The 144,179-nt window shown below is 44.2% G+C and overlaps 1 protein-coding gene across 4 annotated transcripts; it reads left to right on the top strand.

Annotated features, from left to right (window-relative positions):
* Positions 1 to 56,551: 56,551 nt before the first annotated feature.
* Positions 56,552 to 130,709, top strand: RUNX1 (RUNX family transcription factor 1). 4 transcript variants are annotated; one of them, XM_074929110.1, is made up of 6 exons: positions 56,552 to 57,092; positions 62,077 to 62,233; positions 79,603 to 79,707; positions 98,432 to 98,623; positions 125,727 to 125,888; positions 129,421 to 130,709. In XM_074929110.1, the coding sequence occupies exons 1-6, from the start codon at positions 56,823 to 56,825 to the stop codon at positions 129,912 to 129,914; spliced, it is 1,380 nt and encodes a 459-aa protein (XP_074785211.1). In that variant the 5' UTR covers positions 56,552 to 56,822; the 3' UTR covers positions 129,915 to 130,709. The 4 variants fall into 4 exon arrangements, with proteins under 4 accessions (XP_074785211.1, XP_074785218.1, XP_074785235.1 ...); XM_074929117.1 differs by having other exon boundaries at positions 125,709 to 125,888; XM_074929134.1 differs by lacking the exon at positions 98,432 to 98,623.
* The last annotated feature ends 13,470 nt before the right edge of the window (positions 130,710 to 144,179 follow it).

The following is a 144,179-nucleotide window of genomic DNA, read 5'->3' as shown; positions in this document are numbered from 1 at the left end:
AGGAGGTTCATGTCCAGGCTGCCCCAAGCAGGAGCACAGGAACAGGATCTGTCTGCATATGGGTCGTGTAGATGTTCTCTTTAGTTATGCCAAAAAGCAAGTGATTTTGCAAACAACTTGTTAAGAGAATTTCTTGAGCAGCAGCGTCCTTTTTGTTTTCACTAAATAGAGTTATTTGCTGGCAATTATTTCAGACCGGAATAGCTGGAGACTGTAGAGTTGTATTTGCATTTTTGTTCGAGTGCCTGCACATGTACTGCACACTGTGTTCCTTGTGAGGCAGTCATTTATTGTCCAAAAAGCTTTGCTTTCCACATGCAGGCACTACAGCAGGAACCTCACAGGCTGACCTAGGTTGGAGAACAAAAACTGAATGGCCTGATGATGCAGAGCCACACTTTGTTATTATTAAATTATTATATTATGCAAATGAACCCTAAGCCTTCTGTAAAGGGGTTGTTTCTTTCCTCTTCTCTATTGCTTTCCATAAGATTGCATGCCAGTCAGACTGAAATCTGTCTTAGTTCAGCACCAAAAACCTGCCCCAGTGGTCCTTGAAGGATGTTCCCCCATCACATGTCTGAAGGTGGATCTCCTACCCAGCATCTCGCTGTGCTGCTCTCAGGAGTTGCTGAGCTGCAGGTCTTGGAGTCTGTTCAGGAATCAGATGTAATTCATATTTCAGTTATTCCCTGTCATTGTCTTTAATAAGTGGTCCTTTGCAAGCTTGAGTTCATGGTTTCAGCGGGTGCTGGGCATGGATCCCACTGAAACTCCACACAAAATACTGGTTTCTGAAATGAAATGCTTAACTAAAGTGCTTCCTACTCATTCTCTAGGAAACCCAGAGTAGAAAAGTCTCCTAAAAACTGTGGTTATGTTTTTTTGTTTTTAGCATGGAAAATGCAGTGTAATCTATGTCAAGTAGAATTTACTGGTGGCAGACAGTGCCAGTTTCAAAGGCAGTAAGAAATGACTCAGAAAGAAGGTCTTCAACTAGGGCTCTTGCAAGAGACTCTTCTACGGGCTCTGATAGAAATTTGAGACTTGCAAGACTCTAACACACTGGAAAGCAAAAATCCAAAGTGTAGTGGGAAGATTAAATCAAGAGCAAAATTCTAGCAAAAAGTTATAGTTTTATAAGCAAACAGGGGCAGTGGTTGCAGCATGTGTTAGAGTGCAAGCACTCCTTGCTCTGGTTTGGCTTTGATTTGTTTCAAGGGGAGTGTTCAGCAGAAAGTTTCAGCTTGCTGTTAAAGCAACACATTCTCAGCTGAACTGGGTCCCCAAATCTTTTTTAGATTCGCCTCTTTCGAAGAAAGGGAGTGGGGATTCCCTTCTCTGGTGTGGGAGTTTCCAGAGGCAATCCCCCACCCCTTGGTCATCAGCTGGTGATGCACCCGCCAGGCTGGAAGTCAGAACTCAGTGGTTTTTTGGAAAGAGTCAGTTCCTAACCTGGGCTCCCACATCTAGAAATAAACATTTATATTGATCTGTATCCAAAGCACATTCCTACAACATCAAATCAGCGCCTTCCAGCTTGTCAGCCTGACAAAGCATGGCATTTACAACTCCCCATTTAAACACGGAAAGGGACTGCGGCACTGGGGCCGTCGTCCGAGAAGCATCACGTTGTGCAGCCCAGCAGGGTGGCAGTGGGACCAGTGAGAGCAGAGGTGCTTGGTGTCTCCTGCTAACGCTCATTTTCCAAGAGGATAACCTCAACAACCCATCAACTAAATCACAGCAACCTCAACCTCCAGCTTCTTCCCCTGTCCCCTCTCTCTGCAGCTCCCATATTCCTAAGATTTAACAGAAGTTTTAGATGAGGGTTGGTTTCAGTGTCACTGTTTCAGGGTGGCTTTTTACCCTGTCCTTTGCTCTTTCTTTTGGGAGCCCACAGCAGGACAACCTTAGGAGCAGCTAAGCCAGCTGGCAAGTCACAGGAGCTGCCGTCAGGCACGCCAGCCCTCCCTGCCCCGCGTGAAGGCTGCCGTCTGAAACAGTAGGGACATGGGCTGCAGCTGCAGAGCAGACTAAATGGGATTTAATTCAATCTTTAGGCAGCAGTTCACTGAACAAAGACCTGACTGTGCCTGGCCTGGCCCTCCTCAGCGGGGAGCCTGTGGGACAGTCAGCCTGGACTAAACAAAATTTGCCAGTCTGGCACTGACTGAAGTTCAAAGCCCCACAAAGCCCAGGAGCAGCGGGCAAGGTCACTCTGCTGTAGTGGGGCAGTAGGACAATGCTGTGGGACCTCTGCTATTGAGCCTGGTTTACCTGCTGTAGGCACTGCACATCAGAAAATGTTAATTCTCTAGTAATAATTGCATCCTTCTAAACACACTTGATCAGCCAAAATTGTGGCAAGTAGCTTGCAGCTTACTGCAGGTTATTCACAGCACAATCAGCCAATCATCTATCATCACCTCAACTCACTTGCTTTCGCTGCCTTTAGTCTGCCTTACCTCTGACTATCTTAAAAGTAAACCAGGGGTATACAGGTTTTTAGATTTGTTTTTATTTTATTTGTTTAAATGCCTGCGATTTCCAACAGTTTGTGGGGTTGGCTGAGCAGCTACAGCCCCTTCTTATGGGGTGACCGGTTGCAGTGAATCTCCCCAAGCCCAGTGTGTCTTCCAGCACTGTCCCTTGAGAGGGGACAGAGCAGCACTGGCTGCACCTGGAGGACACCTCTACATTTCTCTCACTGCTCCCACCAGGAGAATGACATTTTTCCCACTGGGGAGTCCTGATCCCTTCTCCTGTGCCCGTGGGCACAAACAGAGCAAAAGGCAATAGGGCACAAGGCAGCTGGTCTGGTGACTTCACACACACCATGAGCAAAAACCAGTTGCACGCTCCTTCTTTGTGTGCTGGGGACAGTGCTGAGAGCAGGAGGAGAAAGGAGCCCGTGCGCCTGTGATATGGCCACTGAGGTATTCGGACCAGTCCTGTTTTTTCTCCCTCATGCGAGCTGTGATAAGCCTACACTGGCTTTCTGATCTCTCCCTCTGGATGTGGTGCCCTGAAGGAGTCTTTCCATGGGCTGGAGCAGACTTCTGCACAGGGCTTGCTTGTACTTACAAGGTAGCAGAGCAAATAAACTCTGTTGGTACAAAGCTATGCCTGTAATTTTTTCCTCTCTTTAGGCTTTTTCTTCTCTTCCTTAATTTTTTCCTTCTCCTCTCTATGAATGCATTGTGGCCGACTTGCAGCATGCTGGCCAAAAGGGTCCTCCACAGCCAGGCCTTTTCTACCCGAAATCTGAGGCTCAGAGCTCACTGCCAGCTGGTAGCCGACACCGTTTTGACACACACATTCTCAGTAGAAAAGACTAATCAGTGGCATAGAAGTATGCATTTCCTTCCCTGCTCATCAGAGTATTTTTATTCAGTGCATGTATATCAGCATTGTGCTATGGAATATATTAAATTCAAGATGCTAGCTACCCCCTGTTTAAATGTGATGCTGCTACACATTGGTATGCGCAAACAAACTGAATCCTGAATCTTCCCCACCCGGGCTGCATCACATGTGAGCCTCGTTAGAGCACTTAAGCAGTCAGTCAGTCAGTCACGAGAGAAAATAAAACTAAATGAATGGCAACAACCACACTGGGAAGAATTATGCACGCTAATAATGGTGTCAGCACTTGCTGCTGGAGCGCTATTAATGTGCAGAAGTGTTGTCTGTGCTCGATTAGAGCATAATCCTGTCCCAGCCAGGGGTCCTGGCTGGTGCCATTGGCAGTGCGTTTGCTGGGGCCCAGATGTGCTGGCTGAACTGCAGGACCCGCTCCCTCTCGCAGACCTCCTCTGGGCTGGGGGAAGGACAGACAGCAAGTGGCAGGAGGAAGACATTTTATTTTGGGTGTTGGGGTCAATGCTTAGTAGATCCTATACAGTTCCAGTTTGGTATCCTCTGTGTCTTGTGCCATGCTCAGGAGGGGATTGCATCAGGCTGGCTGGGTCTTTGCAGAGTATGTGGTCACAGTGATGGAGGGGACCTCAGCTCCTCCAAAGATGTCCCCTTTGGAGGCTGGTGCCAAGCTGGTCATCACTGATTCGGTCCTCCCTGCTGCAGCTGAGTGGCAGAGCTGGCTACAAGGGCTGGATCCTGGAGTCTCTGGGCTGTGCAGCCACTCATCTGCGGGCATTAATTTTGCCAGCGTTGCTCTTTGTCCTCACCTAGCTCTCCAAATCATGTCCAGAGGGTAGATGATATCTGGTCTATATAAATACACTGGACAGGCTGAGTTTCCTGCCTCCTTCTCCCACTCCTAGCACATCTGTGCTGGAAGAAACCTAATTTAAGCCCTGTGTCTCTGGCACAAACAAATGGGAGCTCCAAGCCCTTGGAAAGAGCAGACTATTCTTGCTTTCTTAATACCTTCTTAATTCTTGCTCTTCCTTGTGGTTTCAAGTCTCACTACATTTGACAAGGCAGGCAGCAATGGCACTTTGAAATTATTTTTCTTTGGTATGCTAGAGTAGTCTCTGAGTTGAACTCTGCTGTGTGTAGCTTAACGTCCTGCATTTTGGATTTGTTTATTCATTCAGCGGTTGGGAGAATCTCTCCAGCCCATGCATCCATCAGTGAGCTTGCCATGGTTTGTAGTGGGTTTATCTCAATCTGCAGAACATGTAGCACTGCACTGGTGACTCATAAAGGGCTCAGTCCTGCAAAAGCACATGTTTAAGCACATGTTTAACTTTCAGCACGTTATTATATCTCACAGAAATCAACAGAACAACTCACTTTCTTAAAGTCAGGCTTGTTCTTAAGCATTGTTGAGGGCTGGAGTCAGAGAGCTCAACACCTCACAGGAGTGAGCCCATAATGATCTTCTTTTCTTGACTGCATAAGTCACGTTCCTGAAAACAGACTCTAAAGGATCAAGTTCTGCTACTGTTGAATAGCACATATTCACAGATAGTCTGGTTTTAATCAATTTGTGGATGACTTTGAGCAAATAAGATCCCCCTTCCTGTAACTCAATTTCCCATGTGTAAAGTAGAGATAATGATATTTGCCTTGTTTGCAGAACACTTAAAGATTTACTGAGAATTCACTCCATAAGAAAAAGGTTCTGTACATGGGTCTGAATAAATCAGTATTAACACATTCTCACACTGGTGAATGAAGAATTGGGGCTAGGAAGGTATTTTTTGGTTTTATGCAGTTGCCAGCTCTCACCTGTAGTCATCTTTTCATGAGAACACCAGAGAGAGACAGACCAAAGTTTTGCAGTCTATCTTTTAGTACAAGAGTCACAGCCTTAGGGAAATAGGTTCTCATTCTCCCTATGTGCATACATGTTAAGGCTATTACAAGGTGCCTAACCAGCAAAATTTAGGCTTGGTGTAAAAAATAAACTTTTATTCTTGTGACACACCTTTTCCTAGAAGAATAAATTATGTAAGGGATATCATTCCTGCCATTCCTGGAGGCAGATGTCTGCACTTAAAATCTGGATTTCCAGATGACTTTGAGGCAGCTGTAGGTATTTCCTACCTTCACCTGAATGAAGCACGATGACATTGTGCCAGGTGTCAGCTGCTAGGATGGAAACATGTTGACTTGTCCTAGCTAAGGATCTAACTCTTTACATTCAATTGTAAATATTTTAAGTAAGAAAAAGTAGCTTTTTAAGAAAAGCTACCTATGAAGTGTATTTTGAAAATGGTGTTGGAAGGATGATATTGCATCTGTGCGGTCTCAAGAGAAGTCTGTTGACATTTCCAAGCAAAATTCACCTTTGCATCTTTCTAATGACACACCCACCATCATATTGTTTAACCTTTTGACTACATTTAATCCAAAAGTTTCTGACGTATTCACATTTCACTCTCTATTTTTGAGTCTTCAGTTATTAGCACATGGATAATTCTGGGTTTCCAACTCTGCAGATATAATGTTGGTTGACTCTTAAACCTGTAAGTCCAGTTTCTGCATTTTCCACATCTTTGTGTTTTCTTTTCAGTGGAGGTTTTGTCTGCCATGTAAAACAAAGTGATTATTCCATCCAAATCTTTGGAAAATTCTGTTCTTTGGCACCGTGTTACACTGTCTGATACTTTTTTTCTTTTAAGTTTTAAATTTCTGGAAGGGAAACCCTTCCTATGAGGAGACTTAAGTTTCCATCAGTCATGAGAAAAACTGTTCCCTCTGGAATATTAGAGGTAAGCTTGGAAGACAACATTAAACAGAAATAAAATTCCAGATTGCTTCATTTTGAATTTCAGCCCTGTTTCTTTGGAGGGGTTATTGTTTCCAGAAAACACCTTGTTTTTTAAATTTTCTTGGCCTTTTCAAGTTTAGTGCATTGAGTGTAGTAGCCAAGACTTTTGGATATGCAGCAAAGAGAAACATACAGCATCTGTCAATAGATAAATGTACATGTGTGTTATACAGGACGTAAAACTTTGTGTTGTGCTGCTATAAACACAAAGCAATCTTGAAATGTTGCAACACTGGCTTTCCCTCTCAGTTGTTTTGTTTTGACCAAGAGAGGATTGGGTATTCTTGCAGAAAGTTGCTTTGCAGATAATTTGTGAGATGTATTTAGAAAACTTTCATGTAAGTTCTCTGCCTTTTTCATTTGGATGAGCCTATCTTCTCCCTACAGTTTCTGAACTCTGCTCCTATGTCCATAATATGTAATTTGTGCATATTCATTCAGATTTCTTTTCAAAGATTCTGCTAATTATGTTCTGATTTTTCTTAAGACTAACTTCAATTCCTTTGATCCCTGAGCTGCAGGCAAAAGTTTCTGTTCTGATAGACAGGCAGTGATATGTAGCTATCAGAGACTACATGCTGTCTAACTGAATAAATGCTGAAGCCTGCATTCTTTTTACAACAACTGACAAGGTTATGAATTACTCTTGGGGATAGGTGTCCCTAAATAAGTATTTCCTAATGACAGCAGGGCCTTTATTCTGTTGCCCACACATAGACATTTGGTGCCATTTGAGATGCCCTGGGGTTTTTCAGATGGCCTCCAGTTGCTGCGTAGCATGGCACCTCCCAAGGTATGTGTCCTCCGTGAGTCACCTAGGATATCTGCTGCCACCGGATGGACATCCTGGACTCCTTAAGTCATCTCAAAGAGCATTAGATACCTAGTGGGGGTGTCTGAATCCACTCCTAGGAGTCCAACACAGTTATTCACTCTTAACCAAAGACTTCCTAGAGATACAAGATTCAAAGAAAGAGTTCTCTGCAAGCAGAGGAACATTTCTGTGGTAAATCACCCAAAGAACAGGGTCTGTGGCATAGAAAAATGCCAGCCATCCTTACTTCTCCAGGTATCATGGTACATTTCATGCTGTTCCAGAACAGCTTTTCTCTCTGCAGCTCTGAAGTCACTGCGAAATATCAAACAACATAGAGAGGGCACTGTACGGCTTCCTTTATGCAACTGATTCCTAAATATTTGCTTTGGAAGAAAACAGCCTTGTTGTTTAGTATAAATGGAAATGTAATTTGCTTCTGCTTTGATCAAACTGAAGCCAGTCACATGATAGGAGCACTGCTAACACATGCTGTGTATCTGCTTTTGTCTATTCCCACTAGGCAAGCAGAGATTGCTTTCAGTAGCGAGGCATCCTAGTGCTTGGGTGTGGTACAGAGGAGGGTTCAAGTAATGAGCAAGCTCTCATTTCTCTCAGAAGACCTGGCAGAAGGCCCCGTCTGTTCTTTAATTACATTTCAACAGCTGTTTTTTATATATTTGTGTTTCCTTATTCAAACGTGGCTTATGGAAAAAAAAAAAAAAAAAAAAAAGAAGGCAAAAAAAAGCAAACGATGAGCATGCTTTTAACCAAGAAACACAAAACTCTGCAATACAAGAAGCTGTCATGGAGTAGCCAAAATCTTTCCAAGAAAAATTATTTCCTTCCCAGATCCACATCAGTGTTGATGCCACTATGGATGAGGTGGAAAGAAAACAGAGCAGGTTGGGACTGGATTAAGAGCAAGGGTTATAATCCATATTGACTTGCAAAGAATCAGACATTAATTATCAGCAAAGTAACAGCTCCATGTGACAGTATCCATAGGGTGAATGGAGAGGAATAGCTTTCCAGGTCTTTCCAGGAAGCCTTCATATTTAGAAAGCAGCTCCCAGATCTCCGCTGTAGAGCTGTGCTTGGTTTCAGGGCAGTGATTTGCAGTACTGTCACCCACACATGCATGCACCTTCCCCTAGACATTTGCATCAGCCCAGGAAATCTGTGCTGGGAAGGGGAGCTATGGCTGTGAATGTCACCTCTGCCTACAGGGGCTATCCCAGCCACCAGAGTCCATGTGTTGCCATTTTCCTTCAAGGCTGATGGCAGCCCATCTGCCAAGAAGTGAGAAGACCCCTCCAGAAGACTTCTTCAAGATCAGTCACTGGAAGACAAACTTCTACCTGTTAGTTTAGTTGATGTGAGCTAATGGGAAGGTTTCCCTACTGTGGTAAGATGGCCGACTTTTCTCCAGCAAGGGTGAAACTGAAAGAGTTCATGCAAACCCCAATGTACAGAGACAGACTTTTTTATTACTGGTAAGAAAAAGAAAGGTTTGCACTCCTTGGGCAAGCTCAGACTCTAAGCTAAAGAGCAAGATAGCTATTCATAGCTTCACTGATGCATGAGAGGTTGTCTTTTTCTGTACATCATGTCTATCTTGTCCCATCTTCACTGCCCAAATTTGTAAAAATGGGGATGACACCAAAGGGTCATCTTATCTCCAGCAATGGTCAGTAGCGTATGGTTAAGGAAGGTATGTAGGACTTGGCACTCATGGCTCTTCACAGCTTCTAGTGGTCAGTAGTGCAGGGATTTATTGGGCTGGAAATTGCATATAGATTTTTGTGTTTAGTAGACAGTAACAGACCTGTACTTCCATGGGTTTATCATAATTGTTCTTTGTGAACATGTTTAAACCCCTATGAATTAATTTTTAATTCAGCCTCTGCAGCATCCTGTGGCATAAGTTCCATGATTTAATTAAAAGCCATGTGAAAAAGTCCTTCCTTAGCTCATTACAAAAATGCTACCTGCTAATTTTTTGTTCTTGTGCAGTGGGAAATAGCGGATAATTGTTGCCTTCACATTCTTTATGATTTTATAGACCTCTCATACTTTTTCTACTGACACAAACACATGCTGAATCTTTTCTGATCACCAAGAGGAGGAGAAAATGGAATGCAAAACCATCTGGAATATGAGTGGCTACATGCCATCTAGTTAAAGCAAGATGGTTGTCCACAACTATTTGTGTATGCATCTGTGTAAAGGGAAATTATAAAAATAAGAAGGCTCTGTTATCTTTGTTAGTTAACGAAGACAGAGCAAAGGAACAATATATTTAAACTCCAGCAAGACTAGGTAGGCAAAACAGAAGGGCAAAAAGTCCTAGCCTCTGTTTACAAAAAGACTAGCTGTGGAACAAGTTTAGGGCCAAGATGGCCAAGTTCAGACTAGATGTTTCCTACTGAAGAATGTGGTGGATAATAGTAAAGTCCATTAGAATGGCTTCCAGCCCAAAGGGGATAATAAATGCATGAGTACGGCTGACCCCTGAAAACAAAGCTGGTACTGTGCTCAGAAACACAGGTGTTAATGAAATGCATCAAAACTAAAAATATCTTAGAAACAAATGTGACAAAGTGTCAGAATCAGCTGGTGAAAAGTAAGTACAGGCATTAAAATCAAGTGCATTTCTTGTGGGAGGTAAGCAAGTAACCTCATCTTCAGAAGAGCCTTATATAAAATCTCTCAGAAACATTTGCCTCTGGTTTCGTTTAAAGGGATGTGCTTAAGCACAGTTAACTTACAGTTCCTTGCTTTTGTTTGCACAAGTGAAAGCAACATATGTTATTTTATGAACTGCTAGACATCATGGCAGAGAAACAAGCTCTACCCCCACAGTGCAGTGGAAGAGGTTCCAGTGTTTACCAGTGTTACCAAAAGTACTGCTGAAAAATGTTGAAGGGAAGGGCAAGCACCCTTCAAGGGCATCTCCTATGTCATTCAGTGCACAAATCACACTCCAAACTTAAAGTGCTCAGAACCTGAAATGCTGCAACCTAGAGAAAGGGTCTCAAGGAGGTGACGATGAAGGCTTCAGCATTTATAAGGTATCACAGTGCTATAGCTGCTATAGTTCATCTTGGGTGTTTTCAGATTAATTTCTATAACAGATTGTTCATCCCTGCAAAAATATCCAAATATCCAGAGCAGATTTGGATCTGAACATTGTAAACTGTTCATTCAAAATAACTCTAATGGATTGCTTTTGCTAACTTAGCATGACACCAACCTTTGGACTTTCTTTCAGTTCTCATTCCTTTTTAGCTTATTTGTGGAAACTTATAATTAGATTTTCCTTTTCCTCCTTCTCCCCCCACCCCAGCTGATAAAGTGCCATAAATCCTGGACATCATCCATGAGTGCAGTCATTTATGAATTTTGCTATTTTTTGCACATTGCACCATATGTAAGACAAACTAACTTAGAGGCACAGTTTCTTATTCCTGGCATGCAGGAGAGTCACTGAGAGATATCATATGGTCTCCTGGCAAAAGTACAAAGTGGCTCTTGTTGTTTGATCTACTGTCTTAAACTTAAATGCAAAATCTGATAATTGGGTCAGGCAGGAGAAGAACCTTACTAATAAAGCTCTTTTCATTTCCTTTTCCTATATTTCCTCTTTTCATCTTTTCTTTCTCCCTTTCTTGGTTGGTCCGAGGAGCTGGAATCAGCTGTTAGCAAAAGGGTTAGCAGTGGAGCTCAGCTTATGGAATTTCATCTTCTCCCCAAAATTCCCTTTCTGTCTGTCATTCTTTGGCATATGCTGTTCTCTCGGCTGCCCTGCCACTAGATTTGCTTGCACTCCTGGGCTTGCTATGAATGTTTTCTCAGAAAAGTCTCAATCTTTACTAAACCTGAATTATTGAATGTATGGTAAACATTCTCCAAAATCATCACCTCTTTAAAAACAAAAATCATCTAGGAATCTCTTTTTCATCTAGGAATCTCTTTCATGCTATTTTTAACAGAGGTTTATGCTCCCAAGGATACACAAGTTAAATGGACACTGAACTTTCTTTGCAAGCTGGACATCTCCATAATGTAAGAAGCTGAGACCTGAACGCTCACTCAGCTGAGTGATTTTTTTAAGCAGCAATAGAGCACTTTTGTTCTGTGCTAGGAATAGCACAGCAGGAACATTCCATGGTCGATTTAATGAATGGAATTAGATACTTGATGGTTGCCCATGTAATTAGATTGGCTGTACTTTCCCTCCATGATTTGGCCTACAATTCATCAAAAAATAGGAAACCTGAATTTTGAAAAATCAGCCTAAATGCTTTTAAAAAGCGCTCGAGGTTTTGGAAGCAACCAAAGTCCTGTGTTCCCACCTCTGCAAGCAATCAGGTGTCCAGCATGTAGGGGATGTGCCTGCAGCTTCATCTGCTGGGTGGCCACTGCTGTGGATCCACTAGCCCAGCATTATTGCTGCAGAAGGGCTTTTAGATCACATGCGAGAGGGTTGCAGGAGCGGGCAGTTGTTGGACAGGAGTGACTGAGTAAGAGCATTTCAATTGATTGCTAAGCTCCAGCTATAGCATGCTCAGCACACAGGAAGCCCAGCAGGGCTTCCAGACCTATGAAAATGATCAGTTTTAGTACAGTACAAGCTCTTATTCAACTTACTACACTCTTGGAACTGTGACTTTCCTCCACATCTCCTCTCTGGGAGGCTTGGGAGTTCTCAAGGCTGAAAACCGATTGATGTTTGGTGAAGGACCAAAGTCAGTATTTTTCTCCTCAAGTATTGACTGCAAACACAGAAGCTCCCCAGCTGTAATCAGCAAAAATACTCCAAAAGCTGTTTCTCCCTATCCAGTTAGATACAAAGCAGGAGAGGTTTTATGGGTATACCTGTGCCTGCTCTCAAAAAATTCAGCCTGGCTGGTGTATATATGGGAGCAATTGTCCAGCTTTACAAATCTTACTTTTGGTCCTTACAAACCAAATTGGCTTGCTGGTTAAGGATTCCTAAATAACTCCTTGCTCGGGACAGAAACTTAGCTGATTTTTTTTTTTAAAAAAAAAAAGAAAAAGAAAGAAAAAAACCACAACCCACAAAACAAAGCAGAACTCTGTAGAAAACACATACTAAATAATGTGTATTGAAAGAGGATATTTTTGCAAAGATCAGCCACACTGCATTTTCACTGTGCATTCCAAGTTCAGCCTTATATACTGCATCTTGATCTGTAGAAGGGACACTCGAGCAGCTGGGCGATTTCAATGAAGAAAACATCAGAGACAGCACGTACAGAATATGTGAGAAAAATAAAAAGCTGTAAGGCACCCTCAAAATATGGCCTGAAATGTTTAAATAAGAGGACAGAATAATAATTCAGGGGGCTCAGAGTAGTTTTTACTTGTTCCCAAAACATTTTTTTCCCACATTTCTTGTTTGGAGAAAATAAAACAAACTCATACAGCAAGGCGATAAGAACACAAGCAAGGACTGTCAGCGGGGCTTCTGGGTTATTTTTACTTTTGGCAGACATAAGAGGGCTCAGCTTCTAGTCTGTCTTGTGTGATGACTTAGACCTTTTGCAGGTTTGAATATTTGAGCTGGGGGCCAGCTTACAGTGTCAATTTTCCTCATGTATCAGCATGACAGGCAGCTGTGTTGATCCACTGTCAAACCTCAGCCTTGCACACTACTGAACATGGATGGGGCCATCAGGTGTCATGTACATTATGTGTCTTTACCAGCCCCCATTTTACACCCTAAGTTGTTTCCATTCCTACTTTTATTGTCATTAGTTACTTCACATCCCATCTAAAGTAACATACAATCCAGGTGATGAGCCGTGTGTATATCAGTAACAAGTGGCTACCTTGCAGCATGCCTTTTTAGTCATTTTACAGACTGAACATTTCCAAATAGGCATCTATGAGAAATGAATGAATCTGTGAGGGTAGCAAAAGATGCTGGTGCTGCTTTGCAAATTCCTACATCCTTATCTTTGAAAATTATCTCGTCTTTTGTCATTTGGGGTTATTGCTCTATTATTAACCTCTCCTCTGTTTGGAGAGAACTGCTTCAGGTTAAAATAGCTGTAACATTATTGGCAAGAAGAGCAGTATGTTGCCAAAGCAAACAGATCTGTACTAACAGCAGTGAGCACTTACAGGCAAGGAACATCACTGGGTGAGCTGGGCCAGACCCAGCAGGTGTCCCTGGTGATCCTCGAGTGGCAAGACCAGTGCTGTTGACCAGAGCAAGCCTTTTGGGGGCTGCTTTCCTCAGGACATACTCCCCTCTCTTTGAAGCACAGCTCCCCAGGAGTTGTGTGGGATGCCCAGAGCCACCTGTGCCTGAGCATCATCTGCTTGCCTTTTTTCTCTGCGGCTGCAACATGGGACTTTGTGGCTCAAGGGGGCCTTTGAGGACACCATGGGCTGGAGCAGGACAATGCCTTCTCCCTCTGTCACATGGACATCGATCGCCCAAGCCCACAGTCTCTCCTAGCATTCATGGAAATGAAAAGTCCCTGGGGAGCAAACCAGAAGGGCAACGCCGACATGACTCCTTCCACCCAGTAGTAGTCAGCTGGGCTATAACCACTGCACCAGAGGTCGCAGGGAGAGAAAGAGAGACAATAAAAAGTATTAGCTGTATGAAGTCTGCCAGGAATTGCATTGCTTCAATTATAACAAGTTTGTGTTGTTGGCTTTGGTTTTGTATCCTTTTTTTTTAACCATTGTTATTCCAGATTCACTGGTTCAGTATTTAATTCTACCCAGAATTCCTTTGTTTGGTTCCTCCTTGAACATTGGCTGAAGATTGCCCAAACTTTTCACTTGTGTGTGTTTACTAGTTGACTTTAAAAAAATAAAAAAGTTTTACTTGAAAGAGCAGAAGCGGTAACAGTGTTGTTTTAGTTAAAAAATAAATGTGAACAAAACTACTCCTGACAGTTAACAAATATGAAATACACTTGACTTCTAGGCTATTAAACAAGAGCAGCAAAATGTTCCCAGCAGTTGCTTAATGCAATTACTTGATTAGAGAAAGGCATTTCATTTCCTAACCGCTACAAGAATAAGCAATATAGCTGTCAATAATTTTGCAGTGAGGGCTGAGGGCCGGTGGTCAGCCTTAGACCACATCTTTGCATGGTCATTAGCGCATATCCATCAATGCACCCAGCAAAACTTTAAGATTCTTAAGGGATTTCAGCAGTATGCGAATGACCTTTTCCTTCATCAGTTTCCAGGATGTTTTTCATTACTGAATATGCAGCACATCATAATGTTTTACATCAATCCTCCATTTAAGTCATATCATGTTATTTTGAGACAGCCTACGATCTTGGCTGCCTTTTACATTAAAGAGTTGATGTGTAAATGAGGTGGTTGCCTCTCAGAAAGCACCACCAGCAGGCTGCAAGACCTTTTAGGTGGTAGTGCTTGTACAAAATCTATATTCTATCAGGAGAAAGGGTTTGTCTTTTCTGTGACTAGTGTTGCATCAAGGGACTAAGGGAGAAGTGGTGGTCATTCAGATGGCATTGTGCTCAGCTCCTGGGGCAACATCAATCCATTTCTGAATCACTTATACAGTTCTGAGGGCAAAACTGACTCCATCCCCAAAAGACAGCTTTTCATCCACTGTAATGGCTACTAGTGGGCCAGGGTGGGCCTTTGTTTGCATTTTAATGTGATCAGGATTGTACCTCTGAAGAGCATCTCCCAGCCATCACCCGCCACGCTCTGGTATCATGGAGGGGTCTCATCAAGCATGAGCTGGCTCATTTTCTGCTGAAATAAAATTGAAAGGCAGGGTCCAGGGGGTTCAGGTACATGCCCTGTCCACTGAAGGGCCCAGGCTAGCCTCAAGGAAACATCTCTCAAACACAGTGTGGCTGTCAGGTCTATAGCACCAACAGTTTCTGCAGACCTACCCCTGTTGCTCAGCACTACTTACACTGCAAACACAGCCAGAGTGTATGCCTCCCAAGATAAAGAGCTGCCGGAGCAGTGTATGGCAGTGGGCCACAGCAAAAATGTTCCTCATTTTTCTTTAGGTCACAGAATGTGCAGCCCTATCCAACACAACAGCTAGGTGCTGGTAGCCCCACAGTGAGGGTCATCTCTGCTGTGAATAGCCAAAGTCTATGTGCCTACAAAACCATGCACACATGAAAAAAGTTACATCCCTTTGCTTAAAACTAGGCCTAATAGGCATCTCTGGGGTGGCAGGGCTGAGTAGTGCATAGCCAGAAGGGGCTGTTCACATTTCTGTGTTCCCTATGGCCTGAAAGGCAGGAGCATTTTTGTTTCCATAAAAGGTGGAATAGTTTCCCTCATTCATCAGTCTTACTTGAGTCATATTTATAAATATATTCTGTCTGTGTTACTAAAGGAGATGTCTTGACCATGTGTTCAAAATTATAAGTGTGAACTCATAGTGTTCTGTTGTACATAAATATTGTCTGCCACGCTGTCACTCCTCAGCTTTATATTGACGCCTTTAAACTCATTTATGGTATAAATAATAATGCTTCCTTTTAGGGGGCTAGTTCCTGAGTTGAGTGATACATAATGCATGGATTTATTGAGATGGGACAGAATTAAAGGCAGGTTTTTCCTCATCTCCTCTCAAGCTCCAAGTCACACAATGCAGGAGGAAATAGCCAGATCTGCTGTAAACTCTCCACCTTGCTGAACTCTATCATGACTGAAGTCATTCATCCAAAGCAGCTGGATGACTTATGAATGTTGGGGTTAATTTCCATATGTAAGGAAAGAAAAAAAAGTAAACTCAAACCCTAGCCAAAAAAACCCCAAACCAACACCAGAATAAACCAAGAGAAAAAATATTGTGGAAAAATTAAAAACCTAAAAATATCAATTTCAGTTGATGCAAAATATTTTTGTTCAACCTGAATGTAAATGTTTCACTTTGTGTTTGGTTTAGCATTTGTTTATAATTTTTTATTTATGTTTTTGTAATGTAGACCAGTCTTCAAGCAAACAAGAATTACCAAAATGAAGAGTCAAAATATTAACTTTAAAAATACCTTAGTGCAATTTTTAAAAAAAAAATCTCATTTAGAAAATGCCAGAATGAAATTAACGGCTTCAAAACAATTTCCCCATTTTTTTGGACTGAATCTATATGCAAACTTTATTCAAATTCATGAACTGTAGTTCATCCCCTTGAAATATCATCTTTCACTGGAAAAAAATGTCTTCAGCTCTCCTCAGAACTTTTCCATGATGATTTCAGAATTGGGGGTATTTCCTGCATTTCTGCATCCTGCTGCACATTGACACTAAGAAGACCAATTTTTTTTCCCTTTGCCGTGTCTCTCGGGTATTAACATTTTGCGTCAGCTCCCCTTTAGATACTTTTCAAGTAGAGCTTTTCTTAGCTAAGCCAATGTACACAATACAGTTTGGCTTTTGCTAGCAACTAGGAGGTTTTCAATGTTAGGACTATTTCATGCATTTTAGAGAGATGTGAAATCGAGAAGGCATCTGTTCACAGGTTATTGGTAATGCACTTACTAACATAGTTTGCAAGATTGTTAGCATGCAGCTGCATGCAGGAAGCCAGCATCCATCAGCAGAGAGTTAGTGGTACTACAGCTGACTTCTCTGCCTGTGCTTTTCATTCTCCTGCATTTCTTATCAGTGACTGAATTATTACAAATTGGGTTCAGATCCAATATGACACAAGGAAATCAGGAGCAGCTCTGTTGGGTTCAGCATGCTGACAGACTGGGTGCTAATGAGTTGGGAGGGAGGAGGGTGTGTGCAACCATTAGACATGGAAAGGCAAAATCCTCTCTGATGGAACAGAAGGAAAACCCCCACTGCTGTAACTGCTGAGCCCCAAGTCAGCCTCTGGTGTGGCCCAGCACACGCACCAGTTACCTTACCACACACAGGAGCTGCTTTCTAATTTTACATCAAAAGGAATTTGAGCATATGTATTACCATTGTTGGAGAAAAACAGAATCCAGAAGTGCTTTCCTTGATGTGTTATTAATTCTCCTACTTGGTGTATCAAGGGCAAAATTCTCTCTCCTTTGTGATCCTGAGCATAGATCAAAAGAAAAGAAAGATCCTGTATTCACTGTTTGCATTTTCAGGATCCAACCTTTACACGCATGTATACAACAGTAACGCTTGCAACTTGTAGCTGAGAAAAGTTCTGCATATTTGTAGTAATTTTCAAACAAATTAACAGAGATCTCATTTTCTCTAGAAAAGTGATGTTTGTAATTACAATTCTGACTACAAAAGGCTACTGCATTGATCTGAGTGGCCTGCTGAGACTGGAAAGTAGTCTTCACATTTAATACTCCGGAGTCAGATACAACACTGGCAGCAAAGTGTCTGGGTTTTTTTATCTGCCCAGTTCCTGGACCTGCAAGTAATTTACTTGCATGAGTAACTTCTCGGAGTTTGCTCTCATACATAGGTTTTTGTGATATCAAACTCCCATCTTGCATTCGTCACTGAGTGCCACACTACATATGAAACCAGCAGGGGGTTTAGGCTTGCACAATATTTTTTCCTCTTAATCATTTTAGAAGTTCTACAGTATTATTACTGGCTTCAGTGGCTCTTTTTCTGTCTTTCTGGGTGTGTGCATATCCAGATATATACATATCTGTGTGTATAAATATGTATGTAATGTGTGCTTGTGTAAATTTGTGTACAGAAAACCAACTGCACAATGCAATCCATTTTTCATCTGAAATGATAAAACACAACTGCCACAGAGTCTTATATTGTGTAAGAGGAAACTATACCCTCCGAGTCTGTATTCCACTTTTCTGTATCTTACATACTTTCTCAGCCATTTCAACTGCAAATATGAAATATGTCATGATAGCGAATGCGAGGAGAGATGCTTACTTTCCAAATCCCATGCCTAGTTATTGCACATTTTAACAGCACAATGATGGTGCATTAGAAGCGCTGAAATATAAAGCTGGTTGTAAGGTAAAAAAATATTCATTTTGTGAACAAAAAAATGCATTTTGATTTATTTTTTTAAATAGTATTTTTTGGAAGGAACAGCCCCTCAGTTTCTGAAGCTGAAGGTCTTTTGGGCAGCATGGTTTGGCTCCGTTACATCTGCCCGGTCCCCTCCCTGGGCAGTGGCTATGCAGGGAGACCCCTCTCCTCACCAAGATGCCCTCAGCATGATGCTTTTGAAGTGCTGTGCCTGATGCACCACCTGCTCATCCCTTTCAAATCCAGCCTATTCCAATTGAGGCAGCTTTAATCTCTGCCTTTCAGTGGATGGGTGCAAGGGGGTATCTCCAAACACTGACTACAGGGTGTGCACCTCCTCCAGCTGCCCACGCTGCCCGCCCTGATACCCCCAAGGACCCAGGCAAGGGAGGCCAGCACACCACTGGCCTCAAGTGTTGTCATCCCTCTGCCCCTTCCTTTGCTGCCCTTTCCCCTCACATTCCCTGTAGCCCCCCTCCACCTCCTCGTGTGGCCACAGCCACCAGACTAGGGGACACTGCATGCTCACCCTGGCTCAGTCTGCTCTATTTTACATGTATACATATATATACACATCTAGGAGGGGGATTGCCATTTTAAGAGGAGGAAGGGGAAAAAAAGCTATCCCTTAGGGTAGCATTATTGAGTGAAACAAGTGAAGAGGGAAAGAGTAAGGGTGGGAGAAGGGAGAGAAAACAAACTGGAAAGCTCACATGAGGCAGTGCAATAGGATGTCAGAGCAAGGGCTTTGATGTTGGTGGAGGAGATTAAATGTCCACATAAAGGATTGGACTCGGGTGGTCTGTGCTGTTTCCTTTCACGTGCGGGGCGGTGTGACAATTGCTTTTCAAACATTAGAAGCTTACCACCTTCTGAATCAGAAACAAACAAACAAAAAAAAAAAAAAAACAAAAAAAAACAAATAAACCCCACACATCAAAGAGGGAGGGCTTCTGGGCAGGGTCCAAGCACGGCATGGGTTCATGTGTCACACAGTCCTGTGGCTTCCCAGCGATGGAGTGGTACAGCTCTTTTGGAGATGGGTAGAAACATAGGTGCAGTGTCAGGCAGAAAAAATGCTACTGTCAAGGCCCCTGCACAGTGACATGTCCTGAAAGGAAAGGTCACCAGTAGTGAGTTATTCTTTCTAAATCCCCTGTGCTGGGCTCCCAGGCTTTCACCAGTGCACACTCCTTGAATGATAGAGGAGCTGATAGAAACCAGAGTGACCCAGGGGTAGTATAACACGTACATTTTCACCTGGTCTCCCCTTCACAGGACAGTACCTTCCAGCACAGCACTTAAAATGCTTTCCAGATTTTAAGCACATTCTTAAGCCATATTGCCTCTGCAAAACCTCAGAACATTATTAATTTTCACATTTAAGTGTTTTGCTAAGTTTCAGCTAGAGCCCCCACCAGTTTCTCTGCAAGTCTTGAAATGTGAACTATATCCTTATGAAACGCTCTCCGTCAGAGTATTCTTGGGTGCAGGAAGGAAAGTTAACTTTGTAAACGAAGGCAATCAAAGGTCCTTACTGCTTAAGGTTTAACAAAATGTACAGAAATATAGGAAGCGTATAGTGCTAATGTTTTGTCCCTTTGGTGTCATTCCTGTAAGTGATAGCTTAAAACATGGTCCCATGCTTCAGTATGCTAAATATAGCCTAAAGAAACCCATGGATGTAAACAGGAAAATTTTAATTGAAGTTAATAGGCATTGGGTCAAGCCTAAAAATAAGAATGAAACAAGTGACAGACTGCAAACTCTTCTAACTAGGGTACTGGAGGCTGAGGCTTTTGCCAATGAAGTTGAAGTTTGAACTTGCAGTAATTTGGCTAATGTGGTTTCATGCATTTTCTGCTGCAGTCAGCATTTTTATTCTGCTCTGATTATAGGTGCATTTGCAATTTTTAAAGACTTGGGTAGGGTTTTTTTGCAATGAATAATTACAGAATAGTATTTACTGTTATTCCCTCAAACGATTTTTACTTCAGTTATTTCATCTGTTCTTTTTTCTTCTGCACAATTTTTCTGCAGTCTGTAGTTTTGTGTAAAGATCAGTAATCTTAACACATATATTTTGATAGAGACAAAAAGAGGATGTATTTCCGTTCAGAAAGGTACTATAATAAAAATCTGGTTGATTTTTGATGCCAGAAAAAAAACATCCTACAGATTAAACTGAACTGTGGAATCCAGCCAGACAGTCCAGACTTTTATCAGGAAAACGTATATACACTAAGCACTCCACATGCACAGCATTTGAAATGAATACGCTAAAATTGTGCCTGAAAAAAATTGCATCAATACGTATACACCTCATCCATTTCAGGTTAATTAACTCATTTGAAAATATAACTCATGTAATTTTATCCTACTCTATTTTCTGTGTAATAACAGCCCTGGTTACTAAGCTTTCACTCCCTATGTAACCCTAAGCCCCTACTTTCAGTCTCTACTTACTCTACTTAGACCATAAGTCTTCAATACTGAGGAGTTTCTCTTCACTAAAACAGAAAGCAAGCAAATCAGATGGTGAAGACGAAATTGTTTCATTTATGGTAAAAGCACTATGGACAAGTGAAGTGTAGTTACTGTAGCGATAAGTTCACATTTTTGTCACCCTTAGAAAAAAGGTTTGCAAATCTCCCTAACAATAATGCAAGGAGTGAAGGCTTGGTCATACTTGCAAGGAAAATATTTGAGTCTATTTGATGTATGAACTCGAAAGCCTTTCTCTCTCTTTTTCTGGTATCTCTAGAATGGATAAGATAATTGCATTGTGTGGTTCAAAACACTGAACATAAATCAAAGGATTTAGCATAGTTTTGTAGGACACAGAGACAGTCTTAGCTTACTAAGCTTAAGTTACAGCATATGTTTTTCATTAAAGAATCCAATCCCGGATCTTCATAAAAAAACACCAAAAATCATTGTCTATAACAAAACATCAAACAATAAAATTATCATTAGCTATCTAGACCATTACAAAATGAGAATCCCTACATTAATCTTCCTGTTATTTGCTTTTAGTAAAGTGACCTTCAAAAAGAGTTAGGGTGAATAAAGCAGTGAGGCATTTGCAGCAGAGCAGAGAGCCTGACATTTAAGAGAATTCTCCAGTTTTACTGTAATCAACGTAACATCACACATGCAGAAGCAATGATTTTGAAAGTAAGTCTGGGAGATAAAAAGGTCTGTTGCTCAGGGGACAGACCTTGCAAACATTTAAGAAAATGTCCAGACTGTAACGGAAAACATACAGGATCATCTTAAAACAGGAAAGTCACATAATAAAAGCATATTGGCAAAAATGATTTGTGAAGAGCGTACAGGTAGAGGCATGTCAGCTTTGCGGCAGCTCTGTGAATAAAAAGAATTCCTTTACCAGTCACCTGCAAGAAAGTCTCTGAGGACTTTTCCAAATTAAATGTATAAAATAAAAAAAAGAAGCTACTTTTGGCTGGAGATGGTGCAGCGTGGTGTAGGAGGAATTGTTTATCCAGAGGAACAGGGGCAAAGGAGCATCTGGCAGTAAGACTGATCCTGTGCATCAGCTCTCCTCACCCTCACCAACAAGACAGCAGCAACCCCGAAGAGGCTCAGGTGCCAAACTTGGGTGGCAACTTGTGCTGCCAGGAAAATGGAAAGTTTTAAAAAGTCACATGGCTGCTGTGGCAGTGGGTCTTCCCTCTTGTAATCACCTTGGTTTGGCCCCCAGAAGGACCAAGAGGCCCGTGTAGGTGGTGGGGAGGATGCCAGGGAGGAGGCAGGCATGTTACCGCTGTGCCCAAAGGCGAGAACAGAGCCCACAGACCCTGAGTAGGGGAGCGGCCGGACTCTGGACCCCTGAAAGGCCCCAGACAGGGGGCATCGGCGCCTCTGAACTTAGTGCAAACAACTTCCACTGGGCTGCCCTTGGTTTTATTTCTAACTTTATTACTTGGTGCTTCTGATTATTTTTAGTTACTAATGGATATATACAATAAAATACAGTTATTTGTGGTGTTTAGATATCTCTAATTCAGAACAGATTTAACAAGGACATTCAAGGACAGGGGAATACTTAGCACATGGCAGACCACATGTTATTTTTTCCTTTCATCTGAAGGATTTGAAGCCTAAGCTAGAGTGGATCCTACTATTATTAATTATATCTCGCATCATTAAAATCCATTCAGCACTGCGGATTCACTGGCTTTCTCAGACATGCTTTGCAGACACCCATGCTACCCTGGGTGCATCCAGCTATTTGGTGTCAGGGGGATAGCAGTGAAGAGGAGTCTGCTGGGGGAGCTCCCTGGACAGGAATGCTCTGCTGCCCATTGCCTCGAGCTTGGGGGGACACTGCAGAAACAGTGATGTACGTGAACGTGACTGAGAAGGTTTAGCATATGCACGCCATGGTGGATAGATGGTGTTACCCGCAGCTGAGATTTCATCCCTTTGCATAAGCCAGGCAAAGGCTGTACTCACGGAAAAGTCTTCCAGGTTAGATGTGTGGCATGAGGTTTTGCTAGTGCTTCAATACAGATCTTGAAGAAACCATAAATTTGCAACAGGACATCGCAGTGTGCTCATATGTCCCCTGCCCCTGACTTGTCTCTGCAGCCTGCTGGATAATATATTCCTCTTTGGGTTAAAAAGCTCCCACATTCCACCTCAGATGTGGTTGCACCTATTTGGTTCTTCCAAATCCTCTGTGATCAAGAACATTCAACAGAATTCTTTAGGATGAAAAGAGCTACATAAAGGAAAAATAGTATTGCATCTACTGCTAAAATAGGGGGTGAAGGATCTTTACATTTGCAAAGGCAAATAACAAGGTATTGAAAATCCTGCTTCTGTTGGCCTAAGTTTTTTCTTCTGATTCCATGTTTGCAGGACATAAAGCAATAACAAACTTGCATACCAATGTAAAATTTGCATATGGGAAAAAAAAAAAGTTGAACAAAATATGCAAGAATTTACAGCAGTGTTTTGGAGCCAATATTATTATAAGATGCAGTTCCAGAGAAGTACAGTTCAGCGCTGTCAGCTTTTTTTAATTTATTCATTAATTTGGGAAAGATGGACATGCACAGCTTCATTCCAAGCTGAGGAAACGAGAGCTCAGACTATGAAGGAATCACTTTTTTTTCTCCTTCATTCAACAAAAATCTGCTGGATCCAAAGTGGAATATGAGTGCAAAATAGATCATTGGCTCCTGGCTTTTTTTTTTTTTCCTTCACTCATACAGCTAAATAAGAATAATTTTCCAAACAGAAATTTAATCCTAAAAGATTTAATAATAAATCTAATTGCTTAGATATTAGACAGAACATGAACCATATTCAGCCTTGGTATGTACAAACTTGCCTTGATTAATTCTACCTACTTGCTGAAAGGGTTGGGTTTGGCTGCACTTTTTTTCCCCCATCATAATATTAAAAGCTGGTGTCAAGTGAATCTGAAAAGCCGTACTAAGCTAGTGGGAAGCAAATTCCCAATTTTTGCCTCATTCTCCTCCAGGCTTAACAAGGGCTGAAAATAGTTCTACACATAAGCTTTTCAAAAAACATCTCCTGGCCCAAAAACAGTACTAAGAGAGTTTCAGCTTTGCAACATGAACAAATCCTACTTCCCTTCATACACTCAAGAAGTGTTTACTTTCAAAAGTGCCTCAGCTTTTTGTTTAGTTCCTATGCTCTAATCCTATAAAGCATGATAAAATGCTGAACATCTCCTGGAAAGCCCTCCACGGAGGTCTTGGGGATTTCTGGGGTAACTGGCATTGTGCTTGTGGCTCTCTTTGCTGTTCCAGGTGTCCAGGTAAACAAAGAAAAAGATATCAGTGTGTGTGATAGCACTCGTGAAAGCTCCCTCGTCATGTGAATAAGTAAACCAGTGCCGTAAATTAATCCTTCACTTAAATTCTATTCAAAAAAGTGTCTTTGACTTTCGGGGGTAGGGAGGGTGCTGGGGTTTTTTGCAACTGTTTAGACAAAGAGCATTAAAAGAGAATCCCAAACAAAGGAATAGGAAGGAGGAGAGGAAACCTCACTTCAGTTTAGATTTTGCGAGTATGACACACTGCGCAAGCCTGGCAAAGAGAAGTGAAGTGACAGCTGCTGCAGGCAGGAGCCACCCAGGAGAGTGGCTCCTCATCCCCCTCGCCTGGGTCCAGCATCAGGCCACGGTGCAGTGCAGGGCTCGGTGTACACCACGGCTCCCATCCGTGGGCAATGCCTCTCACCTCAGCAGTGGGAGCTGGCTCTTGGTCTGCTCTTTGAAATTTCAGCCCTGCTTTTGGGCTTCCCTCCTTCCCTTGGTGTTCACAGCAGACGTAATATTTAAATTCAATTTATTATATCTTCTCAAGTTTGAAATACGAAGGAGAGGGGAGGCAGGAGGAGAGAGGAAACCATATGTCAAGAAGACTGAATCAAAGTGAAAGTGGTGTGTGCACACACATCAGAGGAGACTAAGTATAGCCTGATGTTTTCTATTTTGACTATTGGAAAATTTTGGTGAGATGTGGGCTTGGTGTGACATCTGTTTAACTTTGGGGAGCATGTACATGTCCGTGTGTGTGGCTGGGACTCATGTCTTTCTTTGTATGAAGCTGTACAGTATCATATGGTGATATAAAACATGAACACCCACTTAGAAAATTCATGCAGAGTCTGCTAGGGTGTATCATCTCTATTCTGGTGGGTTAAATTCATGGGGCACATGCACAAAAAGTCTTTTTCATGGTCAATGAGATGTCCAAGAAAGCTCTACACCCATGATATCTTGTGAATCAACGGTCCAAAACTGTGGGGTTTTTTTAAATCTTCTTTATGATGAATGCATCCTAACACATTCATCCAGGCTCTGAAAAAATATTACAACAAGCGTTAAAAGGTGGTGCTCCAGCTAATGTAGCTTCCTATCCCAGTCTGCTACTTACCCTAAAAGCCATGATATGCGTGATTGGCAGAGGTACTGACGTCTTACAGCTCCCCGTTTGAGTCACCTGTGGAAATCAGGCCACCGATTTTCCCTTCTGCTGATGAGAAATGAGACAACCACCCAAGGGGTTTGTTGTTGTTGTTTTGTCTACTTTCCCCATATTAACAGTCCCAATATTTGTTTATAAAATAAGGGGCAGGGGGCTAACAAACCTATTTAAGCAGAATTTATAGAAAGTTGTGTACAGCTCTGCTGACAACAGAGCCCAGTACTTCAAGGGTAATCAAGTGCCTGCAAACCAGCTTTTCCACCACTGCTGGCAATAATTAGCCATTCAGACTGCACTAAAAGCTGCCTGAAGGCGGAGAGACATCTCTAGTTTGGGGAATTGCTTTAAAAAATATCCATCAATATTTCTTCACCACTGTTTTGCTTTAATTTCATTCCATTTTCTGTGGCGTTTCTGTACAACCTGGAAATTTGTGGTGCCCAAAGAGCAACACTCAATGTTTGTCAGTTTTTCAGGCAGTAAAGCATTTGACATTAGTGTAGTTTCTATTTTTGTGTAAAATCCCAAACATCTGTTCCACAGGAGATGGGTTTGCTACCAAGCACTACTGTTAGATTTCTCGCCAACAAGTTTCATTGCTTCATGTGGTTTGTGTTTTGTTCTTTAAACAGTTAATTATGTTTTATTCTTTCTTCCATAAAAGCTAAATTTAGCCAAGATCTTCTCTAATCTGAAACATTTTATGGAAATGACAGTGTTGTTAAAAAAAGCATTCTGGGTAGAGATTACAAATGTATAAAATAAGTGAGCACAGTGTCCTTTACATCATATCTCTGTTCACTAGTCCATCTTTGATGATTACGGGCACAGGCTGTTGTAAATGGAGATCAAGTAGCCTACTACTCATACACGTGTGTACTAGTATGCTCATACACGCACACAAAAGGACACACACACACATACACGCAGTGGTTTATATGCTGCTGTCAGCAACTGGTCCCTGATTCACTGAGCTCAAAGAGGGGGATCACAACCCGGCTGGTGGGATTTATAAGAACATTTTATAATAACTTAGAAGAGTAGAGCTGGAAAAGATCTCAAGAAGTCACTCCATTCATTCCTTGTCCTTAGAAAGATCAGCCTCATCTATATTATTGCTGAGGAGTGCTTTTATAACTAGTCCATGGAGACATCCTGCACAGGAGATTGCACAGCTGATCTCTGCTGCATCAAGGGTTTGATGCTGCCTTGCAGCCACCTGCATGTTTCATGTGCACCCCATAGTGCATCCTGCTAGCTGCTGGGCACAGAGCAGTGCTAGCAGGATGGGAGCCACTAATCTGAGTGAGCAGTGCGATTCTGAACATATACAGCACATCTCTGATAACAGATGATCACCTAAGCAAGGGAGGAGTTTTGCCATTCATTTGAGTGGTGTCAGAATTTCAGTCAAAACCTACCTGTTTACCACAGGGACATGAAACGTGGGGACAAACTCATTAAAATATTGCCAAGAGCACTGGAAGTCTTACTTATCTGGTCCTCAACTTTTATCAAACCAAAAGATAAAGCCTGTTTACAAGAAACTGCTGAGAAATCAGTCTGTAGTCAGTGTGCTTAAAACAGGTCACCAGCTTTCCCAAACATTCGGCATCTGTATCTTAAGCTGACTCCTACTTTTTGTATGTTTTCATCTCTTTATGTATGGATACAACTTAATGCCCCCATCATCTCTAGGATGGCAAAAAGGACAGCAACCACTTCTGGCAAATGAAATGTGGGTCTCCAGTTCCATCAAGGTGCCAGTTCTTCCTTCTTATGTTCCCTTTGCTGCCTTGTTGGTCAGACCACACAGCGCTGTGTTCAACAAGCAGAAACTCAAGTGCTCTCATTACAAATCTTCAAGTACTTTTCATACTGACCTCCAGCAAAACATAAATGGGGAATATTTGTGTGGAAAACTGTGGGAAGCTCACGGCTATGTGTAACCTGAAAACCCTGTGTGGAGGAGGAGCTGTGGATCCTCCTGCTGCCATCCTGTGTGTAACGGTGGGGAGGTTTTATCCGGCTATCCAGTTTGGTAGCCAGAGATTTCTGGACTGCTCTACCTCGCACCAAGCATAGGGTGCTTCCCCATAAGGGAAACCAAACAACCCCCTGCTAGATTTGCATAGCAGTGGAGCAGCCGTTACATGCTGCTGCTGCTGCTCCACAGGACACCCCACCACCTCCTAGCAAGGAAGGAGCTCAGATAATTTGTGTGGCATTTGCATGGACCAGCAGAGAAAGGCGTGCCTCTCAGGCGCTGAGCCTGCCAAACACGGCCTGCCCTTGTTTGCTGGAGAAAGCAAAATCCCTACAGTGGTCAGAGCAACAGCAAAATGCAGCACGCAAAAAGCGGGCAGGGTTGTGCTGGATCTTGGCACAGTGTTTTCCCACCCGTGCTGGATTTTGCAGGAAATGTTCACAGCAAGCGGAGGTTAAATTTGCTCTGAGCAGAAGACCTATCATTTTGCTCATCACAATGGCAGCTTTGTCTCCCTCCTGTGACTCGAGGCAGGATCTCGCTGTGCTGGAGGCCTCCCTGACAGGTGGCTCAGGGGCGACCCCAACCCAGGTTCGGGATTCCCACTGATGCCCATGCATCCAACCCCCAGCACGCAGCCCCTGCCGACAGGGGAGCCAAGCCCAGTGCCCAAACACAGGGTCTTTTAGTCATTCAGAGGAGTTTTGTGAGGCTGCAGCCCAGGAGGTGCATTTCTGGGGCCTGTGAAACTCTGTAAAGACCAGTGCTGCCACTGCTTTACTCTCTTTGTGGTCTTTTTTTTTTTACTACCATTACTACTGTTTTGACGAGAAAGGATCATGTTCTCTGTGCACTGGTAGCCTGCACACTTTTTTTTTACTTTTATTTTTCACTGATTCTTCAGAGATTCAGCAGCTTTAGCCATCTGTCTTCAGCTCTATGGCCTTCAGCCATCACTTAGACTTTGCTGACAGACTCCAAGATTTTGGGAGCAAGGGCTTTTAGTTCAGGGGAGACATCTTCAGTCTTCTTTAGCAGGCACTCTAAACATCTAGCAATACTAACTGTTGTTCTGTGAGGCATCATCTGGGTTGCACAGGGGCTGCGCTGCCAACATCTAGTGCAGCAGGAAAAGGAGAGGGGCTAGAGTCAGGTAAATATTTTTTTCTGATCTATATATAGCTTTTGTAACATTTTGATGCTCTGAGTGGTTATACCTGTGTAGAAGGCATCAAACAGTGACAATGTCTGGAGGCAGAATTCAGGCCCATGGCATGCTTGACACCAGAGCACAACCTCCTGCATGCTGTCATGCAGCTGTCCCCACATCAGGCAGCAGTACAGCCTCTATACTGCCTGGTTCCCTCACTTGAAAAGAGATTTCAGTGCAATTCTGAGTGACTGTGGATATCACGGTGTGTTTCATGGTTATGGAGGTAGTTAAACAATTTGCAATATGTACCTTTCGTATCCAGGGATTAGATTTTCCCTGCATCCTTTCTGCATGTGTGCAATACATATTTATGTCTGGGTTCCATCTTGTATTGGCAAAATGAAAATGGGCAGAAATGCTATAGAAATAAACATCAGCACCCTGTGTTTTCTCCAGAGCTACAATGTTCTTCTGGGCTCCTCCCTTCATTATTTTGCATGTGTTTGCAAACTTCCAGCCTCTGTCTTCCTGGAATGGTGTGACACATCCTTCTGAATTTTGTGTTCAGTGTTATCAAGCTTTAGCCTCAGAAATACCTGTCACTTCCTGGATCTAATTTCATTTTGGCTATAAAATAGACCACCCAATTGGAAAAGGAAATATTGTTATCTCCATTCTAATCGTTAAATGATTTTTTCAGTACTCGGGCTCCACTGGAAAGAAGCCAGATGTGTGGTGGGATACAAACCACTAAGAACAGAACAAAGACCACCAAATACACTCTTCTACAGACAACTCATCAGCAACATACTAAAACACAAAGCAGACTGCCTTTCCCACAATGTGAAACTGTTGCTGGAATTCAGCAACACAATTTGAACAATTCTGCACTGGGTTCCTCATCTTTCACTCAGTGTTAAGGTGCCTGCCATTGCCTTGCTCTTATACAGCAGATTGCCTTGTAAAATTGGCATTAATCAATCCTTCCAACGTGCTCTAAACTTTTCTTGACCATCTCTTCATGTCAGCTTTTATTGCCAGGCTCTGCCTTGCTTTTATCTACCATCAGAACCGTGCTAAAGTCATTGGTTCTCTGCATTGCAGATAAGCTCGCATTGTTTTAAACCCCCATCCCAGCGCCTGGCTCTGCAAATCCCTTTTTACTCAAAGAGGTCAGCACCATCCCACTTGAGGCTTTGCAGAAGGGAGCCCTGGCATTTGGCCGGGCTGAGAAGTGGCTACCCAGGGTGGCCTTCCCAGCACAGGCAGCGGTCTTGGCTGCAGGAGCTGTTGCCTCACCTTCACATCGCTGGCCACAGTGGGCTGCCACCTCCCAGCCCAGTTTTCTTCTCACCATAGCTGGTGAACAAACTCACCAAATTTGTGAATCCTTCTTCACCAAGCCTGTAGTGCTGAAATGCTACTAGTAATATAGCATATATATATAGCATATATATGTCTTGTATAATTTCTGCTTCACTCTCTTTGGGTGGTAGGAAAGCAGTAATAAGTCCTTGAAGGAAATGTCAGCATAAGTAAAGGGATGCTATTCCTTGCTGCTCTCACCTAATCTAATTCAGGGCAAACTATGACAGTGGTTTGCACCACCTAATGCCAGGAACCATTTTAACATGATTCTGAAGACAGTCAAGATGTTTAGAGAATAGCTGGGTGAAAAGATCGTCCTCCCCATACACATGCATAGTCACACAGTTTCCACTGAAACAAAATTCCCAGCGAAATATTTATAAAACAAAAATAAATATAAAATGCCACTCTTACTTATGTACTGTGTTTAATCCTAAACCACAGAAAACACCACCACAAACTTAATTTCAAAATGTTTCAAACCAGAAAGTATTCTTTTCCCTTAAGAAATACGGAAATACAATGTAAACTATTAAAACAAAATTTCAGACTGTTTTCAAAATATTTTCCAGGAAAATTGTCTGAAGCAGGTCCTTTTTGTCATGAAACTTGATCAATCAGCATGTGAAAAAAAATTATGCATCGAAAAATTGACATCTGACTCCAGTACAGATAATCATTCCCACTGCATATCCACTAAAAGTAACTGCAGACAGTTACTGAATCATAAAATGGAAGATGACCAAGCAGATGTCAAATAACTTTTTTTAAAAGAAGCCACGTATGAAACCAGAGACAGTCACATACAAACGTGTCAAGTCTAGAATGCTGTCTGTTACCTTAAATCTGACATCGTTCAGCAAATTTCCAATGTTTCTGTAACCTCCTCACCTTCTGCTGTGCAGTTCAGTATGTTCAAAAAGCTGTGAAGGATAGACTTCTACTTTTCGTTCTTGCTGCTCCAGGCTCCAAGGGCTGATGCCAGGTCCTATCAACCGACTCTCCAGCAAAAAATATATTTAATTTCCCTGCTTTGGGCAAGCGATTTGTGAGTAGGGAGGGGACAGTAGTCACATAAAGGCTAAAGGTGGCTTGCCCTTCTCACAAGCCTACAGACACTTTTAGAAAGAAATATGCCTTTTTTTCTCCAGTAAAAAGTGAGATAATAGAAAAGCACCCAGGCCTTTGCTACCTATGCTGGTCTGGAGTAATAACATTTCTGTGTCCTTCTGTGAGTTTGGGGTTTGAAATACTAAACTGAGGTAAAAGCTTGAAAGATGCTTGGGGTTTCATTCTGACTTTTCATCAGGCTGGTGAAGAAGCCCATCAGTTTATGTTGTTTCTTCCACATCTACATTTATAATTCAAGTGGAAAGAAGAAAGTGGCACTTGGAAAGGATGAGACCAGTTATCCAAAATCCCTGTTCTGACTGACAGGAATGGTCAGAGAGACATACAAAATCAGGTATTTAAGAAAGGTGAATTGTTTCTAGATAGAATGACTGTAGCTGTTCTGTCAGTGCTAGCTATGAAAAAAAAAAAAAAAAAAAGTAGAAAACCTCAGAAAATACTCTGGCTTGAGTTGACTCAAAGCAAATCATTAAGAATTTTGGCAAATTACTTTAAAAATTAATCTAGAAACAAGAAAAACCCCTAAGAGTAATGTTTTCAACTGCCAAGGCTTTTAAAACAATTTCAAAATAAAATGAAATGCAAAGTATTATTTCCAGTAAAAATGTTTGATAAAAAATTTCATTCCAAAAACAGTGGTAAAGTATTTCATCTTTATATTTTTCACTCCTTCTTGAGAAAAATAAATTAAAAGAAAGCATAAATTAATTGTCAGTTTAGCCAAAATCTGCATTACTTTAGTGGTCAAAGAAATATTTTGGCTGTAGCATTTATCCAGCTCTATAAAGCAGAATTTCTTCAGTCTGTTTTCTTTTACTCATCCATCCACCCTACAATTTGTTGCCTACTTTTCCCACTCTTTCTTCCCTGTAAGTATTACTGCAGGCTATATAATACGGCGCATGAACAGTACTGGAAAGTGAGAGGAGGAATCCCATTTACTGATGGATCGTACATCTGACACTACCGTCCAAGTGGCTGATTTCACGTCTTTTCAATTGTTGTGTCAGAAAATCAATCCATGACTTCAGCAAAATCCTGACACTTTCTCCCATCTACAGAGGGGACCGTTAATAATTCATGAACTCTCTTCTTCTTCAAAACTCAATTATTCTGAAGCTAAACATTCCACAAAATGCTCATTGTTGAATCTGCCACCGTTCTTCTATCGCTCTTTTTCTGAAGTTAAAATAAGTCATAACAGAGTTGCACGGTTTTTTAATGGCCAAATCTCAGGAGAGGATTAGTGTTAAATAATTCTGAGGATGGAGATTGTTTTGCAGCGTGGGACTCTGTTCTGTGCCATGTATGCCGAGTCAAGTCGGCTAATATTATAATTGCATAAACAGGATTGTCTTGGTGAAGTTAATTTCCTGTGGCAGCTTCTAGATTTTGTGACAAGGCTGAGTGTGTATAAGAAATGTTCTCATATTCTTGACACATGAAAGATAAAAATGTCAGGCTTTCTTGAGTTAAATATGGGTCTAAAGAGCTGAAAAAGGGTTTGTGCACCTGATATAGTAGAAGTACTTACTTCTCCCCACAAACACACAAACATAAAATATCCATAAAATACCTATTAAAAGAACACTTTTAGAGGAGAATTGATCTGTTCCTCAACTTATGTTTCTGTGGTGTTTCGTAGGAAGGGAAGGAAAAAGAAAAAAGACTCTTTGAGAACAGAAGTAAGACAGTGCTCAACATGTGAAGTATTCTGGAACACATAAAATTTAGGGATTTGACCTTCCAAGTTATCCATTATGGGATTACCTATATCAAAGCAGATATCACAAACAAGTAAGCTCATATCCTCTGTAATGAATTAAAATATTTCCAGTAGTGTCCCCCACACACTATCCAGGTCAGAGTTTTCAAGCCTAAGTAATTAAACAGTAGATTTCTGAATTTGTGATTCTGGAGCATAATAAATGCTCATAAGTTCCTCAGATAATTTCATTAAAGCCAGAAAAAGCTGGCTTTCTTTTCTTTTTTTTTTCTTTTTTTTTTTTAGTTATCTAACAGAATATGACTGGTTTGAACATTCTGACCACAGTCATTTATTTAACCTGCTGTTGCCACCCAGCCCTGAAGTTTATTAGAACTGTTGACTTACTGTAAAGATAAAAAGCTGTATAAACCAACGTTAATCTCCAGAAATGGGTTCTGTCTTTTTGTCTTCCTGCTTCAGACTCATCCATATATATATGTCTGTAGTGCTCCTGGGTTTCAAACAGGGTAGGCAACTTAGTATGGAGAAAGGAGATGCTCCAGCGACCTCTCTCAGTTTGGCTATATATACACACATAAAGCCCTTCTGCAGACTCCCTTCTTTCTGCAGTTCAACATGTGCTATTGTCTCCAGCTGACAGAAACTGTGTTTTCATACCTACCGGATGTTCTAAATTTAAATACTATCAGTCTACTGTAAATAACAATGAAATACTTTACTCTGACAGCATTGGAGGCAGCATATGGATTCAAGTTTTAGACAACACTACATGTAAAATGCCTTTCCTTTTATAGCAGAACATATTTAGAGTCTTTTAAGCTCAGCTCCTGAACTGAGTATGATGCATCTTGTCATCCACCCAATCAACAGCAGAATCACAACTTCATGTCAGTGCAATACATTGTTAACTGATATGTCAGAAAATCAATTAATTACTTTTAAGTAGCAGTTAAGAGTATCCACACAATACTGCCATGTGAATTATTAAAGAAAGCAAGGTTGAGTTTTGTCCGCAATTGAAACCCTGTCTTAGAAGAAAGTGCAAAATGCTGCTTCTGCCCTGAAGCCTAATCAACATTATTGGGCAGGCAACAGGAACCAAAAGAGTGGTGGAGGGTACAAAACGGGAAGGATGCTGCCTCCCAAAGCAAAGGCACCAGCGATCTGTAATGGCTGCAGCTGTTAAGAAGCCAGAACAATAAAATACACCTTCCTTTCTTTGGAGGTACAACCTCCAAATGGGAATAAAGGCAGATATGGCTCAAGCAGAGCAGCATGAGAAGGGCAGAAAGGACCTTCTGTATGCTTTTATAGCTTCACCAAGGGATCTGCTCAGACTTTGTGCAACCCTGTCACTGTCTGTTATAGATTTTCTCCTGGGACCCTCCCCTGGCATGCTGAAGGGAAACATAGCCTTAGTGGGACATCATCATCATGAAGCTTTATGTTTTCTTCATGCCTTGGTCTGCTAGAGATGCTACATGGGTGAATAAATCAGTGAAGGTGGAGAGGTGACTGCGAGGTGGGATTTGGCTTGGGCTTCTAATTTTCTCTCTTCTTATGATGGGAAAGTTTCAAGGAGTAAGGTCTGGAGGGCTCAAGTAGGTCTTGTTAGAGCAAGTGCATCTGGAAGGTTATCACCACCAGTGAGGCTCAGCAGACTGTGTCATGGTCCCTGCTCTGCAGGGTGGGAGCATGCCCTGGGGTAATGGAAAGATCACAGTATTTGTTGTGGCATTCCTTTCACATCTGGAAAAAGCATGATGCTTTTGGTTCAGCTTGGCCACAAGCACAAGTGTCATATCCGAGTCTGAAAGATGGCCCTCACTCTTGTCCCACTCATCTTTCTCTTCTCCCTCTTCTCCTCTGCCAGGAGCTGTGGGAAGGATTGGAGTGGGGGCAAAGAGCAACCCCATGCTCAGCCCAGGTTTTCTGGGGTTTGTCCTCTCTATTATCATAGCCAGGGAGGTTCTGTTGGGTGGCATGCTGAAGGGGAGGATACAGCAATGTCTCTGTGGCTGTGGGGTGCTACCAGTACCCAAATACTTCGGCACACGGTGGGTTCAGGCTCCACGTCATTGCAGCAGCGGCTACAGCACAGATACAGTGGTTTGCTTCCTGGGGGTTTCAGTCCTACCTTTAAACTACTCATCAAATCTCCAACAGCGCTTGAGGCCTGACAGATTGCTGAATGGTAATCTGGGAAAGATTTTACTCCAAAAGCTAATGAGTCATGGTATATCTGTAGTGCCTGTTTTTCCTGTCTGTGTGGCCGGTAGGAATTCTGTCTTTGCAGGGTTCAGATACAGAGGTCCTGGGTTTGGTGCTTTCCAGGCAGCTGCCTGGCACGGCAGAAGTCTAATAAATGACTCAAATTCATGAGTCATACTTGGCAGGGCCCTCTCTGATGGTGCTTCTTTGGTTCCCTAGATCACATCTGTCGTTCTGGTTAGGATGAGAAACAGTAGGTAATTTTACACACACACACACTTTTTTTTTTTGTCAGAAAATGTCAGTTCATCAAAACTAAAGCTTTTCACAAAAACATATGTACTTGTTTTGACTGGAAAACATCCTTCAGCTTCTGGGGTGGGATGTTGGGTCAAACTAGAGACTGCCTCTGCAGCCCTGCCTGGATGTGGGAGGCCCCAGTCCTGTCTCTGCTCCAGTTGTACTCAGTTATTCCTGCAGACAGGACCCGCTCCAGCAGGAGAAGCTAAGAGAGCCAGCTGCTCGGTGGCTAGCGCTGTGCAACCTTCACCTCCTAGGTATGGCTCATCCTGGCCACCTGGGCAAGCCCCCTACCTGCTGGGAAGCTTTGTAAGTTTGAAACCCCATGCAGGAGGAAGACTCAGACAGGATATGAGCTCCCAACTAGCCTTGTGTCAGGTCTCTTGGCAAATGTCAAGCAACCAAGCGGTGCAAGGTCTCCAAGATGGTGACAGAGATGTTGGTGGCATGTTGAAATCTGCATGGCAACAGCTCTGTCAGGCTTCTAGGTGTGGTTTCATTTGGCATTTCAGCATTTTATCTGTACTGTGGCATATGTGTCCAATGTTGTTTCCAGTCCTATATTTCAAATCAGGTTGGTCTACATCAGATGACACAAGGGGGAGCATCTGAATCTGAATCCATGGGCTAGCTCCAGTGCTGGTACAAAGCCAGGGAGAGGAGGAAAGCGCAGATGACAGAAAATGTGTCGGTTCTGCAGTGATTCTGGCTGAGCCTGGCTGAGAAATTCTCATGTAATGAACTTAAGGTTTGTCAAAAGCGCGTGGGTAGGTGGCTGGCTTGAGGTGGGGGAGATCGTGGGCACTCTCACCTCTTCCCTGTGGCCACGTAATTACAGCCTGGGGTAGCTCTCAGCAGAGAGAAACATGAAAACTGCTCATCAGTGCAGAAACAGCTGCTGCAGATATATCAGGGCAGAGAATCTTGCACTCGGGGTGTACAGAGAGTTGGCCTTTGGCTATGGCACGGGCTAGCTGGGTTGGCATCTTTGCTTGGCCAGGTCATTGCAAAGCTCCCTCTCCTGGCCAGCACCGACCTGAGACCTTGTGCTTCCCTGAGCCTGCAAATAATGCAGCCGAGCTCAGCACGGGGATGGCCACGCAACACAGAAAAACCCCAAACTCTGCATGAAGTGTGCACTGCTACTGCCTCCGAGACTGCTGCTGGGTGATGCAGTGGTCAGTGCTGGCAGGGGGAAACAGCTGCCCGATGGCGGGGCCCCCAGAGCAGCAAGTCAGCAAAGCTATTCCCAGGTTGCAAGGCTCTGGCTTTTTCTAAAAGTAACCATTTCACAACTCTTTAAAGGAGGCAGTGATGGAAGGACAGCTCATGTCAAAAAAACAAAAAAAAAACCAAACAAAAAAAACCCCATGCTTTTGATCGCTTTTAAATGTCTAGTAGGCAGCTCCAAAACAAATGAAATATTAGCTGTTGCTCCAAATGTCTCACAGAGTTTGGTTTCACTGGAGAACACATCCAGCTTCATCATGGTGAAAGTGCACAAAAATATTATCCCTATCCAAAAAACGCCCTGGCATTTGAATTTTCCCAGTAGCCCTCTGTATTTTTCAGCGAAATCCACCCTCGTCCACAAGTTTGGCAATCCCCTCAGAAATGTGGGCAAATGCCTATGACATCCCACTTCCAGAAAAACAACCTGCTTCAGAAGGGGGTTGCTAAATGCTCTGCAAAGAGGATGTAATGCTTCAAAGCTAGTTAAAATGGTGTTGCACATCGAAAACAGGACGTCTGCTTCATCCTGTTTCATTCTTACTTGCCGCTTTCATTTCTTTTTGTCTGCGTTATGCTTTTTTAAAATATGTCAGTCATTTAGCTCAATTCAGAGAATCCTAAAAATACTTCTGTTCCTAAAGGGAAACTCTCTGTGCTTTATTGGGTAATATCTCTGTACAGCCTTAAAGCAGAGACAGAGGCTGGATGTTAAGACGGGAAAGGAACATCAGATTACGTTCCTCTCCTTATGCGTTTTTAGTATAGCACAGGCCTCAGAAGACCATCATTTCTCTAGGGAGTCCAGATCCTTGCATTTGAGAAATATAAGTTTACCAAAGCATCGCAAGGTACATAAAGGAATGTGTGTGGGAACCCAGTCATTTCACAGTGTTTCTGTCTTGCATATTCAGTGAAGTAATGGCTTTATTGTTAACATGAAGCTGGTCTGGACAGGTGTCCTGCAGTATGTGTGGGGATGTTAAGAGCAATATATAAGAAGACAAAATGCTGCATAACTTCAGGAAACATGCATTTGTTTATGGGGCTATTTTTACAGTTTTCGAAAGCTATATGGCTAACAACCCCTCAGTCTAAAAACAAAAGCTATTAATCCGCTTTCACTTTTCATATTACCTGGTAATGGGATGTCATCAAATGGCACAGTGTTCCCAGTTACTTCCATTTTATTTCAGACTGATGTTTACTTTTGCTTTACAAAACAGATTATAAGGATTTCCATGGACTAATCTTAAAATTTGTGCAATGCTCCAGATTACTGAGATTAAAAAATTATCACAGCCCTGACTTCCAGATGATCTGAATACCAATAGCTTCACTGAAAGTCCATGAGAGTCGCAGGTCTTTAGCACCCCCAGAAAAACAGATTTCCATTTTTTAAGCTAATGCCTTGCCAAAATGTATGCCTGCCTTAAATAAGTATTGGGTCAGAATTTACTGCTGGACCAACACTTGCAGTATATATGTACAAATTAAAAATACCTCCTTTCTTGGCTCTCAGAACCTCCTCTCTGCCCCCTACCACCTCAAAGCTAACAATGTAGCATACAGCTGAAAAGTGGTCAGTAGGACAGAGAGTGCAGTTGACGCAATAAAAATTAGCTGGGGTTTCACTTGCATAATCATTTGACCATCTCTGAACTGTTGAACGCACAGTCACACTGTGAGTAAAAAGGATTCATCTGAAAGGACTGATAGTTTTTTCCTAGAATCACAAAGTCATCAAACTAAAGTAAGTAAAGTAAGTAAATAAAGAAAGGCTTGTAAAATTTCTTAAATTTTCTGTCAACTGAGGTGTTATATGAGGGAAGAAAAGTATGACATCAAAATCCATCCAGGTCCTGTAGTTTAGTTTTCTCTGGAGATCCATCTTCTCTGAAGTCAACATACATGTATCTTGCATAGCCCCATCATTCCTTATCTTTATGTAAATGTCCACAAGGTGCTCACACTCTGATAGATTGCAACAAACAATAGGAAAAGGAGGGTGAAAACTGATAATAACAAAAAAAAAAAAAAAAAAAAGCAAACTTAAGAGAGCCAAGCACTAAATGTCTGCACATTTCAAAAGCTCAAACATAACACTATATGGAAGGATGGAAAGAAGGAACGTTTTCTGTGGAGTTAGCATCTGAAGATAGCAGCTAGCAGGGGGTGCTTTATCTGCACTGTAACAGAGGGGCTATTGCATCTCTGCCGAACCACTGTCGGCAAACCCAGGAAACATCTTGCTGTGCAGTTGATGAAACATTTGCCTGAGGTCTCTCGCAGTCCTCCTGTGGCAGTTGAATAATGTCATAACACAGGATTGTGTAAGAGCTGCTAGAGTGGTAGAGATTGTACTGTTTCATTTCTTTTCATTGGGCTTTCTGTGGGGTTTTTCTTTCTCCTCCTGTTTCCATTCTTTTCCTTGGGAAAAGGAATAAGTTTCTTGTGCAGGGCTCTCCTTTAGTCAGGCAACAGTAAGAGAAAGTTCAAAAGAAAGGAAAACAATGTACTGCTTTTTGTTTTCCTGTTCAGTACAAGAACAATGGCCAAACAGACCCAAAAAGTTTCTGGATTAGCCTTTCCTAGAATTACATTTTATTTCATAGTCCCTTTTATACTGTCTGTGGTGCAAGAGTTCCTGTGATTCCACAGGAACTGGAACCTGCTCTCACAGACTGACAGCTTTGGCTCTTCCAGGACCAGCTCAAGCACACACGCAACTTTCCTCATGGACAATGTTGCATGTGTTGAAGTGTTTGTAGGGCCTATAGGTTTGTGGCCATATGCTGGCAAGTGAGATTTTAGCATTTTTATAGAATATAATATTTAAAATGCTAACAGTGATCTCAACTTGAAATGTGAAATTTGGCCAGCAGCAAATCCCAGTAAATCCCACAGCCTTTTGTTTCCACATGCATTCCCTGATTTCATTAGAAACATCCCATCCTGGAATCTGAAAAACACAAACCAAAAAAACCAAACAAGAAACCTCGCATCAGCTATGCATTTGGCAACATTTCCTTTTGTCTACCAAGATACAACTGCTCCTACTTGATTTTGTGTTTTCTTATCACTGTCTATGACCATCTCTCCATTTTCTAGGAGGAGAAATGGATTACAAAAGATGAGATTTAAAAGTACAGGAAATACATTTGGTATCCTAGTCAACACTCTCCCCCTTAAAATTAAAAAAAAAAAAAAAAGAGAGGGAGGGGGTTACCATGTGGATCACTAAGTGTGCAGGGGTTTTATGCTGCGTTGGCTGCGTTGGTACAAGAGATGCTCTGTAAATCTTCATTGAGAGCTAGGTTCTGATGTCCTCCAAATGCCTTTTGCACTTACAGTGATGGAGCATTGTGGCATGCTTTGCAAAGCAGCTGGACTGAACTTTGGAGTCTGGTTTAACACTTTTAAAAATCTCTCTACCTGCCTATCTTCCATTCATCCATGTATCTATTCATCTATGAATTTTACGAAATTGCTGAATTTCACAGTTGGTGACAAATGTGACAGGCTCTTATATGTATATAGCACTTGTATGCTTCTGGGAAGGATTATTTCCTCTTAAAGACCAGGGAACTGAGACGTGTATCACTTCACACACAGAAGAAATTTCAAGTTTTGCAGATACTGAGTCATATTTATGGATTTATCAGAATACAGTGGCCAACCTCTGTTACCATTTCAGACATATCCCGGGAATGTCACTGGAATTATTCCTGTGTACAGGGCAAAGGGGTTGGCCTTAAACCGTCCTGAGCATCTATTGGAAAAAAAAAAATCTCTTCTTCATGGCCAGAGACATTCTCATGATACCACTGTCTGGTGTTAGTGACTATAAAATACTCTGAGCAGGGGAAGTCTGCAGAAAGAATCGTTATCCGTATCATTACTCTATTTACTGGTAGTAGACCCTTGCACCTTTGAAACAGCACATCAACTGAAACAACAGGAACAATCCCAAGCTGATTTCTAACAGCAAAACTCTGAACTTAAATCTTCATCCACTTCCACTCTAATTGGGCAGAGAAATCATCTGAGAAGCTAAATGAAAATTACTAGCCTATAAATGCCTGAGGCAAAAAAAAAAAAAAAAAAAAAAGAGAGAGAGAGAGAGAGGGAGGGAGAGCAGAGAGAGAAAGATGGGAAGTCTCATGTGAGTTTGGTTAGTGGAAGGAAAAAAAACCACGTACTAAGTATGGCTGCATGTCATTTTTCAATTTGCTCATGTTAAATAATGATCTCTAGGGCAGAGAAAGAGTGGAGTGAAAAGGAAGAGCTCTCCCCTCATCTTGTTTAGTTTCTGCTGGTCTTCTGCAGTGTCTGGCCACTGCCTGGCTATCATATAAACTTAAATATGAACCACGGGCAGTTTGGTATCTCTTCTCCTCTATCCTGGACCATGTACCTGATGAGGAAAAACAGAGCAGCTACTGGCTTTTTTGGTAAAGACTTCTTTATCTTCCTTTTAAAAAGTTTTTCTTTGCATTATCATGAAATAGAAATCTTGATTGTAAAGTAATAGAAAGTACTGGGTGAAAAAACTCTTTGAAGTAGTATAATTTCTGTTGGAGCAAAATAAGGAAATCTCTCACTGTGTGCATGTGTCCACGAGACAGTTAAATATGTATGGGAGCTTTCACTAGTCTGTTAAACGTGTTGCAAGCCTTTTTAACTGAATCAGTTTCTTCAGAGGAAATACTTCAAAACAGTTTTTATTTCAAATGCTTGGGATACAGGTGCCATGGAAGACGGAGGGAATTGTGCTGCAGAGTGTGGTGGTGGAACGTGATGTCCGTATGATGACAATGTTTGATCATTTGCACCTTTGCAATAGTAAAGGGATCACAGAGTAGTAGTGCAAATGGTCGTTGTCAATTGATTTGAGTCCCAAGGTTATGATCACCAGTGATGCTCTTTCATACCAACAAATGGCTTATCTCGGAGTTTTTAATCCCTCAAAAATGAAAACGAGGTAAAAATTTTCCCATCAGAGCACCAAAGACAACTTTTTATCACAAGGATATTTTAGACAAAATAATAGGAATTTTAACAAAACATTGACAAATTGTATAGACCTTGCCATGGTCCATTTTGCTCTGTATCTGTAAATAAAGCAACTGCCTTTTCCAGCATTACTAGTACTTCCTGCACAATGTGCCAGAGAGAAAGACATCATGTGTCTTTTCTAATATTTGGCATACTGCGAAATTTGTTCATAGCTTTTTTCTTAGCGACTCTTTTTCTGCTAAGTATTTACTGAACTGAATAAATTGATATCTGCATGTGAAAAGGTTTTATAACAAGTTTTTAAATATTTTTATGGTTTTGATTTTAAAAGATCCAATGAAGATGAAAGAATGAAAGTTGGAAATGAGGGAAGGAAGAGGTATTAATTCTCATTCCTGCACAAAGATTCCTTCACTGCTCTTCTCCCACCCCATGTTCTAGCAAGTCTGTATGGCACCTTCCTCAGGGCGTTGCTGTTAACATTAACTAGAGCAAAGTTTCCATTTGCAGTTAGATGAGGGGGCAAATTTTCTTCTGATTTATAGCCCATGAACCTCTTGAACTCTGAATTCCACTCATCCTAAATCAGTGCCAAATTGAGAGGATCACCATTTATTTCTGTTACAGAGCACTTGGGAAGATGGCATTGAATCATTTTGCAGTATACCTAAGTGCTAGATAAAGCCCGAGACGGAGGAGTCACCACCCCAGTGCTAAGAGATGATGTGCAGGCTGTGACTGCCAGAGGAGCAGCCGGGTGCCATGCCCCTGGGACAAGTCTGGCCTTTCCCTGGTTTGCTTCTACAGAGCTTCACACACAGTACAAGCGCTGAAAAAGCCTACCACATGGCTGGGTGATTTATTAGGCTTTGCAAAACCAGGCAAAAGAGTGAGACATTATTTTTCTGACCTGTCTGGGGTATTATGACCCATGCCTGGAATAAATCTTGGTGTTTGTGGGATGCTTTCTGCTTTGTAAGGTATAGGGATTCTTAGTGGTTATCTTTTTCACAGCATCTGAGAAATTAGCCTCTTAATTTCATTCTTACTTAAGAGCATAGAATAAGAACCAATTTACGGAAGGCTCACAGGATCCTGGAAGGGTTAAGGTTGGAAGGGACCCCTAGAAGGCATCTGGTCCAGCCCCTCTGCTCCAGAAGGGCCACCTAGAGCTGGTTGCCCAGGACAAATGTGAGTGTCGAGTTAGAAACATTTGTTGTATTTTAGATTGTGGTTTTAGCAGATGCATTATCGTTCTTGCTCTGCAAGACACCAAAGATACTGTAAATAAACAGAATGTTAACTGGCTGTCACAAGAGATGGTTTGTGTAGTGCATAAACTAAACAAGCAACTACCTTTGTTTAATATTGTCCTGTGTAGGTTTTATTTAACGGTGATAACTCACACCTAAAAACCATGCAAGAATGCTTTGTGTCAGCTAGGAAAGGCTAAAACATATTGCTACATATGTCTGTTGCCTAACAAAGCTAAAACTAAGGCATTTGCAGTCCCTAATTTCAGAATTGTGCAAATGAGCTAGAAGAAAAACAGATTAAAATATTCTGTTGTCTTTTAAAATGAACTTGACAATTTATAGATGGCACATCGTGCCACTGGGTATCATGTGCAACATCTGTAACTGAAGAGCAGTAGACAAATATGATCTTGAGCTAATCTTGCTAAGCTTTGTTCACTGTACAGCAAATTTCCTTTTAAGAGTTGTGTATTGTAGTTGGTATTCAGGGAGCCATTTATTATGACTTGATGCCAAGAATATTTCATGCTCTTGAATATTCTATAAGGTTAGGGTATATTCCAGAGCAGATTTGTAGCAAGATTGAAGTTAAAGGTCTGGAATTACAGCTTTTCTTCTCACCTACCCTGACACAAATCAGGGCCTCACAGCTAGAGCTGAGTAAGCAGAGAACTAGGCTCATGGAGGAGTTTGTAGCTTGGGGGAGATGGGAGGCATTAGGTTTTTTTAAGCCCTACTAGATCGTCATTCTACTGCATGGAAACTGCTAGGCCATGGGAGAACAGCCCTAAGGTGGTCCAAGCCCAGCATCCCTGTCTGGGGACAAGGAGGCATCAGAGAGGAAGAGGTGAGGGGCAGCAGGCTGCCTCAGAATCCGCACTCGGGATGCACTGGGGGACCTGACTCACCTCAGCTGCACTCTCCCTCTCCCTGGACCAGGCTTTGTTCCCTCACTGGCTGCACAGATCTCATCTTGGACAAATGAGGGCTGAGGCTTTGATACGAAGTTGCACCTCATTACGACCTGGGAGAGATCTATGGTTGAGATCAAAGGTAGTAGATGAGATACCTGGTAAATTAAAAACGCTTAAGAGAAAAACCACCCAACAGGAGTAGCAATGATTTCCATTCAAATAAAGTAACACTTTTGTAGCAATTATTTACACATAGTTTAAATCCAATTATTGGTGGTGAGGGTGACAAACTGACAGCCCTGGAAATGCAACCTTCAGCCCCTGCGGGAGCAGCTACCCCCGGCGCAAAGCCACCCTGCATGCTGCTCCAGGACCGCCCGCGAGTCCCCAGGGCAGACCCAGGGGGTCTGGCTTTGCCCAGCCTCTTGCTTGTGGCAGACCTGCTCCCTGGGTCATACAGGCGGTTGGGACTATCGAAACACCCTACAGACATCCCTCAGTGTGCTCACAGACTGGTTTTCTTCCAAGGGAAGGCAAAGCATGGGGAGGGAGGTGGTTCACGCCCTGTCACACCCCTGCCACACCCCTGTCACACCTGCAGTGCTTGCAGGTCACACAGTTCAGGGGTGGCCTCTGACGTCCCCTCTGTTTTAGTGGCTGACAGAGGAAAGATCTCCACGATTAATGAACAGAGGCCATTCCTCTATGCCCAGCAGAGCCCGGGTACCCTACACCAGCCATGCATGTGTTCAGTCCAGCCATATCCTAGGACGTGCAGGGAGGGAGCCCCAGGTCTTCTCCGGGAAGCCTCTCCCCACCAATCCTGCCCTCACCAGTGGGGAGGTGATCTTTTTTTCCCCTACAAGTTAAGCAGTCGTTTTGCCCCATCCCTCCAATTGCTGTGAACCTCCTTGGGTACCACAAAAGGTGCCGATGCAGAGTGAAGTCTTGGCATAGTATTGATTGACACTGGAAATGGACTTGTGTTTGCCCAGTGTGAATTGATGTGGGCCCACCAGTCTGAGCAGAGGTGTACTGTTATACCTTGCCTGGAGACTATTTTTTAAAGTGGAAATTTGCACTGGAGTTAAATGAGGATTTAGGCTGTGGAGAGCTGAAGGAATCATCACAGCTTAAACAGAGGCAGTGAGAATGACATTGAGATCAAGAATGACACTGAGAGTGACACTGAGACTAAAGAATTTGCTGGCTTCCCTAAAAATTAAAAATGAGCCCATCGCTAGTACTGCTGTTCTAGGGTATCTGGACCTGTTTTGAGTTATCCTTGGGGCACTGAGGGTAGGTCTGTTTCCACCAGAAGATCCTCAAATTGGCCTGTGAAAGGGCAAAATTTAAGAGCTCAGAATAGCCTGTCATGGACATGAATGTCTTGGAAAGTCCTCATTTAACCAACTGACACAGGTGGTTCCTGCAAACATTTGCATCAGTTTAGGAGTCCCCTAAAATAATCAGATTGTGGAAGTCCCCTAAACTAATCAAACTGTAAAACAGTTTTACGGGTTAAACTGTAATTGTAGTACCAAAAGAAAGTAACACGGAAAAAAGATGTTAAAAGGAATTAAACAATTTGGAAAATATACTTGTCCTTAAACTAACAAAATAAGCAACATGCCATGGGGAGTATCACAAAGAATAAACCTTCTGAGTAATTCTGGTGCCTTCTGGCTCTGTGGAGGGCACATTTTGAAAGGAGTGCAGAGTCCGGCCTGCAGAACTCCCACTTCCCCTGCTTGTGCCACTGTGGGATTAGTCATGTAAGATTTTAGTGAGAAGAAATATATCTAGCTATACCTGTAATTTACAAACCCCAGAGCACCCCAGGGAAGAAATACACAAAAAGATCCCAAGACAGAGTTTCATCTGTTATACACGGGCGTCGCCATCAATTGGTTGGCAGAGGCATTGCTTTGCCAATGAGACCAGCTGAGCATCAGGTCCTTTTGCTACTAAAATCAAGTAACATTCAGCATCTACATACAGTCCTGAGCAGCTGATACTGAAGCCTCATTAACATGGAAAGGTCTTACAACACTGGGTGTGTGTATCCTATGTAAAGCATGTTACACACAGACACTTGTACTAGATTTTTCTAGTAAATTCTCATTATCAAACCAAAAGAAGAGTTACAACCTTACACACAGATAAGACCAGTCCTAGCATGTCCTACTCTTTCCTAGGCATTGTCCTGTAAGCACATGCTCAGCCTGAAACTGCAGATACATCTTACCAGGTGAAGTTCAGCAGAAACTTACCTGTGTATATGTGGCCAACGCTGGTGCCGCCTTATCGATCACATTCAGAATTACCCAAATATATTGTCTTCTTATTACTGTCATTAAGGTCTATAACTAAAGAGTCTGACATGTATTCCTGAAACTTTTCTAAGTGCTCAATGATGAGGTGGGCTATACAGGGCAGCTGCTCCCCACTGGGTACAGGGCAGCTGGTGTGGGGTGACGCTGGCATACCCAGGCTCAGACCTGCTAAGCATAGGCAGAGTCAGGCACAGGTGGGATGTTAAGTGGAGAAGAAACAATTTAGGAGCTTAACTTGTGGCTTTGTCTGTGGCTGTGAGAATGCATTAGTGGTGCTGAGTGTGGTTAATAGCGCCTTTGCATCTCAGTCAGGCTTTTCTTCCCCCATCCCCAGTTCGATCAAGAGATGTTGCAGTGAAAGCTCCAAGCATGATGCCCCTAACAGCTCAGAAGCAAAGCCCTTTTCTGCGTGAAATCATTGCTGTGTGTGTGAAGTCACCGTTGTGCTGATGAGAGTTAAATATAAAGTGCGCTGGTCAGTGGAGAGCAGACAGGTGTGGAACAGGCTCGGCTGCCAGCTGAAGGCACGCGTAGGGCCTGGTTCAGCTGAGACCAGCCCTATCATCTGAGACAGACACTGGGAGAAGCTTAGTTCAGGGTGAGGAACAGATTCTAGCCAAATCTGTGCCTGTGCCTCCTATAGAAAAGAGGTATCTGGGATTTACTACTTCTAATCGCACTGAGATTCACGCTGAGAGGAGGTTTCATGTTGGCTGTGGGTAAGGGGCTCTCTGGGTTGGGACAGCAGCATCTGTCCCCCAAAGAATCCCTCTCTAACTACAGCAACTCCTGCTGAGGCTTACATGGCAAGGGTACTGCCTACCTTTCCTGGAGGGCTGAAAAAATATGAAAGTAAACTAGCTCTATTTGAAGTAGCAAACTGGATTCAAGACTGAAAGGCAGTTTCTGTCTCATCCAGTCAAATTAAACCTGAAGCTCCCCTCAGCAGCCTCCTTGGGAAAGAGACCCAAGTCATTCCTTCGCTGCCAGTTTGTTGGGCAGCTACTGGAAATGCTCTTCAAACTCAGTGCATGAAGCACTCCCACATGGGCAATGAAGCTACCAGCATTTACCCCATCATCCTTGAATGGGTGATGGAACAAGGTGAAATGGAGAGTAAGAAATAAAACCCTTAAAAACAGGAGGTAAAGGGCAGGAAGGGACAGGAGAAGCTATCCCTTCACTGAGTGCTTTCCAATTATAATAATAATAATATCCTAATAATTTCCTAATAATATCACCTGCTGATACGAGCATCACAATGTTATACTGGGAATAACATAATCATTTTCTTCTGAACACTTCCTGTTTCATCATTCTAATCTGTCACAGTTTCTAAACGGGGAAAGTAACGTGGGAAGAAGAAAAAGGATGCAGTTAGCATCCTTATTTCCCCTAGCTGTTAACTCCAGCCCAAAGCACTGCAAGACCACAATTTTCCTTCTGGCAAGCCTGGGAGGGAAGGAGGGAGCGTCCTCTGGAAGCCATCTTTCTTCCTTTCTGTTATGCTGTTAGGAGCTCCTTTTCCTTAGAATCAAAGCATCTCCGCATCTTGTTGACGTGAACAACACACCCCTTATATAGAGGGACAATGGGAGGACATTCAGGGATTTTAAAATCTTTCTGTCTTAATTTCACTGTCTCAAATTTGGACCAAAGTTAGTAGTGATTTAGGCTTCTGTACAAAGTTTTGATATGTCTTATTTATTTGCTGATAAACAATGTTTATGTCATAAAACTCCCCTGTAACTGAGGATGTTTTTCTGGCAGAGTGAGACCCTCCCAGTCAAGAGGCCACAGATGATGTCCCAGAACTTCCCAGGTCAGCAGTAAAGTGCAATGGGGGTGCCTAGGGAAGGAGCTTTGTCCCAGGAATACACCAAGGCTTTCAATCTCCTGCTTATGACCCTATAGGAACTTGCTATCATTTATAATTCATACTTAATTTTGATTGAAAACCAAGCAAATCGACCCTGAGAAAGGCAAACCCATACCAAGTAATTTGGTTCAGATGAAGTGTGAATGCTACTGTTACATTTTGCCTATTAGCACCATGGCTACAGTCAACTATTTTCCCTAGACTGAGTACACTCAGTGACCTGAATCTCTGGTCAGTCACCGCTCACCGCAGGAGCAAAGTCTGGGGCACGGGAGGGAAAGTTACCTGCACAGCTTCTAGCATAAATCAGAATATCATTAGGGCTTCTCCAATATGAATTGAGCTGTTTGGAGCACTCAGGGCCAGCTGACAGCTGAACTGCAGTTCCTGCTCCGCCAGCATGCCCTTGCCCTCAGAGGGGCTGGAAGGGGGAATAAAGTAATTATATTAATTCTGTGCCATCTGCAGAATCCTCCTTATGCTCCCTGCTGTCCAGGTGGGTCGGATTCACTGCTCCTTTTAAATGTCCTGGAACCAAAGGAGCCGGACTTTTTATCCTTTTTTTCCCCATTTGCTGGTACAAGGCACATGTAGTGGTCCTACTGGAGCAGATCAGAAGCCCAAATGTTACAATTAGTGTTGGAGGTTGTTATGATGTGAACCTGAGTACAAAAAATGCCACAGAAAGTACAAGGTGTGGGTGATGTTATCTGCATTAATCTAGGCATGTAATGAGCGTAGTATAATGGCACACAATGTGTATTTTTTAAGTCTCCAAACCAGCAAGTACTTATGCCGGATGGCAACTTTTCAACAATTTCCATTCCCTTCTCCACCCCATACTCCCAAGTATTTCAAGTAATTGACTTCTCCTCTAGGGATTAGCCACAGTAGAATCATATTAAATGACTAATTTTCCTCGCTTAGCCTTTCCCCCCACCCCCCACCCTTTTAATTTTGAACCATGTGGAGAAAGAAAACATCCAAAAGCCCCGAGTGTTTGTGAGTGTTTGCTTTCCACAGCCCTCTAGAATGGCCTCGAAATCATCTTGGCTTCTAGGTCATGCTGGTGCTTTCTGGCTTTGCTTCTACTATTTCTTAAACTTTCCCCTCCAAGGTGCTTGTCAAGCTCTGACTTGAAAAGTTCAAGTGATGTTGAATCTGCAGCTTCCCTGGGAGCATATTCTTCTGTCTATTTGATCTTAAGATCAACGTTGCCCCTGCTCTTAAAACTGAACTCATTTTACTTCAGTTGGCATCTGTTATTTCTTGTCTTATCATTTTTGACTAATGAAAACAGTCCCTTCCCTTCCTCTTCATAGTTGTCTTTCATGTACTTGTAAACCACAGTCACGCTGTCCCCTTGGCTTTCCTTTTGCCCCAAATTATATGTATGTATTTAATTCCTTTAATCTTTCCTTATAGGTAGCTCCTTCCAGACCTTTAATCACTGTAGTTGCCCTTCTCTGTAATCTCTCTCATTCACTGGTATATAGCCAGTAACACAGTGGCCAGGACTAAACCCATTGCTCTCCCTGGGATATGAGCGCTGGGAAAATAAGACTGGATGCTCCCTCGGCTCTAGACGTGACCCCTCTGCTTCTGCTAGCCTCTCCCTGCTTATTGTGCACCAGACACCCAAACTTTGAGGAAGGCAAAATGCATTGCATCCTGACTGCAAACTGATGCATTTCACATGTCTGGTCCACAGCTATGGGGAGTGTACACAAAACAACCCCCTGAACGGTGTTTTTGCAGTGGAAACTTTAACCAGTCTCCACTCCTATTCACACATTTATCAACAGCCATGTAAGACCAGTGAGAAAAAGTGCCTCACTGGTGATATTCTAGCAAGTATTTTTAAAGCCAGATTGGGATGCTTCTCATGAAATTGAGAAGGAGAGGCACCCCCTGCCTTCTGCCTGGCTCTGCAGCCCCTGGCTCTGGGCACATGCCACACACCTGCACGCTGACACACACCCGCAGCAGGTGAGCACAAGAATGAGCCGAGCCTTGGCTCTGGCCCTTAGCAAACCTCCCAGCAAAGCTGAGCCAGCCTGTCTAAGCAGTTTGGGGGGGGGGGCATCCCCACAGGCTGCTGCTGCAGTAACTTCATGGTTATTAAATCTCCCCTTTGAGGAAATGGGGAGGAAGGGTGCCACGGATGGTGGCCACTGGTGAGGTGCTGCATCAGTCACACTGTTGGGCTCACTGCATTGCTGGGCATTGAGACTGCATCCATGCCTGTAGGAAAATTCAGCTGAGCCACATTTCACCACCCATCCTTTGGGGCTCTGAGCTTTTTCTTTGGCTGTTGGTTTGACTCATTCCTTCATCCAGCAAAACCCTAGGAGGACCTGCAAAGCTGGGGTTAACACTGGATGCAAATTCAGTTTAGCCTCTCCTGAAAATTGTCCTTTTCAGGACATACCGCTCCCTGCCCATTGCTGCCACCAGTTGATAGTTTAAGTCAAGAGAGATGAAGTTCTCTGGTTTGCAGTTTCTGAATGATGAGGGAGATCAAATGGTAAAAGGTAGCTCCCTTCATACGTAGGTCCGTGCCTTTGCCCTTTATGTCTCTGATAACATGTTGACTCTTCAGGCAAATCAGTCCCCACATCCTCAAAACAGGAGTCACGTCTACCTTCTAAAATATTTTGAGTGATGAGAGCATGGATCAGTCTGCCCTATTTGAAAAGAAAAAGGCTCTCAGCTTCTGCCCAGGAAGAATGCGACAGGCTTTTGGCCCCCATTATCACCTGGAGGTCCTAAAGAGGATGGAGAGTCCTTGGGAGCTTTTTCACTAGTAAACTCGGGTCACAAGTAACTAGATGCCCAGGTTGAGATACTGAATGGATATGTGTTATTTCATCTTTCCTCACAAAGCCTCTGCTTTGCATAAACTGAGCTGCAACCAGTTTCCCCACTACCATAGTGAATAACCTTGTATCAGTTAACAGAGATCAAAGACAAGATCCCTGGAGGGGTTTAAGGCACTTCCCCCTCCCTAAACGGAGGGCAGTTAAACACCATACACCTGTGTAGTCCTGGCCACATTTCCCCTGCATCATGCTGGCCATCTCACATCTCATTCTTGGTGGCATCATATGTGCACTTTACACACCATCATGAAATACACATATTTCATTGTGTGCAAGAGATCACTGCAGGAAATAAGAAGAATCTTGTCTTTTTCTTCATTGGCTGCTGCTTTTCTCTGTGCAATGTTTCATTATTCCAGTAGCGCCTCCCCCCCCCCCAATTTAATATATCACAATAGCAGTTTTTTTCAGGTCAGTCAGTGGAATAACCCATGATGGTAACTGCTATGCAGTAAATATTTCCAGGGGCAATTCAGAAGCTTGACCCCACTAATTTAATTCACAGGCATTAACCCATTGATTCATCACTAGTAGAAGCAAGGCACACTTACACCACTATAAACATCTTTAAGAGGGTCTTAGTACATATATTAAATAAATTCAGGTGCAAGTGGTAGGAGCTGACCCACTGAATAATACCACGTTAAGCCCAGATGCTCCAAACAATTAAGTGGATGTGTAATTGCATTCCCCAAAGAGATTTCTATTGCATTCAGTAGAAACGCTGCTAAGAATGAGGTTGGGCATGTTTCTAGGTGTTGGCAGGATCAGGGTCTGTAGCCAGTTCTCTCAGTTTGTGCTCATACGAAATGTATGCCAGCTCTGTTAAGGTCTGCATTTTTTTCTCCTTTAACAAAGTGTTTTGTTGCCTGCCTGCCTTGTGCAAGTTTTGTCCTGTCCCACACAAATCCAGACCCTTGAGAACAAGTGTCCATTGCTGCCTGCTTGGCCAGGGAATATTTACCTGTACAGTGGAAACTTGTATTGTGTTCATGCTCTAATTCACCCTTTGCAATTTAGGCTCTTTAAAATTCATCCCTAAATTGTTGCTCCCTCTCTCATATTTCCGAAGCTTTTGCTTAACCGTATTATGTAAAAAGCTCGGTGCTTTGTGGTCAAGTAATCGTGTACGACAGAGGCAAGGCACGGTAGATAGAGATTCACTTGTGGTTTGTTTACGGCTGTAATAAATTGATGTCAAAATACAAATGCAAGCAGTGCTGAATGTGAATTCATAAAAGTTATAACACCAGTTGCGATTCCCGCTTCAAACGGATTCCTGTACAAAAGACTGACTGTCCCAGCGCAAGTCTTAGCATTAGGGATGCTAAAAAGTCTCACCGCGTGAGAAGAAACATCAGCTTTAAATACCCTGCATCGTTCCCTTACTTTGCCTTGTCACCTATATTCCCGCAAGCTGATTAACTCATTCGTTCCTATTCTTCCAGAGGGCATGCACAAGATATACTAAGGGGACTGTAAATTCCTGTGAGAGTTCCTCTCTTTGTCATGTAAAAATAAAATTATACGGAAGACGATAAATTCAATTAGCTACACAAACTAAAAAAAAAAAAAAAAAAAAAAAAAAGTGAAATCCAAAAAACAACCACCCACGTGTAGTAAGTGTTAATGGGCATGTAAAATATAGAGCTCGATCTGTATCAAAATATCCTCACACGGTATTTTCCCTGTCTGCCCTCTCTTACTTAACTCCTTCACTTATCTTGCAAAAGCTTGGCTTGCGGTTATAAAAGAGTAGTCACCTTTAGTCTGCATTAACTTCCTTCATCTCAGCATTGATAATGCGGCTAAGCTATAGAAAAATGGAAGCATGTAGTATTTTCTGCGTCTTCTGTTAAATCGTGGCATTTTCTATCTTTCTGACTATCCACGTGTGTAATGGATCGGGTTTATTCTGTATTTATAATGAGTTCAGATTAATACGGGATGCAAAGCAGCGAGTGAAATTCAGCTCAACATATTCATTAATTCAAATATAAAATACTCTCTGCCTTCTGACTAAAAAAACACCCCCAACACCCCATGCGTGTTTTCACGTTTCAGGCGATATATGTAGATGTATGTACATCAGTTAAATAACTCTTCTTATCTCTACAATGCCCGTAAAAAGTTATCAGCCACTGATATACCCCAGATGGCTTTTAAGCTGTAGTTTGTAACAGCCACTTGCCTGTATACTTATTTTTTTTTCCTTAAAACAGAAGGAAACCTCCCCGTAATATTTTAAAGTCGGGATAATTTCATACAAGAAAGGACTACTCGTCTCAGAGACGGAATTAAAATTTAAAAAAAAAAGAAAGAAAAGCACACACAACCCATAGAAACCTGGTGTGAAATAGAGATCTTTCTGCACCAAACTCGCTGGTTTAACACAAGGACCTGTTGCAGATGCGGGAGGACGGGCTGGGCTGAGCCCCCGCGGAGTTCTCCGCCCGCTCTGAGCTCCCGCCGCAGCGCTCTAGGAGGCGGGAGGGGGGGCGCAGAACATCGGCCCCGCGTCCTCTGGCAGAGGGGAAGGAGGCGAGGGGGGCAGGTCATGCGGAGATGAATCTGTAACCCGACCCGGCGCCGCCTCACCGGTCCCCCCGCAAAGGGGCGGCGGGGCAGAGGGGGGCAAGCGGAGCCTTGCACACCCCCATACACCCCCCCCCCCGCCTTCCCCCGCGGAGGGGATGGCGCTCCTGGCCCGCACTGGAGGGGTGCGAGGAGACCTACACCTGGCGCTTGTCCCGTGAATTTGGTGTCAGGCGGCTGCACCGCTGCCTGAGCTCAGTTGCGCTGCGCGGGTTTCCGCGCAAAGAGAGCGGCCGGCGGGGCGCCCCGAGCGCCCCTCTCCGCGGCAGCAGGCTCCGGGGAGGCAGCAGCCGGTTCCTTCCACGCGGGGCACGCAGCCCGCTTTCAGCTGAACGGCGTGTAAACCGGGTACCCTCACGGCAGGAGCTCGTCCCCTGCTCCCGCCGCCGCGGGGGGCCAGGACGCCACCGGCAGTTACTCCCCAACTCCGTCGCGTTTCCAAAGCGGGTTTCGGCAAAACCGAGGGTCCCCTCTGGCCTCTCCTCTCCTCACCCTGCGCGCCCCGGGCTGGGGGGAGGCCCCGGAGTGGGTGCCGGGGGGCTCCCGGCCAGCAAGGTGGCTCCTCCCGCGGAGCCACGTCCCCCCACCCCGGGTCCGCAGCCCCCCGTGGGCTCTGGCGGCACCGGGCGGAGCTGGCCGCAGCGGGCGCAGCAGGCAGCGGCCGCCCTCCCCGGGGGTCGCCCCGCGGCCCGCCCCCCACCCCCGGCTCCCCTCCGACGGCGGGCGGCGGGCCCCCTCTGCCGGTCCCGCCGCGGAGCTGCACCGGGGGCCGCCCCGGGGCCGCCGCCGTCTTGCGCAAGGCCCGGCGGCGGGCAGCGGCCCCGGCGGTGTCCCCTCCACGGCCGCGCCCACCCCACGCACGCACCCCCACCCACCCCGCCGCACCTGCTGTCGCTCCCCTTCGAAGCCCGCCCGGCCCCGGGGGAGCGCGGCCACCGCCGCAGCTTCTGAGCTGGCTGGGCCGGCGGCGGAGGCGTCCCGGGGGGGCTGTGGGGAGGGGCCGCCGCGCCGGCGGGGGACGCGGCGAGGAGAGCAGATGCGGGCGACGGAGGGGTGTGAAATTGCACGGGGGGAACCCCAAGCCTGTGCCAAGAGCGCGGTGGAGACGGGCGGGGGCTCCGCCCCGACGGCGGCAGCGGGTCGGGATCGCCCCGTTCCCAGCCGGGGTTACACCAGCGGCGAGCCCGCGGCGGTCGCGACCAGCACCGAAAAAAAAAAAAAAAAAAAAAAAAGAGAAAAGAAAACCACCAAAACCAAAAAAATCCAACCCCAACCCAGCCCCAAAGGCCAGCCACGCCTCCACCCGGCACCCTCGCTGCCGGCTCCGCGGGCCCAGGCCGGCGGGCGGGGCGGCCGCCGACAGCCGGTGCTGCCCGTAGGCCCGCCCGGTGGCTGGACCGTACCGGGGAGGGGGGGGTATTCCCCCGGCTGGGGGCCCGGCGGCCGCCCCGACGTGTCGGGCGGCTATGGGCAGAGCCCCTGGGGGCCGCGTCCTTGTCCCGCAGCGGCGGGAAGCAGCAGGCGGGCGGGTGACGGCAGCCCGGCGGCGGTAGCCCCGGGAGCCGCCGGTGCGGGCGTCCCGCTGCACGGCCGCCACCTCCCTCCGCGGGGAGAAACCTTGCCGGGGCAAACTCCGCCGGGGGCTCGCCGGGGGAGGGGGGGGGGGTTCGCGGGGGCATCAGCCGCTCCTCGGCGGTGGTGGGAGGGGAGGTCGGTGGGCGAAGGGCGAGAGGGACCCGCACCGGAGGCCGCCGGGGGGGGGGGGGCGGGGGGGGGAGGGGGGAGCGGCAGCGCGCGGCTGCGGTGCGCGCGGCGTCCCGCCGGCCCGGCGCTCGCGCCCCACGGTAGCGGCGGGCGCGCCAATTCCAGGAGCCCCTGGCCCGCGGCCGCGCCCTGGCTGCTCCCGGAAAGGGCTGTGATTGGCCGGCGCCCTCCCCGTATGCAAAGCAGCCGGGGGAATGACATTCCTCCGCACGCCGCGCGCCGCGGCCGACTCGCTCCCGGCCACCTCCATTCATCCCGGCGGCGGCGGCGGCGGGCGGGGACCCCGGCCCGGTGCGGACCCCGGCTCGGCTCGGCACGGCACGGCACGGCACGGCGAGCCCCGGCGCCGCGGGCGGGCGGCAGGAAGGCTGCGTTCCCTGCGGCGCCCGTGAAGACCCGAGAGCTCTCGGCAGTGGAAATGCGCTTTCTCGGAGCGGTGGCCCGGACTGGAGGCTGTCCCTCCTAACCCCGGCCGGCAGCTTGGGGGGTTGATCTTCCCCGGGCCTTTCCGTCTACTCTCCGTGGGGGTCAGCGGCTCCTCCGTCCCCGCCCGCCGCCTCCTCCTCCTCTCTTGCGGAAGGAAAGCTTTCACTCGTTCAAAAGTAGTGGTTTGGGGGGTTATTTTTTTCTTTCTTTCTTTTTTTTTTTTTTTTATTGTTGCTGGTTGGTTGCTTTTGGTTTTCAGTGTGTGCGTGTGCGTGGGGGCTCTCCGCGCAGGCTGGCGGTATCCATCCCGCTGGCTAGAGGCGGCCGAGAGAAGAGCCATGTTTCCGAAAGCGGGCTTCCACCTGCTGCGGTTAAAATATTGTTAAGCAGCCGGTTCCTGTGGCCGAATTAGAGGAAGACTGCCTCAGATACTAGGTGGGGGGGGTGGGGGGGGAAAGAAAGAAAAAAAAAGACTTGGCAATGACTGCTGAAGTTGTTGCAGACTGTTGGTTTGACTGCTGAGGAGGACGTGAGTGAGAGAGAGAGAGCGCTGTTGCACACACAAAACCACAGAGAGAACCCACAATTTAACCAACATCCCCAAACCCAACTTTTCAGCTGTGGACCTTTTAGCCTCAGAGCTTGCGATCGGCTGCGACCTTTCTTTAAATTGATAAAAGACGTTATACCAAAGACAAGTAAAAAGATAGAGATTTAAAGCTTGAACGCCATGCACTGTGAGCTTTTTATTTTTGCTTTCCTTTTTTCTTTTTGCGCAAGAATGATTGAAAGGTCGTGACATGAGTACTCTTAGAGCAACGCGAACCAAACTACTGAAGCTGATTTTGAAGGCTGCTTTAAAAAAATCTCGCGGAGAACATTAATGGATTCCTGTTGTGTTTAAATTCTCTACAGATTATACTGTAAATATTTTATGAAGTACCGTATATGCGTGTGTGCGTGCGTGTGTGTACGTGAATATATATGTACAGTGGTAGCCAGCTGACCTTTGATCAGGCAGTCTAGCTCGCGTACTGTCGTCTCTGAAGACTGACCCCGAATCTCCCCCTCTTAAAGAGCGATTTTTGCCTCCGGAAGACGCTGATGTGTTTTGTTTTCTCTTGGGACTGTAGAGAAATCACCTGGAAGAAACCGAGAGGCAACTGACTCTCTGGGAAGCCCAGGCTTTGCATGTCTTTCTGACCGCGGCTCGTATTTGCCTTGCCTAATTTTTTCCACGGTGCTCGGGAGTTTGGAAGGAGCTCTCCCCCCCGAGAATTTTTTGCGTCACGGCCGCAGACTAGATGCACAGGCGTCGCGGGAAAGCCCCGCACGGACGACCCTTTCGCTTATCGGATTAACGTGATCTGTTCCGCCGCGCCAGGAAGCCAAGAGTTAAGTCTCGGCGCGCTCGCTATCTCAGCCGCCTTCAGCGAAAAATTAACTTTGGGGACTGGCGTAGAAACAAGTTTCCCCCGGGTCCTCAGCCTGTATCCGTTTATGTTGGTCCCCAGAGAGCAGATCGCTGAAGAGTTACGCTCGTTTGGCTGTTTTGTAAAAACTCTGTGGAGGTCTTTCACTCAAAAGGCTTGTTGTGATGCGTATCCCCGTAGATACCAGCACCAGCCGCCGCTTCACGCCGCCCTCCACCACGCTGAGCCCGGGGAAGATGACCGAGCCGCTGCCGCTGCCCGGCGCCGAGCACAGCGGCGCCTTGCCGGGGAAGCTGCGCAGCGCCGACCGCAGCATGGTGGAGGTCCTGGCCGATCACCCCGGGGAGCTGGTGCGCACCGACAGCCCCAACTTCCTCTGCTCCGTCCTGCCCACCCACTGGCGCTGCAACAAGACGCTGCCCATCGCCTTCAAGGTACGTCTGCCGGCTCCCGAAAACCGCGCTTCTTGGGCGGCGGGGTGGGCCGGAGGGAAGCGGGGGGGAGCGGGGAGGGCGGGCTGCGAGCCCCGCGCCTGGGGGGGCACGGGCTGCTGGCCCCCGGGCTCGGACCCTCAGCTGGCCCGGGACCCGGCCGGCCGGGCGGGACGGCTCGCCACGGCGGGGAAGCCACGGCGAAGCCGGCGGTGGGTCGCAGTCGACTCCGCGCATCCATCCATCCATCCATCCATCCATCCATCCATCCATCCATCCTCCCTTCCATCCTTCCACTTTTCCTTCCGCGGCCACCACCACTCGCGGCGGCGTGGGCAGGCGAGGGGCGAGCGGGCGCGGCGCGGCTCTCGCCTGGACTCCGGGCAGGAGCTAGCAGCAGTAGCTGGGCATGCGATGGGCTGGGCAGGCTCCCTCCCTCCTCGGACCATTCATAACTCTGGTCCTCAGGGGCAGCTCTGCTCAAGGGAAGAAGAAAAAAATTAAAAAGAAAAGAAAAAGTTGGAAAAAAAAGGAAGAAAAAGGCCAGACTCGAGGAGTTTGCCTGCCCTGGGGACCAGATGCCGTCGTGGCGTCCCGAAACTGAAGGAGCCCCGGTTTTCCCCAGAATCTATCCAAGGCGGCAGCGGGCCCCGCCGCGGGCAGCCCCCGCCGCGGAGCGCCCTACGGGGCTGCCACCGACGGGGGGGACCGCACAGACACCCTCCCGCCGCCGCGGAGCCGCCGCAGCGAACGCCCGGCCGTACCGGCCGGCCCCGCTCGGGATGTGCCACGCTTCCCCCCGCCAGGCTGCCAAGGGCTCTTCGGGAAAAAAAAAACCCACACTTTTTTTTTTTGGCTTTTTGTTGGTTGTTGGTTTTGGGGTTTTTTGTAATAGTAAATGTGGGGGCCTACCCTGGGCAGAGCCTGCGGCCGCTCGGACATCTCCTGTTCCCAGAGCCCCGCAGAAAGCGGCACTCCCTCCCCTCGCCGGCCTGCTTCCCGGGGTCTGGCAAAATTCACCCCCGCCTTGCTCACGCTCTTTTTTGACTTGGGTCTGTCATTGACTTCTTGAACGCACTGGATTTCTAGCTACTGATGTAGCTACTTTTCCGAGCCAGGGAAGGAACAGGTAATTATTCTCGTTATCCTTTTCTCCGAGGCGGGAGCGCAGAGACGTGCAGCTCTCTAGGAGCCCCGGGGTTAGATTTAGCATCGGGATTTGTAAAGTTCGTGCTTTCTTTTGCGGTCGCTGCTAAACACCGACAGCCTCAGCAAAACTTTTTTGAAGGCGACCAGCCCCGACTCTTTCCGCTGTTTTTTGGGGGGAGGAGAAACGAGGGAGAAGGGAATCAGTTCAGCTCCCAGAGCTTTGGGAAATCCTGCTCATGAGGGAAAAGTTTTATGATGTCTGGAGAGTTTCACGCATCTATGAGTCTGGGGAAAGGGAGGAACTAATCGGCAGGGTCAGTTCCTAAATCCGCACATTTAGATTAATTATTACACTGTCACCCACGCACTAGGCAACTGCTGCTAATTACTCGGGAAGCTCCTCTCCTGGAAGGCAGAGTCACGGTGCGGAACAGCCGTGAAAACCCTCTCCGCCCCGCCGGGAAGGGAGATAAGCGAAGTCCCCAGACACAGCCGGTGTTTCTCCTGGGGGTCCCTCGCGGGCTGAGGCCACCGCGGCGGCTCCCCCCTGTGCTACGCGTGGTGGTGGCCGGGGCGCGCTCCCAGCCCCGGTCATCTCCCGGCGGGGAACGGAGGGGGGAGGCGGGGAGGGGGACGGACACACTGACACGGGACATGAAGCGGCTCTTAGGTGAGAACTGCCCGCGGGAAACAACCCCCGGGGGCTGGTTGCGAGAGGTCTCCGCCGCCGCGCTGTGTCCTCGCCCCCCGCCCGCGGGCAGCGCAGCGCAGTTTTGGCTGGCAAACCCGCTCCCGGCTTCTGCAAACAGGGGAAAGGGTCAGGCTCTCCAAACAGGCGAAGGCAACCGTTTGTAACCCCGAGATAGTTTAACCTACGAATACGCAAGAAGGAAAAAACAAAACAAACAAAAAAACCCAAAACCACAACCGAAAAAATTAAACCCACGACAGCAGAGCGTTTCCTTATGAGCCCCTGAAATGGTGGGGCTGGGAGGCACCTGCTTGCCGGTGCTCGGTGCTCCTCGTCCTCCCCCGTTGCCACCCCCCCACCCCCCACTCCCCCCCAGTAAAAGCGCTCCTGCCATGGACCGCTGAGAAATGAGTCCTGAAAATGTTTTATATGTGGCAAACTATCTCATTGGTTTTATACGAAATATTGAATATTCGCAAAGGCGTTTTTAAAAGTCGTAATTTTTAAGATCATTCGGAACACGAACTAGAAAATTCAGTTCAGATCATCCCTGTACTGCCCATATCTGATCTGCATCTGACAAAAAAGCGCTGAGTTTTATCAAGTATTTACTAACAGCCAATAGCCTCAATAAAAAGAGACAGACAGTTTTCACGTTTCCTTAGAAAAAAATTCACTTGTGATGCTTGATCTTTGGGATCGAGGTATTATTTCAAACCAAAATGATAATTTCCATACTTTTTTTTTTTTTTTTCTAAAATAAAGAATGATTCTGGGAAACTTAGAAAGGAATACATAATAACTCTAATAAGGTGTCATATAGATTCGTTGTGCAAACGCTGTTAAGAAAGAATCTAAATCTTAATTTTAAAGGCCATTTTTGTTTGATTGATGCAGCAGAAGTAGATAATTTAGATATCCAGCAGTGCTGCAACTCTCATACTCTTCTCTCTTCTCTGGAAATACATATTTTTAAGAGCTAAAGCATACACTGAAGTACTAGATAACTCCAGTCAGCAAGTCTCAACTTATCTGTTTAGTCTTTTTTCTAATGTAAATTGTTGTATTTGCTTCTGTTGTCCATGACTTTTAACTCCAGTTTCTTTTCTGGGCTGTGTAATTTTTATACTTGTTCCTAATGTTTTATTCACCTGTCTTATTGCTGAGGATGCCTTCAGTGTAACTTGAAAATGTAATTTGAAAAATATTTGTCCTGTAAGAGACAGCTGACCCTGGATTCACGAAGGTTTTTCATCCCTTAAAATGCTAGCATACATTTCCTTAAATGAACATGCAAACATTTGCATTGCAGGGAGGTGAGGGTAATGCCCTGATTTTCCCCTTTCCCTTTCTTGTGCCTTTAATACAGGTACATGCATTAACGTTTTACGGTAACTTTTTAAGAACTGGGTGAGCTCGCTGGGTCCGCAGTTGTTGATCTTGTGAGCCAGTGTGCCTCACACAGCATTGTGCAAGGAGAAGGCTTCTTAGCTTAAACATTTCAAGCAGGGACTAATTTATCCCAAGACCAGGGAAATTTGAAAAGCGCAAGGCTGAGTGTAGCACAGGCCACGGAAATGCATTACTGTGCACAGAGGAGAACAAAAAACCAAAAGTCAGGGCCACAGAGGAATGGCAAAGAGGAAGTTGAAATATATACGTGAAGAGGGAATTTTGACACAGGGATTTTAACTTTGCATGTGGAAGTGAAAATAAGGGTTATCGGTGACAAATGGGAGAGCACTGAAGGGAGAAACACAGGCTCCTGTAGAAGGCAAGGCTGTGAAATACCTGAGACTGGAGACCGCTTTCGTATTATGGGAGGTAGCTATGGCTGGGGAATAAGCATTACAGATTGAGTAAAGGAGCTGCTGATCCTGTTTGGAAAGAACAAGTGTGATTAGAAACTAATAGAAATAAGACTGCATGGACATAAGCTAGAAAATGCTAAGAGGAAGGAAAAATATCGAGCTGCAACTCAGAGGACATGATGCAGGACTACTTCCTCTTAAAATGTGTAAAAGAGGAAATAAAAACCAGCTAGATTTTTTTCCCTCCTCTTTTTTTTTTTTTTTTTTTTTTTTTTGTGTAATAGTCCTGAGGTTGCTACTGAAATCTTAATTGGGAGAGAAGCAATGGAATCTAAAAAATGCATGATAGGGGACCTAATTCAAGCTTTTACTTTTGCCAGAGTAAATCGACACACCAGACATCCACTCTATTGTAGCAGGACAAAATTGTTTTGAGAATTCAGTCCTGCTCAAGTAGATAAGATAAAATTAAATTTTTCATCATTTACCCCGTGTGAACATTGTAGACACAAGTTAGAAAATTTAAGGTTAGAAATCTACATATCTCTCAGCACATTGCATCAAAAATGCAGTGAATCCTGTGTTCCTAAATATTTGTTTGATGGATGCTGGTACCAAGGAGCTACAGCACAAACATTTCAGACCAGGTGAAAGACTTTGAGCGACTGCAGATTTCATTAGTTCAGATCACGATTTCCATCCATCAGGTTGTGGATGAGGTCTTAAATCAGTGATTTGCTTTCATGCTTCTAAAGGAAAAAAATAAATTGTTCAGTAAGTTGTGATTAAACATTAGATTGAGGCCTGCTTTTCCATGGACTTACTCTGAATTTATGCTGGGGCAGCTCTGTTCAGAGCGGTGGGAGGAAAGGACAGGGAAATAGTGCAGCTGTAGGGACTCTGTGCCTCTGAGTCCATGAGAATATTGGCTTCGTTTTGTTTTCTCTTGAATTTTACATTTCCACGATTGTGCTGACTCCGCTGTAGCTTAAAATTAATGCTACTGATGTAAATTGGACCAGAATCAGTTCCTGTTACTTGAATTTAATTATTGACAATTACAGAAATATATTTTTTAAAGCTTATTTCATGTACTTTTCATGTCAGAGTACACGTTACGCTGTGTATTTCAGAGGTGCATTGGTGTAAAAACTTTTCTGTATCTTTGCAAACTAGGAATGGAAACGATTCCTATTTTCCCCAGACAACTTCTTAGTCCACACAGGTTTTTGCTGTTGCTGCTTTTTCCTATTTTATCATGTTGCTTGTTGATCTTCTGCACCCCAAATGAAATGCTGTATAGGGAAGCTGAGGCTTCTGCTCCTTGATTTTGTAGGTGGTGGCCTTGGGAGATGTGCCCGATGGGACGCTGGTAACAGTGATGGCTGGAAACGATGAAAACTACTCTGCAGAACTCAGAAATGCCACAGCCGCCATGAAAAACCAAGTAGCAAGGTTCAATGACCTCCGATTCGTGGGTAGAAGTGGAAGAGGTATGTGTTTGTTCTTAACTACACTTTAGTCATGTTCACCAGTTATGTCAGTTCTGGTTACGTGGAGGGAATTTGAAATCGGCGTCTATCGAGTTTTCTGCAGTAGGGAAAGCTGCAAGATCTGATGTAGGCCAATTCCAAAAGCACAGAATTAGCTATGTGTTTTCCCTTGTTTTATCCTAGCCTGTCGTCTGTGTTACTTCTGCTTTTAAACAGTAAAATCTCATTTGAAAAGAAAAAAATCACATAGACAGCAAGTCACATTTTGACTGGAATCCACCCTGTCAAATTTAGAACAGCACAGTATTCCCCATGTTTAAGTTTAAATAGCATATTTTCAGATTGTGTAAAGGCTCACGATCGTCTTGGTGCTCTCAGGCACTCTCCGCAAAGGCAGGTCTCTGTAACAGAGAGAGTCAACTTAAGATTACAAGTAATTCCTGCATAGATCTAAAAACTTTGCGGGTTCATCACAACCTGATGAAGGCACAGGACACTTTTCACTTTTTCTGACATTTCCTTCTCTGAAATAGATGTAGAACAATATGCAGTCGTCCTGTTATTTAATGTGCTCCTGCGAAGTAGGTAGGATAGACCAGAAAAGAACAGATGAGCTTGCTGTATCTCTATGATAACCAGTAATTACTGGTGTGTAAATAAAAAGGCCTTATGAATGTAAATAACAAATGAGTTGAAGTTGACTTAGGCTAGCATATATAAAAATGTTATTAGGAAGCTGCAAATAGTACTTGATACGTGCAGCTCATGTCACCTGTGAGTGGGCAGGTGTACAAAGCTTGATCCAAAAGCCCATAAAATCAACAGAAGGACCCTTCCCAACTTCCCTCTCTGGCTCCGGTCCATAATCTGAAGCTCCATAAATTCCAAGCAGTCATGTTTACCTTCCTATTACAAGATTATTTTAAGTGCTCCTCTTGCATTACTGCCCTTGTTGCTGTAAGTGGAGTCCCTTTGCATGGGTTGGAGGGGTTCCGTCAAACCCACAGAAGAGAAGCTGGTGAGCTGTTGCTCACAAAAAGCTCACAAAAAAGATCAGCCTCTCTCTTTTAAGGTCAAGAAGGAAAAACTGTTCCATCTTCCATGTGACTTCATATGATATTTACTTATGTATTTATCTTCTGTTTCATTCATATCTTCAAGTAAAATCAGAATGTAACATTATGGTGTTTCAAACACAACGGTGTTAGGTGAATTGTTAGGGACAATTCAGCGCTGTAACACACACAAATCAAAAAGGCAGTGTCTACTGCACTTAAGGCTTCTATATACCGCCTCTTCAAACAATTTGTGCAATAGTGTCTCTCTGAACCAGATTGAGTACTCAGGGCTTGCTGAGCTCTCCTCAACATTTTCCCCTCCCTCTCTCCCCATGTGAGCATCCGAGCAGTCTCCTGATGTGTGGATGGCTCTTACGAACACGGAGGTATGAGCATGCTTCAGAAGAGTTACAAAGGTGACCCACTTCTGCTCACTCACTCTCAGACTGTTTGATTCCAAATGGGACATGGCTTCAGATCGAGGAAGTTATTATGATTATACACAACATCCTTTATTTTGCTTTGAATTTAAATGTATCTGTAGATATTCTTCCAATATAAATAAAGTCAGCAATTGTGGAAGAGCACGACCCTGTTGAAACATAGGTACAAGCAGTAAATACAGTTTAAGAATAAAATACCAATCCAGTCCCTCTGTATCTTGCATCATTTTGAGCTGAGGATACAGAGGGAGATGTCTTTTAAATCATGCTGTATGGGCTGTCTTCAAAATGCACTTGGTGGAAAACACCCGCAGCTGAGAACGTAGCTTTGTAATGCGAGCAAAGAATAATAATAGGGTAATGCAGAGAAAATTATATCCATTTACTGAAAACATGAGAGATGCTGTAATGTCTAAAAGTATCAGTCATTAAACATGTTCATTTGTTATATTAAAGGTACCACCTTTTCAGTAAATGGAATTTGCATTATGATTCAGAGATGACTGTTTAGAAGATTCAAATGAATAGTTGGCAAAGTGGTGGAGAAGCTAATAAAAACAAACCTGTAGTTCAGTTCCTGGCCATGGTAATGAAAGCTAAAAATCATAACAGTGAACTGTGTGAGTTTCAAGGTCAAAATCCAGCGGCTGAGAGAGAACAGTCTCTATTCATACAGAAAAGCTTGGCAGGGCACGTCGCTGAGCCCCTTACCCTGCTATAAGGGGTTGCTAGTAGTCAGTCACTTGCGCACAGACATAAACCTTGTATGTTGTATGATATTCAGGTGCTCGGGATCCTTTAAGCCATGGGGTGATTTGGGAACGCTGCATGCTATTAGTCAGTCTTCGAGGTTAAATCTCATCACCTCCATTGGCTGCCCATCTTTGGAGCGAGTGACTAATGTATGCTTTTGTTTACTCCTTGAACTGGGAATTGTTTTCCAAAGGTGGGGATTGTTTGCGTTTGGTATGGGATTTCTGAGGTGCTGTTCTGTTGAATTTGCTTAAAGCCTAAAGCATAAGGTAGCTGCTTCAAAGGGCATTGCTTCCTTTGATACTTCACTAGAGGAAAATTAACCGAAACTTTGTTTGCTGTGTAATATTTGAGTTTGAATAAGTTCAGTTGCCACCAGTGATAATGCGATGCCAGTAGTTTTATGTGAACAGTGATTGAAAGTTCACGTCGGTTACGGTCAGAGTGGACGCTCTTTGTGTACCTCGGCTGATTTAAAATCACTGCTGGAGAATAAGGGACGCCTTTGACCGGTGACAGTTCCCTGTGCATTGGTTATCACCCAGGTGGAACCATCCCCATTAAAACCTTTGCTGAACCGATAGCAAGCCACTGCTCTCTCCCTTCTGAAAGAGCCTGAAATTGTCATTCTTGAAATTTTAAATAAACAGTTTACATTTTCTTCCATGGGCTTTAAATGAAAACTAGCAAGACAGCCTGACAGCTGTTTCAAACGCAAGACTATTGTCCACATTTCCATCTTCGTGAATAAGCATCTCTGCACTGACTGTGAGAGAGTTACAGCAATTCCCCATGTTCAGGGGTCTGATCCTGCCTGTCAGTAAGAGCAAACGTACCAACCAAATGTAGGCTGAAGCTTAAAGAACCGAACAGTGTTTCAGCGTTCGTTTCATATCTAACAGCAAGCAGTTGCCCTGTGTTACTCTGCTTGTGCCTGTTGTTCGGAATATTTAGAAAAAAAAAAAAAAAGCACTTGATTTTCTTGACACCCGGAATGGGAGCTGAGAATATTGCAGGTCACCCAAACCATCGAGATGTTGTATAAAAGCAATTTGGCTCGCTTTCCGAAACAAAACAGATTTACATTGGAATTGGCTGGGCTCCAGAGTTACTATTCCTCACCCTAGTTTGAGAATGCTACTGGGAAAACCTGCCTGTCTGGCTTGTAAGCCCAAGTAAGTAATTTCTGAAAGAAAAATGCAGTTTAAAACTTCAGCCAATCTCAGTGCCCCCCCCCCCCCCCCCCCCCCGCTTGATTACCTGGTTAAAAAAAAAATTAATCTTTATTTTTCTCCTTCTGCTCATAAACACTTCAAACTTCAAAATGCTACTGCTGCAAAGTACCCTGTTTTCTTAATGTATAATGAACCGGTTTAGGTTCCTATGATGAAATAAATCTGATGCAAAAAGCCTGACACCATAGAAGTTCATTGGATAAAATTAAAAATAAATAGTTATTTTGGAGAGGGAAAGCTTTGTGGCTCAGTAAGCATTACATATTTTCCTCATGGAATCATTAATCCCAGTAACTATCTTCTTTGTACAACGTAACATTAAAAAAACCCAACAAATAAACATGTTTTCCAGATGAAAATAATTATTAATAGGTTATCATAATAGTAGCTAATGGGGAAGTGTCTTGGCTTGCTGCAGAAGATGTCAATCTAAAACCTGAGAGCTGGAGCTTCGTGATGGCTTTCCAGCAAGGCCTTTTTAAAAAAACGTGTCTTGGAAAGGACTGAAGATTAAGCCTACGTATATGTATTTCCTACTAGCTGTCGGGATTAGAGTCATGAATAAGTTTTGCGATAGCTTTCAATTTCCACAGAACCAAAGAAGTACTCCTTTCTCACAGGTGTAGCTGGTAGGAGAATGCTAGATAAATGTATTACCAAGCATAATCAGAAGTTTCTGCCATCAGGACTCTTCCTTCTGGATATAATTTTGGGGAAGAAAAATCCATTTAAGCTGGAATCTCAAGAATACTTAAAACCAAGAAATTACTGGCCTGAATTCTGAGTCCAATTATTTTTATTGGTCTTCTGAAGTCAGAATTTTGCTCCTTCTGTGCAACTTCAGCTTGTGGTTGCATTATTTGAGCACTTTGTTAAAATTTGTTTTATTTTTTACTCAAACGCATTCAAAATTATAAAAGTATGTACAAAACAGAGGAGGATGCTATTCAACAGGGTCATAAAATCAGTATTGAGCAGCCCACCAGATCCTGGTCCAAGCCATTGGAATGCTTCAGGGGACGTGGTATCAGATACGGGAGTAACAATGAGCCGCACTTGCCAGACAGGACAAAAATAGAAGAAATCCAACAGCAATCAAAACTGAGAAAAAGAGTCAGTTGGTAGAGTTTAAAAACAACCGCTTATTTATACTTTGGATTGATAAGTATGCAGCGCTAGAAGGATGCTATGGCCAGTGGGAGGGTGGTTTGCCTGTAGAGAAATGAGCAGCTCCTCTGAGCCGTCCCGCAGCCCTACCGTCGTGCCGGGCGTGGGCACGGCTGGTATGGCCCAGGGGGTAGGAAAGATGGGATCTGCAACGCCGCTCGCCTGGGGCCGCCTCTGTCCCCCCTGCCGCCCGCGGGCAGAGGCCAAATGAAGGGGTCTCACTGCTGGTCCTCGCCCCGGGTGTGGGTTAGAGTGTCAGGGTTTATCACAGGGTTCTTCTCGCTCCAGCCTGGTCTGAACAGTGAATTCTCCTCTAAAAGACCAAGGACAGAAGAGGTAATTTTATTTTTAAGTGACTTAGGGTTGCTTAGTTGTGTCCTTAATTTTAATTGAGATTTCTGTGTAAACCGAGTAGCTGTGAAAGGATTCAGCGTGCAGAGTCCCTGCACTGGTGCATAGGAGCCAATGCCTATTTCAAGCCTGGGTCGGCATTAGATTGATCAGCAATCTCAGCCCTTTCAAGACGATGGCTGCCTCGGCCGGCGCTGGCCTTTGGCAGGGACGTAGTGGCAGGAGGAGGGGAGGGGAGAAGACTTTCTCATTATGCCAGTGCTGCCTGAGTCGTCTTCGGCACACACTCACTCCGTGCAGCCGGGTTTGCATGAATTGCTGATTGTGTAAGAAAATATACGTATGATGCAGCTCCGCGCGGGGTTTTAACTCGAAAAACATCATGTGGTCTGTGAGACTGAGGATGACTGGGACTGGCTTTGCCAGCTCCCAAACATTCTCTGCTGGGTTACTTAAAATTTCGTCTGGGCAAAAAAACTCTCGATCAGAAAGCGTCAACAGGAGAAAAATAATGGCAGAGCGATTTGGAGAACTTCCTGTCTCCGGGAGCATTACTGCTGTAAACAGTGGCCATGCCAAGTGCTGAACCACTGCCCTCAGTCCAATAACAATAAATCTATTTTTTGGTTCTGCAGAGCTCTGCTTGTACATTTTTGAAACTCGGGCTAACAATGAGGATGAGGCAGACGCTATCCTCTGAACATTTTCTCTTTTTTTTTTTTGTCATGATAAAAGCAGTTGGGTTTACCAGCATACTGCTTAGGGAAAACAGAGTACCCCTCTAGATGAAAAGGTTACATAGTTTCAAGAGATCTGTTTGCCCTTCAGCTTTTTTTTTTTTATTTGTTTTTATTTTGCTTTTTATTTTAGTGTGCCCTCCTTCAGAGGCTGCTTGAGTTCCGGTAAAAAAATAATTCTTTCCTTGTGTACCTACGTACCTATATATGTATGTACCTGTATTAAAGCTCAAATAACAGCTGCTATTTTGTCATCAAAATAAAATCACTCTGAGAGATGAATTAGTGCCCTGGCTTCAGGGCTGGCTAGTGAACTTCACCTACTATCCTATGGCATGCAGTTCTTGTCAGTTTACTCAGGATTAGCAGAAGTGAGGATGCTGCAAATCAGTGGCTTACAATTGCTGTCAGGAGAGTCTTTTCCAGCAGTCATGTGCATAAACCCTCATCAGTCTGAATCAGTTCCCTTCTAAAAACCCTTTAGCAGCAGTAAAAAAAAAAAAAACTTTTTTTTTTTTTCTATTACCTTAATGCTGTGTGACTCTCCACATCTTTTGCTCCCATCCCATTTCTCCCCTGTTTTACCCATCATATTATTTCAACACAGTTTTCTCAGGCTCTCCAACCTTATTGCCTTCATCTCTGTCCTGCATCAATCTCTGTCTCTTATCCTCCTTCCTCTACTGATGCTATTCCTTCCCCTCCCCTTTGAGATCTGCTGCCCCTAAGACTAGCTGGGATTCCTGTGTGAGCATTTATCACAGGAGCAGGTTTTGGCCTCAAAGTTTGCTGCTACAAACTGTCCTAAATCCCTTCTGCCCTTTCCTACCCTTCCCTCGGAGGACAGGGAGCTACCTGCTGTGTGGTGTGGAGAGGGAGCGGCCAGTGTGGGGGGGAGAGGGAGGAGGTTGTGAAGACTGAGGCGAGGAGGAGGGAAGCAGCTGCTTTGAAGGCTTAATGCCATAAGAGCTCTTCAACAGGGCGGTGCTTGGAGCAGTGTGTATGCACATCAGTTCCCTGAAGTTTAGGGAGGAACTGAAGGAAATGCTTTGGCAAGGCCACAAAGTTTCCACAGGCTAGACTTTATGCACCACAACTCTAACAAAGCCACGTCCATATCTGAGGCCACGGAGGTTGCTCTACATTTGAAAGTTGTCTCTGGTGGAACTTGGCAGGTTCCAAGTTCGTAATGGCAGTGTTATCTCCCCCATCACTGACTGCATGGATATCCATCGAGTAACCCCAGACCTCTTCCAAGCTCTGAAATCAATGTGCATTGCATTAGTGTAATGACAGTATGGAGGAGTCCTTCCTCTAAGAAAATGAACTCAAAGTAAACAGTCTCAGTGCACACTCCCATGCTCAGCTAGCTACTGGAGAAGTGACTTGTCAGGTTGTCTTTTTGTGTTCACCTGCTCTAGGCCACGGCAGGAGGAAGTCCCTTGCTTGCTAAAATGGTCCTGATAATCATAAAAGTGCTCCTTGCCTTTCATATTCAGAGCAGAATGTTGCTCTTCCAGTGAACCCACACTTACCTTGTTCCCTGTACCTGGTGCCATTGCCTGCAGCCATGCCAAGAGGTCATCATCTTCGTCGCTCTGTAGGACAAGGAACATGTTTGTTCCCAGCTCGTGCACCGTGCCAGAGCACCAAGGTATGCCAGCATCTGACTGGACAAGTAGCCGGATGTGAACTGGTCCCAAATGAAAGGCAGTGCTGGAAAAAGGGAGAACGATAAAATTCAGGTCTCAGAGGGCTTTTTCTAGGTTCACAGGACAATGTGCCGTGAAATGGAGGTGCTTCAGAACAGGATCTGCCAAAAACCACAACACCCATTACACTGAGGTTTTCCTGGTCTGATGATTAGGCAAAGGATGAGAACAGAGCTCCAAGAGGTGAAGAATTCATGGGTTCAAACACAAGAGCAGTCCATGGAGAAGAGTGGAATGAGATCTCCCCTCACCCCAGACGCTGCAGTCACCATCCCCAAGAGCCATGCATGCACCACCCCTCTGCCCAAAGAACTTCTTTTCCCAGAGGACTTCCAGCCACTGGGGCCACCAGTGTCAAGGACTCTACCACCCCACCACAGCCATCTGGCCATGGTGCCCTTTGGGGAGGTGCGAAGTGCGTGTCTGAGGCATGTCCTACGAAGCAGGGGCCTTCCTGCTTAAAGCAGGAGTAGGGGCCACTGTGAGATACTGTCAGTGGGTGAGCCCTGATCAGCAGCTCCCAAACCAAACCTCACTGAGGAGAAGGGGCAGAGGAGGGTTCAGGCTGCGGGTCAGGGCCAACCAACCACGCTGAGATGCTCCTTCCCAGAAACTGAGCTTGCAGCCTCAAGCGCATGGGGCTGTTTGGCAGGGGAAGCCCCCTCAGATATCCACTGTGGCGGCTGCTAGGCATCAGCTGGATGGGGGGGTGGGAGGGGTGAGGGGTGTAATTTTGGACTTAAGCATTTAAATCAAACCTGAATCCCACTTCAGGCAGCTAAATCCTCTCGTGAATCTGGGCCTTAACCTTTTCATGTCTCTCTCATCACCTATAAAGTGAGGGTGATAATTTCTACCTCAAAAAGCTTGTTAATGGTTTGAAATTATAGCTGGGTAAAGGACTATTATTAGGCTTAAGGATCCCAAGGCATTTTCTGTGAGAAGGTGGTAGCTTTGTATTTAAGTCATTTCGTTTTGAACTGTCCTTTCCATCTGGTGTTCTGTTGCTGTTTTTCCCTTTCTCTGAACCATTCGGCAGTGACACAGCAGCCTGCTGAATGATCATTTCTTCGTTCCACTCTAGAGCTGGATGTGCTTTGTGGAGGCTAAGTCATTTCTGAACATTTATTCACAAACAGCCCAAGCTCTGGTATAGAGAAACACTGCATTTAAAACTAAAATGACATTGCACTGAAAAAAAAAAAAAAAAAAATCAGAATTCCCAGATATGTAGTAGGTCACAACTTGAAAGCAAAGGTTCAGGTTTTGGGGTAGCCCACTCATAGCAGCATCAGAGATTTCTATTAGAGTCATCTTTGGGGAAAAAAATAATTCTGCCCTCTTGCAAATCTGTATCAAACATTAGTGACATGTACATTTGTATAAATTGCATATATACATTTCAAGTCTTACAAATATTTTAACAATAAGCATTGCATTTTAAAACTCAAACTGTAATCTCTTGTGCTGCCACTCTACTGCAGAGGCTGGGCACCCCATAGCATCTCATTCTTCCTGTGCTGTAATTATTGTCTCCACCCAAGTTCATAAGAATTTTATAGTGGTTACTGCAGCGACTCCACTTATAGTTAGAAGCTACTTGGCTTTTCCATTAAAAGGTCTTCCCCCCCATCCCAGCCTTTTAATGCTTTAATCCATTTTGCAAACTTAATCTGCAGGCTTTCAGTTTAAGAAGGCATTCCACCCCAAAAATTCAGTTAAAACAGGTCACTTGGGTTGTCTTTCAGAACCAAATGGAAAACTGTATTTTTTTTATATTGTCAGTAACTCTGGATATGCACTCACACACACATACACATATGCCACCTCCATCACAAAGCCTAAAAGCTGGTATTTAGATAGGACTTAGACCTAAGGATGCTAAAGTACAAATAATCTTCCTGCCAGACAAATTCCTACCACATCTTGAAATGGTCAGAAGAAACTGAAATTAGATATCACAATATAGGGGGATTCCTGTTGGTTTTGTGTGTTTGTGAATTGTTGATGTTGGCATACAAATGTGACTAATGTCTACATTAACTACTGTGTGTCACCCTAAACTCACCACTGTGGGACACCCTGTCTTCAGAGACTTCCTTCTTGCCACCTCGGTCCTGAATCTCTTGACCCTATGCCTCTTCTCCTCAGATAGTTCATTTATGTCCTTTCGCATAAACTCAGTTATTCTCCTACCTGTCTTCTGCAGCAGGTCCCTTCCTGATAAATGGCCATGACCATTTAGTACCCACACATGGTATGTCCTGCTATGCAACTGCCACAGGATTTTTTCTCTAAACAGAATAAACTGTGCTTCTGTGGCATCTCTGCTGAAGCACATTCACAGGAAAAATAACAGGAAGGTAGCAGAAGTAGTAACCTGAGAGAAGGAACCTGAAGGAATCCAGTTGAGACTGATGCCTTGCGTCAAACATTTTAGATATGGACACTTCAAATTAATGCTTTTCAAGTCCAAGTTTCTTAAGCAGAGAAGGCCATCAGGTGCCTCGCAGCCAAACTGTGGAGCCAGCAGCGGCAGCGGCGGCTGCACTTTCACACACATTGTCAGGCTGTCAGGGAAGGGATTAGCACAGAGGCCCCTGCAAGGCTGGAGGAGGTGGTGGACGGTATCATCATGACAGCACATGGGACTGGGAAGTGAAACCGCTCATCAGCGCAGAAGTGAAACTGGCTGCACACAAACTCTTGTCAAATTAAAATGTAAACATCTGGCCAAAAAAAGGGAGAAAAATTGTGGTTGTTTTAGTGAGCTGAGTCCCACTCTTGCAATGCTTGAGAATGTGAGCAATGCCTGTTTGTGCAAGGGCGAATCACTCTTCTGAGGGCTTCAGATCAGATACTAAAGGTGTTAGTTGCTACAGTAATGGATAAAAAGCAGCATTCAAGTGAATATGTGATTTTTTGAATTGATGGTGACACATTTCTGGGATACTGGCATTTTTTGTTTATTCCAGCAGGAAAATGTTCTCCTTTTTTCTTTTTTTTTTTTCTTTTTTTTTTCTTTTTTTCTTTTTTTTATTTTTTTCTTTTTTTTTTTTTTTCTTTTTTTTTTCTTTTTTTTTTTCTTTTTTTTTTCTGAGGAAAGGGATTTGTATGTTGTTATCACTGTAGCACAGCAAAGTGGGGGAAAAGTGACTTTAGGACCTGCTACCTGCATGAGCATTCTCCAGTGCAAAGGGAACTGTGTACTGTGTGGGATGGGTCTTGTAGCTTGGCTGATACACCTGATGGCAAGGCACATGCACAAAACATTACTGTGCATCACCAGTATGTGTCTGCTGAAACAGCTGCTGAGGGCCTGAGCCCGCTTTATTTTAACAGCTGTAAGTTATGCCGAGGATAGAACCACCTTCTGCATCTGTTTGCTAGATATTTCATGTCCACAGCTTGCAGACTTAGGGTTATGCTGTTGAGTTATGAAATAAGATGGTCAGGGACAACTTCCAGAAGACTGTGAGGGACTATCCTTACCCCCAAGATAATGGGCTTAAGATAAAATTCAATTTGTTGACAGCTTCTCTATTAATGTTTCTTGATCTCAGTTATGTAATTTTGGTTGCTTAATATAGTTTCTTATTGTTGCCTTAGGTTAAATGTACATATGCTTCACCAAAATAACACCTTGAAATGATCCCATCCCAGACACAGCCTTCTTCTAGCCTTCTAGCTCCAGGAATCCCCAGAGCTGTGGCAGGAGAGGCAGGTGGCTCTGCTGCTCTCCACCAAAGCATTTGACTTGTTAACTAGAAAAAAGCTTTGAGAATGGGCAGGGAGGAAGAGAGAGTGAAGTGCACATCTTGGTTAAGCACTCAGTAGTGCTGCAGGGAGCTAGGAAGGAAAGGGAAGGGGAGAAGCCAGCGCCAGCCACACTCCCGCAGCAGCGTGTTGCTTTTCCACAACTTATTGCAAAGCAAATTCAATAGTTCATAGCTGGGTTCAAGTCTGCAGCAGGGCCACTTTTGGCCATTTGCATGACAACTTGGCCCCATATAAATCCAGAACAAAACACCTATTGATTTAATGCAATGCAGATTTCATTCTGGGTAAGTAGATGCTGTGTAAACACAGATATAAGAACTTCCTGGAGTGAGACACTCGACAGAAATGCTCAAAAGTATACCTTTATGCTGATCCAGGCCGGTTTGGCGGGAGGCAAGTGGGTGTATTTCCCAAATCTCCAACTTGACACACGCTTACACCCACAAAACATCCATATAAAGATACAAACAGATCCATTGCCCATGCAACTGATTTGCATGGGCAATTTTTGCATTTCTTTGGGCAATCGCCCCAATTTGCTGACATCTCCCTATGTTTGCGTTTATCTATAGGGATTGTTGGTTGTGGCAGTCAGAATTTGTGAACTATTTACAACATGGTAGCAGATGAGGTGAATAACAGTTTTTTCTCATATTTAAATTCAGTGGTATCTGTGGTGCTGATGGTAAACAAATTATGGGGGTTTTTTGATGCTGCTTACTTCAGCTGCATCTTTTTTTCTGGTGAAATGGCCACTGGACCAAACATAACAGCCAAGTTATATTCTGACTGTGTGAAACTATCACTGGGACAGGAGAAAAGAGTCATCATCTGAGCAAGAATTTGGACTTGTGCAGGTTTTTTGCAATTGGACACACAACTTGAACACCTACAAAATATTTCACTTGTATGATGAACAGCATTTAACTAATGGAAGGTCAAATTATGTTGGCCCTTCTCGTCCTATTGATTGCATTTGGAGTATTCAGGGGCTTGAGTGGTAAGAATGGCAAAATTTGGCCCCAGTGTATAATAGTCAACATTTGAGAGTGAATACGCAAGTGTGTGTGTATTATATCCTGCCCAGAGATGCAGTCAGATATGTTATTAAAATGCAGTAGACATCTTCACTTTGGCAGATACCCAGGAAGATGTTGTGAGAAATTGTAAAGATGTATAAAATTGATCATTTAGCATGGTTTAATAAAAGTAAGTACATAAGCACTAAAAAGTAGGGTTAAAAAAAAAGTATCATAACCTTTCTTACTAGAACCTGAAAGTCTCTCACTAATGTAATAGAAATGTCTGTAATATAATTTGTATTGCATTTGTGTATTACATTTCATATTTTTCCATCTGTACCTTTTGTCCTTGTCAGCACAAGCATTCTTGGCTCCTTTCCCTTTTCTGTTCTCCTTTTTATCTAATAATTTACTGTAACATTTTTTAAAAAAAACCACAAAAAACAAAAAACAAAACAACAACAAACACACAACAAAATAAAACCCAAAACCCATGACTCTAATGACACATCTGTGAACATCAGAATAAATCCCAAAACCAAAAGATAGTAACTACATCATCTGTTGGCCTCCCTTTCCTCCACCCGCCACCATGGGCAAGCTTCTGAAGCTTTGACTTCCATTTTTTTCTGTCCTCATTTGGATGAATGTTTCCATTCCATCAATGGAATCAACGGCTCTTTTTGCATGAGACAGAGAAGGATTAAAATGAAGTGATAGGTTCAGGATGTGGCCTCTCTTCCCTAAAGCGTGTCTGTTCTCATTCCCCTTCGCATCTGCCCATGCAGCCACTTACATTTTAAGTGTGTCTTCCCACCCCCAGACCCATGTGGTCATGACACTGCCCAGGGATGACTAAAGCAGCACACAGGAGCTTCATGTGACCATATTGTCACTTGGGATTCATTTTTTCCCCCCTTGTTCCTCTCAAACATTTCCAGTTTACAAGACTCTTGCTCCCCCTAGAGCCCTTCAGTGCTGTTTGGGGGGACCACTTAATCTCTCATCATTCTAGATGTGAGCTCACTGCTCATTTTGCTTCCAGCCTCTGTCAGATGGGATGCAGGCTGAATGCAGACTTCACGTTCCTGTATTGCAGTGTAGGGTACAGGCACCACACCTTCAGATGCCCGGGTCTTGGAGACTAAGCTTCACCCTTGCTGGCAGACAATAGGCATTGTGCTTCCTCTTAAGTTCTTGCAACTTTGCACAGCATCAGGGGGTCTCATGAGCAATCCTGTAAAGTCGTGAGCTGGGGACAACTGGTTTAATCTATCTGATTTTGGCTATCACATCAGCAGTGACTCTTGAGGGCACTTTTGATAATACAGTCTCTAGCAAACCCATCAACAGTGTCTAGGTATCGTTTCAGAAGTCAGTATTGTATTTTGGCAAGAAATGCTACTGTTTCCATTATTTTTTTCTAGAACTGTTCTGACCTCAATGTTCTTGCAAAAATAAACATTACCAAGCAATTTTTCCTACCATAGTTGTGAGGGAAGACTTGATGGAGGCAGTGAGTCTTGTGCTCTGTCCTTACAAATCTTGAGGGTGTGCTTGATGTCTGTAAGAAGGGTTTCCAAAGGCAGAACCCCATCCCACATCTGGAGAATTTAATCCTTGTGCTCATGAGGTGCTATGTGCCTAATATTAGGAACTGTCAGGGATAGTTACAGAGAGCGCAACAGTCTCTGAAGTGACTGAGGCACCCCAGAAAGGCAAACTTGACATTGACATCATACATCAGCCCTTCCACTGTCAGGAAAGACTCCCATGATGACAGAGTAGCAATTGGCTTCCATACTGAGGCACGCATGATAGACCCAAGCTAATTTGTGTATGGTTTTGTGTAGATTTGTGGGGCTGTTTATCTCAGAGGGTCTCAGATTTTGATGTTAGCTAACAGAGGGTACGTGCCAGCTTTCTGTGACTGCTAGGACATCATCAAAATGTCATCATGACTATTGGAGGCATCCAAACCAGGCCAGTCTTTCAGAATGACTTCTTGGGGTGTTTGGTCCCTCTTTAGAGCCACTAGAGAGGTCAGTCCATTACTTAGGCTGTCTGACTCAGTTTTGGTGGCACCCACCCCTTTCTCAGTTGAGCAGAGACACTAAGTGCTCAGTGTAGGTCTTCTACCAGTAGTTCAGAGGTCCACTTAGGCATCAGAAATCATGGTATCTAATATAAGCTTTAGTGCTAGGGAGTCTGAATACAGCCTCCACTAACTAATCTGGTATTATTTCCACCAGTTTAGTTTGCTGCATGTTGCATACATATGTGTGTGTGTGCATGTGCAACGTGTATGCGCTTATGTGTATATGCATTATGCAAGTGTATGGTGAAAATAAAAGTCTGTATCATGGCTGTATAATACATAAAAGCAAGGAGGAGACATTTATAGTCCTGCTGTCTTGCCAAACCAGGTATATCCATAAAACACAGATTTCACTAACAATACCTCCAATCTAAATCTACCTTTGTCAACCAGACACATAAATGATGAGTAGTGTAGAAGCTATGAATAAAAGTGATAAAACCACTTAGTAAATCTAAATGTAAATGAAACAGAAAAAAAAAAAAAAAAAGAGAAAAAAACACAGCCAGAATTATTGGTAAGCAGCAATGAGTGACGTGTAGGTTTATGGTTATATAGTCCTGTGGTTAACCAGTATGTGGTTAATGAATAGTCTTCTGTCAACAAGACGTAAGCTAAGTATCTTCCTGCTTTTGCCAACTTGTGTCACAACCTTATACTGGCTCTGAGATCTTCTCTGTTCTGTAGAAAATCTTGAATGTAACTTCACCTCCCTCTTTTTCTTTATTCTGGTCTTGTAACATGGCCACATTTTACTACATTTCAGTATTTTAAAATTTTTTCTGTGTTTCTTTTCTCTCTGGAAAATCCATGAGAGCCTTCTAAAGAAATAAATTGACTATATATTCTAGCAGAACAGCAGGAGCACCTTAACCTGATGCATCAGCAGTTGTAAAAAAACTCAAAACAACAAATGGGAAGCAATATGGAAATACTGCAGATTAGCAATGCAAATAATTATATTTTCAAAGTCTCTTTCAGTCTTAGTTATCTAGGTGTTGTATATAATGATACAGGGAAACTATTTTTGGAAAGAAGGATGATCTACAGGTGCCTCTGATATTTTTTTAGTCTAGTGCTACGGGTGATAAAGTTTTTCAGAAAAGAGTTTATTAAACTTTATTGTTTTGTTGCCTCATAGAAAGATCTGTTGGGGTGGCAGAGAAAGAGTAACTAAGCTGTAAAGCTTTATCATGTAATTTGGTATTTAAAGAATGTCAAGAACACAACCATCTTTGGTCTGGGTAGATGTAGGACCCAAGAGTTGAAGGCCAAAGGCCCTGAGACAGGGATCTGAAATGACTTTTGCTTATGGTGCAATTCTGTCAGTCTCAGGGACTGCTTTCTAGAGAGGATGTGGAGGTGGGAAGACACTCTCCTGGGATTTGCGAGGCTTGTGTTTCAGCTTCTGTTTTGTTGGGGCTGTGATTCAGGATCATAGTCAGATGCAGCAGCCAAAGTGGTTAGCATCGCTGGCCACAGGCTTCCTGTGAGATTGTGGCCAAGACACTTTATCTCCCCACAGTTCCTCATCTGTAGAGTGGGGAGAAAACCTCCCTAATTCACAGGGATGTGATGAGGACAGTTTCCAGTAATAGCTACGTGTGTGTGCTTGCCGTGATGTTGATAGAGACCATTAGCACCAAAGTAGGAACTACATTAAGAGAAGTATTGAATTGCAAGTGAATGTGCATAGGGAGGCGGGGAATATTGCTGTTAGAGGAAGGCATTTATATTTACATTTATATTTATATTTACCATTATATATACATTTATATTTATTTATATAGATAAATGAAGCAAACAATAAACATGAGAAGTCTTAGAAGGGAAGAAACTCAGCACTTGGGAGTGCTGGAGCCAAGTGGTAAAATGAAGCAGGCAGATTTGTATGGGGAAGCTTGCACAGCATGTGCCCAAAGGAGGAGAACCTCAATTTTCTTACAACAGTTCCTGGTTATCTAACTTGGGGTCATGTCTCTTGATGTCTCTTACTGATAACAAAGATTCCTGTCAGTATCTGAGTCCTCTGTGATGCTGAGATAACTACGCGAAACCTGCTGACAGGCAATGTTTTTATTGTCGTCCAGGCCAAAGCCATAATGAATGCATATAGGAGGTCTTATCAAAGATGCAGAATGTTACTTCTGTTATTTAAAAAATGCCTGAAGTAAGTGCTGGCATTGGCCAAAAGCAAATCCAGGAGTAGCAGGATCTGAAGACATTGCAGTCACGAGGGGATATGAAACCCTCCCCAGCAGCCTTCAAAATGAGTACTTTTCCCAACTTAGAGCTGTGGCATGGACATAACAATTTTGAAAAGGCCTTTACAGTTTTCTTTCTGAATAATAGAGAATCTAAGCATAATGCTCTGCTATGTCTTCATAAAATGTTTTAATTCTCTGTGGACAAGCTGTAGGGATTTTTTTTATTTTTTCCATTCCTCTGTTTCTTGGCATTGCGCTAGCAGATTATTTTTAAAGAGTTCTGGTTCACAATATGGAATTGATCTAATGCTAGCTTCAACCACAAAGTGTGGGATTTTACGATCTGCCTAGGGGATCTGAGCACCCAGTTCTCTTTAATTTTAACAAGCACTCTTGATCAGATCCCTGTGGGAGTTTTGGAAGAGTCAACCACAATTTTTAAGCTCCTCTGAACTAGCACCCTTTAGAAAGTACAGATAAGGTACCAGCAGTCATGCAGATCAGATAAACTCTGTTAGGGGTAACCTCCTTTTTTTTTTTTTTTTTTTTTTTTACAAAAGAAGTGTAGATCATTTAAATATAAATTAATTTTTTTCCCAAAAGGTTTGATCAGTTGCCACAGAGGGAATGCATCCAGCACCAGGCAGTTGTGAGGTTATACACCCTGCTCTCTGGGCACATATCTATCTTCAGATATGGACAGCTGAAGTGTTTTAGTGCCATTTGGTATGTTTGAGTGCTGTATGAAATGAGAAGTACACCTTTTCTCAACACATATGCTCAGTGACATTTTTTTCCTGTTGCAGGGAAAAGCTTCACGCTGACTATCACGGTCTTCACAAATCCACCACAAGTAGCCACATACCACAGAGCCATCAAGATAACAGTGGACGGACCTCGTGAACCCAGAAGTAAGTGAGCTAACGACAGCATTTGCAGAAGGCCAAGTTGATGGTTTAGTATAGTGGTTCATCACCAGCCTCACAAAATGCAGCAATATCCAGTGCATGTGGAGCAGTGGGTATGTTTTAAGCCAAGGCTGTTCTATGAATGGTTTTAATTATGCCTTCCTGGAGCCTTATTTTTCACGGGTGTTCAGGTGATCTAGAATATGACTTGCATTGCATTTCTATCTACCCAGGGATGACTTGGATCATACCCAAAAGCTGACAGAAGGGATGCTGGTAAAAGGTGGGCAGCGTATACCTTATGCATCACTTCTTGCTAGTCTTGCCTTTCAGATATTAAGAGGATTTTAAAGCATTGGAAACCAATATGTTATCGATCTAACTTTTCAAGCTCAGCCACCCTGCAAAAATAAATAAATGCCTGAGAGAGGACTCCTGGTTGCTGCCTTGTGTGGCTCACTGTACCTCATGCTATCATATAGCTTAGGAGCACCCATTTTCACAGCCAGCCAATCTTTCCTCTTTTTTTTTTTTTTTCCTTTCTTTTTTTAAGAATTAAGTACAAGGAGGAGACGAATGGTTTGATATCTCCAGGGGAATACCCACACCTTTCACACAGGTGGTTGTTTTGTTCGAGTGGCGAGGGCAGGCTGTTTTGTCTGTGTGGTGAAGTGAGGGTGGAGCAGATCTGCAGGTATAGATGCTTCTGCAGCACATGTGCTGCCTGTTACCAGAGGCCATTGTTAACCTCAGTCACTAACCTGAATGGGGAATTTTCATATTTTTATCAAAATGCCCTGATGTAAATTGAGGTTTGTGGTTAGTTTCTTGCACTTCTCCCACCCACTTGGCAGAAGTTCTGGCTGTTGCTTAAGTGGAATCTTCCCAAGAGCAGAGAGCGGCAGGATTCAAACACCCACTAGAGAATGAGACTCACGGCTCAGGGTTTCTTAACTGGGGGAGGGGAAGAAAAGGAAGGTTTGAAACTTCAACTAAAATAGCTGAGAAGACTCATATCTTGCCTGTGCATTTTGTCCTTGAGCCTTCATTTGTCTGAGTTGCATCATGATGCTGCATGCATTTAGTGGAAAGATCTGACCTATATTTTTTGGATTTGAGGCCAGACTATAAAACAAATACTCCTGTCGGGGCAAGGCTTCTTATTTAGTTTGTTTTGGTGGTTTTGTTTTTTTTTTTTTTTAAATTGTGGTTGAATTGTCCATGAAAAATACCCCCGGTGAACCAGGCATCTGTGCACATAAAAAAATATATTTGTATATGCAAGTTCTGGATTTGCATATGCAATTATCTGAACATGTTCATTTGCAGACAACAAATAAGCTTTATTTTTTTGAATATGAGTCTGCTAGAATAGTAAGAAACAAAATCATCCTGCAGACATACCTACTGTTTTAAATCAATTCTTCCGTTGGTATAATAGTTAATATTTAATAAGATTCTACATTTTAAAAAGGAAGTAGAGATATAATACACACTGAAGTAACATATGTATCTTCCCAACTCAAATGTATGTAAAAGCTTCCTTGTAAATAATTTTACTTTGTCGCAGGCAATAGTGGAGGAGGCTTTATGCGTGTCAGGAGAAGAGGTCAGACTGCCTCCTCAGTAGGAATGCACAGCTACTTTTATCACTAAGTCATTTGTGATGCAGCGTCCAAGGGATTATGCTCCTTTCATTTTTAAGTGGGCTGCAAAGTCCTTCAGTTTGACTTGTCACCAAGGGTTTCTGTATTGCAGCAGCTGTTGTGATCAGTCTGGTATTTCTTCTTCTCTTTAGACATTTTACACGAGTTGGTCTGATGAGATGCACCACAGGCTGTGAAGGAAAAAAGAGTTGCATTCTCCATTCTGAGGCAGTTCTGGCGGGTTTGGGCTGTACATTATTTTTCTGTACTCTCGCTTGGTGGGTGTATCCTATTTTGCATTGGTTCAATTAGATCAGTTACACCTGTAGCCTGTACAAAACCAGATTGCCAGGCTGTTACCTGCCCAAACTCACATACAAGATTTGTGGTTAGACGTATCAAAACATGTATGCTGTATACTGAAGGGATTTAAAATTATATCGGCCTTCTTGTATTGAGACTAGAATCAAAATAAAAATTGCTAGATTAAAGTGGTTTTAGTTTCAGTAATCGATATTTGGGAACGTTCGTGCTTTCAGATCCATGACTCGCTTGAGCTAAAGGAATTACAGAAATACTGAGATGTATTTCCTAAGATGTCTCAATTCAAAAGAAATTCCTGGAAGACGGTAATAGGAACAAAATTAGATACTGGTTCTCTGTATTACAGAGACCTACAAAAAACATGCTGAAGTCCAAATACAACTCTAGCAACAGTTTTTGATTCATTTACTTCATGTTTATAATGGTTCTCAGTCTGAGCATTCTCTGTGAAAAATGCTGGAAGGTAAGGGGCCATTTCTGAAGATTGAGGCCATCTGAGATAACCAGAATTTCACACCAGGATGATTTTTAGTCAGCTTTACAGGACATACCTTTCTTTTAAAACCTTTAAGATTGATTAACTTAAGAAATAACAGAAACATTTTCATTTGTCTTTCATATGTTCATATGTCAGATAATGTTCGACCAAGAGCAGTTTCTGAGCCAGAATTAGACAGGTTCTCAAAGTGGGTTTTTTTAATGCAAAAGGTCGGCCTCTTCAACTATGCATGCTTGGGGAAAAAACTTCAAAAAGTAATCCAGAACAGGATTTTAAGCCATTTTTGGAAAACAGAAAATACTCAAACCAAAGGCTCCAAAAGCAATATTCGAAGCAACAGACTTTTTGGCTCAATGGGATGTGTGGAAATACCACAACAGGTGATGATAACACAGTGCATATTATCTTTGCTCTGCACAAAGCCCTGCAGACTAGGTTCTTGGATGTCCCATTGTACGCTTGGTCACGGTTATGGTGATGGCCTTTACCTAGCAGCCTATTTGCCTGTGTAACTACCGGATTTGCATTTACAACTGTGATAATTACTCTTGAACAGGACTTGCATCATTGTCCTTTTTTTGCCATTGAACTTCTGCCTGTGCCTATCCAGATGATACATCTCATCAGATTGTCATGGCTTGTAGACAGAGCCAAGGCACTTAAGAATCTGGCTCTTTCTCCACTGCTTTCTTTATGTATTTTTAAAATCTCTTTTGAACTTAGCATTTTCATTCTCCAGCTCTGAATAAATGCTTATTTTCAAAATATTTTATAAAAAGAAATAATACTGCACTGTCAGGGGAAGGGCAAGATGACCTAACCCATCATTTTCTTCTCCAACTTCTATGATTCTATGATTCATAAAGCAATTTATGTTTTTATGAGCTAAGTCCATGGGGAAAATCATTAGCAGTAACCAGATCAAGAGTAGTGCTCCTGATGAAAATACTTTTGGTTAGGAAACTTGGTAGAAATAGTATGACTCTTAAATTAAATATTTCCCTTAGGCCATTTGACCTACTGTGTATGTCTGCTGAAAAATTAGGTTTTTCTTCTTTTGACTGCTTCTTTCTGGTTTTCTCATTTAATTGTTTTAACCTACATAGCTCTGAAAAATTCAGTAATGGACCAGGTGCCTGAAAATGCCAAAAAATGAAAAGGCTACATGGATTTAGCCCCAGTGGGCCTGAGATGTCCAAGGTTAAGCTGGGCATTAAATGTCATTATCCCATATTGGATATGTGGTTTTCCCAAATACTTTTTTGGCATTCTTATATCAAAGAGCAGGATGCAGAGGGGCAGAGAGAGAATAATATTGCTGAGCAGTATTTGAGATAGGAGCTTAAAAAGCTGCTGGCCCAAGAAGCAGCTTTTTAGAATGGAAATTTCATTTTGCTTCCTGTCAAAGCTAGCTGGGGCAGGTGGGTAGGTGCAGGTACACTTTTGATCAACCACAGCTAACACCCTCAGATCCTGATCTGAAGTGATCCCATCTCACTTGTAAGGTTCAAGGAAAGCCCATGGTCTGTAGCTGTTCTGAAGGAAATTTTCAAACACCCCCTTGCCTGGCCTGAGGTCTTTTTTAGGCAGTCTGCAAGGGCTGGTGGTGTTAAGTGCACCTTATCCTTTCCCCTGCCCTGTCCAACCGTTGCCCACAGACTTTGACTCCCAGAACAGCTTCTGGGAGGAGAGTCAGCATAGCCCACAAGGGGCTGGTATCCCCCGTCCCATGATAGAAGTGAGGAAGACTCTGCATGTGTCAGGCTGGGAAGGGATGATTCCTCTGAGGGCTTCACATCACCTTCAGCCTTTCATTCAAGGAAAGCCAAACCATTCTCCGAAAAAACTTTTCATCTTAGTGAACTGAAATAATACTAAATGCCTTAATTTCTTACTTGCTTTCTGCTGCAAGTGGCTCCATCTGTTGGAAACTGGGACTAACATGTACCAATTAACAGTTTAGAACCATGGAAAACTGAATTATCGTGTTAGAGACCCACCATATAAATTTCAGTAATGACTTAACAGATCTTTCCATTCACTTGGAGACTTACAGTGCCTAAAACATGTAGACAACAGAGGTGGTGCTTAGAAGTTGATTGTCCATATAACAGAAATGCAACTGGGACTCTTTCTTCCTTTGCAAGCACTAGTTCTGTGCTCAGTAGCACACCAGCCTCTCAGTATCACAACCCAACTTTGTTAATCACTTTTCTAAAAATCTTGGCTAAGGTGCTTGTCCCTGAGAGCTTCCAATCTAAATAGATTGTGTACAGACAAAAGAAAGGGATGGGCTGCAAGAAAAGCCAACGGTTGTGCACTGCCGGGTCTATGCCTGTGCATTTCTGTCCCTGCGTCCTATTGTCTGGGTGACACCGACGTGGGTGGACTAGTGCTTAAATTATGGGTGCACTCTGGGGACATTTCTGGTTGGCTTGTGCAATGGTTTTATGCAAGCATGTGGCAGCTGGAGGAAGTTACAAAACATCGCTAGCTCAAATTCACACAATGTGACTTGATGCGTTGCTGCCTCTGAATGGTTATGGGTATGTAGGGGATTGCTGTTGGTTTCCTTTCTGTGTGTGTGTCTTATCGAAGGGCGGACAAAGAGCAATTGAATCCATTTAAATAAAATAAAGTGGTATATTATTGCAAGGGCATGCCTGAAGACCAAAGGAGCTGTTTCTGAACAGGCAGCACAGTCCTAGCAGTCCCCTGGCAGCAAGGCCAGCTCCATGGTCCCCCAGAGCGGCAAGGGAACAACAGCCTAAAACGTACATCCTGCGGTTGGGCACGTCTCCCCCCGCTGTGAAAGCTGTGCACGCCACCAGCCCATTTTTCATAATGAAAGTACACAAAGAGCGAAAGAGCAGAGAGCAGTTTGTCCTTTTGTGACTTGTGTTTTCTGAAGAAAAGTGAAGAGTGAGGGGGAAATCAGCCTGTTTCCATTATGCACGCACTTTCACACAACTAGCCTGAATTATTCCAGTGATACAGCATTGCACCTTCTGGCTTAGCACAGGATCATATAGCACAGGAGCATCACATAGCATGGGACCACCCGACACTGGATGTGACAAGTTTGGCTGCAGAACGAGACCAGAGGCCATGTGTCTGGATGCAGTCAGCTCTGTAGAGCATCCACAGGCACCTCTGCAGCTCTCAGGGCCCCCGTGTCCCAGAAAGACCTCTCTGTGTGCCACATCCTGGCTGCTTGGCAAGCCCCTTCTCATCTGTGAGGGGATGGTGGAGCAGCCCCCTTGGGGCAGGGGCAGCTCTGGGCCAGGGTTGGCCCCCTCACAGCAGCTGTCAAGGCTGGCACAGCACCAGCCTGTTATCTGAGGTCTCAGAGTCTCCTTGCCTGGCCACCCACGGGGGCTTTCACTGGCAGCAGGAATCTGAAGCAAAGCCCATGCTCTCAAGCAGTTGGTTTCATATTGGAAATCATACAGACCATCAGGCATGTGGCCAACAAACTGAAAAGACCAGTAAAAGCAAGGACCGGTAGCTGCTGTAACTACCCCAATGCAAATATCCCTCAGTGCAGACAAGGTTCAGGCAAGACCTGCCTCATATGGACTTTAACTGGCTAGTAGCTACCTGCAGCTCCTAAAACCAGTGCTGGTTGTTCTCCATCACATGTGCAAAGGATTATGAAATTTCTATGAATGCTCAGCACTCCCTGGCATAACAGTGATAGGGAGAATCCTTTTTGTCCTACTCAATAGGTAGGACCTCAATAGGTTTTTAACACCAGCATCCTTGAGGTTTCATGGTGCAGATGCTTCTTTTCCATATTGAAAAGAAGGAACAGGATTATCTTCCCTGACATTTATCAGTCTCACAGCTGAGTCAGTTAGGAGAGTTGCTGTTGGGTGATACGAAGCAGGGAATTTGTCATTTGAGTTCAATAAAATTATCAAATATTGCAGTAAGAAATATTGTGTCAAGACTGCTTTTCTGTGAATGAGGTAGCTCATACATACTTGCTTGCCTAGTTATTTGGCTGGTTTTTTAAAGACACGTTGACAGGACAAGCTCCTTCCTTGCATAAAGCAGGTAAACAGGAAACCAGAGTTGCTGCAGTGTGGGCTAGGAATGGTGGTAAGACTGGCCCAGTCCTATAGAAATTATTTCAACTCCTTTTTTGAGTCATTTAATCCCATACAGCTCTTTTTTCCACCCCCCTTGAATTAGTATGATTTTAAATTGAGAATAGGTAGGAAGTTATTTTTCATTTCTTTCACTTTTTTTTGTCTTTGTCAACTTTGGGTTTTTGCACTTAAAATTAATTATTTTATTGCCTAGCAGTTGAATGTCTACAAAGACTGTGGTAAATATTTATCAGTGTTTACCTATATTTGCATAGGGGATTTTCAAGGGATATACAGCCTCAGTCTAGCTCTGCTGAGGTCAGTGGGCAAGTACTCTGTAACTGACAAAAGCAGGATTAGATGAATCTATATTACTTCTGAAAATGCTTCCTAACCAGTCAGTAGGTCTGACTTTCTCTTGTCAACTGCACTTACACTCAAAGAATCTATGGCTGTTAGGATTGGTGAACAGGTCTTTTTTGGGGGGAGCATTTTCCATAGAAATACGAAAAAAGACTGCATGGATGCCACTTGTATTTTGTGTGTGTGTATGTAAAGAAAAGCATTAATATGCATCACCTTGGCAAGTGTGTTGGCCGTAGAGGATGTAACTATATGCTGGTCCCCACTGAAGACCTTAGTTTACTGACATGCCAAGTATCTTACCAGTAAAGTTGGTTAGTGGTGCTCTGAATCAAAGATTTCTGAGTCTGGTCCTTCATCCATCATGTTTCTTCAGCAAGGAAGGACTTCTGAATGGTAGTCATTAAACATGAATGAATGAAAGGTTTGAAGCAGAGCTGGGGCTTTACATCAGCTGGACTGTAGCTGAAACATGCAACTTGTAGTTGCATGATGGACTTGTAGTTGCAACCCCTCAGTGGAGCTGCCTACTGTGGTTTTAAGAGTGTAATATAGTCCCTGCCCCTCCTAGAAGGAAGTTAGCTAGCAAACCTGTTGGAGCATTGGTTGGTCATCCCGCTGTCCCTCCAGGGTTAGCCACCAAAAGCCTACCGTGCTGCTGGCAGATGAGGTTTCCTTCAGGGATGTGGTGGAGGGCAGCAGGACCCAACTGCACACAACTTCTGCAACCCACTTCCTTCACCCTGCTCTCTACAGGAGGCAGGAGAGAGGGCCTTCTCTTTCTCTTGGAGAAGGGGGAGGACAACTTTCACCCTCCGTGGAGTGATGAGATGCTCCTGATCACTAAACAAGGTTTTGGCAGTGCAGGACCTTTTCTGAAGCCTCTGTTTATGAGGAGGCAGTTGCCTTACTTACGGGTTTACCAAAGCAACATGTCTAAGAGAAAGGTTGGATGAAGCTGTGCAGCACGTTCAGTGAACAGCTCTATTTTCTTCTTGGAATAAAACTGGAAGGGGTGAAAATCCATCTGCACTGCAGTCCCTCCCAGCTTTGCCTGCCCTGGATTATCAGAAGGTGCAGCAGGCCCATACAAAAACACTGCAGGCTTTTGCTTCATCCTCTGTCACCCGTTGTGGAGAATGCAAAAAGGACTTTTGCTCTACATCTCCATTTGTGTCCTTGCTCTTTGCTTGTCTGCTGCAATAAGGAATTGTAATGAGTAAATGCATCTTCTGTCAGTGTTAATGATAAATCTTGGTCAGACTGTTCCTATGTCAGTTCTGCATGGGTCTGTGCGAAGCATAAGGGAGAGCAATGCCTGGAAGAAGCCATCTCAACCGAGCTTCTGAACTGTAAAGGAAGGAGTTGTCTGTTGTATGAGGGCATGATGTACTTGTTTATAATTGAAACACATCCTAAAGAGAGGGCAAGATGGAAACATCTTCCCTGCCTTCTTTAATCATGAAACAGATAAGGAACAGCCTGTAAAAATGGGAGGAGACATGAGAAAAAATTTAACCAGCTTAACTTAAATGAAAAGTAGATTTTAATTTTTTTTTTAATAGTGACTGACCTTTATTCTTGCTTTGCAGAGTATTGTAGTTTGAGTCCATTCAGCATGATATGCACCAGGCCATCTTCTCAAGGCTGACCAGTCCAGAAAAGCCAGGCTGTGTCATAACCTTAATACATAAAGCTGCAGAAAAATTTAGGCGACAGTGTTGATTTAATTATTAAGGATTCTGTTTGTCTGAGACTGTCTGCCTCTCCTACCTACACCCTGCATTATGGGCTGTTCTTCATTACCTGCTCTACCTATCTTCGCAATCTAGCCGCAAACAGTTTTGGTTGACCACACCACTTCCCTCTTGAAAGTTAATACTGTTTGACTCATTCTGTACTGCTAACACCAAGCCAAAGAAAACAAGCCAAAGAATAACCTGCTTGTATGCAGTTTGGAAACTTCTCAGAGGCCCTGCTTTCAAAATGCTATACAGTAGCTTACTATATCTCTCTGCAGCTGCAAAGAAAATGAGGAAAGCAAAAAATGGTTCAAGAACCTAAAATAAAGACTAGGCAGAACCACATGAAATTTATGAGCTTTCAGTGAACTGCAGTCCTGTGTAGGCACAATGGAGCATTAGTACAGAGGAGGGACGGCTTAGTAACCTACAGATTAAAATATCCAAACTCATTTCTTCGGAAACACAGGTATTTTCAACTATTGTGTGGAAACACCAGTCACTGGCTTGGTACAAGCAAAGGTCTTTAGTTCAAGGGAAGTGCCTAGCCTAGCTATATACTTTTTCTGGACAGGAGCAAAGTTTTTTACAAGTCGTGAAAGTCTGAACGGTCAGTATCCATAGGGAGTAAGTTTACTTCTGTGTTGCCAGATTTCCCTTGTTTACATAAACAGTGAGCCACAGGACTTGACCTTTAAGTTGCAGGTCCCTTGTTCAACTCTGTCTGAGGCTGAATGATGGAGATCTTTTACTGTCTAGAGATATTTTGGTGGACTGATGAAATGGGTTTCTGTCTAAACTATTTCTCTGACCTCCAATAGTGTGATGTTTGTGCAACTCGCTTTCCTGTTCGTTTGTCCTCTCAGAGGCACTGCAAAGCTGTCAGATTCTATCGTCCCTTGCTTTTCCCACTTGGGCTGAGGGAGGGGGTCCATATTCATCCTACTTAAGCTTACACATTTGATTAAGGTGCCTGAATTAGGATCCTGGTCCCCTGTATTCAGCAGAGAGGCAACCATCTCCAAAGGGCCACTCAAATGGTGGCTTAGCCCTTGCTGCCTGAGCCTTGTGTTTCTGCAGCTTTTCTTTGGACAGAGGTGTCTTTTTGTGCCTGTATTTTTCTTGGTTGCTTGTTGAGCTGTTGGTTGGCTGGTTGTGTCTCATTCTGCACCTACTCCTTCATACATATCTTCAACTGTGATGTCTCAGCCCATGGCTGCAGGGTATTCTTATGGCGGTTTGTACGTGTGGGAAGATGCAAACTATAAAGAAACAAAAGAGGCTTTTGGCAATGTGATGCTTAATTTGGGAGTTACTCAAACTTTGTCAAGGAGTTGGGATTTTTAAAGTATACACACTGACATGGGGGAAAAGGAAAAGAATGCAAAGGGTATAATTTTGCAGACTATTTTAACTTTCATGAACAACTTCTTCCCTCCAAACTCCTAACATTTGGTTCCCTTACTTTTACTTTTCTGCAATGACCTGATTCCTGGGGTGAACCCACAGATTAATTGCACTTCCATGACAGAAATAGAGGACATACATATGTCAGATTCATCAGAAGTTTCAGTAGATCCATGGCAAGCGCAATAATTGTGTTTTAAGTAGAAATACATTTGTGCATTGGTATTTGTTGGTACAGCACAGGCCTTACCAGCAGAGCTGGGGGGAAAGGAAGTGTATTTCCTGCCTTGCAAAAATTGTCAAGATTGCTTTTACTGGCTGTGGTACCTCAGGGTAGACGTGAGACTTTTCATATATTTGTCAGGAGGGAGGGAGAGAACTGGAGGGACCCAGCCTGGAGGAGCCTGTGGTCTCACAGTCAGTGTGCTGGCTGGAGCAAAGGAGACCAGCAGCCTCCACTTGTCCTTCCTTCTGGAGACATTCCCCACTGAAGCTCTCCCAACACAGCTGCATAATGAATTAGTGACAAAAAGGGCTCTCAGCCTGCAATTAGAGCACTCACCTAAAATAGGAAACCAAAGTTTGTTTTCTAGTACAGACCAAGCAAGAGGGGCTTGATCCAGACTCTCACCTGCTTTCACTTGTTCTGGGGCAGGGCTCTCTCTCATTGCAAATTTTGCGCCATCTATAGTGTCTGTTTGTGTGGTTTTTCAAAAAAGCACTGATTTAAAAAAGAAAAGGTAAGGAAAAAATAATGCTAAAATATTGTTTAACTACTCTTAAAACATGTAGGAAAAAATGCACCAGCTGCTCAAGGTGCATGTTGTTACAGTGGGGCAACTAACCCCCCAAGAGAGGTGGAAGAAGCTACCTGGGGTTTCCTCCACGTACAGTGGGGAGTTACCAGAGAGCAGGGAACCTGCCCTGTAAATCTTTGTTCACCTTGTTGGTATCACTGGACACTTGTTCAACACACAGCCAGATTGGATCACCTGGTGGAAAAATTAAATGCTCAGCAAAGGATCATACCTGAAACATCTAGTCTGTCTGCAGTTACTTGGAGTAACAAGCAGATTTTTCCACAGAGACGCAGAAAGGGTGAGTTTTGCCAGGGAGCTGATAGTAGAAATGCATCTGGAAGGGCTTCACGGTGTCAGTCTGTCTGCGCTTGGCATTGCTCCGCATTCTGCTTCTGCAGGGCGGCTGGATGTCAGCCTGGTCATCGAGTCACGTAATATCCAGCCTCATTCACACATTTCCCAGCACCTCGTGCCTACGGTCAGGTTGGGTCTGATGACCAACACTGATTCTGCTGGTAATTACAGACACAGCACGAAAACATTGAGCATAATATCCTGTCTACCACGATGTTCCTTCTGTCTGGAAAGAAGGCTTGTATTGTACAGTGCTTAGGAAAAACAGCAAAAAAATATAATTGCTGATGAGTCTGCTCAAAGCTCTGACTATCATCACCATTATTTTTCCTTACCACAGCAATAATATTTTTAACTGAGGAAAGAGATAATGTCCTACAGTGTGTCTAATTCTTTTTTAAGAACTTCTTACATTGTATTTTTAACACCATGCAAGAGGTCGGTGAGCTCTGACACTGTCCCATACTGATCCTCTTCATGCCTGAATGTGGTATAAATCTTTTCCAAGTGACCAAGGCTAGAGAGGAAACCACTCTACAGATTGGTTTTATTTTCAAGCATGATTTCTTAGAGCCCTGTGGGCTGCCGTGTGGCAATGGTTAGTGCTTTACACTAAGCGTATGCATACATCTCTACAGGATCAGGTCAGGTCTGTTTGAAAACACAGCAAATGGTGTTCTAGGAAAGTTATACTACTTGCTCTTTCTGTGCAGGTAGGAAATCAGGAAAAAAGAGTGTGCCAAGTATTTTATATATGGGATGTCTGGCACAGAGAAAAATATTACTGGTTTATGCACTTAAGGTACTATTTCTGTTGCTAGCAAAGAAATCGCTTTTTTGTAAGTAGGATAGTTGGCTTTCAAGCATTTACATTTTCCAGCTTGGTAGTAATATAGAAGCATTAAACTTTAATTCACTTTTGTTTAAAGACATATATAGTGTGCTCACTTCCTAGAATAATGTGAAAGAGTATATTTTCTTCTCATCCTTCACTATGTACAAAATAATTGGATTTATTTTAACTCAATGGCACAAAACAATGTTTACCACTTTCTTAATTGGACACAATAAAACATGGCTTATTTTCTACCCCACTAGAGCTGGAACCAGACCAAAGACCTGAACACAAATAGCCCTGAAAAGAGGAGATGCTTGGATCAAGGTCCAATGCAGTTCCAAACCAGCCAGCTTTTGTTAAACCAAAGCATCGCATCTTATCAGTCACTCCCTACTTTGGCAAAGTCGGGCCAGATGCTATATTTTCCTGTGTATAATCCACTTTTTGGGTGTGAAATGTTTCCATTTCCACCTGGGAAAAGGGAGGGCAGAGGAGAGAGGTACTCTGCTCCCCTCAGGGAGAACGGGCATTGCTTAATTAAACTCCCCTTATACTATCTCCACGCAAGTACAACATGCTGATTTGGGCAGAAAACTTGTGGATGATACACAAGAAAACCCGTGGTGTTTCTGCTCGGGTCTGCCTCTGGCTGGGATGCTGAGCAGCTGTGAGCCAGTGAGTCTCCATCAGACACCTGGACCCCTAAGCCCAAATCTTTTGCAGGCATTAGTATTTCCTGGATGCACCAGCTCCAAATAGTCAGATTTGTGAGTGAATGAGAGCAGGTGACAGAAGCGTGTACTCATCTTGTGACCTGACCTGATTAAAAGAGAAAAAAAATGTTCATTAATCCATTCCAGCAGTGTTTACTTGAAAAACAGTCCTGTGTACCCACAGAAACTTCAGTGGCTTCAGCTGGCAGAATGAGAATAGCGATGCCTTTCCTTAGCTTCTGTTTTACCTGCTTCTGCCCCTCTGAGCCTGAAAGGCATCTAGTGACACTTTTAAAAACTAGGTTAAAAGGAAGGTGATGGGAAACCTGTTTCTTTTTCTGCACCTGGAGGCAGCCTAGAGTGCTGCTGTCATCTCCATGGGACCAGCCATGGTGTGAAACCCAGACCAAGCAGCCATTCCCAGTGAGTGCCCAATGCGCACAAAACTGGGAGCTGCCAAGGCACTTTGTTCTTGTTGTTTCCACATCCAGAGCCCCAACCAGATGGCTATGGGCCAAGCTGAGTGCTCCACAGTCTCTTAAAGTCTATAAAACTGCATTTTCCTCCCATTAAGAGGGAAAGCACTTTCATGTCACGTTGCTGTAAAAGTATCGGAAAAGCTAATGTTTTCTCTGCCCTCCTTGTTTAATATTCTGCGTAAAAAAATCTGCCCAACCTCAGTGAGACAGTATTTGAAAAGGATAAAGAAAAAAATATCCAAAAGCCCCCATACCTTGTAGTTCAGCCAAGAAGGTTGGCTGTCCTATTTATACCAGTGTTTCAAACACTGACCCTACAACCCAAGGGAAAAAAAAATGCTGCCCTTTTCTTTCCTCTGCTAGTACCTGCAAACTGATGCTTGTCAAAAACTATGGAGACATGGAGAGGGAAAGGGGACAGTGGTGCTGCCTCATGGCAAGCCAGCTGTCTCTGTGAGCTCTGGGCCAAGGCCTTCTTCATTCAACAGCTAGATATTTGATGGACTTCCATAAAGTCCCATCTGATTTGCAAAAGTGTCAGATCCTTGTAGCCAAACTGCCAGGTCAGCAGAGCCGCATCAGTTTTCAAGCACCTTTCTGCTGCTCTTTTTCATCATGCATCACACTGCTCTCCTGGAAAGGGGAAGCCTGGGCTTGTGGTCACCACACTGAGCTGGGAGGCGAGCGTTAGCCACAGGGTCATTGCCTGACCACAGGCAAGTCACCTCATTTCTCTGTCATTCAGTTTTCCACCTATAAAAGTGGGATAATAGTAGTCCTGGGCTTTACGGGGGTGAACTGAGGATAACTTGCCTGCTCTTTAAGCAAGGTTTTTAGAGGACAACTTCAAAGTAAAGCTAATAAACATGAAAATGCAAGTCACCCTAGCAAAGCTCTGCCTGTGCATTTATAGTGGCTTGGGAAAAGCATTTATATTTGCTATATTTTTCTGACATAGTTCTTCACTTCCCTCCTGCAGACTTTCGTGCAAAACAGGTTCTGTGTTACTACCTGCAGCAGTCAGCAAGGGAGAAAGGGTTAAACAGCTCTTCTGATTGGGAGTCAAAAAAAAAGAGCCACTTTTGGAGCTACATCTTGAAGTGACAATTGCCTGGCATGGATTCTAGGTAGTTCCTGTCAGAAATGACAATGTATGGATGAAAAAAACAGCAGTTCCCTTGATAAGGAACCTGTTGGTGCTGGTCTTTCTTCCCTGAATGCACCGACATGAGTGCAATTTCCACAAGCCGAAGAGATGAGAGATCTTGGGTGTGCCAATGTACCACTGGTTCGCCCAGGCTATAGAGGAGGTCCCATGAAGGAGGCTGCTAGCCAAAACACCTCCCTTCAATGCCCAAAATTCAGCAGGACGATCTGGGGCAGTGGAGGGCTGGGTTGGGGGGTCCAGGAGTTTCACTTGGTGGATGCATGGTGCAGAGACAGGCAGAGATAGTCCTGTCAGCTCAAAGGGAGCTGACCTGGGAAGGGGTTGCCCTACAGGGACCTCAGGAAGATGCTGTGCCTGGGTTAATTTTTCCTGCTCGCCACCTGCTCGCTGGTTTGTTCAGAGTGAGCTCGGTTTTGTCTGCCCTTCCCAGTGTTGTGTGCCAGCTCAACAGAAATTTAGTGCCTGAGCTAGATTCAAAGCAGGAAAGTTAATTCCTGCCTCAGCAGCCTTAATGCAGCCCTTGTCCTGTTGGCTTCAGAGGAACCGCTCACCTCCATGTGAAGCTGTTAGTGCACATGCTTGAGCTGCTGGGATGCTTGGTTTTGTGCCAGGCAGGCAAAACTCCAGATGCCAGGAGGGCAGCACCAGGGAGGTAGGAGGAGAAGGTAGGGCAGCATGGGGTCAAACTTGGTATTGGTGCACTCACTTAAAAGCAGAAGATGTCTGAGTGGAATTTGAAATTAGGAATAAATTACGTCAAGGGGATGGATTTGGAAGGATCTGGCTCTTGGCTCTGCAAGCCCTGGGTTCATCCTGCTGAAGCTTAAAATAATCCAAATGTATGAGGTATTTTACACATCTTGTATGACTCCACGTGTTTGTGTTCAAGCCCAGGGTCAGGAGCCCAAAGCTTGAGGCAGCATCCAGCTTTGCACTGCTGACAAATGAAGCATTTGCTCTTGACCAACCAGAATGTCAGATAAAAGTCTTTTTCATGTTTCTTTGCTTCTCCCCTCCTTCTTTTTTTTTTTAAGCCCTAATGGGTCTCTTTAATGATGAAACCACTACTATATAATATGCCTTTTTGTATTTTAATTTTTTCCCCCCTCTCTTGGGATAATTTACAGCACAGTGTGGAATCTGAGACAGTTCAAGCTGTGCCAAAGGGCCTGGCAACAGGAAGAAATGCCGAGCCACTGCGATTTGGAACCATAATACAAGTTATAAAATTTAATTTTAGAAATGCAGCTACTGGGAACTGCTTTTAAATGCACATTTTCCTTTTAGTGCATAAAACGGTCCTGTGTCTTGATTGAGCTGTTAGGGTGGCTTGAAAGAGTTCTCTGTAGAGTAAGGGGCATACAGAGCTCTTCAGAGACCTTTGCTGCTTATTCACTGATACTCAAAATTGGAAGCTGGATGTTTATGAATGTTTATATATTAAATACTATGGGGATATTTGGAATAGGGCATGGTGGATTATTTTCAGCAGTTTTGTGCCAATCTGTTTCAACGCTGTAGCTGTGAGTTGAGAGAGGACTAACCATAGGAACAGCACTGGCCATCTCCTTGGCAGGAGGATGGAGATGCAAAGAAATCTGCAGAGAGATCTGGATAGACTGGAGACTGGAGCGATGGGCTGAGGCCAACTGCATGAGCTTCAATAAAGCCAAATGCCGGGGGGTGCACTTGGGCCACAACAACCCCCAGCAGCGCTACAGGCTTGGGGAGGAGTGGCTGGAGAGCTGCCAGTCAGAGAGGGACCTGGGGGTGTTGATTGACAGCCGGCTGAACAGGAGCCAGCAGTGTGCCCAGGTGGCCAAGAAGGCCAATGGCATCCTGGCTTGTGTCAGCAATAGCGTGGCCAGCAGGGACAGGGAAGGGATCTGACCCCTGTACTTGGCGCTGGTGAGGCCGCCCCTTGATTCCTGTGTTCAGTTTTGGGCCCCTCACTACAAAAAGGACATTGAATGACTCGAGCGTGTCCAGAGAAGGGCAATGAAGCTGGTGCAGGCTCTGGAGCACAGGTGGTACGGGGAGCGGCTGAGGGAACTGGGGGTGTTGAGTCTGGAGAAGAGGAGGCTGAGGGGAGATCTTATCACCCTCTACAGCTACCTGAAAGGAAGCTGCAGAGAGCTGGGGATGAGCCTCTTTAGCCTAGTAGAAAGTGACAGGACAAGAGGGAATGGCCTCAAGTTGTGCCAGGGAAAGTTCAGACTAGATATTAGGAAGCATTTCTTTCCAGAAGGGGTTGTTAAGTGTTGGAATGGGCTGCCCAGGGAGGTGGTGGAGTCCCCATCCCTGGAGGTGTTTAAGAGTAGGGTCGATTTGGAGCTTAAGGATATGCTGTAGGTGGGAATTGGGCTAGGAGAACGGTTGGACTAGATGATCTCCAGGGTCCTTTCCAACCTAGACGATTCTGTGTGATTCTGTGTGTGAAATCTGAAGAAGGCAACTCTTCAAGACAGGAAAATGAAAATCATGAGAAGATAGACAGCAAACTATGGTGTTCAGCAGAAACCAAGGATAATGCCACCTTCTTTAAAGGAACAAGTAGAAAAAAAGATGTTTGGCCTCTGGGCTAGAGATTTGACATGCAGTCCCATCAGGGTAACAGTATCCTGTGGGAAGAAGGGGAAGGGATAAGCCACAAAGATTCATGAAGCAGCTGATTTCCTGAGACAAATGCAAGGTGCAGAAATGGGATTGGGTTTGGGGTTAAAGGAGGGATGATCACATCCACTGTTCCACAAGAAGGTCCCCCAGAAGAAGGCATGAAAATGGCATTTTGGAGCTGGGATCCTACTCCATTGACTAAATACAGGTGGGGTCAGTGTACGTCCTCATAGACTCATTGCCCTCCATTTGGAAAGAGTGTCTTTGAAAGGACAACTTGTGTGCCAGGGACAGTCTGCTTTTGGGCTTTCTGCTGTTTTCTGTGATCTTTAAGAAGAAAAAGCCTTATTGAGGGGTGGGGGGAAATTAAGAAAGTATTGATTCAGCCTGGTTGGGAATATGGCTGAACCATCCTATTTCAGACATTTCACCAAACACGAGTCTGCTAGGGAGGTTTCCATTTCAGCCTCAAAGTATGATGTCAGCAGCCTTCCAGGATAAGATACCCCACTTTTGAAGGATATCTCATAAGACTGGAAACCACGGACACAAAAGTGGTTTGCAAAGTTGTGACAATAAGATAGCTCTTAAGAAGGTGGAAAAAGGTTTTAAAATTTATGATTTCATAGTGCCTACCAGAGAGCAAGTGCTCCAGCAGACGAGATGTCCCTCTTATATGCTCTGTGTGGTGTCTTTATGGTTACAGGTTGACACACAAAAGATTCCGGAGCAGAGAGCAGCCACAGGCAACAGTTAGAAATGCATTACCTTAGTCCTTTCACACTGTTCACTGCTGCTAGCTAAGGCTTATCTTGAAACCAGTCCTGCCTGTGATGAGATATGTCTCTGCCCTTCCAGATGAATCTGGATGTGCCCCAATGCTGTTCTGGAGTTGGGCCTCTACAGCACCTTCCCTGTTGCCTCCCAGCCCCGTGGGCTGCAGCACCAGAGCTTCATGGGGATTGTGCTCCAAGGTCTGTCCTGGGGAGTGCTGGACCCTCTAACTCCCACGTGGCCGTGACCAAGTCCGCTGTGCACTGGCCGATGCTGTAATATCAGCATCTACTCTCTCATAGCTGGATGTCTGGTGGGACCTCATGTTTCTGAAGCTCCCAATGCCACTAAGAGAGACTTCATTATTCCAGTTTCATTTCTGCCAGCTTCTGGTGTTTCTTTCATATTTCTGTCTGTAAATCCACTGCAAAAGGATCAAAAAATGGGATTTGTTTGGGTTTGTTATTTTATAGCCCCACAGTACTTGTCCAATTATGGAGTTTTATGACAATCCGGGATTGAATTTTTGAGGAATTATTCCAGTGTAGGTTTAGCACAGGGACCACTCAATGTTTCCTCACTTTGCATCCCCATAGACGGTCCTCCTTTTAGAAGCGCCTTCTCTCCCAGTGTGAGGTGCAAGAAGGCACTGCAGTTTTCAGTGGATCTGTCTCATCAGACTAGGCCATGTCTCAGGCTGCCCCACGATATGGTTACAATGCATGACTTGCTTGTGTCTCCTGTTCTTGCAGAGAGGTGGTTTCAGTTTAATTTCAGATGGCCGCTAGCTGGTTAGTTACTTTGCCAGTGGTTAAAAAAAAAAGAAAAGAATTTTAAAAAAGAAAATAAGTCAACAGACCTCATGTATCAGTGAGATTTTCTGATCTTTTTCCCCCCCCTCCCACAATAGGACATCGTCAGAAAATAGATGAGCAGACAAAGCCCGGGAGCTTGTCCTTTTCAGAGCGCCTGAGTGAACTGGAGCAGTTGCGTCGTACAGCCATGAGGGTCAGCCCACACCACCCAGCCCCCACACCCAACCCACGATCATCCTTGAACCACACCACTGCTTTTAACCCTCAGCCTCAGAGTCAGATTCAGGGTAAGTACCTGAAATCCTCCCCCCACTCGCCCACATCCACCCCACCAGCCTGCGGAGCATGGGGGCTTGCAGGCGCTGCCCCACTGTCCCTCCATCTCTTCTGGACTCTCCTTGGCCACCTTTAATGAGTGAGAGCCTTTAATGAGTGAAAGGAGGGGCCTCCTAATATATATCTGTATTTCTAAAGACCTGACAGATTTTAAGGGGTCTGTACTGTCTTGTCTTCTTGTCTTCAGTACAGCTCATGGTATTAACCTCACCTGTGCTAGAACCGTGACATCTTGAAAGCTTGTTGTTTTCTTGCAAAGATGCATTATGCCAGGCCTTTTTCTATGTGTAGGTGTATTTCCCAATGGAAATTTATCAATTACATTGGGTGCTTGAATGAGAGAGAAAGGCCGTCAAGGCCTTGCTTTGACCTTTCCCAGGAAGGCAGCAGCAAAGAAAGCTTTGCAAAGTGCTTTGTCCCGTGAAGACAACCTCTTAGTGCTAAGACATTAATATGGGCAGGCTGGTTTGAGAGTGTTTCTGTGGCTGGTGGTTATCCAGTGGGTTTTATCTGAATGAAAACCTGCAAAACAGTAACTCGGGAGTCTGCTTTCCTCTGAGGCTCAGGCTCAGATGATGCCAGTGAAACCAAGACATCTAGGTTGTAAACTTGTCTGCCACTGCTAGAGCTGAGTCTGTCCCTGCTAAAACTAACTGTGTCCCTAGGATCAGCTGGAACTCAGTGAGCAGTGAATCAGGTCTAAACTGTCAGCTGATACATGTTCTGCAAAATGTGTATCAAAATGCAGATTCATAGTGAGATGTGCCCATGGGAGGTTGCAGGACAGTATTAGTTTTAGCAAGCACTGTTCCTAATGGAGTTTTCCTCTATTCTTCCAGCCAGAATGAAATGACCTTAGTCGGGGTTTTCTGCTGGGGTTTTGGGGAGGAATAGTTACCGCAAATCAGAGTAAGTTCTTTTTTTGGCATTTATTTTTAAAACCAGAGTACTCTTTGTTGCGTGTAGAAAAGGTTATCGCTCACCTAAGGCAAAAGCTTGTTACATCCTTTTATTCCCAGGGCTAGGAAGTTCTTCGGGTTAGTGGCATCTACTGCAAAACTTTGCTGTGAGCAGAAGCAGGCATTTCTGAGAAGCATGGGAAAAAAATCAAGACATTGTCATGTACTGTACTGTAGAAAGAGGTGGGCCAAAATACAGTTGGAAGGACCACCCAGCTCCTTCCCTCCAGGGAGCCATGCCAGCTCAGCTCAGGTGAAAGATCCAATCCTGCACCTCTCCCAGCCCCTGGCAGTCCCCTCACTTCATTTTCTGATTTGCAGAACAAACCACATTGGGTTTGTCTTACGCACAGCTCTGTTCCTGTAAAAGAAAGCGCACATATTATTATGGCTACTCAGCAGCCAGCAGCTACGTGGGTGGAGGTATCGGTCGCAGACTTGCATTCTTCAGCTTCTTGGGAACACTATATGCTTAGCAGAGTATCAGGTTTAATGTCGAGTATCCCTCTTCCCTGGCTCCCTGTGAAAGTCCCTCACTCGTACGACTTGAGAGCAATAGTCTTTTCACGCTCGGCCAGGGATTCAGCTGCTCTCTCCAGAAATAGTACGTTGCTCTGCTTTGCTCTTTGCAAACAAGATTTTAATGCATTTTACCTGTGGACGTAGCTCAGAAAATGACAGCAATCAAACTGCTAACATTGCTTCATTGATACCCTCCTCTTCACCTACTGGGCTGCTTTTTCCTGGTTCCCCTTTCCCTCTGCCTCCAAAATGTGTGTGTTGAACAACTTGTTGAGGCTTGCAGTCTCTATCAGTAAAATAAGACCCAGACTGAAGCCTCCCTCATTTGGGACTGTCTCTGCTGCAGACGCCTTTTAATTTCTAGGGATCATCTTTTCAGGGTCATGCTATCACAGCAGGGGAAAAGGGCTAGGGTGGGAAGGTGCTCCACCACCATCATTTTTTCCTCAGTTCGAAGTTTTTGGGTTGGTTTTTGGGCTAATCTTCTGTGTGACCTCTAGAGAGTTGACATATTTAAATTTCTTTTCCATTTTTAATAAACAGCTACATTTCAGAACACAGGCCTCCAAAACAAAAATGCTTCTGACCTGCTCCATAGCATTGCTATACCTATCCGCACAACTTTGCATCCTGAAACACTTTTGTTGAAACTCTCTCACTGAAGAGAGCACAGAATGCTTTTTATATAGGCGTAAAATAAGGCATAAACCCCCAGACATTGCTAACTTCCAAGTAGTAGCATTAAACTTTGTTTTAACTCACACCAGTAATGAATCAGAGGCTACTCTATTCATCCAAGTCCAATTATCTTTTGTTAAAAAACAAAACCAACTCAAAATAGACATCTCAGACTAGTTCTTGGATTTAAAGGGGCAGGTTGCCATGCCACTAAACCACTGTTTATTTGTTGAGGTTTTAATCTATAAAAAGGATTGAGGTTAATCTTAACTTCCTATTTTACCAAGTCTTGAATTTGAGCATAAAGCTGCTTGTGTCATGGATACAAGTCCAAGCAAGTTAAGAGACCATAAATTGCTATAATCGAGTTTTATGCTTCTTTCATATCACAGGGAGGGAGAAAGTACACCTGTTCATTTAAGAGATCTAACCATAGCCAATTCACAGACCAAAGGGGATCAGAAGGGAAGAAAAAGCTTCCACCACATCACACATGGTTTAAGTTGAAAGATTACTTTGTCCCAGTACCAAGCGTAAAATGTCAAAGGATTTGACCTACATGCACAGAGTAAGGATATTCAGTTAAAGCTCCAAACCCAGCCAACACTTCAACCTTAACTCACCCCTTCCTTTGTACAGAGGGGAAAAGAAAATAGACAGAGCCATGTGAGCTGTGCTGAGGTGTTGTTTAGGAAAGTTTAGGTAAGACCCTTGATGAGCATTTAAGTTTATATATATAATAGTTATAAATAGATCTATCTAACTATGTATTATGGTTGAGTTTCTTTTAACACCAACCTGAACAAGATACTAAATACTAATTTTACAGTGGTTAATGTTAACCAGAGTAGGTAGATCTGTAATTCAGGAGTTTTACATAAATACAAATTTATATGGTTCCCTTACAGTATAATTTTTTTTCATTGCCAATAGAAATATTTCAAATGTGTAAGTAATCAGGCCACGAAGGTATTCCTTTGGAGGCACTGATATTGATTTAATAAATTGCATAAATAAATTTCTAACTAGTGGGGCTAGGAATATCATCCAAAAACGTGCAATTAAATAATTTTTTTTTTTTTCCCAAATTAGCACAAACAATGTTTCCAACTGGTGACTTATTGATTACCCATAGGTTAAAAAAAATGAATAAAATAAAACTATTTCTTCTGTCTAGGGAAAATAAATAATCATTGTAATCACTTTTAGCTACATGCTACATGCTTCTTGTTCTTTCTATGCTTTTATAGCCTTAAAAATATCTAGCTTGCTTTTTTTTTTTTAAAATTTTGTAACCTTATATGTTAAGTTTCAGCTGGGACCATGCTTTTACGACCAAGTCTAAAATCCCTCGAAACAAGAGGCTGTAATAAAATTGCTGACGGATCTTTAAGTGAAGCAGTAGAATTAGCACCGATAGCAAAGCAAGAGAGATCATTTAAAGATCAGCTCTTTGAATTAGCACGAAACATAACGACTGAGAGATTATTTTGTTACAAGCCAGCCTTTTGTCTTCCTCCAGGTGCAATACACTTTGTTTAAGAGACATTTCAAGGTCCTTGCTATCGTAATCTCATTCCACAAAAAACAGCCCAAGTTTATCAGGGTTCCCATGAACCGGTGAAACACAGGAGTAGTGTCAAGGGCGACATATAAGCCCAGGGAATTAAAATGGCTTTGTTCCTACTACGGCTGTATCCTGCCCTGATTTTTAATATTTCCACTTTTAAATCAGCTTAATAGGCCGTAGGTTAATAGAGTTAGAAATGTTCACAGAGCAGCATTTCAGAGCAGGCTTCAATGGGGCTGTCATTCTGCCTTTGCAAAATGCAGTTTTCAGAACATTTTGAGAATCCAGAGTGACGTGCTCATAGCTCCCTGCCAAAACAGATAAACAAGCTCTCAAGAGTAGGGACTCGCCAACTCTTTTCGTTGTGCAATACACTAAATACCAATATTTTTATGTTCTCTTTGGACACATCTGCATCTCCCCATCTTTCCTTAACCCAGAGTGCTTGCAGAGCAAGTATATGGCATTTTAGCAGCATATCATCCCGTTTCCACTTGATTAACCACCTGACCTCTCCATCCCAAAATACGTTCCCTGGCATGTTGAGCAAGTGCTGCCTGAGCTTGGCACCCTTCCTATCAGCACCACTTCTGCCTCCCCCTGGCCAGCAGAGTAGTGGGGGTGAGTCGTGCCAGCATGCCAGCGGGCAGTGTGGGCAGCGCAGGCAGCACGGGCAGTGTGGGAGCTGGCAGCGGGTATATCATTTCCAATCAGCATGGCTGGGGCTGCCAAGCTCCCCGACTCCAACACTTCTCCTGAATGTGTAGGAGCCCTCCTCCCCAGACCTGGTGTACGGTTTCCCCACCACGAGCCAGGTTGCGAACATTTTGCTAGCAGCCAGGGAAGATCCCTTTTGATGGACCTCCTCTCCATCGCCCATCTCCTGGGGCGGGTGGCTAATGTGGCAAATGGGTGCCAGGAGCCCACTCTGGGAGAGGGGGAGAGATGCTCTTTCTCCTTTCCCCTCTTTCCAATGCCAGTAGCCAGCAAATATCTCCCCCGTGGGGAAAGGGAAGGAGGTGAAGCCACTCCAGTGACGTGAACCCAGAGCTTGAGCGCCACCACCACCAGGACGTCACAGGAAGTTTGTTGAAATAGTGACTTTTTCCCAAAATATTTTGCAAACCAAATCTCTTTATCTGGAAGGGTTCCAACTGGCTCTTTCTAAAAGGAAATTTTATAGAGAGAAATATCTTTTTACTGAAAGTACAATATGTTTCTTTGATTTGCTGCTATTGCTCAGCAGATAATACTTCTATATAATGCCATGAGTAACCTCCTCAGTTATTCTTTTTAAGGGGTACAGTCATTAGGAGCAGACTCACCCTGCTGTCTATTTATCATGTCATAAACCAGCTTGCATCTGAAGAGATGAGCACATGAGCATGTGAACCGGATTAGCATGTGTAAAACAATTCTTCTTTCATTCAGTCTAATAGAAGTCCACTTTGGGGAAAAAAACTCTCCTTTTTCACAACCCCTACTAACAGATATATATAAACCTGTCTGAATTTAAGTGAATTTAACCTGTGATTTAAGGCTGTCTGAATCCATCCTGTAGCTCTGTGGGCACAGATGCTCTCATTTTTGTCCAGAGTTACTTGTGTCGACCAAACTGGAGCATGCCTTAGGAAGTTTGCTTCAAAGCATAAACTAAAAGGGAGTACCAGAAATGTGACTCTTGCCATCCGCAGAAGCACAGAAGTAAGTTGTGTAGCATTTCTGGCCAAGTGAGACTTCTGATTATGCTATGAAGCTAGCACCCTCCATATTTGTATCTTCAAGAATGAGATTATAGTATATACAGAATATATTGCATAGATTAGAAAATATTAGTCTGCTAAAGATGTACACAATATGTGCTAATATAATTAAATTACACACAGTTTCATAGTGTCCATTTTTCCTTGGCTCCAGCTCTCAACATTTTTTTTTTTTTTACTCAGTCATTTCATCCCGTGTAGAAATAGACTTCTTACAGCAAGAGGCATGTCTTCCATTTGATTTGTAAAGTTCATAATGCCATTTGGGTCCTCTCCAAATATTAATTTTGACAGGGATAAAATTTTGTTACTGTGACATGTTATCTCTGCCAAGACTTTGCTTATCTGCAGGGCCGGTTGTGCTGTGACACATGAGAGGGGTGGTTATGCCCAGCAGCAGCCCAGGAATGAGAACAGTCCCAAGGAATTCCCTCTGTCTGGCATTAGAAATGTCTCTCTTCAGTCCTTCCCTGCCAGAAGTGGGCCATGAGTTTTGCCATTTTGAGATACAATAGGTGGGCTACGGTATTAATAGCAGTATAAAAAGTTTTAGAAAAATTTCATCTGAGGCCCAGATGAAATAATGATCACCCAGTGTTCTAGAAAAATTTAATTCAAGGGTCAGCAAGTGCAAAGGGGGATGTTAGTATGACAAGAGGAATAAAGACCTTACTTTAAAAAAGTTAGCAGAGCTGGGTTTAGTCAGTGTGCCAAAATAGGGGCTGAGAGAGAAGATAATTACAGTCAATAAACACAGCAGAGACGTTCAATGCTGGTGAGGGAGGAGAGCCATTTGCGCTGAAGGATAGTGCTGGCTCAAGAAGAAGTGGTTATTCTGTAAACTGACCATCAATGAATTTAGACTGGAAATTAGAAGATGGTTCCTAGGTATCAAAGCAGCCCTGGCAGCCTTCCAGGGGCTATCAGAGACAGAAAGATGTAATTTAAGGTAGATCTTGCTATGTTATGTAAGTGCAGTACACAAGATGTGGCTGGGCTGCAAGGCCCAGGAGATACTCTGAGGGCCCATATTTTCTTCCATTCAATCAATTCTCTGCACTTGTGGCTTCACCGAGGATAAACAAGGGACATTTCATTCCCCAAGACAGCCAGGAGGATGCTTGGGGATCTTCTCAGGTCTTTGCCCTGTCAGATTTCAGTGATAAGATAAAACCTCTGCCTGCAAACTCCCAGTGCTCTCCTTACTCCAATGTGGACCACCAGGTCTTCAGCAGTTCTCTGTAAAAATCCCAACTGGGATGCAGGCTCAGCCATCTCTTCAGCACCAGTGCTGGAGACCTCGTGCTTTGCCTGCTCAGGGGAAGACTTTGTCCATTTGAGGGTGGCAGGAATCCGTCCTGCCACCCCCTCCATGTACCTCGAGGATTCATCCCTTTCAGCCACAGATTTGTGCCTCCTCCATCTGTTCCCACTTGGGGCAGAGCGAGGTGAGGAAGCCAGTTCCTCAACACCTGCTCGAGTTGCAGGCAGCACGCCCAGCTCCAGGGCATAAGCCTTGCTTAAGAGCCTCCTCTACCTCCTCACATTCAGCTCTAGGAAAAAAAAAAAAAAAAAAAAAAAAAGAGACTTGAAATTGTTTAGCATTTTCATCAACTTCAGGCACCAATGGAAAGAGTTATGTAATGGTGTTTAATCCCCAAGATTTCCAAGTGTCGATATATTTAAAAGATACCAATCTTCATAGTCCAATTGCCTGGCACTTCCTGAGATTAAATAAGGCAACAAATATGTTCTCAGTCCCCAAGCAACATCTCCACTTACACAAATTTTTCTTCTGCTTTTTTCCCTTTTTCTCCTCCACAGAAAGCATCCTAAAGAATGACTTTAATGAAAGAAAAGGAAATCTTGGGTTAGAAGCAGAAATTGAGAAGTTGAGAGATCTGTATTTTGTTCCAAGTTTCATCAAAGTCATTCTGTGTATCTTTTGGCAAGCTATCTAGAGCTTATTTTTTTACAGAGTATTTAGGAAAACTTAGCACACCAGAAAGGTGTCTTAGCAAAATTTTTGATAGTGCCCAAGCACTTAAGCCACAGAGAAATCAGTGACAGCTATGGAGATGCCTTTGGAAATCCCTCTAGCTATCTAGCTGAATCTTTAGGCAGCTATAAAATTTGGCAACTTGTGCCCAGACACAGTTTTATTTTTCATTAATCAGTCCATGTCTTTTACCACATGAGAACAACACTGAGCTGATGGGTACTGCTAAGAGAAACAGAGCTTGCAGGCAGGGACAAGTATCCCCAGTTCAGTTTTTAACTTGCACAGTGATCCTCTCTGGTTTGTTTTGTTTTGTCATCTTCCACTCAGTATGCCAAAGTCCCTTCTCCGTTATGTCATTGCATAAGTGGAGCTGCTCTCTGACCCAGTGCAGTAATCTTGTGCCGGCACTGATGTTACTAGCCTACTGTTAGTGCTCTTGGTGGTCATTGTGATAGCCAGAGAAAAGAATTAATTACTTGGGTTCACTTCTTGCTTCTTTATCTCTCTCGTGGTACAGCAGTGCTGGAGTCACCCCTCCAAGGGGGAGCCTCTGCCTGCTATTCTCTCTTCCTCATTTCTGGGGCAACTGAGGAGGCTCAGCGTCTTTCAGGATGGCAGCTTAAATGCACTGTACCTCAGGGGGCATTTCTATCTGCTGTTGAGATTAGCTGGGTCACTGGGCTCCCTTACTTTTCCATGGAAACACGTTATTCTGGCTCACTACTGCTTTTGCCTAGAACTAAATCTCACCTATGGCATCAGCGTGCTGGAGATGGCTAAAGCAAATATTCCACTGTCCTGAACTTGGGATAGCCATGTGTTTGATAGCATTTCAGCATTTAAGGCAGCTACTTCTTGGTTTTGGGGTTATTCCTCACTGGCCCTTGAAGCATATTCTTGGCCTTTGAATGGCCCAATTGTGAGGAAGATTAAAAGCGCTGATTGCAAAACTCCAGTAAATAAAATCTCTCTCAGTTCTTCACTGACAAACCCAGTTTCTTTCCATAGCATTCTCCTCTTTAATCCCCTCTTGGCAGAACATGACATGTTTTGATACCAGAGCTCAAATTACCTTCCATGGTAAATAAAACAAACAAAAAATAAATAAGAGCTCCTTACCCTAAAAACAAACACCCACTGAAACCAGTTTATTATTCAGCTGATGCCCATGTGCCAAAAGATACCACTTTGATTTTGTAATTGAATGAATTCTTTTCCCTCAATTACTGAATTGAGCCCCTCCAAACTTGAAATGTTGAGGGGTTAGAGCAGAGTGACCACAGACACCCATACTATTTGACATCTAGAAAACAAATGAGGAAAGAGGGAGACTAGCACATAGTATTCAAATGTTTTTTTCTGAGGTGAAACCCCAACCTCAGTATGCAGATGGTGCAGACAGCTAGATTTGGATGGAGTGAAATCAACCCCTCCAGCTCCACAGGAGGCTGCAGGAGCTACCCGTGCTCATAGCAGCAAAGGGGCTTTGCACTCAGGAGGACTGGTTCAGTCTCTTCTTCTTCATCACTGGGATTTGTGCATGGGGCAGGGGGCTCCTTTTGAAGCATCAAGTGCAGACATGCCCTCGTCTCTCCCACTGTCATGCCTTTAACAAGATGTTGCATCAAGCAGATCTTCTCTAATGATCCCACGTGGTTAGAGGGTTCACAGGGCTCCTTTTACATGACTGAGTACACAGTACACCCTTAGCAAACTTCTTTATACTTTTTCCCTGTGTATTCAGTATATTATGACCCCTATAAATGGAGATTGTTCACATGCAAAGAACAATGGGCTTGGATGTCTCGGTAAAACAATCAATTATGTGGGGAAGAGCACATTATATAGTCAAATAGACGATTGTCTCTGACAGTTTTCATTCTATTTATACAACTCTTCTTACAAAAGCACTGAAAAACAAAAGCATATGAAATAGATCCATTAAAAAAATGTGGTTTTGCTGTCAGGGTCAGCTTGATTTCCAGCAATAAGTGCCCAGGTCTGTTTCAGAGGTTTTCTTGGTTTATCTGTGTTGGGCAAGATACTAAGTTCAAGATCAGTGATTCTGAGAGCTTCCAGGATTTGGTGCTCAATTTCAGGCACTTTCAGGGAGCCTGGATATCTCCAAAAAGAGATGTTTTGAATGTCTTTGATTAGGTACCCCATAATGGAACCAGCTCACTAGACACACTTTAGAATATAAATCATTGTAGTCTGCATCCTCTGCATTTTTAAATAATTACAATTACTAGAACTTTTAGATATGACTTGCACAGTTTAGGTTTCCTTAGCTTGTGGCAGATAAAATTCACATGATAGTTACTAAAAAAAACAATGAAACAAAAAAACCCTTTGCGTTGCAAAAAGTTTTATATTCACTGCTTTATTCACTGACGAGTTTCTAGTATCCAGAGAAGTTGCTGTAAACTGCTATGTCCTTTGGCCTGTAGGAAAGACAACATTTTGTCAGAAGTTATTCTTTGTTTTAGTAGTGTAGCGATGATTTACAGCTGCTGAGCAGTATAGCGTTTATGATGATTTCAGTTCTCATTGCACAAGGTTACTGAAGTATATTTAATTTTTAAAACCTCAAGTCCAAACGATGATCCTCATTCTGTAGTAAAGCATGTGAATAAGCTCAGAAGAATAGTGTCTTTGATATCCTTTAGATTTATATATACATGAGCAATTTTACATGCAAAACCATTTGCAAATTCAAACTCAGTATTAATTAGTTCACGGGGAAGGTACCCACCAGAAAACAGTGCTGCTCTGCCATACATTATAAAGGTGAACACTGGTGTTAACTTGAAAAGAAACTACAGAAAATGGAAGGGAGACATTTCAAGTGAGTGTAAACCAAGATTTGCCAACTAACGCTCACCTAGATACAAATGGGTCTCTAGTGTATTGTAATTTTTACCCCTCCTCTGCAAATACTTTTTTGAAAAGCTCTCTGTCACCTTCCTTCAGCTTTTAAGCACATACCTGTGAGTTTGTGCCAGGCTCTTGTGTTGATGGCGCTCCCTGGTCTCCACCCTTGCAAGCCCTCTCCCACTGCCTGCCCAGCAGATAAGCCTGGCAGGTGGACATGGCATGGGACCAGCCTGGGACCTGCAGGAGTCAGCCCTGGCCCAGGGAAGCCTCCTGCCAGTCCCCCTTTTCGTGTAGCAATGGACTGTGAGAGCTGCCCGTCTGTGGTATGAATTGCAGGGGCCCGGTGTTCTCCCTGAGGATGGAGGAGCTGGAGAAGGGAGAACGGCTTGCAGCTGGGATTAAGGGCAGCTAAAATTATGCTGCTGGGGCGTAGGGAGAAACCGGGCAGAGCAGGGTTCACCAGATGCCTCTGGCACAGCAGGGGGCCTGGCCATGACCAGTGCACCTGTGGGTCACCCATGGGTGACTGAGCCCAAGGTGGCGAGGTGCCACATGGGATCTCTCCATGCACGTGCCAAGCCCGAGGTGGCAGGAGGCCACCAGCACTGACCTCTCTTGCCCTCAGCAGAGTGACTAACGCGTCCAGATGTAGAGCAGGGACTAGACTGAAGCAGGTAAGAGAAGTAAAGGCAGAGGTTTTCCTCGAAAAGTAAAGGAAAAATATCCTTGGGAAAAAAAAAAAAAAAAAAAAAAAGAAAGAAAGAAAGAAAGAAAAACAGCTGTGCTAATTCTTGTGCTTGTTTGATCATGTTCAGAGTCTCCTAAACTCCCATGGAAGGGATCGGTTTTGTTTCATGAGGGTGGTGCATACTGAGTGCATGTCCATGTGATTTTTGTATTTGTACATTAAACATTTCCCCAAGATGTAATTCCTTCCCTGCTGCACTTGGAATAAAGTGACTTTACAAGAAGGACTGCCTCCAAACAGCAAGCAAAGGATGGCTGTTGGGGCAAGATAGGGCAAATGTAAATGTGTCTGAGCTAGCAGCTCCACCCAGCCTCTCATCTTTATATGAAAAAAAAAAAAAAGTTTCCAATAACTGAAACAGGCAAGGTCTGATCTGCACAGACGGTCTGCAGGCATCTGCCCAGGAAGCTGACGGTTGGCTGGTACATCCTCATCTGATTTATGTTGTGTGTGTGTTAAGCCTTAAATTGTTGAGTCTCTGGCTGGCTGCAGTGGTATTACTGGATGGTTGGTGTATGTTTTCAGCTCACAGAGCTGGCTCTGATACTGGGGTTGTTGGCGCTGAATCAATTCCAATCTCACACCTGTCTGAGACAATGAAGGCCTTGTTGCACACATCTCCACCAAAGGCTGTCACACAACTTATTTTTCATATTTGAAGACGAAGGAAAAAAAATAAAGGGAGGACTGAGGAAATGCTGTCTCCTCACAAGGCATGTTCCCCATGCTTGGATGCAGCATGCCCCTCTTTTCTTTATGGGAAAATATATTTACAAAACAAAGCCAGCGGCGTGCTTATGGAAAGTATAGCTTAATGCTGGCAGTTGAATGTGACTAAGGCTTGGTCTCCAGGGACTTTCTCTGTAGGACCATGCCTGATTGATTAAGCATGGGAGATAGGCACCTAGTTTGTTGCACTCTTACTGGAAAGTTTAACTCCATCTGGGTTAGCGCTATTAATAGCTTCTTATCAGTGTGCCTAGCACGTGTGTTGTTTACTTAGCATTTTGGGACCATTTCTTGACATCTCAGAGGTTGTGAAAGGTGCTGGGCTCAGATGCCAGCGTGGCTGAGATCCTCCGCTTCCTGGCACTGAAGCAGCTCGGCCTGGGTGGAGGATCAGCGTGGCTCCAGACACCATTCACTTGTGAGTTGAAGGCAGGAGTCTGGTCTTTGTCTTGGTCATCCATTTTGCCGTTGTGGTCTCCCTTCATGCACTCTTCCTCCTCCAGTTCTGTTGCACGGGTGTCTTAGATGTACCTCCTCTGGAAAATGTAATGTTTTAGAGCCTTCTCCTGCCCTTTCTGTTGTGCCTTTCTCCCACTGAGAGTGAGTGGCAGCAGGAGCCAGGGGCTGCAGTCCTGGCCCACGGAGTGTTTTTTCCATTTACTATGTTAATGCCAATTTTTCACCAGTTCAGTCAACAGGCATGCAGCTGAGCATTTTCTTGAAGCAGGAGTTCACTCCTTACAAAGTGGCCTCCCAGACTCTTCCCACAAACCTGTTTGCCATCAAAGGCTAACTGAGCCTTCTGGGTCAGCAGAACTGCTGCGCGGTGTTTGTGACTGGGTCCACCTGTCCAGGTGAAAGACTGGTTGTACAGTTCAACAGCTTTCCCATGCCTTTTTCTACACTTCCCAGCCTGATCTCTTCCATTTTTGCCAGCGCCATCACTGATTGCATCACCAGGGCTCTGCGGATGGGAGTGGGTAGATGGAGGGCTCAGTGGGAGGAACAGTGTGAAATGCAACACAGAGTTGTGTTTTCGTTCCTCCTCATCTTGACTTTTACTGCAGTCTCTATTCTTTGCCCAAAAACATCTTTCGAGGAGGAAATTAGGAAGGAAGAAAGGAGAGCATGAGGCACTGCAATCCTGCTCATATCCAGAGAGTTTTGAATGGTGCAGAATTAGACCAGAATTAGACAGGTCTTCAGCCAATGTAAGTTGGCCTTGCTCTACTAACTAGGCCAGCTGAGGATCTGCCCTTGCGCCTTGCCAGGGTGGTCTTCAGCATAAAAATAAATGATTAACTATGTAATGAGTGAATATAAAGACAGATGGTAAAGTATACTTCTGTTGGTACTTGCATGCCTTTGTTTAAGAACACAGAAAAAGGCCCTGCGGTGATGAAATGCAGACAGGAGCACGATGTTATCTTACACCTATAAACCTTGCTCTGAGTCCACTGGTGGCCACTATCCAGAACTGCTGAGTTCAGACACACTGGCTTGTACTAAGTAGAAATGGTGCTTTCAGTCTTCAGTAAACAGCATTTTTGCCGCAGGGTCCAAATCCTTCAAACATTTGCCTAGTTAATTGTCTGTTTTTGCCTTCTAGTGTCTCATCATCAGCTTATCTGTAAGTTCAGACTGGCTAAACGAGCCTGTGAGGATGGGGGAAGATCTGCTGGAGGACGGGGAATAAACCATTTCATATTTAATTCACTGGCAGGAGAGAATAATGTGAGTGTAGCTAAGCAATCATTTTAGGATCATGTTGGGGAAAAAATGAGTAATACAGCATATTAATGTAAACAGATTAAAGACCTGCACAAATAAATGAATGGGGTTTTGTTTTGTTTCTCTGGCAGTCCCAAAATATCAACAACTGCAAAACAACAGAAATATATAATTTCATTTCTGGTTGAATTTAAATGAATTGTTTCAAAATGTTGCCTATTTTTAAAATTGTGAAAATGTAGATGTAAAAAGTATTTCAATTAGGACAATTTCTGATTTTTTTTTTTTCCCTGACCAAACCAACAGTCTATAACCTACAATAACCTTGTTCCTTGCAATCACATTGGATTTTTACATTAAATGTAAATGCTTTGTTTGGTCTTACTCTTACTTAAACAATTATTTAATATTTGCTTACATATCACAATTATGTTTAGCTTTGAGATAGTTTCTTAAATAGGAAAGAATTCCTTTTGCTTATAATGATGACTTGTGATCTTACTCTTCATGCGACAGTTGTGTAAAACTGTACAGTTCAGCACATTCAGTGGAGTTTAGCTGTGTTTAGCTAAGTTTCTAAAAAGTTTTTGATGTGTCAGTGTTTCATAGGTTTGTAACTGCTAACAGAAAAAATAATTTTACATGAAATTTCTGAGCAGACAGGCTAGTCACAGGGTGTAATTTGAAAAGAGCTTATAGCAAGCTAGACTTTTCAAGCCATTCAGAAGTGTTTAGTATATTAAAGGTTAACTTTTAAGATGTTTAATACAGAGAATGAAACAAAATTGTTATTTGTATTAAATGTTTCTATGAGAAACTTTCTTTTCCAAAAAGAAATCTTCCTCAGTCTGGCAACACAACAGCTGTTTGTTGGTTAATACTGGGAATTACTTTATTTCTTCCACACTGGGACATTTTGCAACATTTGACATGTGTTGACACTTCTTTTCTATACTGGATTACAATTTTCCTTTAACACTGTTATTCTTTACTCCACCCATTCTGGTAGCACCCACCTGCACACAAACCAGAAATTATGATGGGGATGTAGGTACACATATGTTTGGGCAACAGTGCATGTTTCTGAGCAGCCTGGTTGTCCCAGGTCCCCCACAGGAAGAGCTCCAGGAGAAGTGTCCGGGAGGTGTACAGCAGTCAGGGTGTCAGCAGGCTCCCACTGGGTCACCGTCACCTCCTGGCATCACTGTCCTGATGGGTAGTGTAGATGGGCACAGATGGACAGACCCCTCCCTGATCGCCCTCATGGAGAGTGTGTGTCCATGGCGTTGCTGGCTGAGCCCTTCATGTTCAAAGCCCTGCGCTTGCTTATTCAGGGGTCTCATTTTTGGCGCCTTGCTTTGGAAGGGAGGACCTTGTTGAAGGAGGTGATTCTTCCCCTCTACTCTGCTCTCGTGAGACCCCACCTGCAGCGCTGTGTCCAGCTCTGGGGCCCCCAACATAAGAACGACATGGACATGCTCAAGCAGATCCAGAGGAGGCCACAAAGATGGTCAGGGGGCTGGAGCACCTCCCCTGTGAGCACAGGCTGAAAGAGTTGGGCTTTTTCAGCCTGGAGAAGAGAAGGATCTGGGGAGACCTGATAGCACTTTCCAGTACTTAAAGGGGGCCTAAAGGAAAGATGGAGAGGGACTCTTTATTAGGGAGTGTAGTGATAGGATGAAAGATAATGGTTTTAAACTGACAGAGGGTAGATATAAATTAGATATCAGGATAAATTCTTCCCTGTGAGGGTGGTGAGACACTGGCACAGGTTGCCCAGAGAAGCTGTGGCTGCCCCCTCCCTGGCAGTGTTCAAGGCCAGGTTGGACGGGGCTTGGAGCAACCTGGTCTGGTGGAAGGTGTCCCTGCCCATGGCAGGGGGGTTGGAAATAGGTGATCTTTAAGTTCCCTTCCAACCCAAACCATTCTGTGATTCTATGATGTCTATGAAGGACTGCTGAGGGGCTTCAGCCCTGCAACAACTTCTGTGTCTGTTGATTCACTGAGCAGCTGCTTGGCATCTTCAGTAGCACTAAAGAGAGAAGTACTTTTAACTTCAAAGCTCATGCTGCCTGTATCTTTTACCCTTCAGATTTAGAGTTAGCTTGCTCTGAAATCAATCAGTGTAACATTTAAAGATGGCCTGTAGAGTGAACACGCAGGCTGAGCTGGATCTAATGCATGTCTTCAGCACTCCTGCTGCCACAAATGCGGCAAAGGGTTGAACAAGGAGATGAGTCTGTACCTCCCTTTCAATCTTTCTTCCTCTGGCTGTACTCGTCCAGCCTCTCTGATTCAGGGGAAGTCAGGGGAGACATCCTGCTGCCACCCGCCAGGGCCATAGGTTGTGTGGAATCAGTGATGGCCACACCGCAGCAGGATGCTGCATTCCTCGGCTACACGGCAAGTGCCAAGGGATTTCGTAAAGGAAGCAAAGCATTTCTTAAATGGTATTTTAAATGTATTTCTGGACTGAGTGCCCCTGACAACCCAGTGAGTTGGGGCTTTCAGCACATACTTCTGGGTTTGACTCATTTTCCATTTCAGTTTTGCAGATCTCCTCAAAACCAACTTGACAGTTTAGAGGAGCAGATCATTTAATAGAGTTTTCAACAAGTCCATTTTAGTTTAGTACTATAATGACCAACAGTTTCTTAGTTACCTCCTTTTTTAAAAAATCCATGCATCATTCTAAGTCGAACTGACTTTACAAATATACGTTCACATGAAGAAGACCTTACTTCACCTTGTAAATCAAAGCTGCACTCTGGAGAGAGGTTTCATACCACTGGGCTCAGTATCATTTTTCTCAAGGTGACCTCAGTTGTTAAAGTATGAAGGTTGCATTTGATATGTCACTTACTTTCTCTAAGTCAATAAAATGAACCAGTGTGTCTTTAGATCATCAGAGATCTGCTTATTAACAAAAGATGTTTTAATCCTGATTTGTGTTGGAATTTAAAAGAATCCAAGCAGATTTCATTTGCCATCCTGAATAAGGGTTTGGAAGGTGATACTCCACTGTGTGTGCAGAGTGCCCCTGGATGAATTATACTTTATTAGTTTATAGGCTTTCTTCTGAGCACTTGGGATGAGATCATGAAAGTGTAAATGGCTGTTATCTTCAAAGGCTTCTTTTTATACTGACAAAATTCCACCTTACCAACTCGTATTAATAATCTATTGCAAACCTAATTAGTTCAGATCAAGGTCAGTGTTTTGTGGTGGATAAAATAACTGTAAGCTCCAGAGAGTAAGTTTTTTCTTCCACTCCTTTCATGTTGAAAAAGAGGAGGTAGCACTGACAGTGTAAAAGAAGAGATTGATGAGGACTTTTTGTTTATCTGTAGGCTAAAGAACTTTAATATGGAGTAATTAGTTCACATCATCAGGAGCAACCTGTAAAATACCTGCGGTCACATTGTAGCCATCCCTTTATCACTGTGTCTCTCAGTGTACTGCAGAGACTTCCTCATTCAACTCTGCTCTTTTTTTTAATGGCATTGGTCTTCCAGTGGGAATAATCCACCCAAGGATCTTTCAGCCTCATATTTAATTGTCTTGAAATGTAGACACAGAGCTAGGGAAATGTTTCACTGTGACATGAACTCATGACTGCCTTCTTGAACACCCTAAGGCAGAGTCCTGCTCAGGCAATGGCTCTGGGGCAGGGCATCAGGGCATCAGCAATCCCCTCCCAGGACCAGCAGGGTCAGGTCCAGACCACAGGCATGGAGGGTATTGCCCTAGAGAGGAAGGTGCAGGTAATCCTATATCTACAAATAGTGACTTAATGCGACTTCCAGGTCCTGGTCCAGAAGATATCTCTTCACTTCCTTTGGTCTCGTTCCACCCCATGAAAGAGAAACTTTGGAGTTGTAACCAGGCTGGGATTCATTTCACCTAACTTTAGACACCCATGCTTTGTGTGTCTCCGTCTGACACAGTCATCTGGTATCTTTGCGATCGAGGAGAGAAACAGCTGTGATTCACCCACCTTGCTTGGCTTAGATGTCTCCCTTAGGATGAAATGACTTGCACCCCACAAGTGTCTGTTTTACCCTGCTGGCAGTAAAGTCTAGAGTCTAGACAAGTAGCTCAGAGGTAGACACCTACATTGTAGATCTCTCAGGTGGGATGAATCCTTCCCCAAGAGCCAGGACACCAGGAGACAGCATTACACTTTGTACACAATTAGTACCCTAGTTCTGCATCTACATTTCCAGGACACGATATACCTCTCCAAGGCAGGCTGAAAGCAGCTGCTCTCACCAGCAGCGAGGTAGTGAGATGGGCTAGTTGACCTGCTTCTCCGTGAGCGTTGTGCCCCACCTGAGCCCTACACTTCAGGTAGACCGCTTTCAAGATGTGAGCTAACTAGGACAAAGTGGATACTTCTCCCCCAAGTTGAACTTTCCCTGCCGGGGTGACATCAGGTAATTCGCATGTGCTCTGACTCAGCCAAGTGCTGAGCTCTGTGCCCTGAATGCTCTGCTGAACCACAGCCTTGCTTTCTGCATGCATCAGTCTGCTAAAACGAGGATTGCAATAATACTCTTCCTCAGGGGACAGTGTGAGGATGAAGGAACTAGTGTGGTTCAGGGAGAGGCAAAGAGGAGAGTTGTAGCTGGGACCTAGAGCAGCAGAAGGGAGAAGCCAGGGAGGGAACAAGCAGGACAGGAACAGAGGTGCTCTATTGTCTAGCAGTCATACAGACTGTGGCAGCCCGTGAAGGGAAGCTGTCTCAGCCCCCATATGAGTCCACTCCAGACTCAGAGAGATGTGGTTTCTAGGTGTGGATTTACCAAGATGGACAAGGGAACAGTGACTCCTCCAGTAGTTCCCACCCCCTAGTCCCCGCACAGGTCACCACAGATCATATGCCCTCCCAACAGCAGCACACAACCTGCTCTCTCCCTAGTGCCTCTGTAGCTGGGGGGAAGCGCAGTGCCATACAGCAAGTAGACAAGCTTATGTGCGTGTACACGTGTGTATGCGCATGTACGCAGGTGTCCGTGCTTGCACTGTCATCCTTCCGCCCGAGCCACGGGGCCCTCTGCATCACGCCACCTCCCAGGCTGGGCACAACAGGACAAAGGGTGAAGTCTGCTCGCCACCGACACCCGCATGGTATCTGTCCCTGATTTCCTCACTGTTTCAGTTTGTGCTTTAGCAGTACACTTAGAGATAGGGGAGAACACGGCAGCGGCATCGAGTCTGGCGGCATGTCTCCTCCAGGGGAGCCAAAAGACTGGAAGGTCAAGGTTGAATTCTTTTACTTCATTCCTTGTTGATGCAGAGAGAGAGGGAAGAGGAGGACCGGTGGTGGAATGGAGTCTCCCTCTTGAACAAATAACTGCAGCTCTCCAGGGTGACTCATACCTCCAAAGACAAAGAACAATGCATCCTTAATTTGCAAAACTCAGCTTTCCAACTTCTGCGTGTCACTGGCACCCAGAGACTTTGCAGTTTGCCCATAATGCCATCATGTTCTTCAAAGCAGCAGTGACGCCAGCCCAGAAGGAGTGTGCTTACTCAGGAGGAGAGATGGTTTATATTTCATTTGAGCAGCTTATGTACTAACCTGCTAGGGCAGCACATATGTTGATTGTGAAATCAGACTTTTCACAGTTCGGTATTTAGAGTCGTCTGCACTTCCCAAGTCTGGCACCGAGTTAGCAGTGAGACTGGAGAGTTTTTTTTTCAGGGACCCCCTTCCCACAGCCAGTGACCATCACTAAAATACTACTCGTTTCTTTATGGTGCATTGTACATATATGGTTCTGCTAGCCTAGGCAGCTCATTCAAACAGCTTTAAACTTGAAGAAATACACAGTTCTACTTCTATCCCCAAAATATAGACAGCTAGGACAGGTGCTTTCTCTTGCTGCCTTTGGTATCATCTCCAGGTATCACTATCATTGGAGCACTGACTTTCTTGACATGGACATGAAGAAAGTGAAGGAAATTTAAAAAAAAACCCCATAGGATGCACTTACTTGGTTTTCTTCTTTCCCTGAGATCTATTTCTAAAAGCTAGCAAAAAATCTTCGTATAAGACTTCCAATCTTTCACTACATTCAGTACTGGAGGACTGATATCCTCAAAGGCACTGTCAGGTTTGCATCATTTTCATCATCAAGACCCTTTCTAGTGCAGCGCTGCCAAGAAACGAGCTAACGCAGAAGATGAGTTGGGGGTAGATGATGCACAGAAACTGAATGCAAAGTACCAGACGAAGAGCAGAAATGGTGCTCTGCGCCCCAGCACCTAACCACACCACTCTTTGTCTGTGGTTTTCCATTGTTGTCTTTATTATACACTCAATCCTTCGCAGGGACTGGTACCCTCCTGTATGTCCATGCAGCACCTAGCATGTTTTGGGATGTTCTGCATCAACTCTAAGCACGGCAGCTAGAACAAAGAGCTTCAGCAACTGTTTTCTGAAAGGTTTCTGCTTGAGGCTGATATTTTTTTTCTTTATTCTCAAGGGTATGATGCCTCATTCTATCCCACAGAAGGTTTTTAGAGGCTCAAATGCCTCTACAACTTCTCTAGCCTTTGCAATACTCCACAAAACCACAGTAATATTGAAATAAAATTAAAGGAAACATTGAGGCAGGAGGTTGCTGCCAAAGATCTCTCTTCCAGAGAATAGCTGGGGATTTGGGTGGCTCTTCCACCCCCTGTAAACTTAAAAATTTCCAGACATGCGACATATCTGCCACTGTTGTTCTCAACCAGAATAAGTCCTGTCACCTGTTAGCAATCTAAAAGGGGCTTTTCAAGGCCATGGAGAGTAGTGAATGCTCATCTCCTATAAATTTCCAGTGGAAATTAGAAGGCTTTGAAAAACTTTCCCTGGGGGCAAATCAGAGCTCGCACCCACCTCCGTGAAACCTGCAGGTCTCCCAGCTGTTGTGCTGGGAGGTGGCTCTGTGGTGTGACAGTGATTTCCACAGCCTGGCACATGGAGGGAAACCACCCTTCAGGGTGAAGTAGCTGCTGGTGGAATTTTACAGTTTGCTCTGTAATTTTCCAGCTCCTCATGTTCCAGCACTGAGAGGTATGAGAATACCAGCCTTGTGCGGCTGCTGCCATTGCCAGTGATGAACTTGTCCTTTGGAAAGTCCCCCTTATTTAAGCTACTGACTAATTCTTTCAGCTGCCGGGAGATGACACACCTTTTCACAGTGCTGCATTAGGCTGAGGATTTGCTGGGTCCCGAGTGAGGGAGGGAGATTGAGTCATTTCAAATGCCTTGCTTCAGAGACAGACTAGGTCAGACTCATGCACGACCTGTCATGGTCTCTTGTGCTGCTCACACCTTCACCTGAAGCTGCTGGGACTAGGAGGCAATGCAAGAAAACAAACGGGAAGGAGAGGCAGAGACAGGCACGTAAGAGATGTTGGCAAAGGGGAGAAGGAGGAAAGACTGAATTGAAGTTTTTAGGCAGGCAGCATCTTTCTCCTGAGCCCAAAACTACATGAAACATTTCTGTGCTCATAGTCCATTTCCTCTATTAAGCAAGACACCTCTCTGAATGAACAAGTCTAATCAAGACCATTCCTGCCTTACACTCAAAGGAAGGGAAAGTCACACTATAAAAACTGTTTCCCTTTGGAAAGATTAGCAAATCAGACCAGGGGGCAGGGGGGGCAGACAAATCCCAGACTCAGAAAAGCCTTTCAAAGCAGTTAAGGATCCAACTCTCCCCTTGTCTGCCTCTGAGTTTGACACCAGTAAACTAATCCCAGCTTTCATTCACCCAGTGTCTTATGCCAGTTGCTGCCTTTAAAGTGCTTGCCAGGATGGTGGAGGAATTGCAAAGCTCAATGCTATGTGACTTTCAGGGTTTGTTGCGTATGACTGACAGAAATTTTTGCAACTTGAGAAAAAAGGTCTGGCAACAGCAGCGGCTATTTCGCAATTCATCTTCATCGCACTATGCTGAGGACGGGGGGGATTTTCACTGACATAGATAGCGGCTAATTAAGCTGCTCGGTACCTGAGTGTAACTCCTCTGTCTCTCCTGACCCTGGCTTGGGAAAAATCACTCGTAGAAGGTAGTTTGTCCAGGCAATTATATTTTCAAGCAAGCACGTGTCGTTTTGGAGGTGGAGGGGCGAGGAAGGAGAGGACACGCAGGCAGCCCGTGGGCAAGCGCAGCCGTGCAGGAAGGGGAAGGTGGCAAGGCGGGCAGCCTGGCTGAGTCAAAGGCATATATACCTGCTCCCTCCCGGGCCGCTGCCGGCTCCGCCGCCATCCTGCCTCGCGCCACGACGTACTGACTCACATCCTGCTGCTCCTTTCTGAAGCTTCCAGGAACAGGCTGTATCATACTGAGATTTGGCCACGCGGCGCCTCTTGGCTGGGAGCAGGCAGCAATGTCTGACCTGCAGTGACACATGGAGAACCGTCTCTCTCTGCGCTCCAGGGGAATAAAACAGCTTCAGAGGGATGTGGGATCTAGCCCGGTGCAAGCCATGCGCATCCACATAAACATTTTTCCTTTCAGCTCGTAGGTGCAGGGGGACCTGTTACCTGAGTTGAATTCAAAGCTTAAAGCTTTTAATATGGCTAAACAGAATTATTTTTTGATTGGAATATAAAATCTTGCAGGGGATTTCTCTTAAACAGCTTGGTATGGATTGTTATATTTGTTATATAGAAGTGATAAGGTGCTAAGACATTTTTGATATCATCTCAAGCAACATCCTGACCTGGTACTGTGAATCACTGTGGAACTGTAGTCTCACTGAAAATTGTGGATTTATACCTTGCCTGACAGCATCACAGCGTTTTCTTTTGCAGGGAGAGGGGGAGTGTTGTTTTACATTTTAAAGCGTGTGCGCCCTCTGAAAAATAATCACATAGAAATAGCCTCACAGGGCTTCCTTTCAAACACCCTGTATGGTCAAGATCAGTTTTACAGACAAAAGGATGTTTTGTGTGCACTCAGGAGATCCGCTGTGGTCTTGACCCATTCACCCCGTGCTCTGAGCGCGAAGCGAGTTCTTCTCTTTTTGTACTTGACTATCAATAACAACTTTGGAAGCCAAAATATGCCCCGTGTCACACCAGGACAACTCCATTGCCTGGCAGGTGTTTGTTTGCCCTGCTTAACCGTGCCAGTTCTGCTGAGCCAGGGTACCTTCGGGTCGGGGCATCTATACCTCCCCCGTGCATCCGAGCTCCTGGGATAATCCCGGGATAACCACCCAGCCCAGAGCTGCTCCTGCAGAGACGCGTCACTTGGGTGCAGCCACTGCGCCGAGCAGGGCCGCGGCTCGGCCGCGTCCCGAGGACACCGAGGTGTTAACAAAGGCCGTACAAAGCGCTCTGGCGGCTCCGGGAGAATTCACGCTGCTCAAGCTGGTTCTCGGGCAGCGGGTCTCCGAGGCGGCCGAGCCCGGCGCTGGGAGCCCGGCAGTGCCCGGGCCGCGGCGGGGGGCGGCGGGGAGCGGTGGGCCGCGGCGGGCCTTACCGGCTCCTGCCGGGCCTCCGCTGCCACCTACCGATGCGCGGCCGTCCCGGCACCGCTCGGGCCCCGCCGCCTCCCGCCGGTCAGGCTTTTCATTTTTCCACAGCGAAAATGGCTGGGAAAATGCTAAATACTAGGACCAGAGGGAGCGGCGTGCAAAGGGGAGGCCGCTTTTCTTTGGTTTGGTTTTTCTTTTTTCTGTTCGCCGAGCCTTTCACCGAAGCTTGTTTTGTTAAACTATTAAACATTATGCAACATTTGTACGGCTTAATTACAACTTTTTAAAACAAGCCGAACGCAACCTTTTTGTGGCAATAAAACATGACGAGGCATGAAAGATGGTTCAGTACTTTCGGCTTAATAGCTTGTTAGGCATGAGGCGAGAGGCCGAGAGCTCGTGACTACGCAGCAAGGTGTGAATTATTGCACCATAATTCTCGCCCTGCAGTGGTTTATTGCAATTAATAACTGTTTTCATGTTTTAAATACATTTTCTCACACCGTAAAAAGCAGAAATGGAAAGTACTTGCTAATGGGAGAAATACTGGGAGGATTGGGCACAGATCACCAACTGGAGCAACTTCCCTTGTTTCATGCTATTTTGATCTGCTTTTAAATGATTTTGGAATCCTGTTTGGCTTTAAAACCGTGTGGACCCAAAGCCCTGTTATTGCCCTTTGTGGAAGGAGCTCTCCCTACAAATCTCCTCACAGATATTCTGAGTTGGGAAGCAACTCCCATTTATTTGCAGCATATTTTGACGAAATTAACTTCAGCCACACAAAGCCACATATTCAGTTCCACATGCCAAGCTACTAACTTCTGAGATGTGCATCTCCTTATTTTGAAAGCAGAAACGAGATGGATTTGGAAAAAGTTTGTTGCCTTTTTGTGTAGCCTAGTCCTGTGGCAAATTTGAACCCATTCCAGTTTAATTTCAGGTAACCTGAAAGTTGAAGAAAAGCAGCTATCACAAAAATAAAATGCTATTTGAGGCCCCTGATCCAGATCCTACTGAAGCTGCTGGAAATGCAAACATTGTCTTTACTGGGAGCTGAGTCTGCCTCTTGATATTGAAATGGTGCCATAAAAATGCTATCACAGTGATACTTTTCTCCACTTGTTATTAAAAAACTGCGAAGGTGATGCCTGGGGTTAGTCAGCACAACCTGCTTTAATATGTGTATATAATATAATGTGCTATATTAACATCGCTGAATAGATTGCAACTTGTTAACCAGTCTGATGTCAAAAAGCCAATCTTTAAGAGCAAATACGGGGATTGGGAATGCAGGTACCAAGATGGAAAATTGATCGGTAGCTTGAACTTTCACTTAAGAAAGACTTAATGGGATGAGGAGATTAATAACGGGGGTCTCTCAGGCTGTCTGTCACTGTTTCAAGTACCCCAGAGGTCAGTAATAACAGCAAATGGATAAGGAGGTCAGATACCTCGGTAATCTCTTTCTGGATGTTACTAGACACATACTTGGTCCATTATCTGCTTTCCAGATGGGCCAGAGCACAAAGCTAATTCTAATAGCACTAAAAGAAAGAAACCGTATTTCAGTTTAGTCTTGTCAGTGTTTAGTAAACCCGTGACAAAGTCTTGATTTCTCTTCTGCAGCTGTGGTAGCTACTGTGCCTTTTTCTACATCTTCTTACTGTTGTTCATACATTTATTGCACTTGGGGCTGTTTTCATGGACCAGGATCCCATGCGTGCTGGGCAAGGTACAGGACAGAACCAGGTCTCGGGCTGAAGAGCCAGCAATGTAGGAAACAGGAGAAAAGTGGTAGACAGAGCTGCCCCACCACGCAGTAACAGTTAGTAACAGGAGAAAACAGACAGTACGTTCTCTCCTTTCAGCCTGAAAAACAAGGATGGGTGGCAGCACCCCCCTCACACATACCCAGATTGCTATGAAGGGACTTCCTTCTTCTCTGCGGTACTAAGGCCTAAGGACAGAGCGCCTGAAAGCTGGTGATAAAACACTTCCAGTCAAAGGGGTTCAGTGGCTTCTGCAGTGACAGTGTTGACCAGAGCTCTTGTAAGAGAGGTGACAGAGGGGAGGCTCTGCCACCTGTGGCATCAGCCTCAAGAAAGCACACGGAGAGCTCCCCAGGCAGAAGAAATAGCCAAGGGGGTTTCTACCCCTGGGCTGGGATCCTTCCAGCACATGTATCATGATTCTAGCATGCGGCCGCATTGCTGAACCAAAATCAGTGAGATTGCATGCTGAAATAAGGGAGCAATGATTTAATTAACCATGTTTTAGAACTGAAACACAGAGTGTTGTACCATTACAACACCTGCTTTGTCGATGCTTTGTGGTATTTATCCTAATGCTACCCCTGGAGACTGAATTCCCTCATCTGTCTCCCTGTCACCTTTAATAAACACTGACCATACATTAACAATGAGATGATGTTGTAATTCAGAATAAGGCAGGCTTTGTGCCTGTGTCTTTTTGTTTGTTTCTACTGAAGTCCATTTAATGCAATTGGATGTTGCTTTTAAAACAGCATGAGTCAACTGAATTTCTTTTTAAGGAAGCCTGCCTGAAAAAAAAATATTAAATATTAATAATATCTGAATTTGAATATGTTACTCAGCATAAAAATCTTTACAGGACTTCAGCTTATTCTGCAAGTGACTTCACTAGTTATTTTTTTAAAGTTTGGAGTTTTGTATAAACCTTCCTTTCTAAACAGATGAAACAAACAAAATGCAAAACTCATCTCTATAAAGCACAACAAAATAATAATTTCCAGATGGTCTTTCTGATGAAAGATCAAAGTCCTTCATCTCAGACTTAGGAAATTTCCCTTCCATGCTGATCAGTTTTATCTGAATGCAGTTCATTCAACATTCGCTTTTTTCAAAAAGGCAATTAGCTACATGAAGCTGCAGGAGAATGCTCCTAGGGCTGAAGAAAATATAAAAGTTTTCACTACAAATAGTAAAAAAATTTCTGGGTAGGTAAGGGGGGGAGGAACGTTTTTCACTTTGATTTGTACGAAAGTTAGACATTTTCTATACACTGAAAATGCCAGCTTCGTATAGCAGAAAGAGTTGTTTCTGCATTGGTGCAACTGATGTGGACAAACTCCCTGCTGTGCATCTCTGATTTCAAATGTCAGCCAAACTAGTCGTGTGGCTAGACAATAACAGGTTAGCGTTTTTCCGTAAATGTTTTATGCATCTGTGCATTTTGAGATTTTGCTTCCAAGAAGTAGCAGTTCCTACAGAAAGCCTGTACTCGTAGGTTGTCTGCATTTTCAGCTTAGCAGTGCCATAGAGTCTGTGTGAGGCTGTTTCTAAGGTTTAAACAATGTTAGGAGATGTACCCATCACTCTGAATTGTATTTCTGTATTTCAGCATATACAAAATAGATGTACAAAACACCTGTTCATTTCATTAAGCCTGGGATTTTCAGAAGAAGTCAAATTCCCCAGTTCTATTCATTCACTCAGGAGCCTGCCTTCTGGAGGACAAATGTTTCACTCTTCATCTCTGTCTCTCACACACACACGCATTTTTATCTTGTTTTTCTCTCTCTACTTGCACAGTTGCACAGAAACACTCACAGTTCAGATTTTTGTCTCCTGGGTGCCATGCAAGACAGGCCTTTTTTGGCTAAAAGGGCTGCAAATACACAGCCCGAAATACTAATGCATCTCAGCAATGAATAGTCTTTCACCGCAGAAGGCTTCATCTGCTTTTCCCTGACCACTTTTCCCTGCCCACCATCAATGTGAAATATCAAAAATCTTCACAAAAAAAGTCAACTGATCAAAAATCACAGATGCACAAATAATATTTTAGAAAGCAATTCATCTGAAGGTTTTTTGACAAAGGGGATTATGGAACTGAAATGTAATTATCTTGGCATTTAAGTTTCTATTTCAACCATGTGGTTTGGTTTACATATTTGATTGCAAAGTTTTATCATTCAAAACACCCTATAGGTCTCTTTTTCATTGCAGACACAAGGCAAGTACAGCCATCTCCGCCATGGTCCTATGACCAGTCCTACCAGTACCTGGGCTCCATTGCCACCCCCTCTGTGCACCCCGCCACGCCAATATCACCCGGCAGGGCTAGCGGCATGACATCCCTCACCGCAGAGCTTTCAAGCCGGCTGTCAAGTAAGTACCTAAAAGTTTGTCCCCCACACCCAGCCTCACCAAAGCCTTGAGGCTGTCTCCAGTGCAAACAGGTTGCAGCATCCTAGGGTGCTGCCACAGCTTTTCTCCAGTTGCAATGAAGCCTACTGCAGGCCCTCTGAGGCAAGCCTTCTCCCAACACTTTGCTGGGATTTGTGCAAAGAGTAAATAAATATGGTCTGGGCCCAACATATCATTGTCAAAAAAGACAAAAAAAAAGAGGAGAGAGTAGCACTTTGCAGATGTATGGAACTATAAAAATAGTTTGGAGTGCTGAAGAGCTATCGTATCTGCCAAGAAATAAATGCCACAGATATTTCAGTTCTGTTTCCTTCCCTCAGTCTAAATTCAGACCAGAGCACAGCAGGTTATGGGTGGACACACTGACTGCAGGATGGTGGGGTTTGACATTTTAAGTGTTGCACTGGATTGTCTTGTTACATCTTCGTCAAATTGTACTGCAGAGCTTTACAAGCCAACATTAAAATATAGCATTGAAGTGAAAGCTACCCCCCTGGATTCCACCATACTCAACTGACCATCTGCTGACTCTAACCCACACATATTGAACCAATATGTGTGTGTTCAATAGCAGGAATTTTCTTAAAATGAATGAGAGCCATATAATTCGAATTTGCACAGAGCTTTTTCAAAAACATCTTCTTTGGCCGCACATATTGCTCTCATTTGAATACTCAGAGCTTCTTCTAAGATCAGAGAGAATCACTTGAATATGCTCCAGCCTGTCCTATTGTTGTCATATAGAGTCTGCTTTGAAAGAGTCACAGGGACGATGCCCACCAAAAGTAAATTATGTGTTAGATGTGGGTGCTAATTACATCTTAGAGATAGCTGAAAATACAGGAAACCATTCAGAAGAAAAAAAAAAAAAAAGAAATTTCTTGTTTCAAAAAGGGTCTATAGAAATTCTTCACTGACACACTCTTCTTTTAAAAATAAAAGACTCCTTTTTACTTTTTCCCCTGTGTTTTCCTCCCTTTGCACTCCTTTCCACTGGCAAAATACAGAAACAGAGAAAACAGAGAAGGATGAAAAAAAATCTTCTTCATAGCGACCAAAAAATTTCAAGTAAAACAAAGTATTTCATCAAGTGTTTTACTTAGAAATGTATTTTTTCTTCAGAGAATTGTTTGAAAACAATATTTACCAGCTATTTTGCTTTTCAAGTCCTATACAAGGGTTCCTGATGCATGTGTAGTTGTAGATATGTAAATCAGACTGAATGGAGATGTTAATCGCATTTTACCTTTACCAGTGTGGCAACTGAGATTGCACTCAAATGAGTGAATGCACTGAGTATTGAAATGCGGTATTTTTTGCATCACTGTAGTGCCCAAATGTTGTCATTGTGTACCCAGGCCTGTGTTGCACTGTGTGCGTTATGAGCACCAAAGGCTTCCAAGGTGGCTGCCCCTGGGAGTGCAGAGTCTAACAGAAGACAGCCACGTATGTGTGGAGTAACTGCACCCTGTGTTTCTTTTGTGCACACGGTGAGCATGGAGGTAGGGCACCAGCACTAGGGCTTGTTGGTGCTTTTTCTGCCCGAGGTCAAAGCAGTCCAAGAGATTTACCTTGGGACAGGCATAGTTTCTCTGTGACTTGTGAAGGAACCTAGAAGAGCTTAGTTCATATGTCAGCATTCTTTCTTTCCTCTCTTAATTCTGTATATAGGGGCTCATCTCTACACATCTTTATATAGAAACATTAATTCTATATAAAACGTCATTCAGTAGTCCCAGAAAAGTCCTTCACAATATATTCCCCCCAGTTCCATTACTGTCACACACACGTACTGTCTAAGAAATTCCTCCTTGTCAGAACAAAGAGCAAATCTGAGAGGTTTTTAGGCCCTATCATCTAAAGACACAGTGATTCAAAAGAAAAAGCAAAGATATGGGACATACTTGAAACGCCTTGACATTAAATCTCATTATTCTGCTTTTTGCCAAAACTGGGCAGAAGAAACCCTCATCTGATAAGTGATGTGTCCAGGCAGTTTCAAGGTGTTTGGTTTCTTTCTCAGGAATGAGGTGTGGAAGTGCCATTTAAAATCTGGCAGGTTGTCAGAGGCTACCTTCAATCTTAGCTACTCTGAAGCTCCTGCCATTCCATACCATAGTGTATCCTGTCGTGTTAAATCTAAAGGTGCTGGGGTCTAGGGAAAGGAGATGTGTTCAGGGGTCCCATTAATCTTCCAGGAAAAATAGAAGACAAACTCAAAAAGGAACCATACAGCATGCGTCAGAGCTTTTCTAAGAAATTTATAGAAATTCATCAGTGTACTGGCTGTGTTGTTGACGAGCTTTCAGAACTTGGCGCTGGAGTGTGTCTGCTCTAGCTTTAAATCTGGTCAGAGCCAAGAGCTTTGTTTTCTCTCTGCTTCTTCTCATGAGTATTTCCTTCAGCGCACGGCTCCTTTTCTACAGACTCCACGCCTTGTCTGACAGAAGAAGTTGTCTTCTGGAAAGATTTTTTCTTAATTGTTATTGTTGTTATTTTAATCATGCATAGCTGCCAACTCTAGGGACTGACACCTTCCATTAATCTGAGTCATGATGAAGATCCTTCCTAAAGAGGCCATTATCTGCTCCGCTTGTTTAATCCTTGCACACCAGGGAAGGAGACGATGGGACCGGGCATACTTCCACTGATGTCAGCCAAAGTGGAGCAGAATTTGACTGTCGTATAAAATATTTCGCTTAGCAGGATGAGAAAGGCTTCTAGCACACATGAAAGGAGGAAAAAAGGCCAACCCCCAAATACATCATTCTGCTCTAAAAAAGGCAGTACTATTGTTGTCCTTTTTACATACTCATTAGAGCCAAGATTTTCAGAAGTTAGTAACAATTATGTAGACATTATATGAGGACCCAGATTGAAGACCTTAAGTTAACCTGGTTTATCTTGACTTTGGTAGTGTTGAGAGTCAGTGGGGAACTGTGCTCCTAAGTGCTGAGAGCTGGACTGAGCCTGTGTGTGTAAACCGCACCTGTGCACGTTCATGTACCTGAAGAACAATCTCCACTCCGGGGAGCTTCCCATTTGAGTTGGAAAATAAAACTGGGTGAAAAGAGAGACTATGCAGAAGATGGACAATTTATATTTAGGTCTCATCAGTGTCCCTGGTGAGTCAGGTGAGGCTGGGCAAGGAGCTTGAGATCTGTGTCCCTCTTCCCCACCCACCCCTTGAGGATGAGGACACACTGGAAATGTAAATAATTGCATGTGCTGTAAGGTATCTCAAAGCAAACACATACAAAACAGGGTGAGAGCTTGGCACTCCTTTTTAATTGCTGCTTTACTGAAATTAATCCAAAACATCCAGATCTACGAGCATTACAATGACTGCGTTAGAGAGCAGGTGAGGGATAGCTCTGTTCTGGCGGCTTTGGTTAACCACAGACCAGCATTTGGATGTTGGTTATTGCCTCAAACAGGTGAACCTCCATTCTGTGTGCTCAACAGTTCTCTGTCTCCCTTCTCCACCACCCAGGTGCTTCTGACTTAACTGCGTTCAGTGACCCTCGGGTGGGAATCGACCGCTCCTTCTCCGCGCTCCCCTCCATCTCCGACCCTCGGATGCACTACCCGGGAGCATTTACCTACACGCCGACGCCCGTCAGTTCAGGGATAGGAATTGGTATGTCTGCCATGTCCACAGCCACGAGATACCACACTTACCTCCCGCCTCCCTACCCTGGCTCGTCGCAGGCCCAGGGCAGCCCGTTTCAGACCACCTCACCTTCCTACCACCTCTACTACGGAACCTCTGCTGGCTCCTATCAGTTCTCCATGATCTCAGGGGGGGACCGGTCCCCCCCACGCATCCACCCTCCCTGCACCAATGCCTCCACGGGATCGACGCTCCTCAACCCCAATCTCCCCAACCAAAGCGATGTGGTTGAGGCAGAAGGGAGCCACAGCAACTCCCCCACTAACATGGCGACCACAGCAAGGCTAGAGGAAGCGGTGTGGCGACCATACTGAATGAATTTTAAGTAGTTATGGGTCAGGACTAACATGCTTTCCATTTCCCAGTGCCCATAGGTATCCCATAAACACCCATCTTGCTTATGGGCCCTGCCATGTTCATACATCACTTTCAGAAGCAAACCCTCCAGAAGTCAGCAATCCCAGGAGTGGTGGCGTGTATTAGCCAGCCCCTGGTGAAGCGACGTCACTCCAGCAAAGCATCCCTCGCAGTGGGCTGAGCTTCTGGAAAGGAGCACGCCTGAGTTGGTGGTCCGGAGGTAGTGAGGGTGGGTAGAAAGGTACCCAGTCTGTTTCCAGGCCTGTGGCTTTCTAATGCGCCTGGGCTTGAAGGTCTCCACAGCCCTAAAGAGAGTTTTGGTTCACTTCTATTTTTAAGACTTAAAACCCAAAAAATCTTAGTGAGTTTACTGCATCTTATGGACATTAGCTGTAAGGAAGTATAGGAAGATTCCCAGAGGGAAACTGTGAACGCTTCTGTTTTAGCAATGCTGTGAATGAGAGGTTTTATATGTTGGACTTAATTCTTTCTTTTTTTTTTTTTTTTTTTTAAACCATGTTGTATATTCCAAAGAATATGGAATTTTTTATTGCTGGGTTTTTTTGTTTTGTTTTGGGTTTGTTTTTTTGTTTGTCTGTTTTTTAGGATGCAGCTCATCCTGCTTTGCATCTAATTTGTTTTATTTCTCTTGGCACCTTACAAATTGCAAAAAAAAAAAGATTTTGCTCTTTTTTTTGTTTTAATCATGCTTGCTTCTTTCTTGCTTTGTCAACTGAAAGAATCAGCTTCTTTTTCAATGAGTTAATTTAACTTTTTTCTCTTGGACTTTTTTTTTAATACAACGGCTACAGCCTTGGGTCATTTTCAACTACTGTACTTCTTTGATGATTTCATTGATATTTATGCTTGATATTTAGACTTTTTCTTATTTGTTGATACTATTATTATTTAAATATGCCTATATTAAAAAAGATCAGCAATTGCCTTTTTTGGTAGCAGCCAAAGTCAAATTTATCACATTGAAAAAGGCTGGAATAACGATGGGTAAAGTGACCTCCTGATTACCTAGAAATATTGTTTACAATTATCTCACTCTCATTTTACTCAGCTAACTGGGCTCAGATTCTCAAAGGCATTTAGGTGCCCAGCTCCCACTGAAATGATTTAGGCACCAAAATCCCTGTGAATTTCTGGGCCTTCCCACCCAGTGGAGTCATCTCTCCCTACTTGTTCCTCATTATTCCTTCATCACCATGGTGACCCTCAGGATCAGTAATCAGGATGTACATATTTCATAAGGCAGACTCAATATTCCCTAACTAAAGACATCCCCATATGGCCCCATTCTGCTCCTGAGCTTGCCTGGGCTTCCTAACAGCAGCGGTGGAGGCCTCCTAGTCTTTCAAAGTGAAAGCCAACACGCAGTTAGCATGGCAAGGGTGAAGTCCTGGCTCTGATGGAGTTGGTGTGAGATTTGCTCCCAGCTCAGCAGAGCCAAGATTTCTGCGCAGTACAAAAGCCACATTCCAGTGTGCTGGAAAATAGATCAGTTCATACACCACGAAATAGCTTGCACTGAACAGGGTTGTCAAGCTCATCTGGAAAGCAGGCTAGCAAAAAAGGGGCCTTAACAGTTCTTCTGTCACCATCTTCTGAGGGAAGAGGAAGCGTATACAGAACTGGTGCATACCATATTCTGTCCTGTAGCAAATATGCAAGGCTTATACTAACAGCATGGTTAATACAGAGTCGTCATCGTTGCCCATCGTTACAGCGCAAACATATCAGATGTCACTGTAAAGTTTATGGCACTATTTTATTTGAGGGTTTGGTCTGAATGCAGTTGTTGTACTACTCATTAATTACAAACTGCTGATGTTGACACGTGTGCGTTCCAAATTAGCTGATTATTATTTAATGTACCTCTTAAATGAGTGAAACAATTGCAGGTCAACTCAGAGAGTATTTGAAAGCAGGACTTCAGATCAGTGTTTGATGTTTAAAAAAAATTAAAAGGATTCAAATTAAAAAGATCCTTGGCTGCAGGCAGCAAAACAGCTGGACTTATTTAAAACCATTTGTTTTTCAAGTTTTCTTTTTTTTTTTTTTTAATATGATTTTGCTTCTTTGTTTAAGTCAGATGCAGTAGCACTTTGGTATTGAAAAGTTACAAATTGAAGAATTTACATTGTCAATAAGGTCATTTTTGTGCAGAAAATAGGGAGTGTTTCAAGAGATCTCAGCAAAAGTTCCAAATGTTTCTGTTAAAATACATGCATGGCCTTGTGCTTTTCATTTAGTGTAATATTCTTTGTAATTTTCTAGAGTGTGCTCTGAACAAAAAGGGCAGAAAACATCAAAATTACATCAGAACATTTAAAAATATATTTTGGAAGTATGGAGACCTTGCTGAATACAGAAATACAGAGACCCTACCTGTTGTGACATTTACATAGTTGGAATCTCACCTCTTCAGTAGCCTAAAAAAAAGTCCTTCATCACTAAACAATAGCTCTGTTGCAGAATCCATCTTACACATTTTCTGTCATCGTGCAATTAAAAATCATCATTTACTACAGTTCTCACATCTGCCTTGTGACTGGACCACCCAAGTGCATAGTACTGCAACGTGAACCCCGAAGTGAGGGAAGGGAGAGGACCTCAGAGGAGCCGGATGCCTCACTGCAGAGGGCAGGGCTGCTGTGGCCGGATGACTTCAGCCTCGTGGCAGAAGTGAGGTTGATGTGGTTAGTACGTTCCCAGGGCTGTCTGTCACCACAGCCTGCTTTCTGCTAAAGCCCTTTGCCCCTTTTAGCCTGGAGTATTGTACAAGATCAGGGATTCAGAAGAACGGGGAGTTGGCATCTCTCAGCCTGGAGATTAGACCCTACACTGAACATTTCTTGCATCTACACATCTACTTTCTCCACACTTGTCCTAAAGGTGGAGTTTAATTTTATTCTCCCTGGTGTGAACAGGCTGAGAAGCTTCAGAACTGGTCACACACTCATCCTGTGTCCTTACTGGCACGTCACAAAACCCTGGGATTGCCCAGTGTCTCAGTTGAGATAATTGCCAGCAACTGAACTTCTGAGTCTGACCTCCCTTTGCATGTCAAGCACAGCACAAAGCAGCACCCTCATTACAGAGGAAAAATTAAGTTTGTTATCCCCCCAATTGGTCGGTTTAATCACTGTGGGTTTCACAGTTTACTCAAATCTATATTTTTGTAGCCATCCCGTGTCCCACTAAGGACAGCAAAGATCTTCAAGGCTGTAAAAATGCACTCATGTCGTTCCTCTTGTATCTTGAGAGCACTTAGCGGGCAAAAAGAGGACATGTGGATAAAACATTTCCCTCATTCACCCATCTCCAAATTATAGTATATAAGTATATATTTTTATATATATATAATATATATATATTTATGTAGTTTTATCATCCTGGTAGCTGAATGGAATCAAAAAAGAACTATTGTGCTTCTGTTCACAAGTTGCAGTCAGCAGAGTGCCTTAGATACCTTTCTATACCGAAACAGTCAATGGCAGTCCTTACTATCAGCTTGTGTGATCCTTTCACAAGACACAACTCACTGTCCAGATGCAGCTGTATCAAACTTCAAAGTAAACACAGGGCCCGGCTCTCATGTGCTCTAAGGCCCATTACTTTGCTTTCAAACAACATTTATGCTCACTTCAAGAGCTCCTGCTACTCTTCCAGGGTGAGGTAAAGAAGCAAGGGGGAGGTGGATGCAGAGTGCATCCCTGCTATGAAGGATCTGATTTATAGAATTATGCCAAATTATCCGCTGGAAAGGAGAAAAACCCTTTCCTCCAAATGGCCCACAGTCTTTGTCAGAGTGTTCCGAATTGCCTGCACTCTTGAAACATTCGTTACTGCTTTCTGGGTGACCTTTTCCATTGGTGTATTTGAAGATTCAGGAGAAGTGGATCATTTTTCTATTTGAGCAAAACACTTGCTTGTTTTCCTGCATCATAACAGTTTTGTATTTTATTTTTGTTAACCTTGCTTGGTCAGTACCAATCACTTGGCATTTTTCTCCTTGTCCTAAAAGGGTTGCATCAACAGAGTTACTTGTATTTATGTCTGTAAATAGATTTCAAAAGCTTCATAGCAAAATATTTAGTGCTTGTAATTACTCTGCGTTTTTTTCATTTTTCTGTGTTTTTAATGAACTTACCTTTGTGTTTGCTTAAATACTGTAGTGAGACTTATTTCTTTCCGAATTAGTTATTTTAGGCTTCAAGATTAACTACATTTTATTCACTTTTGTAAACAGTTATAGCATGGTCTCTATTCAACATTCTTCACTTTTTTGTGGTAGGGGAGAAATGAATGTGCAAAAATCTGTGGGTTATTTGTGGTGTTCTGGGTTTGACAGTCACATCTTACTTTAAAACAAAAACTAAACTTTCAGTCTGAGGTGGCTGTATGGCAAGTCTGAGGGGAGGACACAGCGGGAGACGCACTCCTATCAGAATAGCATCAAAGTGTATTTGTTCAGCATTTACTGGCTATGTTTACAAAACAGATGCTGCAGCATCACGCAACAGTCACATTTTGCCTTGGCACTGTCATGCTGAACATTTCCAGAGGGGGAAACTACCAGGTTCTGGAAGTTTGGGGGTTTTTTGTTTTTGATTGCAGGGGATTTTTCTTTGAGGGGGGGCAGGAGGGGAGGGGGGGGACGCTGTTTTTTGGAACCAGATAGGCAAAGAGAGTAGAGTAGATTTTTTCCCCCACTACAGGAAGTCTCTAGATACCACGTCAGAGTAGACTCTTGCTGTACATAGGGATGGCTGTGTCCAGCGCCACAGGAGAATTCATTACAACTAGCACACAGAGCAGCTGGACTGCTGCGTTAGTTCTAATGAAGACTTTCTTTCTTTCCTTCTTTCTTTCTTTGTACCACAGTTTCCTCTGTAAATTCAGTATCATAATTAGTGTGAATGACAAATAAAATGTTTGACAAGTATGCACAATGGCCTGGTACGTTCTTTCATCAGGGAGAAAACAATCCTCTTAGAGAAAAAGTAACCATCAGAGAAAGGGTATTGACTGTGTATCACTCACATCAAAAATATGTCTCCATACTTTTACTGTTTTCTTTATTTTTAACAAAAAAAGGCATTTTCCTGCTGCGGAGTGACCTGGCAAAAGGCCTGCAATCCAATAGGACCATCAAAATAGGACTGAAATGAGACTTTGCAGATACAGAAGCCTAGTAATTGCATTATATCTCAGGATTCTTGATTGAGTTTCAATACTTCAAGGTCATCTACAGCTCTTATTTTTCTCCCTTAGTCTTTTCTTTCTTGGATTGGATCCTTTTTGATATTGATGAGTTCAACCTTACTTCAGGAGCACCAAAACAGATAGTTTGAGGTCATACTACTTATGAGATACGTTGGTTGTTTTTAAATAAATAATGAAACAGCAGTGTTAATGAAACATTAATATGGGGGAACCAAGCTTTCAAAATGAGGAAAAAACCCAGAGTCAATATTAAAAGTTCGATCTGAAAGCCCCTGTATCTATGCATATATATATATATATGTAATCTTCTAATATTGGCCCTACACAACATATTGCATTATATTAAAGAAGCTTTCAGTAGTATCCTTCTACACAATAATGTATATATACAAAGGTTAACTTTTATCTACTACTCTCAGTGAAGTGAAAAACAAGCTACAAAACAATTAAAAGGTGGGGATTTTTCTGACAACTTGTCAGGTAGCACCCCATCTCTCAAATGATAATTCATATTATCTTTTTTAAATTAGGGTCAAGACACTAAGAGAAAACAGTTTCTGAATTCCAGGTACCTCCTTAGAGGTCAGAAATGCTAACACAAACCTCTGACGTTGTTACTGGTTACCCTGCTCAGTACAACCATCTGACATTTCTTTCTGGCACAATCCCATGTTCTCTTAACAATATTGCGCTTATGTTTTTGCAAGGGTCTACCCTACAGATTCTTCTTCTTATTCTGTGAAACCCAAGAGCACTTCTTTAGAGAAGGATGATGAAGTAGAGCACAGATTTATTTTGTTTCTTACTTTAACACAACAGGAAAAGAAGCTACAAATAGCAACAGTCAAAACAAAAACAAAAATACTGCACTGAAGGGCATCTCAACAGAAATTTTTGTTGCTTGATTTTGAAGACTATGTAGAGGATGTAGCAGCAGAGTTCTCATTTTGTGCCGAAGGGTAAGGCATCAGACTGCCACGGCCATTTTAACCAGATGCACATACCCCACCGCCACTGAGGCTGCCTGCCCTTGTGAGAAAGGCTGCGTCTTTCTTACTTGACAGCAGGAGCTGAGGCGTTTGTGCAGGCCAGCTGGACTGAGACAAGTCCCTCCTAGCCCCAAGCCCACCACCAGCTTTCACAGTGGTTATACCATTCCAGATCAGTGGTACCCAGTCTCTGCAGGGTGCACGAAGGAAGCAAGGGCAGCTGCCCTCTCCCGCCCCTCTGCTTTCCTCCCTGCCCAGGGCAGCTGGCAAAGGGGGGGAGCTGAGAGATTGCTCAGGAGCAGGCAGTGCGCAGTCAGGGCAGCCCTCTGGGATCCCTGGGCACGCAAGGTGGCCCTGTCATGCCTCTTTTGGCAGCTGAGAAAAGCCAGCTCAATCCCCCTCTTCTGGCTGCTTGAGGGGGGGAAGAGGAAAGGGCAAAGAAGGTGACAAAGACTAAGGCTGGAGGGTGCTGTTTGTGAGAGGAGGGGCTGGCAAGGGTGAACGCAAAAGGTTGTTGACTTGTTGCACCTCACACCCTGACTGACAGCTTTTAATGATGTTTAATTATAAAGGCCATTGTCATGGGTGTTCTCCCACACTGCTTTGTTTGACTTGTGCAATGAGGAAACAGCCGTAAGCCAGGCTCCAGAGCAAAAGCTGCTTATTAAATACTATCAGCCTGCAAGGCACCATACAGCTCAACACAGCTGTCCTGGGAAGACAACACAGGTGTGTTACCTTCAGTGTACATGGCTTTTTCCCCCTTTTCAGTGGCTTGTCTCACAAGACAAGAGGCTTGGATTAGTGGTGCAGGGTACTGTGCCCAAAAGTTATATCCCTTCTTCTGAGCAGGCGTGGGAATGGTCGTTACTGGCACAGCATGTGTGGTCACAGAACGGACAGTAAATTGAATTATCTGCTCTGAAACAGACCTTGTTCACAGCATTCATAGCTTAGAGGCCTACTACCACTGCAACTGCTATGATACTGGAAGACCTTGTAATGGCACAGTGGTTTCCAGACGTGACTAAAATATGACTCAGTCCAGCACTGTGAATGGGCCAAAAATACAATTTATCCGTGGCCCCATATCTTTTTACAGTTCTGTGCTTTTTACAGTTCTATAAGATTATTTGGGAACATACCTCGACATGACTTTAGGCACCCCCTTCTTCTCCCTGTAAGACAGCACCTTTTTCCACTGTTTAACTATGTTGAGGGCTTACATTAACTTTGCCACTGGGATGCCCTGTGGAGCAGAACTTCTAATGTAGGCAGGATCTGAGGGAAGGAATGTCCGAATTACAGCTCATCTCAACTCTTGCCTGCTGGGGGAGGGAGGCACACTGCAGATAAAAGCATGTTTAACCCTGAGGAGAAGGAAAATAAAAGCTCAGAACCTACAGGTCTTCATTGGAATGTCTAGCTACTGAATTAGGAAGCTTGTTTTCTGGTTTTAAGTTACAGGGACACCTAGAAGTCTCCCAGACTGGATTAGTCAGCACGAGTCACTGTCTGGGAATTGTTTGGGTTTGTGAGAGGAGGATAAAACAATTTAGAAAGAAAATCTAATACACAGATTTAAAACATAGCCTGCTTTCAGAGCAGGGAGGGGGTTGGGTCTGACTTGTCGGTTTATAAAATGCTGGTTCCTAAGGGTAGCAAGGCTGTCAAAAGAGAGAGAGAACCTGTTCCCTGCTGATGCAGAATTGTTTCCTGTAGCATGTAAAAAGTGCCTCCAGCTGTTTTCAAATGCCCCAAACATAGGAACATCTGTAGCTTTTCTGGGGAAGCTTAGACAGCAATCTTACTATTATCTGCTGCTACATTTGACACGTCCTGTAAGCAGAGAAGACAGCCTGTATTCAGGGCAGCCTGCAGTTACAGTTCCTCAGGAGGTCTCTGACATCTGGGTGTGCTTCACACAGCCACCGGGTTTATGCCTGCTGGCTGTTTAGTCCCATTTCCCCTGTTTTATCACACCAGAATCCCACAGGACCAAGACCTCCCAGTTCAGAAGGCAGCTCTGTTGCCATCTGCAGGGATACCACAGGTACAAGGTGTGTGCCTGAGCAGAACTGAACCCCATGCCACAGAGCCCGGCCCAGGTTTTCCAGTGTCCTCTAATACCACCAACCACTCATGTTTTTTATATGGCCTTCGTCAAAGGAGCCCAGTGGTCAAACGGTACTATGTCTTTGCATTGGGTGAGCATCACAGGCATGGAGGTCCTTCAGAATTGGCTGAAAATAGCTATTTTTCACTGAAATAGTACAATCCTTGCATGAAGACCCTGTGGCAAACTTCACCCTTCCTCTCCTAAATGTCTGTGATAGTTGCTCTGAAACAAGGCAATCTGGGTTATTTTACACAGGGAACGTTTCCTGTTTCACTTTCACTGTGGAAAACGATAGCTAAATTTGCAGGGGAGCAACTGTCCTCCTTTTCTTTTCCTATTATGCTCCCTCCTCTAATGCACATCTCTGATATTTCTCCAGCCTCCTGCAGAACTGGGAGCTCAGTGATGTCAGTCCAAGACATGTAACATTTTGCAGTGTATGATCACAGCCGGTCAAATGCCAGCGTGTCCATCCCATGGGCATTATGATTCTGGGGCTGGATGAAAGGATGAACAGTTGTTCTATTTCGGAACAGAAAGTCACATTTCCAAACTTTCTGCACACGGCAAACATCTGTCCTTGTGATTCTGAAATAATGTTCAGTAGTATCTTTCTGAAAATGCTGAAACCAAAATGATCTTGGTTGCCAAAGGTTGGAGCCTGCCAGCTTAGCTGGGAATCCTGGGCCTTCCACAGGATCCTCACTCTGTGGGAAGCAGGCAACGCTGCTGATCAGCAACAACGGTGACATGGTTGGGATGAGTCAGCATGTTGCACCACAGTTTATCAGCAATATTTCTGACCAGCGCCAGGTATGAGTGGCCAAAAGCAAGCTCTTCTTACACAGGCATTTTTGGCTTCTTTTCAGTGCTGTCAGGACCGTGGCTGTGATCCCATGGGCTCACTTGGGTGACCTTGCAGGCCTAAGGTGTTAAAGGGGGCAGATATTTTGCCTTGTAGTTCTGCCTTGCCAAATGTGATCCCTTTAGTTTGACTTGATTAGTAAGATCATTTTTTAATGCCCTGTATACTTCTTAACCTCCCTGGGTCTTGAAGCATATCGCCTATTGGAAAATATTTGTGTCATTCCTCAGTGTCCTATAGCCAAGCTTGACATTTTCTGCTTTGTAGTCTTTCATGCACCTTAATTCTCCTCAAGACATAAAATTTGGGGTTGCATTCCTCTTAATTCTCCCGAAGTTTAAGTTAATAAATGAGGAGTGAATCCAACAAAGCAGAGATGTCTTTTACCCACAAACAGATCATAATAGACTTTAAAGGCTGGCAGGCTACTCTGTTTCAATACGTAGCCTATAGCTGAACTGGTATTTGGCTTCAGCTGCTGTCTCCAGAACAAATAACCTGCCAGTGTTCTCCCTCACCCTTAAAGAGGTGGCTTCTTCTCACTGATATTTGCTTGTAACTCTTTCCTCTAAGAAGGTTACATCAGTCCATAGCCAGCAACCAGAGAGGACAGGAAATGGGGAAGGAATGAAAGGAAGAAAATTCATGAAAATCATGAAGCATGATTTGGAAGATAAAACTACAAGTATATAGTCACTTTGCAAAGCATGTTTGTTCTCTGTAAATGTCTCAAGCAATGGTCTTTGGGGCTGTCTTTGTTGCCATGTCTCCATTGCTGCCTGTCTCACAGGAGGTGACTCTCTTTGACTCTCCAATGTCTGCTTATCAGATTTTTAAAGTCTTAAGATGCATCATTCATCCACACCTTGCTGTAGCATATATATAATAGCATGGTATGGTCAAGAAGTTTCCAAGTGTCCATTCAGCCAGTTCCATTAAAGATGAAAAAGGAGTCACTCATTGCTGAGTCCCCTCCTCGGGAGTGGTGAATTTTGCTGCTTCTCAAGGCTTTCAATACAACAGTGTACTGAGACAAGAGTGGGTGGAAGAGAGCGAGCCCTTCAGTCACTCCTTGTGAGGGATATTTTTGTGCTCTCGTTGCAAAAATACCTACAGGCATATTGAGATTTCCCTCCCACAGGAAGCTTGGTGATTTCAGTAACACAGCTACACAAGGGAAAAGTGAGCTGTGTTTGGTCTGTCTTGTGGGGGGTCAAATATATTCCAAACCTTTAAATAAGTAAGGTAATGTTTCCTGTCTGTTATCCCTCCCATATGGATTTGCAACTAGGAAAGCAAAAAAAGTTCTAGCAGAAAAAATAAGTTCTGCTAAAGAGAATGAGGTTTTTCACTGTCTGTTATGGAGGTGCAAGAACAGTCCCCAAAGTGGTTTCTCCTTCCAGTGCAGGAAGCTGTAAATGGCTGAAAAAAAATGAAATATTCTGAGGGGTTTTTTCTATCCTTGATAAACCAAACATATATCAGAGCTAAACCATCCTAGGAACTAGGTTCCCCTCTGTGATGCTAATGGAGACAGATGCTGCAAGGAGGAGAACAACCTCATCTTCTTACTACGATTGTTCAGCATCTCTCATAATTAAATTCCTCAAGTGTCTCTTTTCTCCTTTGTACCACTGCTCACACACACTATGGAGCTTTATGATCCAGTACTCTCAGTTGCTGGTAATAATCCACCATTAGAAATTAACATGGCTCCCGCAAGTTCCTTATCTTCTTGCCAGTTGTTACGATGCTTTACTAAATGTAGGTATTTCTATACTTTTCCCCCTTTCCTGTCCCTCAGAATGTCTCTCTATTTGTCCAGCTCAGCTGTGTTCTTCCATCGTCTCTGGTTGGAATCCATCCCTGTGTGGTCTCATCGGATGTGTCTCTCTTTCAGATGACTCCATGGGCCATACAGATACCTGAGAGCATGATCAGGGGATAAGCCCCTGCTGCTGCAGCAAGATGTACCCTGTCTTGGGTGCCATTTGTAAATTTAGACATGTTTGCTGGGTGACATATCTTAGCACAGCATGTACTTGACTAAGGATCTGTCCCTGGGTTCTTCACTTGCTGATGGCTGTAGCAAAATCCCTTCCTTCCTGTGCCTCGGTTTCCTCATCTGCAAATGGGTATGACATTGACCTTCTTTGAAAAGCACTTTGAGCTCCATTGATGAAAAGGTCCACAGAGAGGAGGTTGTTGTTATTGTTGTCTGCAGTTTAAAAACATGCTCATAAATCATCTTTCAGGGATAGTGAAGCAGGTTTCATTGGCTCTGGAGCTGGGTGACTGAACAGAGAAGAATTTCCTTCTTTGGCATTTTCCCCTAGTTTTAATAACTTTGAACTCTTGCTTTAGATCTTGTTTACATTAGGCTGGTTTAGTAACTGTGTGTCTCCCTCCAGCAATTGTCTCCCTCTTCCCCACCTTCCTCAGGTATTTGGTTTAGGTACCAAACATCTGACTCAGGTCTTCCTGGAGATTGGCTGAGCCGGGGTGGATGGAAGAAGGAATTATTTTTCCGTGTTGGTGAGTAGAGGGACTTAACGGGGGAAGGAGGCGGAGGCCGTGACTGTCATGGACACGGGCCCTGGGAACATAAAAAATCTAGGCTGTTACCACACCCATTTGGCCACTTGATGAAATGTTAAACACAAACTGTACGGATGGCCTGTGCTAAAAATGTTCGGGTCAGAGAATTGTAATGGGTCTTTCTAAGCTTTACAAGCTGCGATGCCTGCCTTTCGGGGCAGGGAGGGGAAGAGAAGCTTTTTTAAAAGCAGCAGGTCACTCACAGCTAAACCGCCGCTGGTTAGTTACACACGTGCATTTATCACAGCGTGACCCACAGAACTTGACCCCCCACCAGGGCCAGCATAGATGCTTCTTGTTCGGTTTGCTTTGGAGAGGCCCTGACACGCGAAGGGCTTGTTCAGCGCCCGGCCAGAGCTGTCCCACCACAGCAGGGCCTCGGTTCCCATCACCGACGCCGGCCCGAGCCGGCAGCCCGGGCCCGAGCTGGCACCCCCTTGCTGCTAGGGGGAAGCTCCCCCCGACCCCGAGCTGCGCCGCTCACCCCTGTGGGCCGGCGGCCCGGCGGGCGCTGCGAGGCCGGGCCCGGGCGGGCCGCAGGCGCCGCGGTGGCTCTCCCGCCGCCCTCCGCCGCCCCAGCGGCCCCCGGCCGCCCCCGCTCGGCCGCGGCCGCGGGCGGAGGGAGCCCGTCCCCTCACGGCCGGGGCGGAGGCCGCTAGAGGGCCACCGCCGCTAACGGCGGGCGGCCGCCGCCGACAACCGGGGCCGCGCCGGCGCCGCTGGGAGCGGGAGGGTCCCACGGCGCTGCGGGGTGCGCGGCCGCTTGGCCGGGGCGGGCCGGCGCTGCGGCTGAGGGAGCGGAGGGCAGCCCGGGGTGGAGGGGGCGGCGGCTGGCGGTAGCGCCTCCCCGCCGGGCAGGAGCGGGGCCTGCTCCGGGGAGAAACGAGGGCTGCGGTGCCCTGACGAGGGGGGTGAGATGACAGGGGGCTAAGATAAGGGGCGCCTCAGGGGCACCCCGTCTGCTGTGGCCGGGTAAGGAACCCGGCGGACAGGACTCCGGGTGCTGCTGCTGCAGCCCTTCCTCACCGAGCCTGGCTTTTTTGCGAGCCTCGGTAATGCGCTGCATGAGGAAACAGCTTTATAAAACCCGAGTCTTGTCTAGCCCGGGTGTTAGCAAAGCCCTGCATCCATAGGTGAGATTTTCCCCACAAGCCGGTAGCCACTAACCTCCCTGACATTTCGCTCCCTCTCTCCACGGCCAGGAAGCGGTTTGCAGTCAGCAGGGTTGGAAGGTGCCGGGGGTCAGGGGTTATGATTTATTCTTAGGCTGCCCTTTCAAAGGGTTATCACCCTCCACGGGGATCTGCAGCGTGACGGCACCTCAGAGCAAGAAGAAACTGAAATTAAACCAATACAAGTAATTGTGAGGCATTAAATCTAACAGTACCTGAAGGCTGAGCCTCCCACAACAAGGCCCTGCTATTTGCCGGGAATCTGAAAGCTGCTTGATACGCTGTTAAATCAATAAAGGGAGAGGGGAGGCGTTTGCAAAATTTGTTTGGTGTCTGTGAGCTTAGCAAATAGTTTTTCGGTTCACATGGTGCTGGCTTGCTGGCTTGAAATTGGAAAGGTCATTATATGAAGTAGTAGCTAGGTGCCGGGCTTGAGAGCAGCAGGGTAGGCAGGACGGCGAAAGGCCTCAGCCATTCTCTGGGCCTCACAGCGGAGCCTGCGGAGCCCTTCAGCTCAACAAGGCTGCAGCCAGGCACTACCAGGAGGAATGGATGGCTATACGTTAGCAGTAGCTGCAGGAAGGATAGCAACATGCTTTTCCTCCTGACAGAAGAGAGATTTTAAAAAGCCATTGACCTTGTCTGCAAGACATTTTCGCCTACTGTGTTCATTGCTGCTGGATGAGATTTTTCAAAGCCATGCCAAGGGTGTATGTAGCTATATATCTTCTGTGAAAGTGAATGGAATACATCCATCTGGCATTTCTTTCCAAGCTGCAGCCACGGATTCTGTCCTCGCTTCTTCATCTCGGAAAAAGTCTTGTCACCGTCTCTGTCACCACATGGGGGTCTTGAGCAACACAACTCAAGGGAAGGATGGCCTGGAGGGGTCTGAAATGTCATTGCAAGGAGTAGGTGCAGTGAAATCCAAGGAAGAAAAGGCTGGGGCGTACCGCTGAGATGAGATGAATTATTTTAAAGCTTCTGACAATTGCAGATCTCTAAATCTGAAGAAAAAGAAAATTCTTAGTTTTCCTATAAGAGTCTTTTATAATTAACTGAATCCAAACCTGGCAGGAAGGTAAACAGCATTGGATCTCTGCACTTGGGCCTTGTAATTAGGCCCATTCAGAGAGAAATCCTGACTTTACCAGACAGATGGACTAGCTGCGAATGCACCGATCGGACAACCAGAGAGATCCATAAATGCTTATGGGGAATAAATTTCAAGAAGTCTTGAT

Source organism: Athene noctua, chromosome 1 (genome assembly GCF_965140245.1).
Source record: "Athene noctua chromosome 1, bAthNoc1.hap1.1, whole genome shotgun sequence".
Taxonomy (NCBI): Eukaryota; Metazoa; Chordata; class Aves; order Strigiformes; family Strigidae; genus Athene; species Athene noctua.
This window is presented reverse-complemented; position numbering and strand designations above follow the sequence as displayed.

Excerpts from the sequence above, each read along its gene's own strand:
- RUNX1 (XM_074929117.1), top strand. The coding sequence starts at position 56,823 with ATGCGTATCCCCGTAGATACCAGCACCAGCCGCCGCTTCACGCCGCCC. Across the intron at positions 98,624-125,708 it reads GCCTCAGAGTCAGATTCAGG|GTCTCTTTTTCATTGCAGAC; the intron begins GTAAGTACCTGA and ends AACACCCTATAG. Across the intron at positions 125,889-129,420 it reads GCTTTCAAGCCGGCTGTCAA|GTGCTTCTGACTTAACTGCG; the intron begins GTAAGTACCTAA and ends TCCACCACCCAG.